General features: G+C 38.6%; 1 protein-coding gene across 1 annotated transcript; it reads right to left on the reverse strand.

The window, feature by feature from the left end:
• Nucleotides 1-24,130: 24,130 nt before the first annotated feature.
• On the reverse strand, nt 24,131-95,056 carry BNC2 (basonuclin 2). The gene is made up of 3 exons (XM_032595514.1): nt 94,913-95,056; nt 41,080-43,049; nt 24,131-25,200 (listed from the first exon to the last, which is right to left on the reverse strand). The coding sequence occupies exons 1-3, from the start codon at nt 95,054-95,056 to the stop codon at nt 24,540-24,542; spliced, it is 2,775 nt and encodes a 924-aa protein (XP_032451405.1). The 3' UTR covers nt 24,131-24,539.
• Between the last annotated feature and the right edge of the window lie 49,123 nt (nt 95,057-144,179).

Here is a 144,179-nt window from a genome sequence, read left to right on the forward strand (position 1 = left end):
CCAGGAGTCAGTCAAGTGAGGCTTGCAAGGGGGAGTGGGAAGAAAGTTCTAAACACAAGGAAAAATATGTACAAAGCCCATAGGAGCAAAAAGGAGCCAGAGATAGCCTGAGACCTTAACTCAGAGTACAAAGTATACAGATTGAAGAAGATCAATCATCCTCTTTTGCAAAGACTGTTCAGAGGTATACACTTTATCCTAAGTGGGACCCATTGAAACTTCTAAGCAGGACGGTGATGCGGTAGGATCTATACTTTAAAATCTCAGTCTGACAACAGCATGGTCAGAGATGCCAAGACAGGACAGAGAAAGAGGGATTGGAGGCAGCGCACAGCCATTCCTGGTCAAGGGCTCCCTCACCTCTAGGGCAGCCGAGGAAACAGACCTGGAGGGAGCTTATGAGCTGTTGAATGCCATTCCCCAGGGTGGCTCTGCATCTCTCAGCCAGCCCTTCCAGGCCATCCCTCCTCCTTTGGGTAGGCCGATATCCAAGAACCTCTCTGGGTTTTGCTAAGGCAACTAAAAGATACCTGGGAGAGAGACGGGGAGGGAGCCAGCATTTACTGAGTGTAGATGCTGTTTGCCAGGTACTCAGATTACACCCTTTCTATAGCTTTCTTCCCTTCCATCCTCCCAGGAACCAGTGAATCCCTATCACCCCTCTCTCCGGGGGCAGGCAATCTGTTCAAGGGGACAAGTTAGACAGCTGGTGGTGCATCTGCCCTCAACCACGTTCTTTCCACTTCTGCAAGCATACCAACCACGCCAGTGCTCTCTCTCCCAACGTGTCATTAGGGGGACCGGGCACGCGGCATCACAGCTGGAGCACGCAAGTGAGGATGGGCTTTCTTACTCCTCGGTGACCATCATCACAGCAGTGGACATTCCCGGGTGCTTAGTGTGGGCCAGACCCTTGCTGCTAAGAAGTTCTTATCCTCAGTTTGGAGACCTGAACCTGAAACACAGAGACGAGTATGCAGTTAGTAAGTGACAGAGCCAACCTCGGGGCCCAGGCTGCCCGAATCCAGCACCCACACTCTTAGCCACAGGACTACCTGCTCTGGGGAGCAGTTATGCCTGCAGGCCAGGGTTGGGTCCCAGGGAGAGGTAAGAATTTGCCTCGAATGAGAACTCCAGGCTTCATGCTTTTCTCCTGAAAGATTTCCTAAATTTGGGGATCATCCTTGGTTTGTGGTAGCTAGAACCCTTGTAGCTTTTATTGTCCTTGATGATGTGACCAACCTCCTCGGTCCAATTAATTCAAGTTTGAGGGTTGTTAGAGGAGACTTTAGACATTCCAAAGCATGACATTATTGCTGATGATTTATATTACAGTTTAGGGACTTCAGAGCAACACGGTAGGAGTAAGCAAATAACTGAACTATCCAGATATTTCTTCAACAGTCCCTGTTTGGTATTGGGGCATTTATTCGGTGCACCGGACACCTGTGGGACAAGGCAGGATGAGGAGCCAGTGCAGGAAACCTGGAATAAGCTTTGTGTTCAACGTCAGGCCCCAAGCAGTAACAGCAGTCTCCAGGTCACATTCTTCCAAACAAAGAGTCGGTGTCTCCAAGAAAGGGTTGGGTGAGCATTTGGGAGCAGGAAGGCTCTTCGGTCCCCTCCTCGCCTCCCGAAGGCCCGCGGTTGAACCTCAGGCTGGCCCCTCCTGGGAGGGCCTGGTGTTAATTATGATGCAATCCCGCAGCCATGCAGCCTCAGCAACAATTTCGGGAGTCAGGGTCCATGTGCAAGGCCATTAACACTAAACATGTTTTAATCCATAATTGTGTGAGATTTATTTAATTTAGGGGCTTTATTTATAGTTCGATTGGAATTGTAATGTATTTTCGGCCCTCCGCACCGGGATCTGTCAATTTTTACGGCGTCTTTTAATTGTGTTCTTCCAGGCCAGGTGCAAGCAGTTTTCCAAAGCAGGCTGATCGGAGAAGGCCTCCCGTTATGTGATGGGGGGAGGGGGAGCGGCCCCACACAGACATGACCCTGTGGCACCATGATGGCAGAGACTCTGGGTCCTCAGTCCTCTGAGAGCCACAGCCCGCCGACTGCAGCTCCGTCACAGCTTGTGGGCTGAGAGGGAGCTTCTAGACATCTTGCCACTCACACCCTTCCACCCCTTTGTTCGTTCTTTTGTTTATTTAACAGACATTTACTGAACACCTACTGTGTACCAAGCCCTGTGCTTAGTATACGAGTGTACAAATGAGTAAGATGGTGACCCAGCCTATATGGACCCTTTGTGGAGAACTGAGGGCCTCCAGAATTTGCTGAGCAACTACCCAGCGCCAGGCACTAAGCTCCACACTAGAGCGATAAAGAAGGACATGGCCTGGGCTTGCGGATTCAGGAGATTTGGTCAAAACTAATTTATCTGGGAGTAATTGGAATGACTATACGTTGGCTGGGAGCAGTATGGAGGAAAGCAAGTTCGTCAATATGGTGATTTGATCCAAGCACCTCTAGGTCTGTCTTGCTCTCTGAGCTGAATAACTTGTGCTTGGGAGCAGCGCTTTATTTAGTTAAACATGAATATTTCTTAGCCTTGTTTCTGTTCAAGTGTTGGTAATTCTCAAACACCATGGGGGTACTTTCGCAACCCTTTATGCATCTTTAAGCATTTTGTCTGTTTTTCTGAGTTATTTTCTTCCCAATCGTACATTGCCACAAGCTATGAGTATTGGAGGAAAGCACCAGAAATCGAAGTAAAAGAAAGCAGAGAAGCGAAATGAGACTCTGCCAGCTGGGAACACGCAGTGAGAAAAGACTAATTCAAATGAAGCTGGAGGAGAACGTAGCCCTAACCCCGTGGTAGGACCAGGCACTTGACGAAGCTGGGGTCCTTGCTCAGGTAGAACAGTGTCTGGCATGTGCGAGTTATCAATAAATAGTGAGTGAATAGATGATGAATGAATGTGGAAAAGGTAACACCTAGGGACAGTGCTTCACTGGTTAGAAGACAAACATGCTTGGCCAGGAAACAAAGGAAAAAACCCTACATTTTCTGAATACCTACCATGTGCCCGGCATTGTGCTAAGCGGTTTTAGGTATAAGTCAGCAAGTCCTCACAGCAGTGTGAGGTGACATGTTATTCCCACCTTACAGAGGAGGACACGGAAGCTCAGGGCATTTAAATAATTTGCTCAGGGTCACTGCTGACAAGAGAAAGGCTTGTGGGGAGAAGCAGCAGTGTGAGCAGGAGGCCTCAAGGGAATGAATCAAGTCACTGTGTTCTGGAAGGTCCCACACCCGGAGGTAGGCAAAGCCCAGTCTCCAGAGAGTCTTTGATCCCTCAGATTCTAGAGGTTCTTTTTAGAGCCTAGATTCTTTTGAGAGGCTTTTGCTTTCTTAGGTCCATAAAGATGGGTGAGAAGTCACTTATGAGACAAATGGAGAGTTAGTGGCAATTAAGTCTTGATAGGTGGGTTGGAGCAAGTTCTGAAGGGCCTGAGTGCCATTCTAAGGGGAGTGAACTTTCTTGGTGAGGGGGCTGAGTTCTGAGGACTTGGGTACGTCACTGGCGGGTGGGAGTCTGGGAGAGCAGTGAAGAGCCTGCAGTGACGGTCCAAGCTCAAGTCAAGAGGAGTGCAAGGGAAAGAGAAGGTTATGTCAAGTGAAGGAAGAGAAGCAAGCACTGTCACTGATGTGATTCGGGGGACAAGGAGAAGATGGCATTGTGCTGGGCAGTCAACTGAATTAAGAAGTAGGAGGAAGAGAAGTGGGACCAACATTCTAGTCCTAAAATGCCAGGAGGACATTCACACGTGGGAGATATCGAGCAGGCATGTGGAGAGGTGCGCCTGCAACACAAAGACGGCCTGTGGGCTAGCAATATACGTGTGAGAGCTGCTTCATAAAAGTAGGAGGTGAAAGTGTGAGGTTGGATAAAAATCTCCAAAGCAGAAAGGACAGGGAAAGCAAAGACAAGGAGATGCCCCTAAAGGCCACTGAGAGATAATGGAGGAAGGAGGCCAGGAAAGAAAACTCTCAAAGGAGTGAAGACAGGAAGTTTTGAGGATGATGCGGTCCGTGCCAGAAACCGCAGCTGTCTAGGGGAGGAGAGGAAGAGACCACTCCATTAGGTGGTAGGGAGACACTGGCCATCTGTTAGAGAGACAAGGTGGTAAGTCAAGGGTTGAGGCAGTGAAGGTGGAGAAGTCAATGGATGAAATGTTGAGGAAGAAGAGGGAGGGCTGGGCATCCAAGATGGATCCCCAAATTATGTCTGTGCCTTGGGTTAGTGAATACCCAATGCTACCCCCAAATTCTACCTGGTCTCTTCTGCAAAGCCTCAAAGGTAAATTCTCTTTGGAATTTGTTGGTTAACCTTTGTTTGACATAAGGATTCTTTTCAGTCTGTGAACTGAGTCCTAAGGACTGGAAGGTCATGAGCGGATGTGAATGAAATAGTGGAACCTTACAACTTTGGGGCAAACCAGGATATTGTGTTGAAATTAATTCCCTTAGGAGAGGAAAAATAATTCTATAGCAAACAGGCACAATTATTTTGATTATATAACTAGAAAAATAATAGATTCCTTATTTTCATTAAATTTGTTAAAATAAAACATGTAACTAATTTTTTAGAAATAAACCCACTTAAAAACAAAGTTGATGCAGGGCACCTGGGTGGCTCCATCGGTTGAGTGTCCAACTTCAGCTCAAATTGGGATCTCACGGTTCATGAGTTCAAGCCCTGTGTCGGGTTCTGTGCTGACAGCTCAGATCTTGAAGCCTGCTTTGGATTCTGTGTCTCCCTCTCTCTCTGCTCCTCCCCTGCTCATGCTGTGTCTCTCTGTCTCTCTCTCAAAAACAAATAAACCTTAAAAAAATATATATATATATGTATATATATATATACATATATATGTATATATATATATAATAAAGTTGATGCATATACACACATACACACATATGTACATATACACACATACATATACACGCTTTACAACTTCTTATTGTCTAAATCCGCCTGAGTGTTTTTCAAAAACCATTCTCTCCCAGTGGAAGTCTCCCCTGATCAATTTTAACATTCAGAGATTTTTTTTTAAAGGTACGATCAATATAAATAATCTCTCTAACATACACACAACAGAGATTGTGAAGAATTTGCTGATTTGGCCCCAAGGGTTCTACCCAAGCAAACTTTGTACTCTGATGGTGTTGTGGGGACCTTAGGGCAGTGCTTGGAAGAGCTGCAAGGTAAGTAAAACCTTGGAGAAGGGAGATGATTCTTTAAAAATTATATTTTTGGATGAATTGTATATATGAAGATGGACTTTTTAAAGGTGGTATCTTTTTAATTTAATTTAAATGTTTATTTATTTATTTTGAGAGAGAGAGTGAGCACAAGTGAGGGAGCAGCAGAGAGAAAGGGAAAGAGGGAGAGAGAGAGAGAGAGAGAGAGAGAGAGAGAATCCCAAACAGGCTCTGTGCTGTCAGTACAGAGCCCTGTCTGGGGCTCAGTCCTACAAACCATGAGATCGTGACCTGAGCTGAAATCAAGAATTGGACACTTAACCGACTGAGCCACCCAGGTGCCCCTAATTTATTACTCTTCTTCTTCTTCTTCTTCTTCTTCTTCTTCTTCTTCTTCTTCTTCTTCTTCTTCTTCTTCTTCTTCTTCTTCTTCTTTTAGTCCCTTTCTATGTTTGGGAAGTCTCCATCATAGGAAACTTGCATCTTGGTTACAACATTGTATCAGTCAGATTAAGCTAAGTAATGCCCTGGTAACAAATGACACCTTCCCCAATCTTAGTAGCTACAAGGCCTTAATTCATGCTAATGCTGCATGTTAACCATGGCTCTGGCTCTGCTCCACATCATCTTCACTTCTTGTACCTAGACTGACACAGCAGCCCCAATCTAGAGCAGTGCTGTCCTTGAGGCAGAGGGAAAAATAGGGCAGAGCTCACGCCGGCTCTTAATGCCTCCACTTGGAAGTGATGCACATCATTTCTGCTCCTATTTCATTGGCTAAAATAAGTGACTTGGTCAGAGAGGCAGAGAAGTGTCATCCTTTCCCCAGGGTGGAGTAGCAAATATTTGGAAACACAGATATAGTTATCTTAGGGAGAACCTTCTTTCCCAGTATAAGACAAGAGTAGACTCACAGGAATGACCTAGGACTGGCTAATCAGATTCTCTCACTACACTCACTGAATGCAGAGCTGACCATGCAAAGGAGCAGGGTCAATGCAGAGGTCATTCTAGGTCAACAGGGCAGCAGCACTAGCTGTAGCAACCAAAGCCCAGTTCTGGCAACATCACCAGGTCCTCACAAGATTAATTCTGTGATAGGATTTTAGTTTAGTTGTTTGCCTATTATTATTATTATTATTATCATTATTTACCATCTTGCATTCCTGTCTGCTTCCTAGACTCAGTGATCCTGTCTTCTTTTTTTTTTTTAATTTTCCTTTAATGTTTATTCATTTTTGAGAGAGACAGAGACAGAGAGACAGAGCGACAGAGTGTGAGTGGGTGAGGGCCAGAGAGAGCAGGAGGGACAGAATCTGAAACAGGCTCCAGGCTCCGAGCTATCAGCACAGAGCCTGATGCGGGGCTCAAAGCCATGAACCGTGAGATCATGACCTGAGGTGAAGTCCAACGCTTAACTGACTGAGCCACCCGGGTGCCCGAATGATCCAGTCTTCTTAGCAATTCTATGAGGCACCTGGCGGTATCTGATAGATATTTCTACATAAACAAGTCAGACTCTTTCTCTGTTGCTTTCAGTTAAGAACCTGACTGATACAGTAAGGTTTTTAGCCACCCCACCCCAAACATTTCTTCAATTCAGTTTCTACACCAGGGGTGACTGTTGCCCAAAGCCCTGTTCCCCCCACGACAAATGAAAGTCTGGCAAAGTATGAGGGCAACTTACACTAAAAGACTTTAGATAGGAAAGGCTGAGAGGGGCCCAGTTCAATCATGGGTTCTGCACACTCAGTAGATGGAGAGGTGCTGGATATCAAAAATTCCACGTGGGAAGGGCTTTGCTAGCAGGTGGGGAGCTGGGTAATCTTGAGATGGGAAGTGGATGGAAATGCAGTGAGGTTTCACTGGAGTGACCTCACGTTCTGGTTTGCTCAGGACAGTCCCAGGTTACTACTCTTGTGGATCTATTAATGCCTATCGACTACTTTTAGTGCCCTCTTCTTCCCTTCCCTTCCCTTCCCTTCCCTTTCCTTCCCTTCCCTTCCCTTCCCTTCCCTTCCCTTCCCTTCCCTTCCCTTCCCTTCCCTTCCCTTCCCTTCCCTTCCCTTCCCTTCTCCTCTCCTTCCCCCCTCCTGTGTTATTCTAAAATGTGTCCTAGCTTAGACAATAAATTACATGGACACTCCAGCCAGAATGGAAATGGTTCTGGACCAGAAGTCAGAAGATCTTTATTTTAATCACAATCTAGCACGAATGTGTGGAGCAACCAATAAACCTTCTGTAACTTAGCTTCTTCATCTATAAAGTGAGGGAGTTTTTATTTATTTAGTTTATTTTTTATTTGAGAGAGAAAGAGAGAGGGAGAGAGAGAGAGAGCATATGAGCAAGTGGGGAGAGGGGCAGAGGGAGAGAGAGAGAGAAAGAGAGAGAGAGAGAGAGAGAGAGAGAATCCCAAGCAGGTTTCACGCTCAGCATGGACCCCAACATGGGGCTTGATCCTATGACCCTGGGATTGTGGCCTGAGCTGAAATCAAGAGTTGGACACTCAACTGACTGAGGCACCCAGGCGCCCCTAAAGTGGGGGACTTTTAAATCAGGGTTTTGCAGATCGGGTTCTGGTTTTTAAGAACTGAAAGGGCAGATGGAGGCGGCCAAAGGCGGAGAAGCTCTGACACTCCCAGAGAACCTCTGCTTCTATTTGTATCATGTCTTGAGGTTGTACCTGACATTGTGATTATGGTAAGAAGTGTTCTGTGGTAAGAAATAAACGTGTGTGTTTGCATACACGTGTGCACACACACACACACACACACACACACACACACATACTTCAACCTCGACCCTTCTTCCCACTGTAGCACAAGTTTTCTTTCCTTTGCCACAAAACTTCCTAATACAGTCCACACTCATCCTCATCCCTGCACTTCTGTGGTCCAGAAAAGCTGTAGGGAGCAGTGTCTTTACCCATCTCTCTCTCTTGGCACTCATAGCCTTTGTCTGTCTGTCTTTCTCTTGCTCTCACTAGCTCTCTTTTTCTCTTCATCTTGGTTCTATTTTCCTCTCACATCCAGCTGCTCAATCTACTTTATGGTTTAAATAACTAATTATTATCTTTGCTTTGTGCTAGACCTCCTCATATGTCACACCTGCTGGCCTATGAATGGGCTGCCTTTGCCTGGTCAAGTCTCTGGTCACTGTTTGGCAAAAGTCAACCTAACATGGCTTCCTTGTGTAGGGGCCGAGGGCGAAGCAGTTTTAACTAGCAAGGAAACCTGGGCTTGGTTGGCACTGTGATGTATATGTCGAAAAGATGCTCTGTTTGCACCAAAGGATTAACAACTTCCCCGGTCACCAAATCCAATGAATGCTTTCCAATTTTCACCTTACCTGACTTCTCCAGAGTATTTCATATGGCCAAACACTCACGCTTCGGCACTTCTAACTTGCCTCCCTTCCCTACCACGAGTCTGGGTCTGTCCTTACCCGTCTTGTCCATCTCCCTGGCTGGACTCTCTTCTCCACTCACTGCCTACTTTGAAGAAGCAGTTCGTCCATGGACTTGCCAGTGTAGACATAACATCTGAGATGCTCTCCATACCTAAACTCTTGTTCCCCAGTGGTACTGTGGCCTGTGTGTGCACAAAGAACCAGCTGGAGGAAGTAGATAGGGATTTAAAAGTCTCAGTCAGCAACTGCATGGTGCTGAAGAACTCCAGTGCCACGGGCAGGAATCGGGAGCTACTTGCTATGCTAGAGAGAAAGACCGGACCATTAAGATGACAAAAACTGCGTCATCACACCCACTCCCCCCACCCCCGGCCTGCCCTTCTCCATCACACATTTTTGAAGTGTTCTCTAAGACATGTCTATCAACGTGAAGGCTCTTAGTTAATTCCAGACCAATCCTTTCGATATTCACCTGGGGTACCTCCTGTCAAAATGTCCTGTGCTTCCCTTTCTGGGTCCCCTTCTATCAAAACACATTGCTATAAATAAGCCAGAGAGTATTTAAACCTTAAGGTGAATTTAAGTGCATGCATTTCCTCTGTAGGGTTTTCTTTTAAACCTCATCATTTGGATGTGAAGGATGCTGCCATGTTTTAAGGCCATAGCTGTAAAAACAAACAGAGGGTGAATCCTGTAGAACCCAGGGGTGAGAGGGTGGGAGAGGCAGATTTCACTCCCTCTGAAATCAGATGACCAGGGGACCCACCTCTACTTCCTATTCTTTAAAACAAATGAATATAAAGAAAAATGGACCTTTCCTCTGTGGACAGTTCTATAAAATTCAGTACATACATAGATCTGTGTCCCCACATAGCAAACAAGACACAGGACAGTTTCTTCTCTCCCAAATGCCTTCCCACTACTCTCTGGAGCCATGACCTCCCCCAGCTAGGCCCTAGCAACCACTTGTCTATTCTCCGCTGCTGCAATTTTATTTTCCAGACCATATCCTATAAATAGAATCATACACAGGGCAGCCTTATGTCATAAGTGCCCTATGTATCACATCCACATACATTGAAAACAGCATCAGATAATGCTGTGGTTTTTCTTTCAATTATAAAACAATTAACAGGAGAAAAATAACATTATATTTGCCCATATTTTTATCATTTCTCCTGCCCATCTTCCTTCCTCCCTCCCTCCCTCCCTCCCTTCCTTCCTTCCTTCCTTCCTTCCTTCCTTCCTTCCTTCCTTCCTTCCTTTCTCCTTTCCATTCTCTCTTTCCTTTTTTGCTGAGATTCCAGTTTTCTTTTTGCGATCATTTCCCATCTTTCTAAGGAATTTCCTTTCACAGTTCTCTTGGAATGTGGACGCTGGAGAAAAAAATTGCGAATTCCTCCATCAGAGAATGTTTTTAATTCACCTTTATTGCTGAAGAGTTTTTTTCCCTGGATTTAGAATTTCGAGTTGATATTTCTTTTCTTTCAGCACGTGTAAAATGTTATTCTACTTTCTTCGGGTTTTCTTGGTTTTTGATGAAAAAAGTCATTCCAATGTTTCCCCTATGTGTAACATACTGTTTTCCTCAGGGTTTTCCTTTTTTTTTTTTTTTTTTTGAGATTTTCTTTTCTTTTTTTCTTAACCTGTAGAATCCAGTAATTTGACTTTGCTGCATCTGGGTGTTCATTTCTAATTTTTTTAAAAACATTTATTTATTGTTGACAGAGACAGACTGAGCCTGAACGGAGGAGGGATCAGAGAGAGAGGGAGACACAGAATCTGAAACAGGCTCCAGGCTCCGAGCTGTCAGCACAGAGTCCGACATGGGGCTCGGACACACGACCACCACATCATGACCTGATCCAAAGTCAGAGGCTCAACGGACTGAGCTGCCCAGGCACCCCACTAGGTGTTCATTTCTTTGGCTTTATCACGTTTGGGTTTAATAAGCCTCTTGAATCTGTAGGTTTATGTCTTTTTGCCAAATTGAGGAAGTTTTCAACCATTAGATTTTCAAATACGTTTTCCTCTCCATGATCTTTCTCGAACCTTCCAACCTGGCCTTTTCAGTCCTTTGGCCAGAGAGCCAAGGCTCTGGAGGGACTCTGCTCACCAGCAGGACCAAACCGTGGGAGGATAGATGGAGATAAAAGGGGTTTCCCCACCCTGGAGACAGCAGCTTCTATCAGGGGGCAGAGCTTCGGCTCCTGCAGGATCCGGTTGCTGCGGTTACTGCTCTTGACAAGCATTGCTTTGAGTTGAGGCAGACACTCGGAAATGGAGGGAAAAAAGTCGGCAACTTCTCCCACTCTTTTTGAGCACTCACTGTTTCCTGCCCAACTTTTTGACCACAGGGCTTCTGGAGATCCATTTGTCCAGGTCTGATGCCCACTCACGGGTTTCAGATTTCCATGAGTGCAGGCCAACCAGGACATACAGGAGGGGAACAAATGGCAAAATAAGGCCATTTCGGTGGCACTTTGACTCCCGGTCTTCCTTCTCAAAGCTTCTGTTACTATTTGCTTCTCAGAGCCCACAGATAGCTGATCCATGCATTCTCTCCAGGTGTGAGAGCAGCCTCCTTCACCTAAGCATAAGGCTGGCTTTGACTTTGGTATTTAGCAAAGGGCTCCATCCACCAACCCTTATCCCCCATTTATTCTGCCAATGTGTATGGATCACCTACCAAGTACCACAAACTACAGGCTAGAGGAACAGCTCATCTTTAAGGTGTTTAGAACACAGTGCCCCCGTGTTCTACACAACCTCCTGGATTTCACCCATATACTGGCTTCCCCCCACACACACACCTGTGCGCACAGATCTATGAAAAGTGAGTGGGCTTTGCTGCTTCCTTGAAAAAGCAAGTCTGCATGTGAGCCCGAAACCATCCTCACATGTGAGCTCTGTGGGTGAGGCTCAGGGCTTCGGAGAGAGTCATATTTTTCAAACACACAGGTTTGTGGTTTCTGAAAGAACAGAAAGCAGAAAGCATAACATCTTGCAGGATTACTTTCTGCTGAAGACCAATTGATGGGACATCTGAAAATAATCAAATAAGTGTCTTGTTTTCAGCCTGCAAATGACTTTGTGAAACTTTGGAAGGAAATTCTCCACTTAAGGAAAAAAAAAAAAAACAAGAAAAATGGAAATTGAGATCATGAGGAAGAACAAAGATGGGGAATTATGAGAGTGCTTTGAATTGTTAATAGCATTTATATTTGTAAAAATGAATCTCTCTAAAAACCTGGAAGTGGACTAATAATTTTAAATCACCTCACATAGCACATACCTAAAACCCTGATAACCTCCAACTTCAATTGCTAATGACCATTTTCTGGAGCATTCCAAGGACCTGAAGTTGCTACACAATGTACAGAACTCTGGATTCAAAATTATTGAAGCCTTTGATATATTTTTTTTCCCTCATAAGCTTTTATATTTGGAAAGAAGTCAAGGTACAGTCCAACCCCAGAGGATCAAAATATATTGAACTGATTAAAAAAAAAAAAAGGTATCAGCCAAGAAAACAGAAACTGAACCGAGCATCATAATAAGGAAAATAAAGGAGGGCAAAGAAAAGGCTGAAGGTGGCGTGTATAAAAGACAAAGTCGAAGGAGAGGTTGCACCTCAGGAGGAAAAGGTCTGCTGGCCAAGGTAAGTCAAATTAAGGCAGGTTGATGAGGATAATTGGAGGCAAATGAAATTCAACGTCATCAAAAACCCGGGCTCAGACAAGGAGGGACTGGAGCAAAGAGAAACTTCCCTGAGGTTGCGCTGGTTAAGGGTGACTTAGAGTTCCTATAGCATTTCATTAATATACAAGTCAAGTGTTGCTAATATCCAGTGTGGATGACAGACAGTTGTACTCTGCGAATTTCTGGTTTCTAATGATGCATTTGAGCTTTATTTTTTACAGCTGTCCTTGTCTTAATCCTTTACTTTTTTCTCCCCCGGGGTTTAATGGTTTCTAGTTATGTATCAGCATTTTAAGCAGCATGCCGCCCATCAGGCAGCACATGGTTTGCGAAGGTTATGGCATTTGGGTCGCCACTAGTTCTCTGGAAGGCCAAGTGCTCCTGTGAACAGCACAGCAAACTCTCTCGTAGGATTGGAACGCGGCAGCGCAGGACCAGGGCACACGCTAGGAATCTAACCAAATGCCTTTTGCAAACAGCAGCTCAATGAGGATTCCTGCCATGAGGCAAAATGCTTGGAAAGTTACTATGTGCTGGCATCACTGGGTTTGGGGTCAGCATGCTGAAACCGGGACTCATTATGTTCCTACCATGCCAACTCGGTGCAATTAGCCGAACACGATAATTTCCCGAAGCCATATGTTGATCTTTAGGGGAGGACAGGCTTTGTATGCCTGATGGCTCTGAGCTCTGACTGGCATGTCCCAGCTTCAAGCACATTTCTGTAAATCAGGGTAACACACACAGCAATCGAAGATGAGGTAGGAGAGCCAGCCTGGATAGAAGCAGAAAACAGAGCAGGGCTGTGTACTTGTTGACTGTTGCAGTGAGTTGGTTTTCTTCTTCTTTTTTTTTTTTTTTCAAGGAAGGTTTCAGAGAAAGGTCAAGGGAGCACCACTGTGTGCAAGGCTGTCCCTCCCTCCCTCGACAAAATAAAATCAATGGAAGGACCTAGAACACAATAAGTTATGTTCCAGGGCTGCGTGGACTGTATTCCCATTGGAGACCTATCAATGTGAACTAGCACTGTTGGGAAATCTCTTCAGCTAGCCCTGTTAATCAATACCTCTGTTCATTATACGTCTCTGATGAATATGGGTAATGATTGGGTGCCCGAGAGTCAGGTGACTAAAAATAACTGTGCCTTACTGAGGATCGATAGATTTTCCCCCCAGTATTACTTGAGGCAATTCAATATTCTCAGCCGCCCCTCCTGAGCCCCCACCAATGCGATCCTCTCTGGTCTTCATTGATAGATCAGCCCTGTCCGCAGAGCAGCTTTATTAAATTAGTAGCACTTAATCTACTGTCATATTGTCAACTGACACAGGGCAAACTAGCAGACAGCAAGCCTTCCAGTGGCTCAGGAGAGCAACTGGCCACAACCCAGGCAGTTTGATTAGCTTTGTGCCAAGAACTGTCTTCATGGGTGCCTCTTTGCTAAACGGGAGGATTTCTACCATTTAGTAACATTTAAAACAACTTTTTTTTTTTTTAAAGAAGAAGTTGCTGTTTGAAGGAGAATTCTTGCCAATTACAGACATGTTGTGACAGATGAAAAGATCATAATTATGCTTGGATTCCCTGCAGGAGTGCATTAATACATCCGTGACATTTAATAACCACCTGCACCAATGGAGGTTGACTTCTCCAAAGTTGTTTAACCTTTCGTTTCTTCGCCCTTTCCCCCAAACCCACCTATGGGTGCTCAAAAGCAATCAAGAAGGGAGACCCCATCAAGGCTTGGTGGCTGGCACCCCTGCTGCTTTGCATGGGCCCCTCAGTCTGTGGTGTCCAAGGCTGGCTGGACAGTTCCTCACCATGGGCCTGATGACAGCCAGCAACCAGACGGGTATGAAGAGCCCATCCAGCCCCTTGCAAACCAGAGGCCTTGGGCAGGGGCCGGGGGGTGGGGGGGTGTGGTGGGCAGTGCGCTATAAAGTCTGGGTAGCTCACTTACTTGCTGATGGACCAGAGGAAATTGGTGAAGGGGGTGGAACATACTGGGGAGATGGGCAAATCCAGCTCTAGGGATGGAGAACAGAAAATGCCAACTGGGAAAGGAGACTCCAGGAAAAAATAGTCTGGATTAGCCACACTTTTAGCTTGTAAAAGGTAGGGGTGATAGTAAATAACGCTGAGTCAAAAGCATCTTCTCTATGCTTCTTTCCATTGTCCCTCAAGCAGTATGACAGGGGGAGGAAATGTCACTGATTATGACATCTTTCCATCTGCTAGTTTTATTTCTAGATTATAACAAGCACAATCTGCAGAAAACCACTGCCCAGGGAATGTAAACTGAAACACAAGCATTTAGTCTGAAAAATATATATAGTCATCATCCTGTTGGCTGCTGTCCACAAATTTCAAAGGGCGGGGGAGGGAAGAAAATGTATCTGTAGAAAGCTAGGTTGCAAAGATATCTAAGTTCTTCCTTTGGTCTTTCTTTCCCTAAAAGAGCTTGGACAAAGGGCTTCGGGGAAAAGGAATTCTGAAGAGACAGAAAAGTCATCCCCCGAAGGATAGCTTTGGTGTGGAAGACTCCGGGCAGTGTTTGCTGGGCTCTGTTGGGACTGGCTAGAATCTTCGTAGCTCTGACTCAGCTTTGCCATCTGAGCAAGAGATGAGCTTGATCTGCCTAAGAAGTGTGTTCAATAATACCAGGATTCGGTCCAAATAGGACACTGACTTTGAGTTATACAACAAGTGTGCTTCAGTAGGGTGAATTACCGTGTGAGCTGAAGTGTTACTAAGTGTATTTTGTAAAGGTCTATTGGCGTTTGCTGAGGTTTCTCCAAATCAAGAAGGTAAGAAGAGGTCAGTGACTGATAAATCTTTAATATAAAAATTGTACAAGAATTCTGATACAAATTACAAGAGGTATTTGGACAAAATATGAATAAAATTCCATTTACATCCCCAAACCCTTATGCATTTTATGCAAAAGACATACTGTAGACAGTTATAGTACAGAAAATACAACAAAGGAAGTAGTAAATAAAAAATTTTTAATTCCCTTAGACTACTAATCAAAACAAACCGAAAAGCAAAACAAAACAAAACAAAAACCTTGTTCAAGGTACATACAGTATTTATGAAGCTACCGACATCACGAGTATTATTACATCAGGGTGATGCAAGCTGTCCCCGTCCCTTGGTGCAGCTACCATTTGTGGTACAGACTTTGGTTCTGCGACAGGCTTTACTTAGCGGAAGAGACTGGTTTGATGCAGATGAGAACAACAGAAAAAAACCGCATAGACCCCCAAATTTGGGAGGGTGGGGGAGGGAAAGGACATACCTTGGTGAAAATTCCTTTTCCTCAAGATATTTCAATTCCCTTTGGCCACTCTTGCTGTCAAATATGCAGGTTGAGTCAAATGTTTTTGTTACTGAGACACAGCGGTGGGTTTGGGGTGAATTAGAAAGTTATGTGTTCTCCCAACTATGTGAGGGATCTTGCTACTTCTAGAAAGACTGCTGCATGATCCACAAAGGAGAACAGAGAGCTTTCTTTCCCAGAGCCCCAACTTGCCTCCATCATTAAGGAAAGGCCCAGGTGGCCTCAGACCAAAGTCTTCTCCTGGTTCCTCGAATTTCCTCGACCCTCTGACTTCCACCTACCCACATTTAGCTCTCCTGCACTGTTTTTTTGTTTGTTTGTTTGTTTTTGTTTTTTTACTGGTACCGGTAGGAAAATGGTAAGATTTCTCTGCAGGGCAGCTGAACCAAAGTTTGCACAAGAAAGCGAGTGCACCATATATTATAAATCTTAGATAGTCATATCAGGTTAATACATAATACTAGAACATCTCATTCACTTAATTCATGTTATGTAAACCCTGGACAGGGTAGAACACACAAATGTTTCCAAAGCGATCAAAATCAGGATGAAGTGGGGAGTGTTCTACCTTCTTGTTTAAGAAAAGACTTTTTTTAAGGGGAGGGGGTGAGATCAGAAGAAGAGCAAAGGGCGGGAGTGGAAAGATAATGGAAAAGTCAGGGGAGATTAAGACAGGCAATGAGACGAACGGATTACTCTGTACAGAGACATGCAAAAACGCTCCAAATTGAGTACTAGATGAAAAAAAATAAACAATCAACCTTGGTTTATACATCTCAAGTGAACCTATTAACTCAGCACATTGTCTGGGAGTGCAGGAGCATCATACCTCATGAATCAGTGCTTCTCAGCGTTACTGCACTGATTCACAGGGGGCGGGGGATGGTTTGTCTCCTAGTGTGGAAGGCAGCGAGGCTTCCACTGACACTGCACCAGGTCAGCTCACCTTGCAGGTGGCACTACCAACAGGGTGGGGTTTTCTCCCCCTCTTTTGGAAAACACTTGCAGGGCCAGGTGAGAGGGCCTCTCTCACTTATCCAGGGGCTCCCCAGAGTCACCTTTCCATCCTTGCGTTCCGCAACAGAAGTGGGCAGGGCCGGTTAATAATGGATCAATTCGCCATCTTTGTTGTGCATTATTTCAACATCACATTTGGCAACAGGAAGCCTTATAAAGTCTTGGTATAGCACTTAGATATTCTCTTTTCAACAAATATATTTTTATACTATCTACTCTCCATTTTTGTTAAAATACCTTTTTTTTTCCTGCTCTTCCTTCCCTTCAAAGATTTTTTAAAAATGAAACTTAAAAAAAGCATTAAGAAAATTAGAAATGTCCTCAAACATCCCTGTTATTTCAAGGGGAAAAGCTAATATTAGTTAAGCAGATTCTGTGCAATTTTGGCAATGGAGTTTTTAATTAATTTAAGATTCTATGATGATGTTTGATAAATGATTGTACTATATACATTTGGGGGAACTTAAAAAACATCAAGTCAACTGCTTTTTCTCTAACCCCAAGAATCCTTATTCAAAGTGCTTTTCTTCCCAGCCCTCAGACCGGTTAATGAAATTATTTCACACGAGTTTGTCAACAAGGACCTGTTAAGCTTTCTCTCTTTGAGTCTGCGGCTTTTCTCTTTCCAAATGTTCACATCAAAATGACACCTGCATGAGTCTCGTTCAGTTGACAAATATATTTGCAATGTGACTGCAGCACCAACACCTTCTGTCAGACCTGCCGCCAGACGGCTGGAAGGAAGCGTGGGGTCCCCGGGTTCCGCAAGGAGGACGCGCGGATCGGATCGATCTTGCGCTTCATGTGGTCACTAACTAGCCACTTCTCAACCATCATTTTAGTAGATCAAAGGAGTTCACTATACCAAAATAGCAGCTAATACTTACACACAATTTGGGCTCAAGGTATTTTGGAATGCAGCATTTTCACGTGTTCCTATTTTGTACCTTTTGTCCCCACTTGATTTTGTAAAGCTCACTGTACTCGTAGTTACCAACATTCTCCTAACGTGGAGAATTTTACCTTTTACACATAGGGTGGTCCCTGTTTTCGTGATTAAAATAACAAGCCCCATGCTCCCCCCTCCCCGCCACTTTTTTTTTAGATTGTCAGTCCAGTGTAACAAAACGAAGGTTAATCTGTCGTGTTACACTATGCATTCGGAGATTGTTGTCATTTCAAGATATGCGTGTACATTTAGACCAATGGTTGGCTGCCAAAGCTAAAACAACAACAACATTTACCACCAGGCACAACCAGTCTGTTTCCAACATGTGCACTTTGTGAAGGGAAAGAAAAATATTTTAATGCTTTCCTTCTAGAATATGGAGTGATCTAATCTTCCCATGCCACTGCCTTGCGGGAAATGTTGCTCGAGTTATAGGGCGACACCCTATACCCTCCAATGAGTGGGCATGGAATTGCAATACTTAAGATCCTAAAGACACAAAGAATTCTGTCACAGGGTCTCTCTGCTGACCCTTTATTTAAGAAGTCATCTTGTTACTGTCCACTTAACAGCTGGAGAGGGCATGGAGAGGCAGCCTTGGGCTCACCAAAGGTACAGTTCAGTAGGCATTTGCTTGTGCGTTGGGAGGGCAGAGAGGGAGGGAGAGAAGCAAGAAGTAAGAAGAGGAGAGGGAAAGAAGGAGGAAGGGAGGGGTGGAGAAAGAGAGAGTGAGGAAGAGAGACAGAAAGGGAGAGAGAGGGAGAACTGTGAACGTGTGTGTACATCAGGGAACTCAGTGGGAAAGCGGAGTCCTTGTACTCAATTTCCCCTTCACAAGGGATAAACAGGCAATTACGCATCCTTTTATATTTGATGGCCAAGTGCTGAACTGGAAAGCACACTATTAGTTTGTGTCCCTTCAGGGCCAGGGCAATAAGTAGCCAGGAGAGCTGGGGCTGAAGCAGAGAGGGTGTTGTCTGCTGTTAGTGTGACAGTCTTGTCAGCAGCATTCACATTACTGGAAGGTAATAAAGTGACAAGTAAGTTATTAGAAAGATATGAGGTGAAATTGAACTGAAGCTTTTCACTGCTCAGTCCCAGCTTTTTCCTTTCCTCTTCTGTAATGGTCCACTATTTGTTACAGACTGAGCCTTGTCTTGATACTCTATATAAAAAAGGTATTTTTTTTTTTTTTGCAGTAAAGGTCAAATGAATTTACGGTAACACTTTAGAGAATATAGTTTTATAACAACTATAGTATGTTGCTTCAAAAATATATATAGCATTATAATGAACAGTAATGCTGATCCAATTTGGTGTACTTGTAAAAATGCTCATTAAAAAAAACATTATTAGGCATTTGGAGTTTTCAACAAATGCCAAAAGATGGTATTTCATGTCCAGTTATTGCCGCATGGGCACAAGCATCATCTTGTGCAAGATGTGGACAGAATGGGGATGATGAAAGGACACAAGGAAGGATGGATGTTCGGGCAGAGTGACGACAGACTAATTCACTGTCAGTTTTACAGCTGGATTTATGTAATACTAATCCAAAGTTACCATTTCTGGGGAGCAACTCTCCAACAATAGGGAATAGGGAAATGAGTCTGAGACCCATCAGGTATGGTCTTAATATTAATATGAGCTAGACTAGTACATGGTTTAGCTTTGAGGGAAAACATGCAAACAGGAAAGCCACTTTTATGCTTCATAGGAAGATAAATGAGCTCACATTTTGATCAAGAAGTCTTTAGCTAAGTGGCAATACAGTCATGGCTACAGGGGCAGGCAAAGTAATGATGGAGAAAAGACATTTAACAGCTCAGTTTGACCACTGGCTTTTTCTATACCCTGGGTGACCCATCACATCTTTTTGCTCTCCTAAGGGACTCCAGCATCACTTCCCACCCAAAAACAAAACCACAAACAAACAAACAAAAAAACCCCACAGCTGCCCTTGGCTCTTCTGACCCATAAGGATCCTCAGTTATTCCACAAGTTTTCTTCGCTTTCCCCTCTTCCTCAGACTGGGGTGCAGTGATGCACCTGTCACAGGGGGTTCTGCGGGGCAGTGCATCGAGATGCTCTCACCCACTGCTGGGAAAAATTGTACCAGACTTTTCTTTTGAACAAACACTTCCAGTTCATTATTTTCTTTCCCAGCTACGCTCAACCGGGGAAGGTTCCTATCCCCTACTCAGTATCCCTTGCTCTGCTTTTGGAAAAACTCATTCCCACCAGTCTTTTTTGGTACCTGCCTTTTATTGCCCTCCTTACACACTTAGACCCCTTCCATTAAAAATCAAAGAATGGGAAGAAATAGCAACATCCTCTAATTCGAATAGTTTTTTTTTTTAAATGGCATTTGTTCTAATTGCTTAAAAGTTAAGAAAAAGGGTGTGTCCATAGGATAAAAGAAAGGTTCTTCCGGATGACTGGTTTATGATAGATTAGTGTGTCTTATTACAGTTGAATTTTATTTACTCTGTTAACAGCCAATCTAATCCAACACCAACACACCAGGTACAAGTTGGGACTGCTCAGGTCAACACTTAGCAGTAAGTAGTGTGTCCACCTCAATCTGATTACTGGCTTCTTTATGTTTTAGTGGCCCCCGTTCTCATTTTCCCGTTTGCTTGGTACACATCTGGGGTGTGTACATGGGAAGGGGAACAAAAGGTCACTTTTTATTTGGTGGCACTCTAGGGCATGGGTTCTCCTGAGTAAAATGGGGAGAATGCCTCCAGAACAGCCTATTCTTAGAACTGCTCTTTTTTAAGAGCAATGTATACACTAACAGGGCTATTAACCAGTTAAGTGTCTTTCTCCTCTTATTGGCAGGGCCTGGAAATTCATGACCAAAGAAATCACACTACAAGGACAGTGGCACCATTGTGCTAAATATGTTTTCAAAAAAGATGTTTGTCACGTTGAGAAGGAAAACATTAATACCTCCAAACCTTCAAAAGCCATCAGGCTGAATTGGACAGCTAGACTAAGATCTGAGATGCGTTACACTGGGTTCACTTATCTCAATACAATTCATAGCAGAACAAAGAATGTCAAGCTTTTTAATCACATTTTAAAAACCAAATTACTTATTATCTATCCTTTCTCTTGCTCTTTGTCATCCCCCTCCATAAGCATGCAGATATTCCCTAAAGCAGACTAAGCCTTTCTGATATGTACAAAAACATAGTTTAGAATGATCAAAACAGTAAGTTTCAACATCAGCTAGTGAACATGCACATTAATAATACTGCCTCATTTTCTACCTGTGACAAAACTGTGGTTAAAATTAATCAAATGGGAAAAAGCTGCTTCGATGAAAATCTGCATCGCTGTTAATTTTCAGCCAGCACAGGATGGATGCAGCTCGAAAGAAACAGTTTCACAAAAGAAAACTCCTATGAAGAAACAAACAAGTAGGAGCAGACAAAGATGATGGGCCCAGTGATTAAAATGCTTTCTCCTTCCTGTTTGCAAGTAAGCCTTGGGGTCACCATCTTAACTAGGTTTACAGTTAAGCCAAACATTGCACTCGGGCGCACACCCAAGAACAGGCAACACTTTGGGGCGGGAACCTCTGTGCAGTTCATAATTTTACATTTCATGTACCGCTTCCATCCACTCCCCCATCCCTTTTAAGCAATAATAGGCTTTATATTGGAAAGTGTTATTCACCCATTTAGAAGGCCACCATAACATCTGGGCACTTGAGGCACAAAAGTAGTAGCAAATAGGGGAGATACTTAAAAAGAGCCAGTTGCCCAGGACTCACTGCCATTTCTCTGACAAAATGCAGGTGAACACATTCAAATTTCCAAGCAAGGGAAATTCTAGTTTGAGAATCTCATTACTTCTGGACTGTTCCATCTGGCTCTCCACATTAGCCCAGTTTGTGGCAAGTAACAAACATTTGTTCTAAGCCTGGTTCATCTACTGATGTGACCTGCTGACAGCTATGGAATTCACTCACTAGGACTATTTGACCTTTTAGTTGACATTAAACAGACTAAACACTGATTCTGTACAAGATGAGTTCTAATATCTCAACCAACAGTGTAACTTTTAAAAATCACTGAAATAAAAATGTGTTATTTTCATAAAGCTAAGTGTAATTCAGCCTACCACAGTCCAACATTTAGTGTTTCCATGATCTTTTGTTGGGATACTAAAAACATTTTTTTTCCACCCTTTTTGAATCGAATCATTTCGTAATGGGGCAACAGCACAACACAGAGAACGCTAAGAGGACCAAAATGTTTGCAAACAAACTTTCATTATTCTAGTTCAGTTTTTCACAAACATACTGTACATAGTCTTATATGGTATAAAACAAAGGAAAACATCTCTGTCTATTCAATTTAACACAACACCAAAATAAAGCAATTAAGACTTTGGGGAATTCAAAGGTACAAGAAAACAAAAATGGTTATTACTAATTCCTCAGCTTTTTACCGTAAACATTTGTCATTTAACAGACATAGTGTTTGATATGGTTTCTTTTGTACTGCAAATACTTTTGGTCTTTCCTCACTGGAGAACAAAGTGAATTAAATGAACCCCATAGTATCCTCTGAAGGAGATGAGAAGATGAAGCTTCTAGACAAGTCTAGCTTATCTTTAAGAATCTATTGTTTCTGAAATTTTTACAAATAAAAATACTGAATCCTCAACTAATGATGCTTATTTTTGGAAACAATAAATACTGTGAGGTACAATAAATCCTACAGGAATAATAATAACAACAGAAACATATTAACAGTTTCCTTTGGCAAATTTAACGGAAGTGAATGCTGATGTGAACATAGAAAAAATAATTACAAAACATATGAAAAATGGAAACAACATGCAAAGTTAAAACAAAGGGGGGCATTTCTAACTTTTAGACTGATGAGAGAAATGTTTGAGGCCACTAAATGCAGAAAAGAAATACATTCTCTTTTAAATTATTGTGTACTGTTAGACAAAATATTCCTTGTTTATCTGTCTCCCCCCCTCCCACCCCCACCTTAAAAAAAAAGGAAAAAAAAAAAACAACAAAACACAGTCTGCAGTGCACATCCTAATGGTTTTGGCTGCAGACTGAACTTGAGTAAATATCATCATTTAGTGAGTATGTTGTGGTAGCTGAGGGCTGCCCATGTGGTTAACCAGCTCAGGCAACATGTGTAAACATCGGAAACAAAACAAAACAAAACAAAAAAGGTTTGGAGAATCGCCTCCCCCTCTTTCTCACTCTCAATTGCTTGGTTTCAGGCTTGCTTTCATTTCTCTCTGACAAATCATGTGGGGAAACACAAAACACTCAACAGTGAGAGATCCTATTTTAAACCCCCCTTCGTCTGGCTTTTCAGAAAGGAGTGTTGCTCAATTCAAGTTCAGCACATGTTTTCAAAGCTTCCAAGTACTGCTGCTGTGAAATGTCTTTTGATTTTGTCTATCAGACAGGCCTGAATCATAGGACTACTGCAGAACTTGCAACAAATTACACAGCCATACAACAGACCAACCCAGTTCAGACTTTTGCTTTCTTTTTAAAGGAGAAGGGGTAGGTCCTGCAAATGAGTGTTCAACACTGTTACTGCATTCAGCTTTGTTCCATAGTGAGTAATTTGGGCTTTTGTATCCTGAAATATTATCCTGCCTCTGAAGAATAAATGCCTTGGCTGTTTCACACCACATAATTTTGTTTTCCTTTTATGTAACTTAACATATAAGCAAGAAGGATGCAATGTTGATTCTAATAACATTCGGCACTTGAAAGAATCACCAAGTGTTGTTTTTTTTTTTTTTTTTTTTAAAGCAGTTTTCTGGTGGCCGACAAATTGGCCTGTGGTTATGTTGAGTGACTAATTGTATTTTCTTTCCTGGAAACTTGTGCAAAGTTGGCAGTTTTGTGTTAACACTAATACTTTTGTTTGGCATTTGTGCCCTATACTGACCAGACCATTTTTATACAAGTGAATTTTTTTAAAAAAGACACTTACTTGAAGTATGGCAATAGTTTAAGGATAAAAAAGAAGCATGGATATTACACGTCCCCTTGTAGTGTATGAAAAAAAGTGCATGACTGGGTTTATGTACTAGTACAGGACATTTTAAAAAATCAGATCTGTGCTGTAAAGCATGCCAGCACCTCCTTATCACTCTATCTAGCAGGTAGTAAAAACAAGACCATGGTTTTTTTGTTGTTTTTTTTTTAAAGAAATGTGCATTAATGCTAACATAAATGAAAAGAGCTAGCCAGCAAACTATTTTTTTCCTGCATATCTAACAGCTGGATGTAACTGTAAAAATTAAACAAAAGAGTTAAACAACCATCAATACAATTGCTTTACATCATTGGCCTCTCAAGGCTAAATATTTACAGGTGAATCTGCCATGCTTTAATTGAAGATTCTCTCAAAACCTTAAAGTTCACAAAAGACAACTATTAGAAGTTCCTTTTTTGTTTCTTTTTTCTTTTTTTTTTTCCCTTTTATTTTTTTGCAGGCAACAGTCATGGGTACAAGAAACTGTCCCTTTGCAGAGGACTAAGAATTCTTATTCTGTCAGAATTTGGGCCGGTTGCACACTTTATGTGTGTGTGTGTGTATGTGTGTTTTAAGGGTACTTTGTTTTCACCCCCAAATTAAAGATCCCACCCCTTTCCCAAAACTATAAAGGAAAAAGAAAAACAATTTCAAAAGCACCTAGTGTTTATCTTTTTATATCTAAAGAAAAGAAAATGTGTGTGTGTGTGTGTGTGTGTATGTAGACACAGAGGCATACATTTGTATACACACACACACATACACATACACCCAGGTACACAAGCACACACTGACTATGGCAGTTCAAACATGTAGGCCATCTGGTGAGAGCTGGCATTTGTAGTGTCCATTCTGAGACTAATCTACTGAAGTGAAGGGAATGTTTTTGTGGAGATTAGGGTTCTGACTGTGCCGATTTCGGCTTCGCACAGAGGAGAACATCATATTGCAACCAGGGACTTTGCACTTGTGCATTTCTCGCAAATGCACAGTTTTGTAGTGCACTCTCAGAGTCCCCTTGTTGCTGTACATTTTGTGGCAAATGTTGCACATAATCCCACCATTGCTCCCGGACAAGCTGTTGAACATCAGAGATCCTGAAACTTCAGCCCCTAGACTGCCAGGGAGGGCAGGGGCCTCGGCCTTGTGTGCTGACTCCCCACTGTCACTCGCCCCGTCAATGTCGTCGAGAAGAATACCCTCGTCGCTGCCTGCGTCGGATTCTCGGGAAGAATGGATGCTGCTGCTGGACTGGAGGCTGGAGGTGGTGCTCAGGTCAAGGACCATGTAGTCCTCCGCCATGCCTCTCCCGTACCCGTTCAGGTGGGAGTCTTCAGTCCCTGCGGGAGAGGAGGCGTCTTCCCTGACATCGAGCCCCAAGGGGTGCTGGGCACCATAGATCTTCATCAAAAATTCATCCCGGAGGCCCTTGCTAAGAGAGGGCTGCGCTGAGTCCAGGCCCATGTCATCGAGTTCTTTGGTCAACAGTTTGCGATGCAGGTTTATGTTGGCACTGTGTCTAGGAAAACAAGAGGGAAGGGGGGGGTAGGTGTAGAGGGAGTGGGGAGGGGTGAGAAAAAGGAGAACATTTTAAAATTGATTCAGCTTCCACCAGGCATCAAATAAGCACATTCATTGCTAATTACACCATTATAAAAGCAAACATTTCCCTACATCCTCAGGATTTTGGAGTAAGTGGTAGTGGGGAGTGCAATAAGGGGAACTTTTCATTAACATCATTTTTATAAGAGTAAAATTCTTCAATGGTAGGATGAATGCAAGCCCATGCACCTTTTTCTCAATGATAGTTCTCTTAGCTTTACTAGGTAGCAGCATCAGCTGCAGAGAATCTCATGGCAGAGATTTCAGAATATATTAAATAGGACAAAAGAATGGAAACTTTCTGCTGTCTAAACTGAATAATTTGAATTTACACCTAAAAAAAACCCCCACAAAGCAAAACAAGCTCTTTTTGTCCTGTAGCACTTTATTTAGAGGTATAAAAAAGATCATTTTTTTAAAAAAGTAAATGGTCTAGATAATTTCGATTTAACTTCAAAAAATAATGAAATCTTTCCCCCTCACCTTCCTACACTTCAAGTTTTATGTAGGAAAAATTTAGTTTTACAGATTAGTAATTTGAAATAGGGTTACAGACTATCATAAATCCCTTTCCTCAGAATAATGTGGGATCTCAACTTATCTAATAGGAAAACAGACTTAATTTTCAGAAACTGCTGCCTTTTAGAGTTGAACATGCTTTCATCAAGTAATTTGACTTTTAAAATGTAATCCTTTAAAACAAACCCTGAAAAACAGAAATTGTTTTTTAAAATAAAACCCACCCACCATTTAAAACATCACACTTAACAACAGAAAAAAACCCAAAGAGACAAAAAAAACACCCACACAATAAATACCCCCCAAATTAAAGCACAATATACAGTCCCTCTACTTTAACAACTGGAATCTGCACTTCTAAGACAAGCAAAACTTTTACTCTACTAAATGCTTTGCTTGTGCAAAAAAAAAGAAAAAATAGGATTTGTCCCACAGCATCCATAGATCCGGATGTCATGATTTACAAAGCCTGATATGTTATTATCTCTCTGAAAACATTGCCTTTGTATTTACACCCCCCATTTATTTTTAAAGTGCCCTTGGGCATATACCTCTCTCCACCTGCAATTCTCACATGTTTGACAAGTACCTAAATTGAAGGCTACCCTTCCAAAAAAAAAAATAAATAAACCAATAAGTAAATACACAGATACATAAAAGCTTCTCGGGAATGGCGGAAGCTCTCCATCTTGAAGAAGTAATTGTGATAATAGAAATGACCTAGAATGGCCAGTGTAACATTCAACAGACCTCCTGATTATAATTAAAATGTATGAAAGACCAAATGAGTCACTCCATTTGGTGACAAGCATGGCTAATTTCTTAGAGATGGTTGAGAGGTATGTGCCTCAGAGACAAGAAAGGTAGGAAAGACTTCTCCACCTTTCCACACAAGACAATATTTAGCACTCTGGGTGTTAAGGGGCAGAGGGGCAGCAGCCCTCTCCACACTGCACTTAGGAAGGCTGAGCTTACCTTGTGATAATAAGATCAGCTTTCTAATCTTTTGCTAAATCGATCACAAAAGAAAGCAAGAATGAGAGACAGAGAAAAAGAGAGAGAAAGAGAGAGAGAGAGAAAACAAATTCACATTCTAGACATCTGGTTTAAAAAAACTTACACAATAAAATAGGGATTTAAAATGTTCTGATCACAAAATCATTTCTGTCATAAGCGATCATCTCATATGCGGTCTTGATGATTTTCAGATCAGCTGTACCATCCAAAAATCATGAATTGAATTGAGATAAACCAAATTCACAGCATCATCATCATCTATAAATGAGTTCTACTCAGATGCATGCAGTGTGCAAATACGTGAGTGATAAACAGAAGCTGTCCCCGCAGTCCCTGCTCTGACACTGTTGCTCCCGTTTCCTTGGTGTCAGATGGCAGATGACTCCAAGTGCAGGGTGCCAAATAAGCAAAGTGCAGGAAATGCCTACCCTGACATGCGGGTGTGACACCCCCCAGAGTTGTAAGAATGTGGAAACAGAGTTACACTAAGTAAAATAACCCTGTCGATAAAACAATCTGCCAACCATAAGTGGCCCATGAAATCCTACCCCTGCTTATTATTTTTAACACCCTCCCCACTTTAATTTCACAAGCACACATTTTGCGATGATTGTAATCTAGAACTCTGTTGCTTCTCACACATCTGCAGTTACCACTTCCTAGATTCACTGCTGAGAAAACAGCAGCCAGACACACAGCAGTCACATCCAGACACACTGAATAAGAATAAATTAACATTAACAAAAGGACACACTGATCACCCAGATGGACACTTCTTTCCTAAGATGACTTGTGAATTACACATCTCTACTGATATGTTACCAGGAAGAGAAGTTTCTCTTCATTTCTCACTTACAGCAATAGAAATCTGTAATCTAATTAGATGATGTACCAGCCCTCAATATCTGTCAACCAAACGATGTGCAGAAATGTGTAGACTAGCTCTGGCACTCCGTTCAAGAGTGTCCCTTTTCCGCTGTCAGCAGTACTGTTGGCCTCTGCTAATATAATTACATTGACTTTTATTCAATTAAGAGCTATCCCTTGCTTAAAAAAAAAGGCTACTTTATCAATTGATTCAGGTGTAATGCAATAATAAAGATGAACTCATGGCAGTGCATTAGCTCTGCTGTTCATAACTTCAGTACATGGGTTCATTCATGGTAGTCGATTTCCATTATGCAACCACAGTTCAAGAGAATTGATTCTTTTATGCTCATTTCTTAATCTATTTCATTTTTGTTTAATAATTGTCCTAAATATCATATGCAAAACACTTGAAGTGGGGATGGGAAGAACAGGGAAGAACAGGCTTTGGAAAGTCTGCTCATTCACTCTCATGATAGTGGGGTTGGAGATTTTCTAACAAACTCAAACAGTATTACAAGGACAGAAAAAGGAAAAGCGAGAGGAGAGAAAGAAGACAGACCTATTCTTTAGAGAGTACTGATCCTGTCCCTCAAGAGGTTAGGTTCAGTCTCTACAGAGTAGACAAAAGACAGCTTAACAAAGACCTATTGTTGGACTCTGGAATCAGTCGATCCAAACCATTAATTGTCATAAAACACTGTCCTCATGAGGAGATACAAAGACCTAGGGTTAACAGCAACTTGCAAGTTTATTTGGATCAGCAAAATTAAAAGGGCAAAAAGAAAGGGAAGATGGAAGAGACACAGAAAGAACTCATGCCTACCGATTGTCAGATGAAGAGAACAGGATCCTAAAATGGGAGGAAAGCCAGGAAGTGCTGGAAATAGGAGAAGGACCCCTAGTAGAGGAAGCAGTGTCCAAGGTGTATGTAGTAAGTGGAAGGAGGCATCTATGAAGGAACCAATTTTGTGCTCTCCAGAGACAGAGATGGTTTTTCTAGAAACAGACTTATTGTGAATATTCATCTCCAGAAAAGAGAAATAATCAATCATAAACAAAAATATATATTGTATTAGAACTCGTTATATAAGAACATACAGAGTATGAAAGTTCTTTCTACTTGCTTTGATTAGATAGGGATGCCTATATTCAGATACAAATTCCTCTTACAGAAAAAAAAAAGTCACTGAGATGGAGAGAGAAGATGAGTTCCTAGGTAGAAAGGGTAAGGATCTGGTCTTACTAGGTAGGGATCTGGTATTAATTAATGAGTACAGTAGCACTCACTAAGAGAAGAGTCCAAAATGTAGCCCCAAGATAGTCACTTTCAACAAGAACACAAATTAAATTTCATTCAATCTCCAGTCTCCTGCAGTAAAGGAGAATACTCTGCACATAGGAGACACTTGAAAGTACTTTTATTGGCCTTCAATCAATAATATGCACAAGTCTTAAAGAAGCTTTTCCCAAAATACATTGAGGAAAAGAAAACACAATGATCCCAAGACTGGAAGCACATAACTGAATATTTAAGAAAAGACACTGGTAATACAGCAAAGGGTAATTCTGACCCTATTAATACCACAGTGTGGTACATGGAAATGCTATATAATTAAGACATGAACTAGTCCTATAACTTGGGGTGTGCTTGGAATTACAACAGCTTCCTCTGAATCTCTGTACTCTTTACTATTCCCTCCACACTACGAGTTTACCAAACGCCTTTTGAAAACTAAGATTCTTAAAAGCAAAAAGTAATGAAGCCTTGGGTAGGGGAGGTCATAAAACCAATATTAACTCCTTGACATGCTGAGTGGAAGTGCTGTAACTGGACTAAAGTGGATACCATTCCTTTTCTGTTTCTTTAATAAAAATTTTACTGATGTCAATTATATTTCAATTAAAAAAAAAGAACACTACCATGCAACCACCAAAGACACTAAATTCATCAAACACAGTTAAGTAACTGCAAGTGAGAGAAAGTAAGTCTTGCTGGGCATTTCCTTTCTCATGTCCCTCTTGTTCTAATGCCCACTTAATGCAATGTTTGACTCATAAAAATTAAAGTTAAAAACATTTTAAAGAAAAAGTGTTTTGAGGTTTTAACATTGACTTTGATATATAGGGAAATAACTTTAAAAAAAATGTTCATGCCCAAATTAGAAAATCAGAATATAGTAGTCAAAATTGAATATAGTGAATTAAGCCATAGGTTACATGAGAAGTCCAATATCGAATCAGTTTTGAATAGAACCATTTTAAACTTAAACAAAATACTTGATTATTAATTAACTGCAATATTTTAGGTGAAATGGAATTGAGGCTCCATTTCAGATTAGGTTTTGTCTTTATTTTCTTGCTCACCTCTGCCACTCAACACACACACACACACACACACACACACACACACACACACACACACTCTCTCTCTCTCTCTCTCTCTCTCTCTCTCTCTCTCTCTCAAATTATACTGTCCAGAATGTCAGTGACATACACATAACAGATACCATATATATGGTGTGTGTGTGTGTGTGTGTTTGTGTATGTATACTTGTGTATGAATGCATATATGGAGGTACAGAAGTAAATTTATAACCAATCTGGAAAAACCTAGCTGCCAGATTTGAATGTACTATGGGATACTGAATCAACAATACTCCTGAATAGAAACGTGTATTATCTATCCAAATCCACAGTAATTAAAAATTAAAACCTGTGCCTCTCATTAATTCTTTTCTGACCTGGATTGCTAGGACATTATTTGTTGGATTTAACTCTCCCAAATTTTTGTTTTAATGGTAGGAGGCTTACAGCTCTGTGAATTAAATGACATTTTTGATAGTATACATTTCTGCAAAACTAGTAGCTGTTCTATAGGATATTATTTAAAGATTCTCTCCAGAAGAGCTGAAAACCATCTCTAGCTCACAAACACATACAAAAACTGAATGTAAAATTTTAGTGAATGCTTAAAAAAAACCCAAAAGTAAAGAAGTACATATGAAATGCAAGAAATAAAAGCTAAGCAAATTCTTGCAAATTAAAAGTATGAAATTCAGTCACTTCAATCTCTTTCAATATAAAACAAATCATCCATACTGGTCACGCAGACAGTTCCCTCTACATTCAAATTATTCACTTGAAGATAAGCTCCCACCAAACTCTTTAGGGGTTTAGCTAATTTACTGCACAGATACGGCACGTCTGTTGTAATAACAGGTAGGATGTATTGGGGTCGACCATTTATCAGAATTAGACTTCTTTTCTCAATTCACAGTGAATTATTCTGCCTACATGACTCCCCTCTCTCAGAGCCCGCCATCCCCTCACGGCCCCTAATGTGGCAGGCAAACAAAATTGACAGTCTCATCTTGTCAACAAGGGGTGATTCTCCTGAGAAGCCATTTAACTTTGCCGAGGAAGCAATGTATTAATGTGCATGTCCCAGCAATGTTAATCATCTTCAAGCTTCCGACCTAACTTTGACGTGAACGAAATCACCAAATTTGTTTACTAAATGAATCGTAATATGCTAATAAGAAAGCATGACATATATGGAAAAGCCAAACAGATGGTTTGTTTACTCCACTTTGCAACTTTATAAATGTTGTAACTCTGAAGATGTTAGTGAGAATTATTGGTTTGTTGGCAGAGGCAAATGTGTCTTTCGCATACTAAATCTGGTGCTACAGTTAGAAAACAATTTGTCATTGCTGTGGAATGCATAAAAAATGTTAATGTAGTAATGGCATTTGGGAAGGCAGATTGGTAGATGGAAAATGTGTATGCTGGATGCTCAGGTTAAGTGTAGAACTGATATCCAACAGCCCTGTTCCCTAACCATTTTACTTGTGAGTTGCATCCGACAACATCAAGGCTTCTCCAGGGTGCTGACTGAATTCAATAGGTACCTGTTGCGCTCTAACGTGACAGGAGCGTGCTGCATTGTGAAGAGGGTTATGTTTTCACAATATTTGGAAATTTCCTCAATCAGGCAGCTCATATGGTGCTCAGTTTACTACTACTGGTGGGTATGAAAAAGACCATGAACACCGGCATCTTTCAAGGAATTAAATGAAGCTGAGCTATAATTCTGAGTTTTATATATAAATATATTTTTACCTTGGATGAACTAACCCTCAAGTCTTCCAACCCTTGTGTTACAGTCTGACTTTTATAAAGAGCTTAGAAGACATGTGTAAAATAACAGGAATTAATTTTTCTCTTGACACTCAAAACTTTCTGCCATTTAAAAAATAACATGTACAACATGAAACCTCAATTTCTTCTTGAGATCTTTTCCAAAGGAGATACTGCCTAAGACTAAATATTCAAAATGCGTTACATCATTAAAACGGTTAGTTTCAGATCTTTTAAAAAGATAACACTAGGGATGTATGAGTTCCTCAAGGGAAGGGACAGAATTTCATAGATCATCAGTATTATTATTTAGGTATGGCCTCATCTAGAATTCTATATTGAAAATGAAAGTACTTAAGATACATGAACAAAAAGAATGCACAAAACCTAATTTATGCTTTTGGTTAAATGATGTTAAAACTACCAACGAAAACACGAAAACTTCAGTTAACTAAACCAGCAATACACCTATGATACTAAACATTTAAATTTTTAGAAACATTCAGTTTTTTTTTTTTTTTTACCTTTTGTTCCACAAGCATAGGGGAAAGCAGAATTTTATATTAAAAAGGTGCTTATTTCTCTCCATATTACGAACCACTCCCCCAACTTCTTAGTCTTACATACTGAGACTACCTCTAATCTTGTGGGATTCCCTGGTGTACCACCATGTAGTGCTGAAATTTTTACCCACCTACAAAAGAGAAATGAGAGAACAAAGTGATCTAAAGAAACCACTGAGTTCATCTTGCTGCCCCAGGATCACTTTGGAGCAAGAAACATTAGCAGCTATCCCAGCCTGGCGCTTATATCTCATTTGAAACATCTCCTCATTCCTGACCAACAAAGAAAATTTCAATAAAGTACTTTTACTGGTTTAACAACAGTGAGCTCCTGGGATTGTCAAAGTGCTAAGCCTTTTCCAAGGAGAGAAAAAATCAGCAGCTCAAATATAATTAACCTTCTATTCTCAACACAAACTGCCACGCACAGGAGCTCTGCAGTCTATTAGCAAAGTTATAATGGCCAACAGGCAGAAGCAAAATTGGTCAAAAAGTTGGCTGCTGCTGTCATATTTTTGGAATTATGATTAATGGCACTAATAATGTGGATGATTACTGATATGTGTATCTCCAGCAGTTTATCATATCGCTCTGGCTGCCTACGTCCACAATAAACAGGATGCTATCATTTACCTCTTTATTGAAGGCAATCCTTCTCTTGAAGGAGCATATTCTAATTACTTCGTAATGTTTTATGTCTTAAACATTTTGCAGCTCTGGACCTTGCCAACTGCTTCATGTCTACCATTGATTAATTACTGAATGTTTAATCAAAATTTAGAACCTAATGTAGTCATTTATGAGCACACTGCAGTGCCAAAGTAGTTAGGCTTTGCTCCCAAGTTTAGAGAGTGTTGGGTTCAAAATCAAATCCCAGCTATACATGAGGATCCAAGAATTTCACCTTGGGTGCTCTGAGGTTGCCAATTCCATCTCTGCTGATGAATGGAAGGTAATCTAACTACACGGTAAACAGCATCTTTACTTACCCTCTCCCTAGTGACTTCCCTCTCCTCTTTCCCTAATTCCCTAATCAACAGAGCACCACCATTGGCTGCTTTGGAGAACAAGAAGGTCCTCGTGAATACCCATCATGAGAACATAGTTTTGAAGTGGTTAAACAAGTGAAAAATAATTTGCTGGGACAAATACATGAGTTTTTTCTTAATGTGGATTTTTTATGGTACTGTCATACAACCATTCACCGTTGAAGTTAAGTGTTTTTTTAATACCATTACTGAACTGCTGAAATGGATGCTAATATAGCTTGGAGTGCTAATGTCAAGTCCTGGTAATAAAAAAGACAGACTGCTGAATGAAATAATTTCAAGTAAAAAATAGAACAAAAGTGCTCTCTCTCTTGCTCTCCACTTTTATTGAATTGGGACTGACTGAGCCAATTGCTTTAGAAGTCTGTAAAACACAATTACTAGTGAGCGAACTGACCCACCAGTGCCCCCTCAGTGACAGAGCAGACTAAAAAGGCAGCAGGGTCAGAGCGGCCCCCCTCAGCTGGCCATCAAAACGAAGAGGCTTCCTTCTGAATGTCTGTTGTTCTCATTGTCCAAATCTGTCTCCTTTTACTTACAAACCCTTGTTATTTCCCATCAATGTGATAAAGTAACTTCATACATTACTTTCCAAGATGAAGATGTCTATTCTGGCTATTAAGGATGATCTGTCTTTTGATATTCTTATTTATGTGGATGTTTATGTATAAACACACATATACATTATGTGGATGCATTTAGATTAGAATGTTAGCATAATTTTTGAATAGCTGGTAATAATTCAGATTGATATATGCTCTAGCAAAATTGAAGCATCACTTATATATGTTCAGCTAGAAACACTTGGCTTTTTTTTTTCCCAAGGTAAAGTCAAAATAATTAGAGCAAGCAAGAAAAAGAATTAAACTAGAAGTGGGTAACATTTTTCCCCCTAGTTAATAAAAGAAGTAATAAACTCCATAAAGTACTAGAGTTAAGATCACTAACACTTCAGGCATAACAGCTTTTTACCAGGAATTTACAACTCCTGTTTTAATTCAAGCAGCTTGCATTGGGACATAAAATCTAGGTATTTTTTTTAAAAGTGTAGTTTTATGTTAAGTAACTGAAGAAAAATCATCCTTTCCTAAAAAGTATTCTTTCCTCTTCTGCAGGCTGTTTCTTTCTCACACATGCATGCGCGCGCGCACACACACACACACACACACACCTTGGCACTCAAGAATCAAAGTTACTAAATCCCTTTTTTATGACATTGTAATTTTTTGGCAAGTGTAAACTCCTTTCATATTCTGCCACATTCGTTTATTTGAAGCTTGTGGGAGTCTTGCAGCAAAAACATTAAATTATTTAAATTATTTCTGAAGCTTTTAAAAGAAGAAAGATGCTTTCTAGCCAAAACTTCACTAAGAAATTTCAATACAGAAAGGAAAGTCTCCCTTCCTCTTAGCACAACAAATGATCACTCATAGTGAGAGATAGCTGGTAAGAAGGCTTTCACCTGAAAGAGAACCACCCTCATCAGAACCGATATGATCAACTGCTAATGTATGTGTGCAGTCTTACAATCTGCTTTCAGTGAGAATGGCCTATGTTTTGTAAGGAAAGATTATCTACAAAACAAGTATCTCGAATAATTATGTACAAGAATATTTATGACCAGTAAAGTCTCTCAGGGTGTCAAATAGATGGTGGCAGACCCAAGGGAGGAAGAAATCAGGAAGATGACCCTTTCCAAGTGCTGCCATCATGAAAAATACTGCCTGTGCACTCAGTATGTGCATTCTGTTCTAAGTGCAATTTTTGCCTGAATTTTCAAGATAATGTCGGCAAGAGTAATAGCTTGTTCCTTTTAAGGGAAATAAGGAGTATGTAGGAAGCATGTCTGTGTTGCAGCTATGTGTGTAGGAAGCTATGTATCAATAAGAGATCTAATATAACTCTCATCAATAGAATGTGTAAGAATCTCTTTGTATCATGAAAAGGAAGTCATTCATCCACCATTAAGTGGTGTTGTCTATTTGGTGCTCAGTTTGGAAGACGGTGGAAGTGACTGGTACAGTTCTTGGAGTGGAGGAGTTGAAAGGTCAGCAGAGGCTTAAATGAGCTTGTCTTACATCCAGCTGGGCCAGCAGGAGATCATTAGGAAGATCCGAGGCTCACTTTAGGCTTGTCAGAGTCTCTCCCCATGATACAAGGAGACCGTTTTGCTCATTGCTCTTCTCCCAGTGTATAAAAAGAACCCCAGAGACAGGAATGACACCGAAGTTTATCTTACTACCAAAGTTTCGCTTGAGGAGGGCACAACTAGCAATTACTCAGAAGGGGGATTTATTTTGTTTGTTTGCCTTTGATGGAAAGTAATGGAGATAAGTACAAAAGACCTATTGATCTGCTGGCTTCTACTGTGAAACCAAATAGAGTAAAGGGTTGGTGGGGGGGGGGGAATCTCTTTCTTAATATTTAAGTGTCAGAGGACCTGTACAACTTCACCTTAGAAAAGATTTTTGGAAAAGGAGAGTTTCAGTTTGATTGGCAAACGTATAGTAAACGAAATGGCTGATGCCTTCAAATGTTCTCTTGTATTTGAAGAAAATTAGTGCACTGTATTTGACAGCTAATTTTATTACGGCAAATAGACTAATAGTTACCTCAAACTGGTGCTAAGTGGCTCATTTCTTGAAGGTAGCGAAATCATGTGCATTTATTGAAAATCTCTCTTTAGAAAAGTTCTCTATAAGTTTCCAAACATAGAGAATGATGGAAAAAATGGATGTTGCTGCTGAGAAGGTGATAACAGGAGGCAGGTAGCATGTTTTCACATCCTCACCTCTGTTGTTAATGTATGCAGTGGCTCATCAGAGGTAGCTCATGCTAATTTATTCCTGCACACCTGTATAGGGCTGGAAGTCAGGTAATCAGACAGGCAAAAACTATACATCTCTGCTTTTCAGCTACAGCTACCCAGAGGCCTATAGAGGAACAAATTTAGTTCTGGAGACATCAGCAGGTTTTAATAAACCAAATACAGATGTCTTCCTCCATACAAATCAAGAAGTTTACATGTTTAAATCTGGACTGATTTAACTAGCAATCAAAGAGAAGGTTCACACTTGGCACCAACAGTTGCCTCATATTTATTTATAAATCACCCTAAGCAAATATTATTTTGTTTTTAAATTTATTCACGGGGGCTGAATCATCTTTCCTACACCTTGAAGATTAAACATATATGCTTACCTTTCTAATAAAATTTAAGACAAACTTTGACAATTAGCTGCCACTATTCTCAGAAATGAGGAACAAAGATGGTAAAGATCATGTAAGATGTAAAACGAGACAAATAGTTCTTTCTAAGCAGATAATGTAGTTTCTGTGTACAAAGTCTTCATTTTAGCTGAGGGAATTTTAAAATTGCCAATCACTAAAACAGATATAAATAGATTTTAATGTATTAGCAAATGATAAGGAATTTCAGGGAAAAGGATAGAAGGGCATTTACTTGTTGTTGTTGTTGGTGGTGGTGTTTTAATAAAAATCAAATGTAGGGGCGCCTGGGTGGCTCAGTCGGTTAAGTGTCCAACTTCAGCTCAGGTCATGATCTCACAGTTCATGGGTTCGAGCCCCGCATTGCGCTCAGTGCTGACAGCTCAGAGCCTGGACCCTGCTTCAGATTCTATGTCTCCCTCTCTCTCTGCCCCTCCCCGGCTCGCACTCTGTCTCTCTCTCTCTCTCTCTCTCTCAAAAATAAATAAACATTTAAAAAATTTAAAAATAAAAACCAAATGTAACTTATAAAGGGCTTCCCTTATACATAGGTGATCCATGGCCATTCAGCCCTCCTAGAGATCAAAATTCAAGACAGATGATGAGAAATGAGCAAAGGTAAACTAGGCCTTGCTAATTCTGGCGATGACACTGTCTCCAGGAAAATTTCCTTTATGAAGACTAGGTTCTAAGCCAGTTAGTTATAATTTCTTCTTCCCAGGATGTTTTTTGTATGCATACTTCAAAACGGAGGGTCAGCTTCCTAATCCCTGAAGGAACACTATCTTAGTAGCAAAAAAGTCCAGGGATAAACAAGAAGGAAGGAAGAGTGTTTAGGGAGTGTCACATCTAATACTACACAGCATCACCAGTATATACTTATATACTTTAGCAATCACCTTATAGTAACATAGTTATTCACAAAGAAAATAATTTATATTTCACTTCTATAAACTCAGAAAAAAATTTATTCCAATAACACCTAGTGACTGGATAAACTGAACCTCGTGAATATAGCTTTCTGTCATTAGTGTGGAAGGGTCCTCTTTGCTTTTGAATTTATTACGCTCACACTGAGTCACAACATTGTGCTTTGAGTCAGCCCTAACAAACCACACATACCTCCTCACTCCCCCCCCATCCCCACCGCCCACTGCTTCTCCTTTTGTATGACTTTAGACAAAGAATGTTCCTGCTTTTCAAAAAGGTTTCAAGTTCATCTTATAAAATCTAGAATGACCATAAGCAAAGACCTGGAAATCTCTAACTGCCAAATCTAAAACACAGTGTTTAACATCTTTCTACTTATATCTTACTAATAACATGCCTATTTAGAGACCAAAAATGCAATCCCTCCTTGTATATAGCCATTTTGGAAAAAGCTCAAGAAGACCTGTGTGTCACACCTGTAAGGTGTTCTAAGCCCCAAGACAAGAAGACTGCTTTTACAAACAGAAGGAAGAGGGTTATTCTGTTAGTTTCATCAGTAGACATCCTGTAGCCTTGCACACTGCAGCCCCCACTCAAAATCCCCTCTAATGCTTTATTTGCACAAGGAAGACATTGTGGAGTCAAGGATGGATGAATCAAGACTCTGGGGAAAGGAAAGAAATAGGCCTGAGGACAGCAGGATTAAAGGCAAGGAAGGGTTTCTGTTTGGGAAGGTCTGTTGGCTCAGAGAAAGGTAAGGAAATTTGTCTTAGCTTCATAGTGAATTGAAGAAGAAAAAAGCAGGGGCACAAAATTCCGAGGACTCTCATGATTAACACAGCAAAAATGAAGAGAAACAGAAAGGTAAGTTTGAGGGGGTAGATCAGAGATGTGCTCCAAGAGGCTCTGTGAAACAGTAGATTAAATTCCAAGTCAACATTAGTGGAATAAGTGACGGTAACAGGCTGATGTGGGAGTAATGTTTAAGTTCACTCTGCAGAGATGCTGGAAGAGGCAGGTACCCCAATAGCATCACTGTTTCTGATTATGTAGTGGTAGCTACGGTTGCATCATATGTTAATTCAAGTCATAGACTCAACAAGGATGAATACTTTTTTTAAGGAAAAAAAATGCTCAGATTAAAGTATCATAGGTTTTGTTACGTTTTTTAACCTGTTATCAAAAAATGTGTGTATTCCTGAAAAGCAAAACTTCAAGTGAGAATCAAAAAACTTGGTATAGTATTTTTTTCAATTTGCTTTTCTTCATCTATCATGTGTTACAAAACTCCAGAATTATAAAGATTAACTGTGATGTGGTATTTCACTCAAATGAAATGAAATGCACTGCCTGTCTTCTGAGGCTTGCAGTCTCCTGTGTGACTGAACACACACAGGAGGATACGTGTACTCTGCTTCCCTAGAATAACCCAGTTATCCCAGACACTATTCTAAATTTCCATACGGCTAGTCATCTGCCAAGCTCCTAATCTCTACAATAAAAATGGAGATTGAAATATTCTCCTGCTATTAATGAATGTTTTTCCTTAGACAAACCACCCTTTCAACAGTACCTCCTTCTACATTAGGACATAAAAACACAAGTGCTTGTGCTTTCTAGTGGTGTGACATAAATGAAAGCACCATGCTTTGGGGTGTTCAGCCTTTTGGCCCCACAGCCATTTATGCGAGTGTTGTAACTTTCAGTATTTTCAGCAAACCAACTAAAACTGTGATAGAATTCATGCAAATAAGCTTAAATTTTGGCTTGTCTTCAAACACTCCATTTCCATAAATATTTTATGCAGGTCTTCATGAGTCTTTTATTTTTGTTAAAAAAAAAAATCCAATGCATTAACCTCATTATCGCAAGTGCACTATTTCAAATATAAAAGAATGAGTATTACTCACAAACTTGGGGGTGGGAGGTTGTATACGGTACTCTATTTTATTATTCAAATTACAGAGATCTTATCTGTTGTATTCTTGTAGTGTCAATGATAACTCAGAACTGAAAAGAACTTTGTGACTAAACTTTTTATAGAACAAGGTAAATGGGACTGGGGAGAAGGGAAATCTTTTAAGAATATAGATTTCTCTTCAAAGCATATTTTGAGTTGTACAAAGAAAACCACTTATTTTCTCAGAAATTTTGCTTTTAATGGATTGGACCCCTTGCATTTCAGCACTATGGAAAATACTTTTTAAGTGTTATTTTTTAAAAAGATTAATCTTTTAAATGTGAAGACAAAACAGGGTATTCTGGAAGCAGGTCACTACTTTTCAGTGGTACTTTTATTATATGTTACTTTGCCAAAGAATTCTAGTCAATTGATAAGTGCTAGAATTTGGGAGGTGGCTATTTGGAAGCTTCCTTGTTTCTTCTACATATACCGATTTTTTCCCATCTAATGAAATTTTGCCTAAAATTATTTTTAAAAGACAACGTAAACCAAAAGCCACATTCAACATAATAGGAAGAATTAACTGGTGTGTGACTCTGGGTTGGGCTGGTGTATTATGTAAATGATCTGCTCATAAGCTTACTTCAAGTGCAGGATAACCGTGTTACCCCACCACTGACCACCTTGACACATTCCATTTATATTACATTTTCTTGAGGATTGAAAAAGAACATTGGAGGTTTAAGACCAGCTGCTTCTGTTTAAACCCAACTGTTTCAGAGCTGTAGCCACATAGCTAAGGTGTGATGTCATCTCAAAGCTGGACATAATATATTCTAACTGATCCTAAAAGTATATGCATGCCCCCCCCTTCTGTGCATAATTCCCACGACAGACTGTATTTTAGACATGTGCTCAAAGACACTCTGAAGTTAAAATAAAGAAACCCATACCACCATACCATTTCCCCACATTAATAATTATTTTGGTCCCATTTTCTTCTAATATTTTCGTGACTCTTAAAAGAATTCAAGGACATACTAAATACTCATGTAAGAATGATAACATTTCTGGTTATACCTACGGAGATGCAGGCTGTCTCGATGTCCTGGACCTATGGTTCTTTCCATCCGTAAATTTCTGTTTCTATATTGGATAAATATGTGTGTATGAAGATAATATATTGATTTAATTAAAAAGCCACAAGGCAAAGCAGAAATATATATAACAGAAGCTGCGGCTTCTAAGTGAAGCTTCATGAGGAAGCAGGGAACTGTGTACATAGTTAACTTATTCACACCTAGATGCATGGGGAAACATACATACACACATACACAGAGCACAGAGAAAAATGGCGTGCATTACTGGGTAAGATGGCATATGATTCTGCATGCTTAATCATAACAAGCATCAACTGCAACAATCCTCCATGAGCATGGCAGCTTGGTTATCTCATGGTAACTGTGGACAATCTTTACGGTGCATCAAAAACATCTAAGTTGGATTTTTTAATGTTAAGTCCAACATGACTGGCACCCTCCACCCCCAGCAGGAGCAGCCAATGGAGATTTACTGACCTGTCTCTGCTTCGGCGAGAGGGGAAGGCAGCATTGCAGCCAGCCACTGTGCAGACATGCATCTCTTTTAAGTGAACGTTCCTGTAGTGAAGCTTCACACTGTAGGAGCTTTTGAAACTCTTCTTGCACACGTAACAGATTTTGGGGTCTGGGCTAGAACACAGGTCACCTTCTGGGGAGAACTTTTGAGGGCTGCCGTAATTCAGAGACGATGTGAAACTTTCATGCAGGGCTGCCATGCTGGCCCCCCCACCATTGTACAGTCCATACTGGCTCATGTAAAACATGTCGTAAGTGGGATCTGTAAATTCTTCCTTCACCTTGATGACATCCTGGTGAGAGGGCTCACTGTGGTTCTCATCAGGCCTCTCACTGCTCATCAGGACTTTTTCGCTCACTTCACTGTGAATGTGCTCATCGCCTTCCATGGACTCCTCACCTAGTTTGGGCTCTGAAGACTCAGATTCATTCTCATAGTCCCGTTCAGGTTCTTGGTCCTCAGAAGTCATGCTGTCAGCCCTTCTTATTTCAGTCCTTGAAATGCACCGGGTCCTGCTATGTTTAGAAAAGTCCTTCACAGAAATGCCTGGACTCATCTCCTCTTGGGAGTGGCAATGATTGTCATGGCTCACATCGTTGACCACAGCTCCGCCATCATTAGGGTCATCATCTTCATCATCAAACTCATCAGCGGTATCAATGATTTCCTTCTCAATCTTCACAGGCATGCTGGACTTCCTGGGCTTCTTCTTGGGTGCCAGGTCAGCACTGGGCTCATGAGTGGCCATCATCACTACTGGTGCTATGGGCTCAGAGGGTGGTGGGGGGTGCTGCTCTATGGTACCACTGGCTGGAATGATGGGACTGGTTGGGAGGGAGGTTGGAGGACTCACCATTTCCCCCGGAGTGAGTAAACTTCTATAAAATGGAGGAACTGGCTGTACAGTCTTTAGCCCAGAAAAAACCAGCTGGCTAGGCAGAGGATTCTGTAAGACGGGGTCTAATGGGGGAGTGGTAAAACCCATTGGGGGCCGGCCAGGGCTTGTGAGTGTGAGATTTGATTTTGTACTTGCTATAACAGGAGTGGCAGCTCCTGATGTGGCACGAATTAAATCTTTGTCTCGGTTATTTCGTAGCATAGGCATGTGAAGGCGAGGATTAGGGTTCGCACTGTGGCGATTCCGGCTTCGGAGGGAGCTAAAGACCATGTTGCAACCCTCGATGGTGCATCGGTGTTTGATCTTCAGGTGAACAGCATTATAATGAATTTTGAGAGTACCTTTGTCATAGAATGTCTTCCCACATGCATTACAGAACACTCTTCCTTTCCTAGAGGCTGACCCCATCCTTCTCATCCGATGAATCCGGAATGAGCTTTTTGGGTGTTCAGTTTTGGTTAGATCACTGACTGGGGCAGAATTCTGAATGGGGGACACACAGGCTGGCTCAGTTTTGGGCTCCACATTGGTAATGCTGGTCAGGGCATTTCTATTAGGCGTCTGATCATTCTTATAAGGTGTGGGAGATACTTCAGATTCACTGCTCTCATTGTATTCATTCTGGGTTGAAAGGCTTGGTTCCCGCAGCCTCAGTCCTGGTTGCTCTAACAGTAGCCCGTTTGGAGGCAATCCAAGCAGTGGGGCTGAGACTGGGTTTATATACTGGAATGGAAGCAGAAATGCAAGGCTGTTAGGGATGTTTTCGAAATGATGAATGCTGGAAGGGTTGCTGTTCTCTAGGTGAGCAAGAAGGCTGGGACTCCGGGTGCGATTATTGCTCTCAATGAAAGTCCTTATGTCTGAGTCTGTCTTTGAAGACGGTACAGCTACGGCCTGCCCTTCTTTCTCCTGAATTGCCATCAGCTCCACAATGGATTTGGTTTCTCCAAATCGCAGAAACTGCTGAAGGGTGATGATTTCCTCTTCTCGAGACATGATGGCCCAGCGGTCCAGCACCTTGCCGGCAGCATCCTAGAGGCCACATCAAAGAAACAACAAAGATAAACACAAAAACTTATTGATTGTGCATAATTATTCAGTGCAACTGAAGGAGCTCTGCCTGCTCATGAAACACCAAGAGTGACAGCAGAAAACAACACACAAGCACGTTCATAAAAGTCAACCCACAATGCAAACTTTTCTGCCGTGCAATCGCAGTAATTACAGTCACAGAGAAACAGATTTGAGTTTAATGTCAAAGCAAACAAGACGTAGACCACTGGGGCTCTATTATGTAAAATGCCTTCACTACTGCTATTTTAACAATGGTCTATATAGTATGCAACTATTTAGCACATATTAGTATAAGACGTGAACACTTGCTGTGCAACATAGTATAAATGCAAAAAATGGTACCTTAATCTGTATTAAATAGGGACACCATAGGAAGGGATTAAGCACATTTTGTGGAATTTACTTCTTCAACACAAGCAGACATGGTACTGGATTTAAAGATGAACATTCCTTTAAATAGGAGCTACTGTATAACTTTCTGAATTAAAAAGATGAAAAAAAGTAGCTTTGCCTTCTGTGCCCCCAATTACTAAGGTGTGTTTTTTTTCTCTTTTTTTAATAGCTATATTTTAGTGTCATTTACTAATAGGCAATCTCATAAGGTAGAATAAGGAAAAACAGTAATTATACTTTTCCTGAAAATTGATTGTAATCCTAGGATTCAAAATTTGAGTTAGACTTTAAGTATTTGACTTTTTTTAAATGATATTCTTATAAATGACAGTTATAGATATTTAGAAAGTAAACATGTGATGGATTTAGATAGAATAAATGTGTAAAAATGTTGTCTCTTAACATCCTCCTCTGATAGCAAAGGGAGTCCATAGAGAATACACATCAGTAATCACCAGACTATGTGTTGTTAAATATACATTAAAAAGCATTTCACACTTTCATTTTTGCTAGTAACTATGAGATTTGCCTGGAGGTAGGACTTAAAAATCCTGCAATGTAATGTCAGGCAATCCATTTCAGCACAGATTGAGAGAAATGTATTCAAATGCTTAAATAATGACTCCATCATTTTCTAGAGCACAGCTTCTTCCTAACCAAGACAGGACACTTCACAACCTCTGTGAATAATACTTGCCCCAACCCTGCCTATCAATTTAAGAATGCATAAAATCTTCTAAAAAACCAAAACTAGATATTTATTAATTACAAAAAGAAAAATCATAACTTTACAATAGGGAAATCTAGCAGACACCACCTTAACCAAGTAATCGATGTGAACATCACCAATGTTAAGTATCATCATGTACTTTCCAACATTTACTGAGAAAAGCACATCATCCCTTTCTTGCTAAAAGCTGTATAACCTCAATCTAATCACAAGAAAACATCAGATAAGCCAAAATTGAAGGGCATCCTACAAAACAGTGGCTAGTACTCTTCAAAGTGCAGTAAAGAGTAAATCAGTAAAGATTAAAAAAAAAAAGGACCAAAGAATGGTTACAGATTAGAGGGAACCAAGCAAACAGGACAAATAAATGTAATATGAGATTCTAGAGCTCCCAGGCCAGAAAAAGGCCCTCAGTGGGGAAACTGGCAAAAGCTGAATAAAATCTCTAGATCAGTTAATAGTACGGTATCAATCTTAATTTCTTAGTTTTATCCATTGTGCTGTGTTTATGTAGAATGTTTCATTAGGGGAAGCAGGATAAAGGGAATTATACTATTTTTGCAATGGGAAATTCTGCCTTATAGATAGTTCTACTCAGCCTCGTGATATAAAATTCTCTCTGGACCAAAACCGTATGGTCTGAACCACGACAACTAGCTCGATTGTAAGGAGATATGTATCATTTATTTAAATTGCTTTACAAAAAACAAGCTCTAATAGTTACGTGCAATGCCTTATAAGGCTTACTCTAGCATTGTATCATTTTACATAAAGTATACGTGTGGGTGTGTGCGTGTGGATGTCCATTCCTACATAAACTGGCCCTCCCTCATTTTGTAGATAACATGAGCCTTCAGGTTAAATATCCTCATGCAGGTATCTTCTCAGAACACTTAGATGATGATGTGTATACATGGTGACTCTGCATGATCCTGGAGTCCTGCAATAGCTAGTTTTTAGAAGTATCACTCAAAGCAAACGGTCTCCTTACAAACCTGTTTTGAAATGGGGGGGTGGGAAACAAGGGGGAACATTGGTGCTATAGGTAAATAGAAAAATAAATTGTGATTTTGTATAGATTATCTCATTTGAACCTCATAATAGCTTCCAGAGCTGAGCAAATGTTTACCAGATGAGGGACCAGGGGTGAAGGAAAGGGGGATGGTTGGTTGAAGTTGCCAAGATGGTAACTTAGGGTCTCGGACTCCAATCCAGAAATTCTGACTCTAAGTTCATTGAGTGTAATGATGGTCATCCATAATGTCATTTCCCAGGTGGGCACAGTGGGTCTGTGACAAGAAATAGGACTTCTCCTGAACAAGTCTGGTCTCTGAAGCACTGTAATGTCCTCCTCCACACTGTTTTTCTTTTAGCATCAAATCCACTCTCCTAATTGTTCTTTTATGGAAGCTTTTACTATGGATTGTGTCTCAGGCTGAAACGCAACTTGAGCAGCACACAGTCATTTCTTCCCCAGGTAGCCTTCACCTAAATCTGCATGTCGATAATGTACTTACACAGCTGGCAGCCTCTGGTATTAAAACAGCCCTTAGAAACCATAGCAACTGATCAAACCCACCTGAGGCATCTCCTTTCCATCACCCTCCTATCTTCTTTCCTCCAACGGAACACAGCAGTCCCATATGGTTTCTCTTTCCTCCTGGCCCTCCACAATGCCTGCCGCTATTTCTAAAACCACTGCCTTTCAGACCTCTTTTAGTCCTGAGTAGCTGTCTTTGCTAAAATGGAACTGTTACGTTAAACCACTTACTTCTAGTGGAATAGGTCCAGGTAAGCAAGATTTAGAACTTTGCTCGTAGCCTGAATCATAAAAGAGACGCTTCATTTATAGTGGTAATGGAAACAGCAATTTATACTACATAGAAGAACAACATAACATCTTTGCAAACAAACGTGCTTGGGAACAGGATAGACATCTACATTACATACTCAAACTAGGGTCCTCCTGACAGGGCACCCTCTGAATCCAGGCAATATGAAGTGCCACAGAAGTTCTTTCCAAAGAAGCCACCATTCATATTTGATCAAAGTTATCTACTACCATTGTAGAGCAACTGCAGAAAGAAACAAGTTGACTTTCTTATACAACATAATGGGTATGCAAGCTCAATGCTACAGATGGCTATCAGGTTTAGCACATCCTTGGATAAACTGGTTGAATGGGACTTGGAAATCATTAAGGGGAAAAAGGAAGGCCTGGGTTCTTTTTCCCTGAAGATCTCAGTGACAGAGGTAAACATGGTCTGGTGTAGTGATTCTCAAAACAGTGGCTTGAGAGAATTCCATGCATGTTCTATATGCTATTTGAAAGGGACCAGAATCTTTTTTTTTTTTTTTTTTTAAATTTTAAACCAGTCTGCAAATAATTGAGAGTAACCATTTGGAAAACTTCTGGGCTATTTGACACTGCTGAAACAACAAAAAGCATGATTTTTTTATTAATTTATTTTTATTTTATTTAATAAGTATTGGCTCAAAACTGATGGAGGTGGGGAGAACTGGTCCTTCCTCACAGGTAATTTGAGAAGTACAGATCTAGAATCTCAGCCCCCTTACATATCAAATAAACTTTACCAGAGTGAATAAGAGCCATAAAAAAGAGTTATTCTATTATCACAGAATAAGCATTTAAAAAACAAATTATGTTAGACCAGCATGAATATTGTGATTGCCGACCAACCCATATGGGGACACTGGTCTTGCATAAGAATAATAAATCACATCAGAGTGTATAACTGGATCTTATCCTTCCCAGTCCATTCTGTAGTTTGTGAGTCAGTTCCTTAAGGTGTTCCCATTTGTAACTAGAGTTCAGTGACCTTTAAACCTTTACACTGGGAATTTTTATTTACAAAATGAGGATAATAAGATTTACCCTGTTAAGTGAAATGCAAGGTATTATTGTAAGTATTGATTTCCTGTGAAATAACCAGCTATACTATTAATTAAAAGATGAGCAACACCAAATAATCCTGACTTATAAACCAGTTTTACTGGGTTCAGAAGAAGTATAAAACACTTAAAATATTTACATGTAAGTATTTTAGATGAAAAGACTTCCTTTTATTTTTGCTGGAACTGGTGATTATCACTCAGTAGAAATCTGGCACCTAGTTCTACGTGGCTCTGCAGAGTAATGTTTTAAAATCTTTTCTGCAGTAGAATCAACTGTCATGGTTTCAATGGCTTTATTTAAGCCTTTTCTTCACATCAAAACACCTTATATAACCTATAGTTTTAAAAGTAAAAGTAAAGTAAAGTTGACTGTTTTTTCTTATTTCAGGGAAAGGGACAGTAGGGAAGGAAAGGATGTAAAGAGATGGAAGAGAGACCAGATGAGAAACTTTGGGATAATTAGACTGTCGGGTGACTTCAAGCCCACAGACTCCCCAGTCCAAGAAGGAACCCATCTGTGTTCATGGCAGGCCACTACCATGCTATAGCACAGAGGGAAAGCAAAGCCTTTCTTTCTGTCCATGCATGGAAATGAGGGAGGAAATACTGAACACAGCAGAGTTCTGGAACTTATTTTCTCTCACATTATTCAAATTATTAAGTAAGAAGATTGTTTAACTCTAAAAGACAAGCAGAGAATAATTTAATTTTCTATTCTATTACATGAAATTCTTGTCAGTCAAGTTTAAGGCATATTTTTAAAAAAAATCCTAAAAATGATTAGCCAAGAACTAAAACTATTTCCCCTTTGGTATACTTTTAAATCTTTTACTTAAATGACATTGAGCTGTAGAGAATGCTGACCACCTAGAACAAAATCAGAAATTTATGAGTTGTACTTTTTGATTCCATGTATAGATTTGAACTGTGTTATCTTAAGAAATTATTCCAACATAACCATATTGGCAACTTATTTTCATGACCAATTTTCCATTGGAATTTTCTATTTTCTATCCTTCAGGGTTAATTCAAATATCAAGGCAAGAGGAATAGGGTTGGGTAGAAGGTGCAGACTTACCAAATTTCAAGACTATCTAGCTTGGTACTCTATCAGGTAAAATTTAACAGTAATTGCAGGGTTATAATTGAAGAAGCAATGCTATGAATCATAAATTTTACCTGGTTTTCTAGATGTTTAAGTCTTAAGGGCAAACAAAGAATGGGACAGCTATACTGTGGAATACTACTAAGCACTTGAAAAGGAATAAACTAGTGATACACAGTAAAACATGGAAGACTCTCAAAAGCATTAATGTTAAAAATCAAAGAAATCAGACCCCCCAAGAACTACCATTCTACCATTCCATGCATGGAAATTCTGGGAAAGGTTAGACTGTAGACACAGAGGGGAGATCAGTGGTTACCAGGGGTGGAGGGTGGGGGAAAAGGGCTGACTGCAAAGAACACTGGAGAAGTTTTTGGGGTGATGGAAATGTTCTATAACATGACTGTATTGATATTTACATGAATATATACTTAAAATTGGTAGGTTTTATTGTATGCAAAGTATACCTCAATGAAGTTGACTCAAAACATTAAATCATGCAAACTGCATGAAATCTCACACTTAGAGCTCAACATTAATAATTCATCCCATTTATAGACCATTTGCTTATTTCCTGCATTGTTTTGTGAGAAGAATAACAAACACACATCTCTTCCATTCTCTCCCACAATCCATTGTGACATGGGGAGTAAGTAAAAATTTCTTTTTTTCTACCTAAAAGATTATTTTTTGCTAATATTTTATAAGTGGCTTTACAGTAATATGTTATTGATTTAGAAAGAGCTTTACATATATTAGGGTAAAAGGTCAAATATTTTTACCAAAGGGGTGTGCAGTCCTAAAACCTTGGAGACTGCTTCTCTGCACAGTTAATACTGACGTGTGGCAGCCGTGTACTGAGTGCACGCACCTTCACAAACACTTTGGATGATGTTGATGAGAAGCAGTCAGCTAGTTTGCCTTAGCCTGCCTCCACCTAACTTTGTGCGGGACTCTTGATTACGTGGACATGTGTCAGGATGTGACCCAGAAATTAGGAAATATATCATCTAACTTCTGGGTCACCTCAGGAGCAAGCGATGGGCTCAGACCATTACTGCAGATCACATGAGTGGGGGCATTCCACCAACTTAATAGACAGGATCTGCAAATGGAGAGATCATGGGTGCTACTCGTGGGTGGATAGGGTAGGCTCTGAGGACTAGAAGTAGCAGCAGCTTGAGAAAGACACTCTGTGGAAGGGAAGCCTTTGAATATTATGCACAGTTTAAAAAAAAAGATAGAAGTAATAAAACTTTTGGTCCTCGTTTGTCCCATTCTCCCACAGTGACCTGTTTTAGAACTCAGATGGGTCCATATGTAACATGCAGATATTTCCATTTAAGTTGTCTTTCTGAAGTCAAGCCACTATTAAAACTTTTCTCTTTAGCCAAAAATTTTAACTGATCTGGGTGCTCTCTGTTTATATCACAGCCAATCCCTCCCTGCCCCCCTTTTGATTAAATTTTATTTATCTCTATAATTTATATGACTTGGCAATCCTAAGCATGAATGGGCCAAAGTTTTGTGTGTCTATGTGCCTGCACGTGGTGTGTGTGTGTGTGTGTGTGTGTGTGTGTGTGTGTGTGTGTAAGAGACAAGAAGGGGACATGAACAGAAATGGCAAAAGAAAAAAATTATTGGAAGTAAAAGATTCTGGGAAGTACTTAGGGAAATTTTTTAAGCAATGTTGTGATAATTTCTGAGAAACACTTGAAATTATGTGGGAAAAGAACTTGGCATGCTTATTTGTTTTAGCAAATTTACATTTAAACACATATTTCTTGGAGGGCGCTGACTGAGAAAGATGCACCACTAGCATATACAATGTACAGTGGAACAGTTTGGTTGTGTAAGTAAACAAAATTATACCATTCTTTATTCACACAGAGCTCTTTTATGTGATTGTGCTTTTCCACTATTTTAGGCTAATGTTTCTAGGCCAGCTGAAACAACTGTGCTATGTGTAGGCAGAATGAAAAATACTCACTTATACCATGATTGCACCAAATGGTTCAAATTAGACTTGATAAAAAAAAAATCAACATTTGTTTTGGGAAATGAAAACTCTACTCAATTTCTATGATTTGGAAATTCGTATTTTGCAGAATTTCTCAAGAGCATCACTTTACCTTCAAAATATAAAGCTGACCAGTCACATTTTTGTTTCCTCAGCTCCTCTCTAGGACAGAGGTGTCCCATGAAAAAGAATCAGTGGGGGGGGCGCCTAGGTGGCTTGGTCGGTGAAGCGTCCGACTTTGGCTCAGGTCATGATCTCACGGTCCGTGGGTTCGAGCCCCGCGTCGGGCTCTGTGCTGACAGCTCAGAGCCTGGAGCCTGTTTCAGATTCTGTGTCTCCCTCTCTCTCTGACCCTCCCCCGTTCATGCTCTGTCTCTGTCTCAAAAATAAATAGACGTTAAAAAAAATTTAGAAAAAGAATCAATGGGGTGTGACACAGAAAAGAAAAACTTCCCAATGACAATAATCAAGAGTGGACTTTATTTGTTAACAGTTATCCACATGAACATCCCCCTTGGAAAACAAATGTGCTTTCCTCATCAACCCAAGATCATCATTGTCACTTAATAAGTGTGCAAACATTAGAGCTAGGTATATTTTGGTTTGCTGTGATTACAGAAACTGGTGATAAATTCAATATGTCCAGATTATAAAGACCTGGACTTGAAATATCTTCCTGATTCCTCCTTTTTCCCCTTAAGGAGAAATGAATACTACAGGAATAGCCACCAATGGTTAGAATGTTAGAGCTCTCAGAAAACTTTGTATTACAGAGTTTCCTGTCAAAAGATAAACCTTACTGGTCCTTGTGAGCTGACATGCTAACACTGAAGTCTCCCCTCTATACTCGTTGCATATAGGGACTGGCCCCAAAAGAGTTACTGATCATACAGAGACTATGACTATGATACTTGGTTCACTCTTATTGTACATGAACCTCACTATAAATCAGTCTGGTAACCTTCAAAATGCTGGATTATGGAGAATGGTGGTATACTGAGGCTATACATATCAAATTCATATCAAATTACTTGCATAAAAAGCACAAAGTCAAGGAATGTCTCTCCATGGATGGAACTGGAAGTGTGATGCACATGGCCCTTGACTGGAGTGGGCAGGAGGAGAAAAAAGCATCGTGGGGATTTTATGTGACTTCTAGGTACTGGGGTTGATATTTTCCAGTATATAAATCTCTACCATTTCTTTTTCTGATCCACATTTGAAATTGTTTTTTACGGTGAAAAAGATGTCTTTTAAGAGAAAAAAAAATACTGAAAAATTGAACAATACATCCTCTCAAACTGATCACCTCTCTAACCAAAATAACATTATCAAGATGCCAGGGCACTAGTTTTAAACGGTTCTTGTATTTTTTAAAACATATTGTTTGACTTTTGATAAAAAATTCACTTTGCTATGTTCTTCATTATGGACCAGATAAGAATATATAATTCATAGAGGACTCTCACTTTTTTCCCCCTTAGTAATAGTCTGTACAGCATTTTTATTTTAAAAACTGTGATTATGATAGATTACTCCAGGATTACAACATATTTAATCACAGAAGCTCCAGCTTAGCTCTATTGAAGGCCTGTCAGGATTTCTTCTTTGTACCCAGGAATTTTAGCTGGTCTGGCTTAAAACAAGGCATACAGATTTCCTCTATGGGCATCTGTTTGCAAATAAATAAGGCAGGTGCCTTGCTTTGCCATATAAAAAAAAATTCAGAGGAGTAAATTACACTCTATAATGTCTAGAGTTGCACTTCAAAGATTCAAAAAGTACTTTTCAAATTACTTAGCTCTGTATTAAATCAAACCTGAGAAACTTTTAAAGACATGACATATTTCAATGCTTAATAATAGTATCTTAGGAATCACTTAAGTTTCAAAATAGAGAATCTTAAATCCAGCTGATATTCCTAGAATACCAAACTCCAACATAAAATTATCTGTGTGTCCTTAACATAAGCACAGAATATCTAACTGTACTGTAGATAAAACAGCATTTGTATCTTAAAAAAATCTTTTTTAATTTATTATTTGATGGAAAGAGAGTGTGCAGGAGGGGCAGAGAGAGAGAATCCCAAGCAGGTTCCATGCGGTGGTCATGGAGCCTGACTCGGGCTTGATCCCACAACCGGGAGATAATGACCTGAGCCAAAACCAAGAGTTGGATGCTTAATTGACTGAGCCACCCAGGTGCCCCAAACAGAATTCTTATCTTAAAGTTTCAGATTTTGATTCATTTAATATAACTTATGAGTAGTCAACCTTAGAGAGAAATAAAGAACATAAGTAAATAACACCTAAATTCTAGTCTTGGTTTTGCCAGTGACTAGCTGTGTGCTGTCAAGTAACCAATACCCAGTTTCGGTTTTCTCCTGTGTAAGAAGGACAGTCTTACTAAACTTCTATGCCTTGATAAACCAAAATTCCATTATGTGACTCTCTAATTCTATCACTCAAGTATCTATGCCTAGAATATGGACACATAAATAATTAAAGAATATTTTTTAATGTTTATTTTTGTGAGAGAGAGAGAGAGAGAGAGAGAGAGAGAGAGAGAAAGAATGCACAAGCGGGGGAAGGGCAGAGAGGGAGACAGAGGATCTGAAGCGGGGTCTGAGCTGTCAGCACAGAGCGCGACACAGGGCTCAAACTCTCGAGCCATGAGATCATGACCTGAGCTGAAGTCAGGCACTTAACGGACTGAGCCGCCCAGGTGCCCCAACAAATAATTTTCATTAAAATGTTTTAAACCCTAGGTTAATATTTTTCCTTTTAACCAACTGTGTACAAATTATTAGAAATACATGCATTTATGACTAAAAGCATGCCCTCATCTGAGAGTTACTGTATTATATCCTGTATTCTGGATGCTTCCCTTGATGCTTCTGTCTGGGGCTGTGTATCAGTGACATAATTAGAGGTACTCATTTTTCTGGATTAATTTTTATTCCACGTCAATTCAATGACCAGTTCCAGGGGAAAGTTTGCTTGAAAACTCAAGAAACTGCTCAAGAAGTCCGTAAGAGGCTGTGGGAATCCCTCAAAAATCCCGTTAGGGTTTGTGAGAATTCTGCAGCCTCAGAATTCCAAAATAAATGCTAAACCTCCATAAAGCAATAAGTAACTACCTGTCATCTTCCAGTAATCTTTGCAGTTCCAAGAAGAGTAGTATTTCCACATAAGACCCTCCCCACAATTAAACCCTTTAAATAGACACGAGTTATTCACTTGAGGATAATCAGCACGGAGATGCCACTGGGTATATCATTTTATCATTTGGGACAGTGAAGGAGCAGTTTGAAATCCTCAGAGACAACACTAGAAACAGGAGGAAGGAAAAGGATGGTCCCTGAAAGTGGTCTTGTTTTCTTCTCCCCTCAGACACCAAGATAAAGCCTGAGTCCTAGGACAGCTATAAATCTACTTGCTTTGCAATAAACAAAACTTACCAGAGCCCTTTCTAACATTTTTGCTTTGAGGTCGACATTTTCTCGTTTGCCTCTCTTTCTGTAACCAAAGTTTTGACACTGAGTTTGTAGAAAGCCTCTATATATCTAGGGGTCTGTGCTGGGGCTTTACATATCTAAACAGAAATGCTAGAGACCTTGGTGTTTCCTGATGTGCTTTCCTATAATGTCTGATAAACAGCACAAACATACGGCAAAAAAAAAAAATCTTTTTTTTTCCACTGAAAAGTGATTTTATACATTGGGTAAGGGCCAAAACTTTGGAACAAATTCAAGGCCACAAACTCCAATCTTTGCAATTTTATCTGTGCAACCAAGATACCGAATACTGGTATGTTTTCAGAGCTTCCAAAGCTTGAAAGGATGATTCTATTTCAACATATTATACTTTGAATTACTCTACAACTGAACATGACTGAACAACTCTAAGGAACTTGAACATACTCAATTAGCACGTGAGGGAGCAGGGGTAGAAAGGGACTGAACACTCACTAGGCAGTATTCCATAAAACAGCAAGGACTGAGTATTCTACAAAACACATGCAGGACAGAGTGTGTGACTGAACAGAAAGATGTATTGGGAGATTTAACTTTGTTCTTCTCTGGGTATAAGAATAGCAGTAGAACACAAAGATTAATTTCCTGCTTTAGCATTCATCAGGGAACAACACATTATTACTTGTAACACATACACAAGGCTGTTGATGGATATACTTTCCTTTGATTGCTCAGATTAAATGTGTTCCTATAAAAGGCACCCCCCCACACGCGTACGTATAATTATAAATCCATGTATGCATTAACAGTTTCTGTATATTTATAAGCAGCTATCAATGTAGATATTAAACATTTTATGTGGCCACAAAGTTGAGGTGATTTGGAGTTGGTGGCTGCCTGAACAAATATAGATCAAAAACAGAATAATCACAGTAAATAATCAATATACGTTACTATAACAAAAAACTCAGAAATTCAAAATAAAGGAGGATAAGAGGAGGAAGCATGCATTACAGAGCAAGGTAATAACTGCGTCTGCATGCCTTAATACCCTCTTGTCCCAGCAGTCCTGACTTTCTAAGCAGCCCACTTCTCCACATTAACGGTAGTCATTTGGAGAGCAGCAAACGTGCCATTAGAAGCACTTTTACAAGTGTATATTCATCCACCAATTAGCTTAATGTGGCCGCTTTCTGCATATTTTCTATCCAGGCTTGCACAAATCTTATTAATATTTCCCCCTAGCGCTTTGACAGATTACCTTGTCATTACGCATCCTGGAGCCTTTTAAACAATATGGGTAAACTACTGTTTGTGAGGTTAATGACAATTATCCCCTAATTACTGCATAAGTCACTCAGTCCACTTTATCTCATAGGCAGGGTTCTGCTCTGTGTATCTGCCATTGTGTCACTGTAAATGAATCTTGTATTGCTGTGTTTATCTGCCACTGCCTTGTAAATTACACTGACGGAAGGATGAACAAATTACTGCGTGTCATCACTTAAATACTGCTTCTGAAATTTAAAAAAAAAAGCTTCAACAGAGAGCTTCAATTGTGATTTTAGCAGATCACAATTAGTAAAAACATATTTAATGTCTTATGTTATATATCAAATCCAATAGCTTGGAATTCAGTAGTGGCATCACAACAATATCACTGAGGGTGAGTGGAGGGTGAAGAGCAATGAAGGAAAGAGGAGAAAAAAAGGTGAAACTGAAATCATAACACCAGCTCAACCTCCTGAAGGCATTTCCTACTATTTAATAGTTGATGTGGCATTCTTGAAGTATTCCAAAGATTTGTCAATTCTAAATCAAATTCATTGGGTTAGGGATAAACCACACTCTTCAGTTGGATTATTTATTATTTATTTAGGTCACTTATAACCAGTCCACACATAAAAAACACAGAATCCATAGAATTGAGAACAGATAAAGTAATAAAGACCACAGGCTAAGCCAATTTCATTGTTGCATTTTTAAACATTATTAAACAAGTTCAGAACACTGTTTCTGAAGTTTCATTTGAAATTGTTTAACAATGTTTATATCAATGAAATTAGTGTAGTCCATTGCTCTGTCCAGGTGACTATATCTGCTCTGATACAATCTACAGGGAAAACAGGACAATATGAACATATTTTTCAAAAAGACAGAATGAGTCAATTGCAAATAATGTGGGAATCTATGATTCTGCAGATTATCAGGTGAATAAACACTTATGTGAGAACAGGTAGAAACATCTGGCTTCCTGAGATGACTGCCATTTAATGAGTATACTAAAACATTTTGAAATGTGACACACTCAAAATGTCTCCATTTAAATGACACCTAGGTGGTTGGTAGCTGGCAAGCATAAGTAACTGGGCCACACCGATCTGAAGGATGGTCTTCAACTCGCAATGAGTTGGGCGTGTCGAAAGCCTGCATCAAATCCGCTTATGACGGCCACAAGTTTGTAAGGGAGGGCTCATAGCACTGATGATAAAGCTATTTGGTGGAAGCATGCACGCACGCACGCGCACATACAGTACCTCTTGGTGTACTTGCTGAACAGGCTGGAAGAAAAAGCTGCAGCAGAAAGAAAGGAAAACATAAAAGCCAGAGTTGACAGGCTTCACGGATTCTAAGCACAATCCCTAGGGCTCCCTTGAATCCCCAAAGAATGATTTCAGTGTCTGTCTTGCATTCAGTCAATTCAGCTTCAACCAACAAGTGCTGCAGGCAAAAATGAAAGCTATACAATGTTCTCTTCTTTCAGTGTGTTAGACCACAGTTAAGAGATCTCAGTTAAGACTGACATCACTGTGACAACCACTAACGGGTTAAAACTTTTCCTGATTTTTTTTTTTTTAACTGTTTAGGCTAACTATGGAGACCAAACTGAGGAAAGTGAATTTAAACCATTAACTTTTTCTTTTAATACTTGGTTTTGTTGCCCTTTCTTAAAAACCTTGCTAACGGTATTGTCAATGTGGTTGTGGAGGGGGGGAGACACAATGTGCATTTAGGGGAGATAAACTCTTGGTGTTTGTGAAGTTTAGTGCTGGCTATAGAAAGGAGACAATCCTGGAAGGATCAATAATAATGCCACAAGGTACCTGGATATAAGTTAGGTGAAGACAGCCATTTAGAAAACAAACAGGAGTATTTCCCTAATCACCTTAACCCACCCTTTATGCATTCTCATCACATTTCTAAAAACTGAGACTAGGAATATCTCCCTTCCCTTCCTAACAAACTTGCACCAGTTCCTCTACTGTGCACAAAATACATAATAAATTCCCATACCTGGCATTTGAAGTTCCCTCAATATAAACCCAATCTACCTTCCCAACATCATCTCCTGCCAAGACCTCTGATGCTCCAGCCAGTTGCCATAAATGTTCCTGAGTATGGAAAAGTCTTACCTGATTCCGAACCCCTCTCTGTTCTGCCTCTGTCATTCTCTTCTTTCAAGGTCCAACTTAAAGCACTTCATGAAATACTTCCTATCCACCCTCTTTCTCTATTCTCCCCATTCCTAGCAAGAATTACCTGCTCCTTCAGGGATTTGCTCGTACCTCTGTCATCTAGGTCTCTTTATCGCAGGATTATGGTGCTTTATATCCCCACTGCCCAGATAAATCAGTGCTGAACGAATTCATTAATACTATGAATGCAGACGTTGGGAGGCAATTTAGAGGTCATCCAGTGCTACTTTTATTATTTTACAGATGAGAATATTCACAAAGAAGTGTCTTGCCCAAGTCAGGAAGCTAAAGTATGTGGCTGACTTGGGACAAGCCACCCAGCTCCCCTGACTCTGTCTAGTACTTTTTCTCAATATTATCCTTTTCTCCTGGCATAATGATTCTTGACTCAGGAAAGAGAACATCCATTCCATTCCAATGCCACATACTGGGTAGATGAGTAGATTCCAACCAGTTGGGACTCTCTTCAATCCTATACCAGCCCTAACTGGAAAACATTTTTCCTTGAATTGAACTCCCCTCCTGTCCATCAAGATGATGTCCAACAGAAACATAAAGTCTTTCCCTAAGACCACTCATGCAGGGGAGGGAGCTGCATTATTAGCATGCTGGGGGTGAGAAAAAGTTGAGAATGATGGTTTTAGCAAAATACAGATTTTTAACATTTGGTCCTTACCACTTTTTTTTTTCTTTGCAAATACCAAAACATTACCTATTGTTCTTAGAAAAATGTTTTGGAAAATGACATTGCTTTTATCTATGTTGGACACTTTCTGGATCAAAATTAAATACTACTGTATGAAGAACTAGAAAGGAAAATTCAACAGAGTCTTTCTCGTGGTTGGTGTTCTGTATAGGACTGAACACGTTAATTAAACCAGTCAGTTTAGTATTGGACACGGAAATAATAAACTACTACAATTATAAATATGCGTGTACGTATATACATCTTCCTTCATTTTAGCTTCCACAAGTAACTTTATACTTATCAATTCCTGAATCCTCATTTGGCTGTCCCATCAATCTTGTGATTTCTCATTTCTGTCTTGCATTTGCTCCATCTCCTTCTATGAGGGCAACTTCAACTCTGAGGATTTCTTTAGGGATTCTACCTATAAAGCAAAGTAACTAGCCAGTTGCTCTAAAAACTATTATCTGAATTCTGAAAACAAAACAGATAAAATATGAAACACACAAAGGCACAGAGGCCTATTTTTTACTGAAATGCTATTTTCAGGCTAAAAGACTGCTTTACATAATATAGCCTCTGTGCCTTGGTTTCCTCATATATTATATAGGATAAAAATAGTAGCTACCTACTAGACTTCTGAAAATTAAACAAAATAATAGTGACTACACTTTGCATTGAGCCAGGAAAGACTCTAGGTAATATATATGTATTACATTCATCTACACTTCAATGAGGTTTGAAATACTATTATCAAACCCACTTTATAGATGGGAAAATTAAGGTACATCAAAGTTGGGTAATTTGCCTGAAGTCATAAAGCTAGTACTGTTTGGAGCCAGGATTCAAACTGGAAGTCTTGAGTCTAGAACTACACTGAAATGCCTTGCACAGAAGGCACTCCTATCCACTCACCTCCACCCAAGCCTCCATCAGGGTGACCTCTCCTGTCTTTTCTCTTCCCCCCATTCTCTCTGAAATCCAGGCCTGAGAAGGTTAATTTTCCTTTGACCGATTCCTGGTTAACTCAGTTGTCCAATCACATACCAGTCTCTTCAAACTTATCCTCACAAGCTTAGTGATAGCCAATATTCCTTCCTGACTGGATTAATGTAATTGTTCCTTGTTCGTCTATCTACTCCTTTCTTTCCCTCACATTCTGATGCCAGGCTGCTTTTGCTCAAGTATACCTCTTGATCACATTACAGTCCTGACCTCCAAACTAAACTTGAATAGCTAGCTCCCCTTTGCTAAATGATTTAAGCATAAATTCTTCACGCTGGCATTCAATAACTGCCCAGATCTGGCTTCTAAGTCTTACTTCTCTCATACACACTCTCACCTTGGAGCTGAACGTGACAACTTACCTTTCGGTGAAGGCACTATACTTTCTCAAAACACCATATTTTTGCTTACACTGTCCCTTCCACTTGGAATGCTGTCATCAATTTTCTGGGGCCCCACTGTCGTCCAAGACCACCTCTCAAATATCACCCCGTTCATAAATCCTGTGATCTATTCAGAATCCCCATCTGTTTTCCGTGGGATTTTTTAAAACTATATTCCATTTTACACAGGTCACACGCAATCTGGGATAACCCCTTACAGTATAATCAGACCCTTGAGTACAGGCAGATCTCGTTTTATTGCACTTTGCAGATATTGCATTTTTACAGATTGAAGGTTTGTGGCAACCCTGTGTCAAGCAGGTCTTTCAGTGCCATTTTCCCAACAGCATTTGCTCACATTTTGGTAATTCTTGCAGTATTTCAAACTTCTTTGTTATTACTGTGTTTGTTACGGAGATCTGTGATCAATTATCATTGATGTTACTATTGTAATTGTTTTGGTGTACGATGAACCACACCCATATAACATGGCAAACTTAATCGATAAATGTGTGTGTTCTGAATGCTCCACTGACCAGCTGTTTGCCATATCTCCCTCTCCACTGGCCTCCCTATTCCCCAAGACATAGTAATATTGAAAGGAGGCCAATAATAACCCTACAATGGCCTCTAACTGTTTAAGTAAAAGGAAGAGTTGCATGTCTCTCACTTTAAATCAAAAACTAGAAATGATTAAACTTAGTGAGGAAGGCATGTTGAAAGCCAAGCTAGGCTGGAAGCTAGGCCTCCTGTGCTGAACAGTTAGCCAAGTTGTGAATGCAAAGGAGAAATTCGTGAAGGGAATAAAAAGTGCTGCTCCTGTGAACACATGAATGACAAGGAAGCAAAACAGCCTTACTGCTGATATGGGGAAATTTTAAGTGGTCAAGATAGAAGAGCAAACCAACCACAACATTCCCTTATGCCAAAGCCTAATCCAGGGCAAAGTCCCAACTCTCTTCAATTCTGTGAAGGCTGAGAAAGGTGAGGAAGCTGGGGAAGAAAGCTTGAAGCTAGCAGAGGCTGGTTCATAAGGTCTAAGGCAAGAAGCCATCTCCATAACAGGAAAGCACAAGATGAAGCAGCAAGTGTTAACGTAGAAGCTGCAGCAAGTTATCTGGAAGATCTAGCTAAATAATTATTGAGGGTGGCTACACTAAACAACAGATTTTCAATACAGATAAACAGCCTTGCATTGGAAGAAGATGCCATTAGGACTTTTGTAACTAGAGAGGAGAAGTCAATGCCTGGCATCAGAAGTTGAAAGAACAGACTGACTCTCTTGTTAGGGGCTAATGCAGGTGGTGACTTTAAGTTGAAGCCAGTATTCATTTACCACTCTGAAAACCCTAATGCCTTTAAGAATTATGCTAAATCTACTTTGCCTATACTCTATAAATGGAACAACAAAGTCTGGATGACAGCACATCTGTTTACAACATGGTTTACTGAATTTTTTTAGGCCTACTATTGAGACTTATTGCTCAGAAAAAAATTCCACTCAAAATATTACTGCTCATTGACAATCCACATGGTCACCTAAGAGCTCTGATAGAGATGTACAGTAAGATTAATGTTTTCATGCCTGCTAACACAAAATCCATCCTGTGGCCCATGAATCAAACAGTAATTTGACCAAGTCCTATTATTTAAGAAATATATTTTGTAAGGCTATAGCTGCCATGGATAGTGATTCTTCTGATGAATCTAGGCGAAGTAAATTGAAAACTTTTGGAAAGGATTTGGCATTCTAGATGCCATTAAAAACATTCATGATTCATGGAAAGAAGTTAAAATACCAGCATAATAGTAGTTTGGAAGAAGTTGATTCCAATCCTCATGGGTGGGACCATTCTGAGGGGCTTAAGACTTCAATGGAGGAAATAACTGCTTCTTATGGACGAGCAAAGAAAAATAGTTTCTTCAGATGGAAATCTATTCCAGGTAAAGGTGCTGTGAAGACTGTTGAAGTGGTAACAAAAGATTTAGAATATTACATAACTTAGTTGATAAAGCAGCAGCAGGGTTTGAGAGAACTGACTCCAATTTTGAGAGAAACTCTACTATGGGGAAAGTGCTACCAAGTAGCATCACATGCTACAGAAAAATCTTTCAGGAAAGGAAGAGTCAACAGATGTTGCAAACTTCATTGTTCTCTTATTTTAAGAAATTTCCACAGCCAACCCAACCATCACCACCTGATCAGTCAGCAGCCATCAACATTGAGACAAGACCCTCCACCAGCAAAAAGATTGCACCTTACTGAAAGCCCAGATGACAGTTAGCATGTTTTTAGCAATAAAATGTTTTTAAAGTTTATTTATTTATTTTGAAAGAGAAGGAGAGGAGGGGAGGGGAGAGGAGGGGAGGGGAGGGGAGGGGAGGGGAGGGGAGGGAGGGGAGGGGAGGGGAGGGACAGAGAGAGAGATGGAGAGAGACAATCCCAAACAGGCTCTACGCTGACAGCGCAGAGTGGGACTTGATCCCAGGAACTGCAAGATCATGACCTGAGCTGAAATCAAGAGTCAGATGCTTAACTGACTGAGCCATCCAGACATCCCAGCAATGAAGTACTTTTAAATTAAGGTATATACAGTGTTTTTTTTTTTTTAATATAATGCTGTTGCACATTTATGAGACTACAGTGTGAATTTAATATTTACATGCACTAGAAAACCAAAAATTTCACTTGTCTTGCTTTATTGCAATGGTCTGGAACCAAACCAACAGTATCTCTGGGGTATGCATGTACAGAAGCTCCAGAACACTCATCTTTATGCCCTGATCGCAACTAGGATGGAGCCTTGCACATATTTTAACAAATCATGCTGTTCTTACAGCTAATTCATTTCTGTTGACAAATGACCACCTGTCATTTCTGTAAACCCAACTATATTCTTTAGACAGGTGCTCACTAGATTTCTGAAAACAGCCAGTGTGAGGGAATCCAAAACACAGGTTGTCTAATGTCTGGTTCAGCAGTCACATATGCAAATGAAGATATCAAAAGGTTATATATTATGTACTTATGAAATAAAAATGTGAATATTTTCTGATGCAAGTAAAAATGCATTTTTCTCTGAATATTTTAAGATCTTGGTTGGGCCTATGCTTCTGAGTTCATTTTATTACAGAACTGTTTACAGGTGTAGGTGCAAAAACTTAAACTTTTTAAAATGCAAAAGTAAATGACAGTATATAAAAAAGTGAAGCTGTCAGAAGAAAACAAGCTAAGAGGAAAAAAAATTTAGTGAAAAGGAACTAATATTAGAAAGGGAGCTCAAAAATCCACATATGGGATCTGAATATACAATCTCTACTTGTGGTCAACACTGAATTACTCTATGTTAAAACTGAGTATTAGAACATTTGAAATAATTTAATTGAAACAATAAGTAGTGGAGTTCTGGCCAGAGCAGGAGGCATATCAGCAGATGGGGCAGGATGAAGAGTAGAAAAACCTCATAGAAGATTTGGTAAAACTAAACTGGCAGAGACAAAATAAACACATAGGTATAAGAAAGGAGAGACTAGAGTTGCCAACTTTGAATATATCAATTTACTTCTTAATATGGAGCTCTGGTTGTGTATAAAGAATAAAATGCAGGGGGGCGCCTGGGTGGCTCAGTCGGTTAAGCATCCTCCGACTTCAGCTCAGGTCATGATCTCATGGCTCGTGAGTTCGAGCCCCGCGTCGGGCTCTGTGCTGACGGCTCAGAGCCTGGAGCCTGTTTCAGATTCTGTGTCTCCCTCTCTCTCTCTGACCCTCCCATGTTCATGCTCTGTCTCTCTCTGTCTTAAAAGTAAATAAACGTTAAAAAAAATTAAAAAAAAAGAATAAAATGCATAGAATGAGAAGAAAAAATTGTTGTCACCCCACCTGTTTTTTCTTCTGGTGTCTATTTTCATCAAGTGTAAAACAGACGTGGTCTATAAATCCACATGTTCTATCTGCTCTATGTTCAAGTGTCTCTGAAGTAAGGCATAAAGGTTATCCTACCAGACTAAAAAGGCAAAGTGTATGCAAGCTCTTTCAAACGGATGAAAACACTACCAGGCCAACAGCAGCAGGCAAGTCAACAATGACCAGTGTAGCCACTCCTGAATCCAGTTTCTGTCTTGTACTTTCTCTCCAAATGCTCTCCTGGATGATATTTCTCAGTGGCACTAGTGTTTCTTTTTCTTTTCTCAGTGAGGAAGAGTCCTTTCAAGTGGAAATAGACATTAAAAACTCTGGAAAATTCTCTTTTGTGTAGTATGGAAAGGCATTATTCTATATAATCATCTAAGAAGTGGAATAAGGTAACAATGCCCTCCCCCCCCCCAAAAAAGTAACTCTAATGTATGGCAATATTTGTTATTTTATTTTTCTAACTCATAAAACATTTTCAAAATGAGTCAGTTGACACTGTATTCTATCAAGGAGGAGAATTCTAGTAGGTACTTATTTCTAATTATTAGAATACCGGGTAATGGAGAGAGAGAGAGAGAGAGAGAGCGCGCGCGCGCATGCACGCACGTGAGAGAAAACACACTGTGTTAAGTCTCTCCAATTTTTACACCTCAGTTCCAATGAGAGTAGAGAAAAAGGAATGAATTTACACTGATATCTGAATGTGCCACAAATGCCTACCCAATTGTATTATATTCTAAACATATTTACTAAACATCAAAATTAAGTAGTGCTTAGGAAGAAAATGATAAAAAATGGGGGCATCCAGAAGGCAAATCTTCAGGCACTTCAGACATTCTGTCTTTTCTGTTTATGTGGAATCCTAAACAAGTTAGGTTTTAACTGGGTCCCTAAGACCAGCCCTAGATCACTGAGACAGGACTCAGCAGTCATTCTCACAGCTAAGATTTACTACAGTGAAAGGATAATCAAAAGCAAAATCAGCAAAGAAAAAAGGAGCAAGGGGCAAAGTCCAGAAGAAACCAAGCACATATTTCCAAGGGTTATCCCCCCAAGGAGCCACACAGGATGCACTTAATTTCTCCCGCATTGAATTGTGACAGTACATGTTAAGTGCTGCCTACAAGGGAAGCTCATTTGCAAATCAGTGCTCATGGGTTTTGTTGGGGATTTGTCACATGGGTACCCTCTGCCTAGCATCTATCAATAAACTCCAAATTTCAGACTCCTGGAAGGAAAGCAAGTGTTCACCATAAACTGTATTATTTCCACAAACAATTTAGAACAGTGAGCCACTCATCAGTTAGGGAATAGTGGAACATGCCCCAAATCCAAGTTGCTTGATGCCAGCCAGTGGCCAACTTCATAAACAGGCCTTTCTAAGGATGGCTCTTCAGGCCTGCTGTGTTAACACCTTTCCGCACACTCACCTATCAGTGTTTCAAATCTGTACCCCCACTGCGATCCCATACAAAAACAAATCCTGTAATTTGTGGTTCTAGATGGCCACAAGCTCAGCTCTGATACTTGATCCAGGAATGGGAGAGAGGGAGATGGCTGTCTTTATTTGAGCATAGAAAGGTGTGATTTATTAACTCCCTCTATGGTGTCAAGTTACAATGAGTCCGAAAACATTACTGAAAATTCAGTCTGTACCTAAGGGGAGAAAAATACCTACTTTTGTAAATTGCATAATAATAGATACATGAGATTATGGCTCATAGAAGCCAAGGGACTATGCTAGCTTTACATTCTTTAGATAATATCATTTCAAATGAGTATTTAATATATAAAATATTATTTATTAGAAGATGCAACTAATAGTTCCCCCCAAAAGGCTTCTGATCCAGTAGACCCTGGAAAAGCAACTTTTGGGGTCCTTTTCAACATTTACTTCCAATAACAAAAATCAATATGGGAATGCTTATAAATCTCTTGGTTTTGATTTTATAATTAAATAGGAGAGAAAGTCTTCATTGTTGTCTGAAACTGACTTGTCAGTTCTTAGTCCACAAATATGACATCCAACTTATTTATAGCAATCAGCTGGAAACATAAAATAATTCGGGAAAAAGAAATCAATGAAGCATTTTGTTTTCACACCAATCCACCAACTATATGTAAATGTACAAAAAATAAAATTCCTATTTTAAAGTCAACATTTCCTAAAGCTCTACAGCAAGGTAGAAACTGACCTTCAGATCTAACAAAAAGGCTACCCTAAATCTGCATTAAAGAGAGAGATGCAATGTGACTTTGGGTCCAATGAAAAGTAACAACTACCATTCGCTCAGCACTCACTATGTGCCAAGCACTAAGGAAAAAAGTGCTTGACACGCATTACCTCACTTTATTAATCCAGCACAGAGTACACACATGAAGGCTACCGACTACATTGCAGCTCACGTCCAGAGTGAGGGGAACAACTAGGAAATACAAGCACTGTCTTTCTGGTTAGCTTCCTGGTTTTATAATAAAAGCACCCCTGCTGAGTAAGGATATGGCAAAAGAAAAACACATTCCTTCCACTTCACAAGGGCAAGGCAAGTGCAGAAACTCTACAGTCTCTGTGAATAACACCACTAATGAAGACAGAAATCCTTATTTAAGTAAGAAAAAAAAGAGAAAGAAATTAGAGAGTTAAATGGAAGGCAAAATACACCCATATGCATGTATTTCTTCCTTCCCTCAGGATATTAGTCAGAATTCAGTGAAGTGAATTAGCATTTGTCCTGACATGCGTGATCGTGTTCTATAACATGACCTTCCTCCCTCTGTCTACAAAAGGGCCTGATGCTCCCAAGTAGCTAGAAAAGAAACAAGAGACACAGAAACTCCTATGAGTCCTGACTAAGAGTATGCTTCATAAACAACATTCTGGGAGTTTCCAAGCCTTTGTAAGTAATGCTCTCAAGACACAGGTGTTGGATTTGTTTTCTGTGGCTTTAGGGTAAAGCTCTCTGCAATGGGTTTTACTGAAGATGGGGGGGTGGGGGCAGGATTCAAGGCTCTGGGCAAAATGAAACATGGTGGTCTTTGATCACTCCAAGCCAACAAGGAAGAACACACCTATTTGTAAAAGTCCCTGATCCAAGAACATTACCATTCTCCACAGAAACACAGGCAATGCACGGCAGGAGAAGGGGGACTCAGGACCTGGGCCTGAGGCACTCACACACATAGCAACAAAGCAAACAGCATGCAAACAGCAGCTGCACTGGCATTCAGTGAAGACAGAGACTGGTTTTTAGATCCTACAATGGAGAGAACAAAGACATCCCAATTAATCACAAATAAGACAAGTGGAGTTGGAGCTTTTGCATGAGCAACAAATAAAAAGAAAAAATCATGGCAAATGCATATAATTTTGGCATATATTTTTCATATACATATATATATAAACCACAGATTACAGACTTCCTATGGCCACAGCTGCCTGTTCCATTATCCATTTCTGTGATGGCTTTGAGAAGGAAAATGAAAAGAAATGGGGTAAAACTATTTCCATTATATATATAGCAGACTGTTGCCAGACAAATATTTTCTAGCCTTAAAGAATGTTTTAATATGGATTTCTGGAAAAATTTTTAATCATGTAATAAATATTTTATTAATGTTGATAACATGTATCAAGAGGCCAACTCCAAGTTCTATCATAGAAGTCATAGTTAAAAAGGCAGCAATATAATAGGAGCAATAGCATACAATTGAAGGGGAATTCGGTAAAAGAGCATAAAAGACCATTGATGCTCAGGGGAAAAAGGATAAATTCTGATTCTAACAATCCTAAAATACCCACTTTGTGGAAGTAAAGGGAGGCAGAATGGAGTAGAAAATCAAATCAAATGAAATGAAATCAAAACAAATTAAAATACAGTATGGGGTGTGAAGTCACAGACTTGTGCTCCAACACCAAGTCTTTTACTTACTAGCTCTATGACCACTTTGAGCCTCAGTTTCCCAGCTATGAAACAAGGATAGTAATACTTGACTTTTAGGGATATTCTTAGGAGTATTAGTTATTATTAGGATTGAATTAAATGAAGTATAAATACTCAAAAAAAAAAACTCTTGCTAAATTTCTAGGAACATGGCAGGCACTCAGTAAATGGTTGTTCATATAAATAGTTAGAGCCTTAGCGCAAATCCAAGGACTAACTGAAATCTTAACCTTGTATCTAGAAATCTGATTGTACAATGTGATCTACTGAGACTCCATATAAAATAGTAAACAGTAAGTGATACAGGAGACTTTTAAAGGCAAAGGTTAAAATAAGAAAAAATTCTATCAATAGTCTAATTACTTTGATCAGCTTAAGATTTTCTAGGTTTTAGGTTCTGTGTAAAACATGCAGAAATAAAATTCTTGTAATAAAAGGATGAATTTTTGGAATGCTTTTCATGTGAATACCATTCACTGAATTCAATGAGAAGTCTTTTTAAAAATTATCATTTTACTCTTTATTGGTTTGTTGGGTGTTGGCTCTGCATGTGTGTGTAAGCAACAGAACATGTGTGTGCAAAAACTAGGCTTTTTATTTATTTATTTTCTTTTTAATAAAAGTATGGCAGGAATCTGTTCCTGCTTTTCCAGAAATATGGAATTTCTTTCACAGAAGAGAGAAGCCACTTGAGTGAAGATTTATGATGTGATTTAGAGCCAATTATCTCAAAAATGAGGCAATCATATAGGTTATTTTGTAAATATTTTATTAATCCTCTAAGAGCCTCCTAAGTGAGGCCTCACAGATACTTATATTATTAATCTGCTATGTATAATGTTTCAATCCAACGCCTGCATTCCAATGACCCAGCACTAAACAGGGGAGTGTAAGAAGGTTTCAGGTATCATAGGTGCAACTCCCTGTCAAAACACAGAACCCAGTGACGTGGTCCCTCACTAGGGAGAGCCTGCTTTAGTGACTCAAGGAGGTTACAAAGTACAAGAGGCCTTAATGTTGGCTACATGGTTTTATACATCTACTACATCAGGGGTGCTCAACCTTCTTGGGAATTTAGAAAGGAGTTACTCCTGTTCTAACAACATCTTCCATCTGACACTGGGATGGAAGACCACTCACTTCTCCTGTGCTTTCCAGTTTACAAATGCTGGTAGCGTTCTCTTCAAGGTAGGTTAAGTAAACAGAATCGTCCTTCTATTTCCTAACAAATAACTTCTTTAATGCCTTTCCTTGACTCCATTTGCATACCTCCAGCTGTAGACATACGGTTACAAGATAAATTCCGAACAGCCTGCCTTTCATCACATGCAGTTCCTATTAACATTTAATGAGTGTCCATCGGCAAGTCTATGGATTGCTTTTCCACTCCCACTCTCTCAGAAACCCTCCTGCTGTCTCTGAGCTAACCTAAGATTTCTTCAATCATGTTCTTTATTTTTTTACAACTCAAAACCATCTCCATTCAGTCAAAGAAAAAAGTTTTCATGCCACTTGAAACAACATGCCAATATAAATTAAATTGGGCTTTATTATAAGAATAAAGTTATCCATCTTAAAGGGCTCAGGAACAATCTTCTGAGGTTTCTGCTTTCAACTTTTATATTGAGATAGAGGCACCTACACCTATGTCTTCTCTGTCTTCTCAAAGTTTGAATTAAATTTTTGCCTTTAAGAGCAAACTGGTGTAAAGTGGGAACCAAGACCCAAGTATTGCACCTCACGTTGGTAAGATAATTAACACGAGTCAAAAGACTAAATTTGGAGAAAAGCAAAGAAAAAACCTCACCTAACATCTGATAAAATCCCATTCAACAGGGGCACCTGGGTGGTTTTGGCTTAGTCGGTTAGGCATCTGACTCTGGATTTCGGCTCAGGTCATGATCTCCTGGTTCATAAGTTCAAGCCCCATGCTGGGCTCTACAATGACAGTGGGGAGACTGCTTGTGATTCTCTCTTTTCCTCTCTCTCTCTGCGCCTCCCCTGCTCACGCTCTCTCCCTCTCAAAATAAATAAACGTAAAAAAAAAAATCGTACCCAAGAGAAAGTAGCAACCTCACATATAAAGTGCTTTAATTATACGACAGCTAAAAGCCAGTCTGCTGGGGCACCTGGGTGGCTCAGTCGGTTGAGTGTCCGATTTCAGCTCAGTTCATGATCTCACAGTTTGTGAGTTTAAGCCCCGTGTCAGGCTCTGTGCTGACAGCTCAGAGCCTGGAACCTGCTTCAGATTATGTGTCTCCCTCTCTCTCTGCCCTTCCCCTGCTCATGCTCTGCCTCTGTCTCTCAAAAATAAATAAAAATGTTAAAAAAAAAAGTCAATCTGTCTTCTAGGTACATCATTCCTGCCTCTTTAACGGTGGACATAGGGAAGAGAGAGAGAACACACAACATTGATCTGTGATGGTATTCAAAGAAGTAGCCATTAGCTCCATTACTGCTTGTTCCTGGTTTTCACATTCACCTCCTTTGTTCTCTGTTTTCATCTGTGGTGTTCCAGTTATTTGATGTTACCCTTCTCTTGTGCTTCAGATACCAAAAGGCCCCTACCTAAAGTTTCTTCCCTTCCACTCTTGCTTGATTTCCTGGTTTGACTCCCCAGTTTTCTTCTTCTCTTGAACTGACCAAAATCTCCAATTCAGATCTCACGTGTTTCTTTCTTTCTTCATACTACACTGTGGGCCTCCCTCGATTTTCATTTCTGAAAGCAACTTTTTTTTTCCTTTGTCATGAATTCCATTTTGGTTCAAAGACAGGAAAGCTGCTATGGAAGGTGTGCAGTCACACTGATAGAAGTGATTGTGTGCTGAGTAACAGAAAACACAGGTAGCCTTGTAGAATGTGAAATAAAGTTAATGCTCAAGAGATTAAACGAAGGCGAATGAGAGGATGTTCTGAGATCACTTTGGGAAGCAGAGAAAAAGGACTATACTAAAAATTTGCCATTGTGAGCATACAAGTGTCTTCTAAATCCCTTGACTGATCTACGCAAATGGAAGGTGTTCTTGGTGCCATTTCAGTGCACGGACAAAATGAGAATTAAATTCCCCTTTGTGGCAAATGATGGTTACATATCAACACTGACAGGAGATTATTTCCTAATTCCTCCTCTGAGTACAGAATTCAAAGCTCAAGAAGACAAAGATAAATGGTTTAGAAGCGGGAAGGGGGAATACAGTAGATGCTAATTATACCTAACAAATCTTTGAGACCCTTAAAAAAATACACACACACACACATATATATATGTATTTACTTATTTATTCCCAAGCCCCAAAGCTCATGTTCAGCTGATGCATACTAGACCGGTAAGGAATACGGGCCAACATCTGTGCATTTGTTATTATTGTACAGTGTCTGGCCATTCATGTTATTAAAATTATTTAAATATTATGCCTGTACTCTCAACATATCTACTTTTCCTTTCTCCTATGTATATTTTTGAAAGAAGTCTTTAATTTTTGTCTCTCTCTTTTTTTTAAAAATTGTATCATTAGATGATATGATGTAATTCTGGCTTTCAAAAAAAAAAAACAAATCATGTTTTCTTTTTTCTGGAAGTCTTCTGTCAGGATGAGTAATATCTATGCCTCAGCTATGAACTATGTGCTTAGACCTAAATAAATATGAAGGTGGTATCTCTTCTTTTATTTAACCTGCTCAACTCTAACTGAACCCTCAGGACACTGTCCCCATGATGATTCTAACACATGATTCTGATCATTTCACTCCCTTGTCCCAAATCCTCCAAAGATTCCCCATCACCCAGAGCAGTGGTCAACAGACGAATGATCAGTGATGCGAGAGGAGTACATGACCCCAAAACTGGTATACTTACTTAAAGGAATTATATCAAAACCTTTTAATAACTGGTACAGCTAGGCAATGATCACTCTGAACCAATGCCAGAACCAATCAGAAAAATGCAAGCCATGAAAATAATTATTATGTACTGAGTGAATACATGTTCAAACTATTTACATGTACTACCATACTAATATATAATGCCTTAAAATGTTTTTTATACATGGTATGAATGTTATAAGGCAAAATTAAACTAAGAAAAATAAATAGAAATTTAACACCATCTCCTTGTTTCTCAATGTCTAATCCATAAGTACCCCAATTAGAAGATGACTGGCATTGGGGCGCCTGGGTGGCGCAGTCGGTTAAGCGACCGACTTCAGCCAGGTCACGATCTCGCGGTCCCTGAGTTCAAGCCCCGCGTCACGCTCTGGGCTGATGGCTCGGAGCCTGGAGCCTGTTTCCGATTCTGTGTCTCCCTCTCTCTCTGCCCCTCCCCCGTTCATGCTCTGTCTCTCTCTGTCCCAAAAATAAATAAACGTTGAAAAAAAAATTAAAAAAAAAAAAGAAGATGACTGGCATAGAGTTTCAACTCAAAATGTCTTTTTCTGGACAAAGCTCTTTAAGATCTGGCCCCTGGCTGTCTGTCCAGGTTTATCTCCTGTGAGTCTTTTTATGCTCCAGCAATACGGACTCACAGATTTTTGGAAAAGGCCATGGCTCCTCACAATTCTACGTGTTAATGGATGCTGTCTTGTTCGCTTGGACAGAGTACTCTGTTCCTGAGAAACTCCTACTGTAATGTTTTTTTTTGGCATCACCTCTCCTGTTACCTAAATCTTTTGTGAAATCTTCCCTGAATGCCCAGGACACAATGAGAAACTCCTTTCCCTATGAATATTGCAGTAATGACAGCTAACATTTTTGAGCACTGACTTTCCACCAAGTATTCTGCTATCTACTATGCACACACTATCTTGAATAACTTCCCCCCAAATCACCATACAGTGGGTACTATTACTATCTCTAAGCTGAGGCTTAGAAGGGCTAACAATCTTAGCCAAGTGACGTAAGTGAAGAAGGTAGGGAAGGTATTTAGGCCCGAGTCTGGCACCAAAGTGTATACTCTTACATCTCTATTTGTCCACACCACCAATACACAGTATTATGTGTAAATGTCGCCTTGCATGACAACAAACCTTTGTTAACAAACCTTGCATATTTTACCTTTATAGTCAAAGCACTTAGTACACAGCAAGCTAATGTAAAATGCTTGCTGAATGTCTATACAGCTAGCTAAAAATCTTGTGTTTTAAAATTATGAGCTATTCAGCCTATGTGCTATGGAATATTACATTATGTGTGTATATTTACGTTATGTGTGCTTTTTATATTTTGAATATTGCTAAGAAACTAGGTAGTGTACATGACCGAACTTTAGCTTACCAGTTGTAAATCTTGCATTCACCTTATAGGAACAAGAAGCTCTAAAAGACAGGATGCTCAAGTTGTATTGATGATTTTATAAGGATAAATTCTAAAGGCCCCAGAAACACTATAGTGCCCTGTGCTGACAGGGGGAAAAAAGCCCAGGACATTATGGGTGTATAATCTCAAGATTTTTCTTATATTTCTTCTTCTCCTCCTCCCACTTCCTGGACAGAAAGAGGGAAGGAGGGAAGAAGAATAAGATGAGAGGAGAGGGACAGAGAGAGAGGACAGAGGGAGGACAGAGAGAGGAGAGAGGATGAGTGGGAAAGAGAGAGGAAAGAGGGACAGAGGGAGAGGGGTAGGTAGGTAGGTGGGTAAGCTGAGGCAGGGGTGTGTGGAGAGAAAAGGTGGAGACAGCTCAGGAGAGATGCTGCCCTACATTTGTTTGACAAAGAGAGAGAATGATGGAAACGAAGAAAAACTGAAATGGAAGCTTTCTAAACATGTCCTGATTGCTTTACTCTCACCTAGATTCTTGCATATATCTATTCTCTTTCACTCAACTGTGTCCTCTTTGAGGACAAAAATTCTGGCAAGGACACTTGGTTCGGTCACCTTCCACCTCCTTCCAGACCAGGTCGCCCATTCCCTCAGTCCTAAACCAGTCTCCAGCCTGCAAACACAGTGAGATTTCTGCAATGCAAGTATGATCCACATCTTATATTTCTTATTTATTTATTTAATTTTAAAATTGTATTTAAACTAAATTTTAGTTAGTTAATATACTGTGCAATATTGGTTTTGGGAGTAGAATTCAGTGATTCATCTCTTACATACAATACCCAGGGTTCATCACAAGTGCCCTACTTAGTACCCGTCACCCATCTAGCCCATCTCCCATCCATCTTCCTCAGTCAACCCATAGTTTGTTCTCTTTCATTAAGAGTCTCTTGTGGTTTGTTTCCTCTCCTTTCCCCATATATTCGTCTGTTTTGTTTCTTAAATTCCACACGTGACTGAAATCATCTTATGGTTCTTCTTAAGTCTCTGGAAGGTAAAGACTATGTTTTATCAAGCTTTAAAACTTCCAGGAGGCACTCCATACAACCCAGCCTTTGGAGGCTCTGCTACGTATTAAGTGAAAGGTCAATGTGGGAAATCATGAGAAGGTACAACTTAGGAAAGGGGGTAAAATACAAAATATAAAAATAAAATTTTATATAAAATATAAAAAATATAAAAAATATATAAAAATATAAAATATAAAATAGACATTCAGTTTTAGTTATGTTGATATGGATTTACCGATAATACCATTAGGCATCAAAAGTCAGTGGGCATTTTAAAATGTGGAATTGTGTTATATAAGGAAGGTGGAAGCTTGGGAATCAGATATAGGTCATCTACCCAAATGTGGCAGCTGTAGCTACAGAAGATTTTCAAGGCAGATCTCATCAGAAAGGAGACGACAGGGTTGGGAGGCCAGGCATCTAGGAGACCACCTTGGAGCTAGGCACAATACTACAATGGACAAGTCAGATGGCTCCTACCCTTTCCTATGAGTGCTTCCAATGTGTATTCAGACAGAATGGCACTTGTCACCGAGAACACTGTATTTCTGCAGAAGAGGGAAGCCATCCTGGCAGCATGATGTGATGGAATGCCAGGGACGATGAGTCAGAAAAATTCAGATTGTCACAAAAGAACATGTTTCATATTTTTCATTTTCAGAAGGGTGCCCTAGCTTTTTCCCTTAGGCATAAACCTGAAAGTGCTCTAAAAAGGTAAGACTGCAACATATGTATGTAAGGTAGCACTTACGAATTCCTTTAAGGAGCTGAAGTTAACTCTTCTGAATTAAAAGGCTAAGTGGAAGTATATTTTATCGTATAAAAATAAAAAGGCAACTATTTCTAGAGTTGATCCTAGTTTAATCACTGTCAAAGCAAACTTGGGCAGTCACTTTACCTCTCCTTGCCCCAATTTAAAGTGATTTAAATTTCATTCCTGACTATCTCATTAGGGTATTATGATGATTAAGTACTTAAAATGTCTTAAGATCCAGTGAGTAATGTCTTAACATTTGGGGGAGCAGTCATGTGATATTACAGTTTGTCTGAATAATTCCAAAAGCTGTGTGATGTTTCTCCAAATTCCCTGGGTCTTTGATACCAAAGATAAACAGACAACATATCCAACACTCGACCACGTAGCATTTGCTTTCAAGTTCTAAGAGAACTGTACTATGTAACTGCTCAAACCGAGTGCACTGTGATCACCTGTGAAATTTAAGGGTGCTTACCCTTGATGACCCATCTTGAATAAAAGTTACGATTATGCATCCTAACTTATGAGAACCTCTTAAGAAAAAATAAACTCCACATACACATTATTATATGTTGCTTTCTTAAATGTCACTCATATCACTTAAATACCACTGAAATATAGCAGAAAGAGGAACATTAACATGAAAACAGGAAAAGACAATGAGGCCCTGAATTGAGTTCTGGGGACAGAGAGGGAGGGATGGGTTCAAGGGCTATTTAGAAGACTAAAGCATCAGTATTTACTCAGAACACTGAAGCAACTTTTTTGGGCAGTACATGGCAAGTGGATAGAGGAGGTAAGAAAGAAGAAAGCATATAAGATGTACATATACCGGTTAAGTGAAGGTTTGGCGAGGAAGATAAGTCATCAAGTCACATACATATTGAGAACAAAGCACTTCTGTAATACTACCATTTTGAAAATCCCCTTATCATCTTCCCATGTTTATTTTCATATAGTATAATAACAGAAAAACTGAGTTTTAGTTACACTTGAAAATTTCAGTGAAAAATTTTGAATCATTTGAATGTTTAAAAATACTCAAGATTGTTCTACTCAAAGAAGAAATATTTACATACCATATTAATTCTAGTCTCCTAGTCACTAAGAACACCCATGATGAAACCACACGGTAAGCTTATCTTGGGAGCACAAAGCACTCCACGAAACTGGACCTGAAATGGCATTAAAGCAAATGAACCTCAACGAGAGTGCTCTGTTCAAGCTTCAACAGAGCAATAGAACTATACAGGGCTGGACAGTTAGAAAATGCCATGCCATTTGTGAACAGAACAAAGAAAGGAAATATTAAAAGGCCTTTATCCCTCTAGGTATATATTGTGCTATACAATATATATATATGCTATATAGAGGTGTGTGTGTATATGTATATGTATATGTATATATATATATATATATACACACACACACACACACACACACACACACCCCTCTAGGTATATATAGATAATCTATTAAATTTATGAAGATAAAGGCATTGGGTTACATTCTTCAAAGACAATGTTAGGTAGGGTTAACATGTCTATACTAACAAAAGAACATCACTGCACATATAGCATTGTGAACACATCTGTGTTCACACACGCACGTTCTACACATGCCTCTCAGACTGAACATGGCAATGCTCTAAAAAATATGTCAAAAGTTATTTCAGAACTCACAGTATGTTGCTATGGTGCATGCTGCTGCAAAGAAAAAGCTAATGGGCTCTCTACTTAATGTGATTAGAGCCATTATTGACATAATGCCAGGAAGATGCAAAACCATTAGCATTACACTACAGCTCACTTTAGTATCCACTCAGATTTAGTATTTGATCCACAATTTTAATTTTGTTCTGCTCTATTCAGAGCTGCATTACACAAAATGCATAATTAAAAGCTGCTGTGATTCTCTCTACTTCTCAAATTAAAAACATAGCAAACATTTGTAGTTCTAATCCACTAGAAATTAATAAATCAAATAGTGTCTTTTATCCTCTTTCCTCCACGCAATTCAGATTGCAGGTTGGGAATACATTTGCCTGCAACAGAGTATGCTGCAGACAGAGTGGCTGCTCAAAGGAAAGCGAAGTCCCCTAACTGCCTACTGCAAAGGCAAGTGAGAACCTGGAGGGCCTAGAAGCACTGTTAGACTTATAATTCCAAGCGTTAAGCCGGAAGGGTTTTCTGCAAAGAAAAATTTTAATCAATTTACCATAAATCCTTTTGATGCATTTTCCTTCATTAGCTCACTTTGTCAAGCATACACATGCTCCTAATTTAATTTAATCAAATTCGCCATGTCTTTCTGTCAACAGTGAAGCAGTGCCCATGTCCAAAAGATCTCCTATCAACTCCCTACCAGGGGCACCCTGGAGGAGAAGACAATGAGCAACAGGAGTTTTACTTTATCCACCATGAAAAGCTCAGAGGGCTTCCCTCGAAAGGTCTGCCATTAAGAGGTGAGACCATGACGCGACTGTTCGTTCTATTGCTTCTAGACACCCTTATCAGATACCTGAAATAATAGAGGATTACGATTCATTACAACAAAAACAGCATATCCTCCCTCTCCTGTGGTGATGATCGGAGGAAAAATTCTGGAAGGACCACAAAATAAAGCAGCAGAGCAGAGAAGGAAGCGTGTGTTCCAGGCAGGCCCCGACACTGCTCTGGAGTCTCTCTACTACACGCCAGGGATGCTCCAGTTAGGTGTCCACTGCTAGTTCTTTTAGCAGGCCACGCATTTTCCTGCCTGTAACCCCCTACCATTGCCCACTTCCCTCAAGAAGTGCAACTCATCCTTCAGATCTCTGCTCAAAATTCACTTTACCAAGGCAACAATTCCAGAAGTCCCCTAGATTCCTTTTTAAAGCCCTCTGTGTGCATGTGTGTGTTTTTAAAGAATCTATGACAATTTACATGTATATGCTTATATAATCAGTTCCATAAGGGCAGGAATCACATCTGCCTTGTTCACCATTTTAACTTCTAGAATCTAGCAGCTCTGCCTGGCACAAGTAGGAATTCAGTAAGTATTTGTCAAATGGCTAAATGCTGAATTCACCTACCACTGTCTCCTGATTTTCTGCCTACACATACTAAGTTCTGGTCATTTTCTGAGCTCTTTCATGTTACAAGGTGATTGTTCCTGAAATCATATTTTAAATAAGTATAAGGGTGCAAAGGTTTTAAAATGCACAAAAACTTTACAATTTGTCGGTTTTACATGTGTTTGCGGTGGGAAAAGAAAAGAGTGAAACCACTGGAAGTAACGTAGGATGCAGAAGAAAGATAAAGTAGCAGGGTCTGCCATGTTCCACTGGAAGTGGCATAGAAGCGTGTTGCCCCCATATTGTCCACAGGGACAGAGCAGTAAAAGGCAGAGGCAAAACAGAGAAAGATCACCCCTTGAAGAATGGTCAAAGTACCATTCTGACTACCTTTAGTTTCTAGGATTTGCTCCTAAAGACAAACATTTCCTGATAAAAATGTGACAAGGAAACAATAATCAATAAATAACAACAAAAAAACCAACTCTCCTTAATTTTCTTAACAAACCAAGACTTTACAACTTGTAAGCAGCAGCTAACTACCACAGTCATTTGTTTAAAAATGTCAAACTTAAACATTTTTTCCAAAAGGAGAGGGCTATTCTTATATTATTCTCTTGATCTGTTACATAAGCATCTTATCTTTAAATTTTTAGTTGTTTGTGCTTTCCTCCTCAACACAAAGAAACAAAAATTTTGCATTATTTGCTTGTAGTTCCAAATATACTTGAAAAACTAAAGCCTTCACTGGAAGATATTTAATATATCTAGACTATTTCCTAATAACCCTAAAACAATGAACTTTATAAAATATGGATGGGGAAAAGATAAATATTATATAATTATATTTTCATTTCGGCTTTAACATTATGGAATTACTTTTTTAAATCAAAAAATGAATATATCTATTTCTTTGTATCAGAATCCTGATTTAAGATATACTGTCCCTTGAGTGCTTCCAAAAAGCAGATATCCCCAGAGTAGACTTGAAAAGAAACTTCCCTTAGCTTCTACTCTACAACTGACTCCCAGAACAAAGAGGACACTCTACTTTTGGGGAGGTACCTGGCCCCCTATTTGAACTTCTCAGCATGTCTTTCTGTAGGTGCTCAGGAAGTATCGTTCTCTTTAGAAAAAGGTTTGGGCGGGCCCCTGTGTCCTGCCATATCCTGCAAATAGATGACAGGAGAAGTCAGGCAGAAAAGAACCCAGCTGCATCTGGCTCATTATATTATGAGGCAGCTCATTTCATTGTTTCATGGCTCTAACTCTGTACATTCTTCCTTCCACTGATCTGAAACCTGCCTTCTTGTAACTTTCAGTCCTCTGAGGCATTACCACAATCAGTCTGCTTTCTGGTCCACGTGGAAGCCCTTACAGATGGGGAGGAGATTCCACTTCGGCAGGCTTTTCTCCAGACCCAACACTGTGTCTCCAACTGATCCCTCACCCAAGCTTTGTCCGCAGATCCTTCACCACCTTAGTCACTGATGGTCACACTTCCAATTGCTCAGTACTCCTCCATACAATATGATATCCAGAACTAAGTAACAAAATTCTAGATTGGTCTGAGTGGCAGAGAGAAGAAAGGGATACTTTACAACAATCATTACTCTATAATTAATAAGAAAACGCATTTTATCTTAAAAAGACACATGCCAAAAAAATCCAGAAAAGTTAATTTTCAACTTAACACTTATTCCCTACAGTTACAAAATGTTGTCTTTTTCTTGGTGGCATCCACAACCTAATTTCTAATCTTATTCTTCGATGAACAGTGTTAGCATAACAGAATATTCATCCTAAAAACATATTTTAACACAAATTACAAAATGAAAGGACTCTTAGAAGTAATAACTACAGATCATCTAATGTACCGATGTTTATTAGCCTCAGAAAATGTGAGCTCTATGTTAACCATATAACTCCTGGCAAACTCTGCTAGGTCATGAAGAAATGTCATTGTGTAAGAGTGTCATTAACTTGAAGTAACCACTTTATTGTTCCCTGCCTTCTCAGCTCTCTTTCAACGATCGTCCGGCTCCGACTAAAGAAAGGAAGCATGACAGTGATATTAAGAAGATTACTAAAATGCAAATGAGAATTCAATTCACAAAAAAAACCAAAAGGACTCAAAAAAATTCAAAGTTGGTGGTAAGAAAATACACAAGTGAGACTGAAATGGGATTTCTGAGAGTGTCTTTCTATGTGTATTCCACACCACTATGACTGCCATCTATCATGCCAGAGACACAAAGTCTGGGAAAGGTTTTCAACCTCCAGAGGAGTGGGAGGCAATGTTAATAAGTCTCCTCCATCAATATTTCATTATTAAAATTTTCAAATATACACAAAAGTTGAAAGAACTTTTACAGTGAGCATCCATGTAACTACCATCTAAATTCTACAATTACCATTTTATTATATTTGCTTGTAAGGGTCTTCTTTATGTATCATTGATCAGCATGAGACAACAGGCATATAATTTACAATTTCAAGGGAAAAAATTCCTGATATCACCAAGTCAGCACTCATTTTTAAAGTACAGATATAAACATTTCAAGTGCTTAATTTAGACTAATATAATCTTACTTGCATTTGAGTTCTAAATTCTTTCTTTATGCATTCGGGAAAGAATATCTGCTAGGTTATTTATCTGTTTATTTTAACAGCTCAGCACAAAGATACTAAAATGTTATCTGTAATAGCTTAACCTTTGGAAGAATACTTACTTACCTTTGACAGTCTCCAAATGTTTCTGAAAATTTGAAAATGACTTGCAAGCTTCATACACTGGTTTAAGTTATTATCACAATAACAGCCACAAAATAATCATAGCAGCTAATTCTCATACAGTATTTACTATATGGCATGTACCAGTCTAAGTGCTTTGCATATTTTAGCTCACTCAACACACAAAATATCTTCATAAAATAGGTACTATTAATATTCTTACCACCCGGTGTCTGGGTGGTTCAGTTAGTTGGTTAAGCATCCAACTCCTGACCTCAGCTCAGGTAATGATCTCACAGTCTGTGGGATTGAGCACCACATTGGGCTCTGCGCTGACAGTGTGGAGCCTGCTTGGGAGTTTCTCTCTGATCCCCCCCCCCCCTTCTCTGCCCCTCGGTCCTGCTCACACTCTTCCCCCCTCCTCTCAAAATAAAGAAATAAAATTTAGAAAACAAATTCTCACCATCATTTTAAAGCTATGAAACACGAGGCACAAAGAATCGTACAGTGGTCATAAGTAGCAGAGTTGGGATTCAATCTTCAGCAACTTTCACAGCTGACTTTTCCACCAACCAATACATTGTACTGCCTCTCTAGCAAACAAAAAGAACTCTGTGCCTGAAGGAAATCTAATGTTACATCTTTACCATCACTGATGTTACTGCAAACTTATTAACTAATTTGGGAAATTGAACCAATGCCCAATTTTAATAATCTTTTAAAAAATCAACAGATCATTTGTTTTTAAGTAAAAAACACATGTATAAGGTACCTTATGGTTATAATATATTCAGAACAGAAAATAAATATGTATGAATATGGAATCAATGCCTGTACACATAGTTCAATTTACAGAGATGTGTGATCTTCAACATATTAGTTAACTTCTTTGAACCTGTATCCTTATGGACAAAATGGAGGTAATAATATAATAGTAATACCAACTTCATGGGATCATTATGAGAATTATATAAGATAATCAAATTTCAAAGTGCCTTTGATACGATAATATAAGCACTCGGTAAAAACAGAAAAAAACTTTGTACTGTATGCAGTGCACTGTAGGCACCAACTGTTGTCAATAATAATAACGATAATAATATAAGATCAATGTATATCAGTACAAATTACTATTTAGTAGTACCATTAAGGGATCCATAATTTTGTTTTAATGTTGCCACAAGCATAGTTTTAATCTGGGCAAACACAGCCTTCCAGGAGATGGCATCATAAAGGATATTTCTGATTAATTCAAGATGACCAAATAGCACTATAGATTTAGTAGCATCATTTAACTTATAAACAAATCAAATTGGTATCAGCACAAGGTTCCTGGTGGCTATTAAATCAACCCAATAGTGTTGGTAAACATTTAAAAATTAAATGTTCAGCTTGGGGCACCTGGATGGCTCAGTCAGTTAAGTGTCCAACTTTGGTCTGGGTCATGATCTCGTGGTTTGTGAGTTCAAGCCCTGCATCAGGCTCTGGGCTGACAGCTCAGAACCTGGAGCCTGCTTCAGATTCTGTGTCTCCCTGTCTCTCTGCCTCTCCCCTGCTCACGTTCTCTCTCTTTCAAAAATAAATAAATTTTTTAAAAAATTTAAAAATTAAATATTCAGCTAAAGAAACTCAAACTAAAAGGAGAAAAAAAATCTCCTCTTAAACTGAAGGACACAAAAACGAATGATGGTATCAATTTTAATAGTTTAAATTTTAAGTTGGCATTGAGGAAGGGGACCGTAAAAACTTTCACTAACTCTCAGTTTTTGGAAGGACGATGAGACATGAAATCCCTCTGGTTTCCAACTCATGGTCTGCGGATAATTTATGTAACTGTTACTTCTTTTCTGATCCTAATGTTATCAGGCAAAACCAGATCCCAAGAATCAAGAAAAGACTCCCTCCTCTCTGTGTTTCCAATTTAAATGAACAAATTCAGAGAAGTCAAGCACTACTGGGTTTTTACCCAGGGCACTTGGGGCTAGAATGAGTCTCAAAGAACAGTGATGGAGTCATGGGACCCCTTACTTGGCTTTAAGTGAAAAGTCACACAAAGGTCCAGTGGCTTCCCTTGGCTGGCCCATCAGTTCACTCAGGTGTTACTAAGATCCCAACAATCCAAATGACTGGGCCATTTAGTCTTTGCAGGTACAAATGGCAATTTGCTGTATATTTTCAATTACACATATATTTTTTCTCCACCATGCCTAACAGTATGTAAAACAAAACAGTGTCATTTTGTACATACAAAGGCACTTTTCAGGGCTCAGTGGCACTCAACACCATGCACTTTCAAAGGACTGATGATGGCGTGATGGGAATGGGACAGGAAAGGGACATCTGTGTTTTCCCCTGTTAAGAGCATAATGCAATTTTCCTGCTAAAAAGAAAGAAAGAAAAAAAAAGAGGATATTCTCAACCACCTTGAGCCACTGAAAAAGACACATGCTGCTGAAGCCAAGAGAGACTTTTATCCGGACATAAGCAACTGAACATATTTCACTTCCTTAGGCCATACTATTCCCTTCCGTACATTTCCATTATTTCACTGCTCTCAAATTACATGTATCTGTGTGGTTTCCTCAGATACGAGATTCCACTACTATAAAGTTATGTGTTTTGGCTGCAAGCAGCAATCTAGTTCCTACCCAGATGCTTAACGAGACTGTATCTGCCTTCCTAAAATTTCAGTAAAACATATTTAACAATAGTTAGTGACAGTTACATGGTATATACAGTATATGCAATGAAATATGGAGCCATAAATCCCCAGAGATGAAAATATAGACTTCATATCCACAGCAGGTATAGCAAAGTCTATTGCTGTTGTAGGGTCAAGAGCTTTAAAAAATGTCTGCTTGAACCCAGATTCCAGCAAATACATATGCACGTATGTATGCATATTTTGAGGTATACTTATTTCTACAACAAAAAAAGAAGAGTGGGATAAAAGGCAAGCTGCCCTTGTATAAAAGTTCTTATAGAATAGTCCCTGAACAAAATGTCTTGAAAGCTAACCATGAAACACCACTGACTTTCAGACTTCTACGTATCCATCTTTATTAAGCACAGCCCTATCCTAAAGCTTATCTCTGACCCATCCACATGAACTACTAGGTCAACTTCCCTGTATACAGTAGGTGCTTAATACACAGTGGGTGCTGTTCACAGTGAATGATAAAGATAACAGAAAAAGAAAAATACACCTGAAACTCCAAATCCCCTTCTGACAATCCTTGCATCCCTCCTGGCTCTCACGGGAGAAAGGGGTTGTGATTGACTTAAAATGACACCAAGTTTTCTTCTGCCTTTGCATCATGTATCTTTTACACTTAGCCACCTCCTACAGACTCCTAACTCTTCTTCTTGTTAAACTTTGAACAATATATGCCATTTTACACCTCAGAGCTCAGAAAAGGCAGCACAGTAGCTGGTGTATGGATGTGACAGAATGTTTTTATTCCACCCCTGAAAAAAGGCTCCCTGTTTTTGACACACTGGAAAATGTACAGCCAGAGAGTGCTTGAGGCGAAGATGCCACCCTAGCCTTACATCTGTCTGCTTTCATTTGTCTACAACTGTGCTTATAGATAAAACAAGCTTTCCAGATGTCATCACAAGCAGGGCTCATATGCTGATTTCACGGAGACACCATTGTTGGCTGCCAGCATAACAGAGTTGTAAAACTAAAATATTTAAACTCTGAGCTACTCAACACAACTTTGAATGTCACACAGGATCTTATTTCAGGATTAATTAATGTACACCTCAATAAAATAATCATGTGTTAAAAACAGAGCTGTCTAGTGTGCAAGTGGATCTAATTTTCCTCTTTCCAACTGTTCCAGTGGCATACAACTGCATCATGAAGCCATTTCCAAAAGAGGGCACTTATTCCTATCAAGCCCTTAAATATTTCAGGTACTATGTCCCAAGGATCTATATGTTCTCGTGTTCTATAAAAGACATGATGAACCTAAGACAAACAAAAGCAACAGGCCAGTCACAGGCTATAAAGATATTTCCACTGAGAGAGGGAAAGGCCAATGACAAGTGATGGGGGGATTACTAAGAGGCAATGTTACACATACCCGTATGTGAAGCCTGGCTTTAGGCAACGTGGTATCAGGGAGCTTGAATATTTGTTAGAGAACACAATATCCCTGTCGTTATAATTACAACTCCGATATAAAGGAGGACTACAGTGGTTTCATAACGTCCCTTAACAAAGAAGAACTCATTGCTTGTGAGCTTCCTGAAAAATTCCTTAAATACACACACACACACACACACACACACACACACACACACACACACAGTATTTCTGATTTCCTTTTTTTCTGAACTTACATAACAATTTCGTTGTCACTGAGAAGAGTTCTCGGGAGCTCAGCTTTGGTCTAAATGACCAATCTTTTTTTTTTTTTTTTTTTTTTCAAAGTTTATTTATTTTTGGGACAGAGAGAGACAGAGCATGAACGGGGGAGGAGCAGAGAGAGAGGGAGACACAGAATCGGAAACAGGCTCCAGGCTCCGAGCCATCAGCCCAGAGCCCGACGCGGGGCTCGAACTCCCGGACCACGAGATCGTGACCTGGCTGAAGTCGGACGCCCAACCGACTGCGCCACCCAGGCGCCCCTAAATGACCAATCTTAATAACACGTAATATAAGTGCTCTGAGCTGTATTAGAAAAAGAAGCCGATTCACACAGCTGGATAGGCAAGATCTATATGTATCTCCCTTGAACTTGGGCTTTCCTCCTGATCTAGTAAATCTTTTCTAGCCCAGTTTGCATGTTTGTAAACTTGGGTCAGGAATGTTCATTACGCATCTGTTATTAAAAAAAAAAAACCTTGTTTGTGGGCCATTCTGGATTCAGAAGCTAAATTCATCTCAAAGCCACAAGCCTTTTGCAGTTTCTGCTTAATGTGATAAGAAATCAACTTTACATTAACCCAATCAAGGCATCATACTGGGTCTGTCAGGGCTGGTCCTCCACTTCAGTGGGCTCATCTCAGGTGGCTGGAGCTTACCACAACAGACAAACAAACAAACAAACAACCATGGTTCCATTCAATGCATAACTTTACTCCACCCCCTACTCCCACAAAACAGAACAAAACACTTCTTTGTGATAGCTTTCCAGGGAGACCATTAACCGAGAGGAGAAAGAAGTCCATTACTTTGTTTTCCCACCATCCTGAATGTTCCTGTCTTCTCTGGAGCTGATCTCGTTCAAACCCTCTGAAAATAAATCACCCCAAAGCACTCAAGATTTCCCTAAAGACCACAGCAGGCTTCCTGCTCTGTGTGTTCCCACTCCTGTGCTGGGAGGCTAATGTGTTTTAGGGATGTTTGTTTTAATGCAAAGAACTTTACTAAAGTCAAAACAACCTGTCATGGCGATCCATCTACTTTGGATGATTCTGGCCTCTTCCACTCCTATTTCAGTCTGAGAGGAGGAGACTAGTGCAAAAAATGAAGACCTGAGTGTTAAATTTCAGTCTTTTTAAGTGTTGGGACAGCAATCATACTTTCTGAGTTAAGAATGATAATATAATTCCTGGCTTTGTAGGACTCCATGTTCCTCCTTCATTTGAGGCTGGGGTAAATTTCTAGCTTGGGAAAGGAATAATCCCTGCTGAAGTCCAGCTGCACTTAATTCCCCCACACTAAAACCAATATATACCTATGCTATTACCCTTCCAGCACCACAGGTGAACAGTGTCATGTGAAAGAGTCTCTTCATAAAATTATTTTGAGCAACGCTAACTTAAACCCTAATGATCACGTTTTTGGCAAAAGTACATTCCCACAAACATTTAATGATACATCACACTCTCAAATATTTGAGCTAAAATTCATTTTCTGTTCTTTAAAGCTCACTTTTAGGTTTCTAGGGAGAGTGAAAATTATTAAACAGTAGCAATCTGAGAGATTCACATGACGTCTTTCATCTCATCTTTGCTTTTTAAATCCACTGGGGAATCCAGAAGTGACACCTTCCAGACTCCCCCTTTACAGATGAGGAGAGAGATGGGCAAGCCGGTTACCTGTTTGCCTAAGAGCACGGAGGTGAGCCTGGAGAGGAGCTGGAAGTGCACCAGTTTACTTGAAGATCAGCTAGAAGCACAGTGTTGAGGTCAATTGTCCTCTCCTGGCTACAGACCAGACAGAGGACATAATAACAGCAATAAGTCTGTTAGCCAGGACAGAGCCTGTTCTCAATGCTGAAACCTAACAGGTTACTCTCAGGTCCCTATTTGAATACAATTGCATTAAAAAATAACCCAATTTAACAATTCAGAAGTTCTGATATATGTTTTATAAAAATGTATGAGAGACCTAAAAGCCATGGAGAGCCATAACTTTGAGCTGCCTCATTTGTTTCTCTTTTATTACAGTCCTGCACGGTGGGCACAAGCCCTTCACTGAAAAGAGAACATTAAATCTTTATTCTAAACTGTTTTAGCAGAACGATATTAATAGTTGAATATTATTTTGTCTGACTGATAAAATACCATTCAAATAAGACCAAAGAGAGCACTGAACCCCAGCTAACTCCTGTGAGGAAAAAGTGACGAGCTATCTTCAGAAATAATAATTTCTTGTCACTCTTTAACATTTCTACTGCTGTATGAGCCCAAAAGCCGAATAGCTGGAGTGAAGGTGGCTTTCAAAAATACACATTTCTATGGGTTCTCCTTAGTAGGGAAAATAGCTGTACGAAATATTCTTTCTCCTCCTTGTATGTCTGTTTGGTCTTTAATAATACAGAATCAGTAAGGAATCAACATGGACTCATGAGCAAACCATGAGGAAGCCACTTTGTTTCCATGGATATTTTACCAGAGATGGAGAAACAGGACAAATTTCAAGTTTAGAGGAGAGAATTCAACATTGGAAAATATATAGACACTAGTGTGACTCAATTCAGCAAAAACCCCAATACTACTATTTATGGCTCTTTCTTGGTGCTATCTTTCTACTACAAACTACGTATCTCACTTGGAACAAAAAGGCACCCTTTCTTTTTACTTCAATTTCTGTGTCATTACAAACAATTTCAGTAAGGGGTTATCCCAAAACCATACAAGTGGCTTTTTCTTTGAAAGGTTTCTAATTTCTATACAATTCACATATATCTTGATGTTCTAAATAACATAAAAAATAAAATACTAACAACGCCTAAGTTAGGAAGCCTGTTCCCTACTCAAGACACCTCTTTTTAAATAATTAAATGACAACAGGATAAGTAGGCAAATAGGGTTTATATAGCACTAACATGCCAACACTTAAACTAACTGAAAAATTACATTGAACCTCATTTGAACTCACATCAATAAATTAAACAACTTTGTGGAAGTATTTCCACATGAAAGCTATTGAGTCAAATGTTTTCGTAGGAAACAAAAAAAAATTTTAATTGGCAAATGAATGGTTATATGTGGAGATATTTTCGTTCACTGAAATATCTGATTCAGGGCTTAGCCTGCAAATACGAAGACTTAGTGTGCTGTCTTAGATACTGTATTGATTCTAAGTTCCCATTTAAAAAAAATGCTGTAGTGGAAGCGTTTCTGAAATATTTGAATCTTAATCCCTATTATTCCGTTAGCCTTACTCACTAGCCAATCAAGGAGCAAAGATTAAAGTCAAACTAGCTCAAAACCAAAAAAATTTTAAAAGATAATGTCCTTAAAAAAAAAGATAATATCCTGAACACAGATTAAAGCCTTCATTTTTTACAAAAAAAGGAAAATACTGATTGGTGGGGTCCCATCAAAATTATAAACAAAAAATTTTAGGAATCACAAAACCATCTAAATTATGTTTTAGTTAGTACTAATTACCCTATCTTTCAAAATGTTTATTTATCAAGCCCATTCAGTATAAAACTTTATACAAAAATAAAATTTTAACATGAGTTTTCTAAGCCAGCATGTCAAATAGAAATATTTGACCCACAGAAGTAATTTTAAATTTCCAAGTAACAAGAAAAATGTGAAAAGAGGTAAAATTAGCTTTAATTTTAATAATATATTTTACTTAACCAACATGTCCAAAATATTATCTGTTCAACATATAATATAAAAATTCTTAGTATTTTACAATTATTTTTTGTACTAAATCTTTAAAATCTGTTAAGTATTTTACCTTTACCACATATCTCAGTTTGGTATGGATACTGGAAATGTGGGTATGCAACTAAAGAAATCTTTAAAAAATTTTAAGTTTAATGGATACGTGGTTATTGATTACTGTATTAGACAGCATAAGTCTATAGTGTAATAATCTTAATTCACCTTGCATTGAGATATTATGTTTTAACATACAGCAAAATCCTGCAACTAGATAAATCTTTTAAAAGGCAAAATATAAAGCATCAATCATTGCTGGTCTGAGGGTAGGAGGGCTGAGCTGAAATGTTGTATATGCAAATATGATCCATGGTTTACATAAATGTGTTTCTGACATTTTTCATTTTCCATGCACATGTGTGGTGATGTGTGATTTAGCATCCTAAGGAGAAAAACACATCACCCATCTTCAAAGGCTCTTGGCTGATATTTTATGTTACCCGCCTTTCTCCTCCCCAAAGGCTAACTCCATGGCAGGTTTGAAGTGCTTTCAAAAGGAAACATTCTTGAGTGATTTGAGTGTTACAGAAGGGGAGGGGGGGCTGAAAAGTTTCTTACCCTCTAAAAACTCAGATCCTTCCATATGTTCAGGTGACTCCAAGGAATGTTAACAGAACTTGAAAAGACAGAACTTAGTGCTCAAAATGCCTGTGCTGGAGTAAGAGCCCTGATGAATTGTGTGAACTGGATCAAATTATTAAAAGTTTCCTAATGCCTACTTGAGTAACAATACTGTTTATTTCTCCCTTGAAAAAGATATTTTGTAAGAAAATAAACATCTTTCTATTCTTCTGATGATCCCCATATTCAAATGTTGAATTTAATATCTAATTCCAGTATCACCAAGTCAGAAACCCTCCTCCCTGTTATCAGAGTGAAATTTCATCTTCCTCTAAAAGCCCATCTAAATACAATTCACATCTTTATTGGAACAAAGTTTAGCATCTATGTACTTCATATTGTGTGTGTGTGTGTGTAAGGACATTTTGTTGTTGTTGTTACATTCTAAGCACCTATTGGGCAGGGACAATGGCCTAATCACTCTTATTCTCCTTAGTCAGGTGGTCAGTACAGGTGTGCTAGATAGAAAGTGCTCTGGGCTCTGTGAAAAAGATACAAAGAAGAGAGGGTCCCTACTCTGAAAGGGCTTATTCTCTAGTTGAGTTAAACACAACTAGACAACTATCAATAAAATGCAGTATGCCCAATTTAGTGTCAGAATAGGCAATTTCTAACTTGCTGGTACTGAATTCCTTGTAAGAAAGAGTTGACAGGGATCTTTAAGAATTTGAATAAGCCGAATACAAGAGCTAAGATCCTACTGGCCAGATGGTTCAAAATGAGCAGAGGCAAGGAGATGGAGTACAAGTCTGGCGAACAGAGCAATGGGCTGTCATGTGGGTGTCATGGCAGGTTCCCACAGGGTGTGAAAGAGCAGAACCTGACATTTTAAATGAGAATGGGACCATGTTAAGACTGGCACAGACAGCTAAGACAAATATTTTTTATTTTATGTTGCAGTTAGTGAAAAGCCACTGAGAATTTTGAGTAGCAAGTAAAATGATGAAAGTGGGACTTATGGAAGAAGGATCTGGCCACAGCTTCAAGGACGTACACGGCTAAGTGGTAAATCAAGTCCATTTCAGTAATATACTCAGCAGGTGGTGAGGGTCTGATCAAGGGGGGTGGCCATTCAAATAAAGAGAAGATGCATTTTCCAGAAAGAACAAGATCTGGTAACTGACCAGACAGAAGAGGAACAAAAGTAAGAATATTTTTTCTATCTATACTGAATACCTTGCAAGCAGGGGGAAATGACAGAATTTTAAGGGAGAGTGAGAAGTCTGAAGGCTTAAGCAAGAAGACAATGAAGCCATATTAAAATAAAAGAGATGTAAAGATACATACATGTGTTCACTTGTAATGTGTGTGTGTGTGTGTGTGTGTGTGTGTGTGTGTGTGTAAGTGTGCACATGTAAGTACAGAGGATTTACTATTGGTGTCTTAGAACTATTTTCACTGCAGTTGAAATCTCATCTCTTTTTAAGTTATATAGGAACAAAGAAAAATAATGACTACATGTTACCAAATTTATCAAAATCATCATTCCCTCTGTAAGTATATTGATATCCACAGCATGCTAAATGAACAAAACTAGTAAACCATACTCTGGCATGTTATGCACCCTGTTTTTAATGATTTATGAAGAGTCAGTTGTTTGTTCTTAGATCTATGAGTTTCATCTATAAATATAGTTTCATGGGGCGCCTGGCTGGCTTAGTCAGTGGAGAATGTGACTCTTGATCCTGGGATTTTGAGTTCGAGCCCCATGTTGGGTGTACAGATTACTTACAAATAAAATCCTTCAAATATATGTATATACATAGTTTAGGGGTGCTGGGTGGCTCAGTCAGTTAAGCATCCGACTCTTGATTTCAGCTCAGGTCATGATCTCATGGTTCATGAGATTGAGCCCCACAATGGGCTCCGTGCCTACAGCAAAGAGCCTTTTTTGGGATTCTCGCTTTCCCTCTCTCTCTGACCCTCCTCCACTCACACTCTCTCTCTTTCAAAATAAACTTAAAAATTAAAAAAAAATATATATATACAGTTTCATAATTTAATGAAATATTATTTAAAAATCAATGAAATATGATTGTAAAAAAAAGTTGAATGCCTTGGGAAGCCTTGACAAGGATGGATCACTTAAAAAAAATCCTGCTCTCAGTAGGCAACTGTAAAAGAGTTAAGACTGCTGCACTCAAGGCAACTCATTCGCGTCCACATTCTAGGTTCACTTTAAAGTAACTCAAGGAGAAAATCCTAGTGATACATTACAAATGTCATATGTAAAAATCCAGTTTAGAATACCAATGGGCACAGCCATCTATACCTCAAAAGTTTGGAGAATGAATGCACATTTAAATATTTTAAGTTTAAGATACTTAGAACATGTGGTTTGTTTTGGTAAAGTTTCACCACTTCAACTGATTAACTGCAAAAGATAAGAGGGATTTGCTACTACATATGGTTTCCTCAAAGCAACAAAAGCACAGACTGAGAATTACTGTAATATGTATTTACTTGGCAGGTTGTATAGGTATTCCTGCTGTGATGTTATGGTCCATCGAGAAATCACACGCTATACTTCTGATCTTTTAGGAATACATGCCATGCATCCAAACACTAGCAAAAGCTACAGCCTTTGGGGATGGTAAAGTCCTGCCCAATTTTTCCCTCTATAGCTATACATAAGGTTGACCCAATAATGACGGGTAATAAGCATCATTACAAATCAGTCACAGCAAACTGCTGCTAAAATCTTTATGAGCTATCTAAAATGGTGTGCCTTAATACAACTTAACATGTAGGTAAGTTTTTTATAGGCATTACTGAGACAACATTCTTTATCATTAGTATAAATAACATTCGCAACATTAGCTTTTATGAAAATATTTTGTGTTGTTCATCTACACTAGAGATTAAACAGATTTATAATTCCCCAGCTCTTAATGTTATTTCATCTTTATTCAGAAGTTTCATAGAGGAAACTGTAAATGAGTGATTAAGCCACTTATTTTTTATATAAGACCTGCTTTGAACAAAGTATGCACACAGAGAAAGCATTTATTACCAGCCAACACTGATACAGGTAAGCAAAGACATTTATTTGTGTTTCTCAGAAAACACATACAAACTGAGGTCCTTGAAATACCCATTTGCCCACCAGTATATCCTGACAGATTTGTACTGTCAGAAGAGGTTTTCTCTGCCCTGTCTGATGACATCCGGATTTGGTCAACTACCTGAAGCTAAAAGTTATAAATTCAGAAGAGTTCTTCAAAGTTCAATATTAAAAACATATTTATTAGAAATATTTTAAATTTTTAATAAGGCATTGGGAGAAGGAAGGGCAAGTTAATGATTGGTTCATACAGAGTTTTACTGAGTACCTAAAATAAATACAGCAACTTTTCTAGGCAGACCATAAAGATGAATGAACTACTAAGATAATTCTTCAGATCTATAGTAACCTCCCTCTGTCCTTTCTTCAGTTAATAAACATTTCAGACATGTCTACAGTGTGCTAGGGACTGAGAATACACAACCTAGTAAGACCTTCAAGGAGGTTGTATGGTTTGATGGAAAAGCCAGGCAAAAGGGTAGGCAGCAGGCAGTGCAGCTGGTACCATAATGGGAGAGGGTGCTCCGCCTGCACAGAGGAGGGCCCAGGAAAGCTTTCTAGCAAAGATGCCTTCTGAGCCAAGTCTGAAAGGAAGAGCAGGGGAAGATGAGCCATGTAAGTAGAAGCAGCAGCAAGGAAAAAGGGACTGAGGAGGTGGGGAAAGTGTGGCATGTTTAGCGAGAAAGCTGGCAGACTGGAAAGATGTGAACAAGAGAGAGATGAAGTAGTTTGATGAGACAGGAGGATAGAGAGGCAGGCAGGGGCCAAATTCATTCAGTCCTCTGTTCATCCAACATTTACTGGCCACATACTATAAGCTCGATTCTGTTCTAGGCACTGAGGGCTGTAGTGAACAAAACACACAAATCCTTAGCCTCATGGAGCTTAAATCCTGGTGGAAGAGAAAAGTAATAGGCTAGCTACATAAAATATGGACTACATTAGATATTACTTCTTAACGAGGAAAAAACAAAGTAGGGAAGGAGGATCTGAAATGTCTGGAGTGAGGGAAAGCTGGAATTTCAGGTATTATAGCCAAAGAGAGATTTGTTGAAGGGACCTCAGAGTTGAGATCGGATATCTGGGGGGAAAGTACTGCAGGCGGAAGGAAACCAGTGTGGCTAAACTCAAATGAGTAAGGGGGAGGGAAGTAGGGGATGTGGTCGGAGAGGGAAGGCTGGGAAGCAGGTCATACAGGCCTCGTAAGTCCTCTAAGGCTTGGTTTTTGACACAGGGGGATCGCTCTCAGTTTTTTTTTTTAAGTTTATTTATTTATTTTTTTTTTTTGTAGTAATCTCTGCACCTAATGTGGGGCTTGAACTCGTGACCCCAAGATCAAGAGTTGTATGGTCTTCCAACTGAGCCAGCCAGGCACCCCTCTCTGAGTTTTGATCAAGATTTGGCATGCCATGTTTAAGAGTTTGGACTTTGCCTCAACCAGAAGAAAGGCACTGAAGCATCATTAGCAAGTGTGACCTTATATGAATTGGAGGAGAGAATGGATTAGCAGCAAAAAGACCAGTTTAAAGGCTGCTGCAGAGATTCCCAAGGGGGAAAAATGATTAGGGCCTGAATAGGGTGGTGATGGAACATCAACTCCTATCTAAACTATTAACAGCTACTAAAAAAGGATGACTGTAGTTTAACCTATTTGCTTTCCTAATCTAACATGACAGTGAGCAGCACGACAAAAGAAATCAGCAGCAAATATTCCCAAATATTGCTTAAATTCAAGATAAAGTGAAATTGCTTTTCTGTTCCATAGAGTGGGTCCATTTCTATACTAGAAGTCATGCCATTAGCTCTGAGGATTTGAGGCTTGAAGGTTAAGAGACCATTGTACACTTAAACAGACCACATACTCAAAAGCACCACCATAGTGATATGAATATCAATCTGACATATGTGGTTCCCAGAGAACCTGTTAACAGTAGGTATGTTCTGTCTAGAGATCTAGTAAATCCAGGGGATGGAGGGTTCAATGTGTGCATTGCATGAAGGTGCCCAAAGTGGCAGGGGCACTGAATTTAGCTGAGGCCTAGCCCACCAGGACCAAGCCATGTGCTCTGATTACGGATGCATCTGTCCAGAAAGGGCATTTTTTTTCTAATTCCCATAAAGGCTCAACATAGGCTAGAATATCTGCATTTAATCAGGGGTCCCAGAAGACTGATGGGAGTCAGATTAGCCACGACAGAAAGTGTCTGAGACTCTGGGAAGATTACACTACTCTGGACTATACAAGCCCCTACTACAGAAGATTCCATTTCTTTTCTTTTCTTCTTCTTTTTTTTTTTTTTGAAACATATAATGATGCCACAACCTATAATTTGTCCTTTTTTTGCTAAGACTACATTTTCCCCTGAAATGATTCTGTTTAGGACACGTGCAGAATATAGGTTTATTTCTTTAGAACTAGCATCGGACTATTAAAAATAGCGTCATTATTGTGTCTACAACAAACATTCACAAGGGCCCTAAATTGCACTTAAGCACAATTACCTTAATGTCAGTTGAGGTTTTACGACACAACCGTGAGGCACTTTATTTTTAAGGCAGTTTAACTTGCTTCATTCCTAAGAACAGACATTCAAGTTTTAAATCTAAGGCTCTCAATAAGATGATTAAGCTATGCTCAGCAGTTTCTTTAAATATTTAAGAGAATTTTCATCATCTAAGTATTTATGGCAACAACACAGCCAGGTGCGTTTTTTTTTCCTTCTGCTTGTCAGAAATAAGAGATCCGTATCTTTTCCAAAGCTGGGGAGGGGGTTGCCTCAATAATCAAAAACTAACTCCTACCAAGCTCTTTAGAATCCCAGAAACTGATGAGAAAACCTTATTCAAACATGTGCATTCAGAGTAATGTATAGTTCCCAGATACCTAGCAAGGCACTGCCTTGAATGGCAGGGCTAGTAGCTAGAGAGGGCTTTCTTTTGAAACGAGTATCTTCTGCCTATTCCCATCACCACACCAACAGCCTTTTAACAGTACTGCTGCCATCATAAGGGGCACGGTGCTCTTTTTCTGAAGACGGTAATAAAGTCCCACAGATGAGGTGTGACCCAGGTGCTCCTCACAGTCTGGCAGTGCCTACAGTAAGGTGCTCGGGAGTCTGTACAGCCTTGCTGGTTGTTAGCACGCCATTTCACAGATGGCCACTCCACCAGGCTCCGAGCAGCCTTTTTAGGAACTGCAGTGTCAGAAAGGCGTTTCTGAGTCATCTCCAACTGTGAGAGGGGAACTCCCTAAGCACCCTGTTTATGAGACAGGCCTCATTTCTAGACTAGAAAGAACAGCATTATCTCATTTATCCCCCCAAAACAGCTCTATGAAGTAAATGGGGGCAGTTATTATTCTGTCCACTTTAGATAAAATTCCAGGACTGCAAATTTTAATGATGTTAATTAGTAAGCTTTATTGGCAAAAGCAGAGACCACACCCCTTGATACACAATGGAGTATTACATATTTTCTAATTCATTAATTCATTTTCAAATTTATATTTATTGACTGCTTATTAATGCCACACAACCATACTGGAAGCTAAATATACCAAATAATAAAACAGAAATGATCTCTGTTCTCAAGGAGCTTAGAGTATGGTGGGGGAGATGGATATTAAATAAACAAACAGGTAAACAAACATAGGATTACAAAGTGTGAAAAGTGACATGAAAGAAAAGTATAGGAGCTATGAGAAAAGAAAAATAGGGAAACATCATTTAGACTGGATGATACTTAATGCAGAGAAACGAGTATGAATTAGCCAGGAGAAGAGTCTGGGCTATGAGCACCCAACATGGTGCAGGACACAGTGTGCATCCTTGAAAGAAGGCAGTGGGGGTTAGTCAGTCATGCCTATGAACAGGTAAAGAGCTTTTAAAGAATTTTCTGTTTTCTGCTGTCTCCTATCTTGAACTGTGATGTCTGGTATTGGAAAAGAGTGCTTTACTGACAGACCTGGATTCTGGTTACAGCTCTACCATGGAGGCCCAACCCTGGGGTCCTTTTCCCATTACTCCTCGAAGGAAGTGAGTTCCTCTGTCAGAGGGGGTCAGACCATCTGCCCCGGGCCTACTGGAGAGCAAATGGGAAAAAATAATGTGAACACAACACAACATAGATGCTGGACACATTTGAGATATTATTAATCACAGTCTTATTAGTTGATAAAATTAGTCTATCTGCCATAAAAGGAACACAAGTATGTTCAGTTCTTTAAAAAAAACCACAGTGTGGGGCGCCTGGGTGGCGCAGTCGGTTAAGCGTCCGACTTCAGCCAGGTCACGATCTCGCAGTCCGTGAGTTCGAGCCCCGCGTCAGGCTCTGGGCTGATGGCTCAGAGCCTGGAGCCTGTTTCCGATTCTGTGTCTCCCTCTCTCTCTGCCCCTCCCCCGTTCATGCTCTGTCTCTCTCTGTCGCAAAAATAAATAAACGTTGAAAAAAAATAAAAAAAATAAAATAAAAAAAATAAAAAAAAAATAAAAAAAACCACAGTGTAAGCAAATTCAAAATTTAAAACAGGTACACGAATAACTATAGTTAAAATTTACTGCACGCAAGTATCTGCTGGGCATTATGCCAAGCCCTTTACATGCTATCTCACTTAATTCTTACATCAATCTTCCAAGGTGAATATTAGTATTCTCATTTTATAGGTAAGAAAGCTAAGGCTCAGACAGGTTAAATTACTGAAGTCACGTGTATGTTTGTGTTCAATTCCGGTAGTCTGATTCCAGAGCCTATGTTAAGGGATTATTTTTACTAATCTATTATTAGTTAATAAATTATTGATTATATTACCATACAATGACCCAGCATTTAACCATATCACAGTAAACCCCATCAGTTGTTCCTTTGACATACCTCAAACATATGCCTCTCCTGTTTGCTCTACCATCAAATGTAGTAACTTCTCCATGAAACCTTAAATAGCCTTCCAGCTGGTTGTTCTGCCTACAATATCTTCAATTTCCAATCCATCCTCTATCATATTCTATCATTGCAATATCAACTGCTATTCTGTCCTCAGAATTCAGCTTTCTGAATGTCATTCCTCCATTTTAAAACCTCAGTATGACCAGACCACCTAAAACACGAAGACCACATTTTGTAGCTGGGTATTCACAAATTCACAGCACCTGAGCCATGTAGCTGGCTGCCCCAGGTCCTCTATTCCTTCTCTCCACAAACCCTCCCAGGCCAGCCCCCCTGGCTGGAGCACATCTCTGGCTACATTCATGCTGACTCTGTACCTTACTTTTCACCACATTCCTTCTCTTCCTGCCCCTCTCCAAGAATACTCTCCTCGCTGTTCAGAATCCCACTCATCCACCAAAACTCAACTTAACTCTCGTGTGCCTCATTAAGCTTCCTCCCATCTTTAGTAACCTCATGTATCTCCAAATCCAGGGCATTTAATGAGCATCCAATACACCTGAATTTTTGCCACTTCTTGCATTCTTGTTTAACAGCTACACTTTTAAACTTCTAAATGTATATATAACTTGTCTCTATAATCAAATGAAAGCTCACAGATGGCAAGAATAGCATTATTTTTCTGTGATTTTCCAGGGTTCAAACCCAAAGAAGAAGATAATTCAAAAAATATCTAGAATGAGAAATCTTACACTCAAAATTCATACTTCATGTGTGATTGAACAATTAGAGTCTGTTTTGTCCTTGCCATCTGGTCACAAATACAGGTCTGCATTATGTCAAACCACCTTTGACACAGGCTTGCAAAGTGTGGCTAAAGGATTTAGTTTTGTGGGATAGGTAGGGCAGGGATACAGGTGAGAGAAAAATTGTTATCCTCATTTGATCATTTTAAATATGGTACTGAAAAGAGCATTATCTAGACACCTGTCACTTTTGTTTTAAGATCACACTAATATTTAATATCTATTTGGAGTTTTATACCTAACCAAATACTTTCATAGGAATGAGACAGGCAGTTAACGGGGTTGTCCAGTATCTTACATTAGTTAACTGACCATCAGAATGTGAAGCCATTTCTACAAGGTAGAATCCCTTCTAGCATCCTGGCATAAATCACCAGGCAGTAGAAAACAGGTTAACAGCATAGATTCCAGAGCTAAACCATCTCAATTCAAATCCCAGCTCTGTCACTTACTAGCTGTGTGACCTTGGGCAAGTTACTTACATGATCTCAGTTTCCTCATCTGTGGAATAAAGTTAGCAATCATACTTAGTACACAGAGTTGTTCTGAGGATAAAATGAGCAACTATACAGGTGGAATGGTGTAAGTTCCTTTGCTTTATCATTCTATAATATGCTCTTTAGCGTGTGTGTATGTGTGTGTGCGTGAGAGAGAGAAAGAGAGAGAGAGAGAGGAAGAGAGAGAGAGAGAAGTCTAATTAGCTTTCCAAACAATCAGCTGAAAGGAGTCTTTATTATTCACATAAACGGGTAAGGCTTATTCTTTTCACCAAAAATCTTGTGGAACAAGGGAAATAACTTACTTCATGAGTCAGTGATGAAAACCATTCCTCAACACATCTTTTGACTGATATGATATCATGCTTTTTTTATGTAATGCTCTTTAAGTTTCCAACTGTCAACACTTTTCACACATTTTTTTCCCTCACAACCATTCAATGAAACGGATGGATAGATGGCTGGGTGTACAGATGGTGAGTAAAAGATGAATAAAACCTTAGATTCAGAGAAGTTAAATGGCTGGATTAAGGTCAAGTAAAAACTGGCTCTCATATTGCCCAAACCAATGTCCATACAAACTGAGAGTACTTCTCTGGAGTTCACTTGTCTTGGGGTACACACAAAATCTAAGAAGCATGAATAGGGGTCCCATAAGCCCCCTCTCCACAACTGGTTTAATGGAAATCTTCATCCCATCCATTAGGAGTCGGGTAGAGGCTAAGTTTCTTACCTTTTCTCTGTGCTGAATACAACCAACTCTCAAAGAAAGGTCAAGAGACTCCAGGTTTGACCTGGAGGGGGATCAGAACTCTTAAGGCCTGTTGTAGATACCCACAGATTCAACTACTGCTGAACCGCACCAGCTAAATTGCTTAAGAACAGAGAAAAAGTGAGTAAATTTGAGAATATCAAGACACTTTGTCCTTTCTTGGATATTTAAATGCATTTCTTATTTGCAAGGGTGTTGTCTGACTTTGTATTTCCTAACATGTACTTTATAAATTGCTAATCCCAGGAAAAAGGTCTTCCTGGGAAATGTAACATATTCTATGGCTCTTTTTTAGGGGGAGGGAAAGAAAGAGATACACAATGCTTATCCTTACATTAAAAGGTTAAATTTGGGTTAACACTTTTTTAATGGCTAATTTTATGTTATGTGCACTTACTTCATTGATTTTTAATTTTTTTTTTAATGTTTATTTATTTTTGAGAGAGAGAGACAGAACGTGAGTGGGGAATGGGCAGAGTGAGAGAGGGAGACACAGAATCTGAAGCAGGCTCCAGGCTCTGAGCTGTCAGCACAGAGCCTGACATGGGGCTCAAACTCATGAACCGTGAGATCATAACCTGAGCTGAAGTCCGATGCTCAACCAACTGAACCACCCAGGCACCGCTGGGTTAACACTTTTTCACCTAGTCTTTCTCAAACTCATCTAACCTTCACCAACAATTATTAGCATCCCACAGAAAAAAATGCTTTGTGAGAATACCCTTGGGAATACTGGTTTAGACAAATTTTCCCACTCTGTTTTGTTTTTTTATCTTTTTCTGCTCTTATTCTTCATTGGACTGAAGAATTCACTTGAAGAATGTCATTCTGGCAATTACTTTGTGTCTTCTAAGATTTGGAAACAAGACCCTTTACAGGTGTGAAGAGGTCACAGAATCAAGTAGGAAAACTAGACCAAAAATTAAGAATTACAGGAAACCCACACTTTATACAAAAACACAATGCTGTTCCATTTTATAAGATTTCTATTAGCAGTAAGCTCCAGAAAGACTGTAAATTGGCATTCCAGGCTCTCCATTGATGATGGGATGGGGTTAATCCCTGTAGAAGGCAAAACAAATGCATAAATACCAGAAGGTGGTTTCCTTGGCCTCATGAACCAAACCAAAGTAGGAGCTATTGCAAACATATTTTAATTCACTCTAGATTTATAGGATTGGGAATTTTTACCTTACCAATAAGACTTTCCAAAAGCACAGGTGAAAATTTCCTACCATGACAGTTATAGGAATTATTTCTTGCCCCAAGATAGTACTGGTATGAAGAAGTGGAATTGTGCAGTTTCTTAGAATATATGAAAGAAAAATAGAAACAGCAAGAAATGCAAAAAAAAAAAAAAATCTTAAAATGTAATATACATGGTTTATCTCCTATATATTTTTTATCCCAAAACATTAACAAATACCAATTCTAAGCAGAACTGGCATGTTAGGAATGAGGACATTTTGAGGGTCAGAAAAAGGGGGGCACCTGGGTAGCTCAGTTGGTTAAGCATCCAAATCTTGTGTTTAGCTCAGGTCATATCTCACGATTCATGAGATCAAGCCCGGCATCTGGCTCTGTGCTAAGAGCATGGAGACTGCAAAATATTCTTTCCCAGGGCCTAGCTTCAGATACTATACCAGGAATACACTCAAGGGAAGGAATAAATGACTCTGTGCCTCTAGAACATGCTCTAGCAGATCTAAGCACTTTGTGCTCCTTTTTGTTTTTCGAAGGGATCTTTTAAAATAAAACACACAAAATACATGGGCACAAAGGCAGTGGGGAAGTGGGGGAGGGAACAATCATGTATCAGTCAACATCACACAATACAGCTATCTGGGAACTGTCCCAGTCAGATGGTAACATGACAAATTTAAGAGACAGGAAAGTAGGGGGTCAAGCAGCCTCTCATAAAAATATCTGATTAATGATAATCTGGCAGAGTTGACTTAAATAAGGCAGCTCTAATTATACCTGGCAACTTTTTACTATCTTTGATATCTACAGACACAACATTATTTATTCAAGTTTTTATTTGTCACCATAATGTTATAAATATATATGGATATACAAACTACAAATCAATAGCACCTTTATAAATATTCAAGGTACCATTATTTAGCAATTATGTGGGCCTCTTCATGTGCCAACACTATACAATTTTTAACAAGCCAATAAGCCCATTAACCATATTTATGGTTATAGTTATAAAGTTTAAGGGGTTCCATCCTGAAAATATAGTTCAATAAGAAAAACAACCTTGTAGTGAATCAGAAAACAAATTTACTGCTGTCAAGAAATGAAGATGCCCTGAATAAATATAAGCATATTCAGCACCTACAATCAAGTCAAAATCCATGTGGAAAATTTTCAAGTAAAAACACATCACCTGCATTTTCAGGTGTTATCTATCTTGGCAACATCACTCATTTCTGTAAGTCATAGTTTCCTCATCTTTGCCTATACTGTATGTGGAAATGCATACCAAGATAAATGGTAAGTAATCACGTTCCAGAAGAAAAGCAGTAATTTATGCAATTTACTGAGAAACAAACTTCTTAGAAGTTCTGGAAATAACTGCTTTAGGATTATATGTATCATGAAACTAATGTAACACTGAGCATCAACCATACTTCAATTAAAGAAAGAAAAGAACCATTTTTGAAACTTCTTTATACAAAGAAACATCTTTGTAACTTCTTTAGTGTAGTCAGTAAAAGAGAAGACACTAGAATCAGATGTCCAGGTTTGAAACCCAGTCGTCTGCTACTTACAACACACATTGGGTCAGTACTCTTGGTGTTTTGGACTCTTGGCTTCCTAATCTGCAAAATGGGAAGAACAGAACTTTCCAAGGCTTCTAGGGCTAATGGGAGGATTAAATGAGATAGCATGTGTAAAACCATCAGCACAGAACTCAGATATAAATAGCAAGGCACTGCTATGCTGACTAGGAATAGCAAATCATATCCCACATCACGCTACTGCAATTTTCTAGTAACAGTCAGCTCTGCTTGGGCCTTACTGCTGACATTTTTTACTCTAATCTTTGTTTACAGAAGGAGTAAATAATCCAAACAAAGAACATTCCAGTATTCAGTGCTGATGGTTACATGATAAGGCAGGGCCTGGCACCAACACCAGGACTGGCTATCTAGTAAGGTGAAAACACATAACTTTGATAATGAAGCTGTCTCCTGATTTATAGAAGCTACACAGTCTTAACTCTTGGGAGTCAGAGCCAACCAAGATTTAGAGAAAACTGTGCCTGGAGGGGAGGGGAGAGGAATATGCAGCCAGAATTTAAAGAGGGAAGATTTTAAGCTTGAAACACTAAAGCTGTTCTGAAGGAAAAAAGTGTTTTAAAGTTCACAGATAAAACTTTTAAAAGACAATCAGAGAGGTTTAAGTCCATATCAGTAACAGTTACATTATAGAAAAAAAAAAATCTTCCACACTTCCTCTTCTAAATTCACCTCTTAATCACAGCACCAAGAACTTCAATGAGGTCATCTGAATTTCATTTCAGCATTCATAACAGTATTAACACTCCAAGCAGAACAACAGCCTCTCAAGCTGTGAGGCCACACTCTCATTTTAGCACGTTTGTAGGATGGTCACAGGTACACAAAGTCTCATTAACCACATTCACAATTTCTTTCAAAAATTCTGGAGTACTGCAACCAGAAATACTTCCCCAAATAAACAGTATAATTGTAGCTTTCTGGTAGCTCTTTTCACTTTTATTCCAGAGGCATAGTAAGAAGTAGACTCTGAAAAGCCAGTTGAATAAACTGGCAAAGATACTGGTCCATGAAAGCTTTTAAAACCTATCACAAACTTTACCCATTAAAACTTCAGTGAAAACTGCAGAAAAGTTTTTACCTTTTTAATGGTCAAGTGTAAAATTAAAAAAAAAAATTCATACCGAATTTTGAAAACTTCTCATACGAGTAACAGGGATTTGGAAAAGTCACAGAAATACGTATGTGAGAGTAACTGGAGGCTACCCACTAGGCTCTGGATGAGACCTCAAAAGACCTTCAGGAGGATCATCATTTATCAGGGAAATTCCTGGACAGAACTGGCTTCTTTCTTGAGACTATTCTTAATCCCACATTCAAGTCAAACTAACTGTTTCCTATGCATGCATGATTATATGCCCCTGTGCCATTTGGCAAATTGAAATCCTACCTACCCTTGCCAGACTAGGTTAGAAAAAAGTAAACTCCTCTATAAAGCTCTCTTGACCTTCTGGGATAGAAATAACCTTTTCCTCTTTTAAGAACTTCCACAGCATTTTACACCCAGACATTCCATACTGTAGTGAGTATTTTCTGCCTAATATTGTAGTTACTTATGGAGAGATCTCATCTCTCCATCTAGTCTACAAGCTTCTTGATGGCAGAGAATTTGTTTCCTTCTTGAAAGCTTCCTATTCAACAACTTACTTATAGTAGGCTCACAATAAACATTTACTGGAGGAATAAATGGACCTTAATTATGTAGCATTAGTGTAACTCCATAGGCAGTTGAGGATACTTCCTATTTGCTCAGAGACTTTAACTACTGAGCTTTCCAAAGAAGAGTGACATTTCTGCAATAATGCACAGCAATGCTTCATTATTATAACATTTCATTACCAATGAGAATGCAAGTTCTATGGATGTTTTTAGTCACTGAGTACTGATTACATATCAGGCATTTTACTAGGCACAGAAGATACCAACATAAGCAAGAAATGGTTTCTTTGCCGCTGAAGAATTTAGGTCTTCTAACCAGAATACAATGTTTAATTAGTATACCAAAAGACTGTATTGTATTGCTTCTTAGGCCACAGTTCCATATATTAACAAAGTTTTTAAATACAGCTCTAAAATCTAAGAGAAGACTTAATTTTCTTTCTGCTCAATACATCCTTACCATTTCTAGTGAAAGACATCTTAGACTTGACCACCATGGACATTTTTCGAACAGACAACTCTTAAACAGGTTTTAGTATGTAGGATTCCTGCCACATACTTGGACGACTGTAAACTAAATCACTAACATTTTACAAAGAATAACACAAAGGAAAAAGAGACATAGTTCTTACATCTCTCACCACTAACACTCAGTACAAAACAACAAGATTCGTGAAGATTCTCTCACTGTAAGTCTTTTAAACCACTATCCATTCTGTTTTATTTCTGCCATGTATGTGTTGGTCTGGATTACTGTATTCCTCTAACTTCTTCGCACCTTAATTTAGCTGACACATTATTACCAGAATAATTCTCCTGCTGTGAAATTTTCATCATATCATTGTACAGCTCAAAACTCTTATTGGTTCTTTACTGCCCCAAGGCTAAACACAGACTCTACATATTACAGGAGCTTCCCCACACAAAATCATTGCTGAACAATCAGCTTTTCTCCCATCTAGGATATTCTGCCTTCTGCGCATGAAAGATTCTACTTCTTTGAACTGTGTAAGCTTTATGCATATTTTATTTTTTTATTTTTTTAAAGTAATCTCTATGCCCAATGTGGGGCTCGAACTCATGACCCCCCGAGATCAAGAGTCGCATGCTGTATCAATTGAGTCAGCTAGGCACCCCATAACCTTTGCACATCTTAAATGCCCTCGCCTAGATTGCCCACTTCACCTTTCCACGTCACCACCTATTAGCATCTTCAATACCAGCACAAATCACACCGCCTCTGGGAAACTATCTTTCCAAGGAACCATCCTGGCCTGGAATCTTTTTTTATAGGCCAATTCTACACTTAAGTCCTCAAATTCTAAAACAAAAAGACCTACTTATTGGTATGTAAATGTGGATCAGGGCACTACAACCATTTTACCCAGGACAGATGCTCTGTAGACTCTCAATGTAGGAAACACATGAGTATCTCTAATCTTCAAGAGCCTTGCACACATGTAAGTTACTCAATAAATCCCACTGACAACACTAGTAGGAATCCATACCACCTCCAAAATTTTTAAAATGGAACAACAGATTCCTTTGTGGATATCCATCAAAGTTACCGAAAACCAGTAAAGAACAGAATTAGACTCTTAATTTAAAATGAGAACTGGTCAAAAACACTATCCTAGGTAAAGAGGTAGGTACTCTTAGCTTCCACATGAAAGCAAGAAGTATCAAAACCTGTCAGAAAAGCAAGAAATTTGTTATCTGGCCAAAAAAAGCTGTATTACTGGCTATTTTAAAAGAACTCTAAAGCTCCAAGGTATGACATCACATAACAACAACTAAAGAAGGAATATGAAGAGAGAGAGGTTTTTTACATTTCTAAGAAAGAGGTGATCTGGCTGAGTTTTTAAACTGTAACGATCAGCTGACAGTTTTCTTACAGTCCAGATTTTGGGTTCTGAATATAAAGTAAATTTGTGTATGCAGTATTTTTAAATCTTCAAGTCTGTTTTCAGGCCTTGAGAGGTTGGGCCATTTTTCTCCTCTGGTGTCTGACAAATGACTAAAAAGACCTGTTTGTACCTCAGATGTTGGAGGAACTGTTCAGGAACAATTCATCCCTGCAAGGTTATGAGTCACAACACACTGCCAAGGTCAGGGAGACCTCTGCTAATCAAGGAAGCACTAGCCACACATTCGCTCAAGCTGCCTTAGAGAAGCTGGCCTCAGAGCCCACTATTTTTTATCCACAGGTCATCAATCATCTTTACAGAAGAGAAAATGTCCAGCTTTCTCATTGGGTAGAGAGCCTCCTGCTAGGCCTTCATCTGGTTTCCTTTCTACCTAGCCAGTGATTTTCCTTGGTGGTATACAACAGCTACTAAAAGGAGAGGCTCCTATTTGGTTATGAAAGGAAAGCAGAGAGACCCATTTAACACCACTGTGTGATGAAATTAGGAAATAAAAAGACAGGAAACACAGCTATTGGATATTGGAACAACTCTTCCCAGATGTATCTGACCTCTTTTTATGTATTCTCTCCTTTCACTTCCTCTTAAATTTGATGTATCATGCCACTAAGTCAGAAAAATTCACTGTGCCCCAATAGAACTACATGTATTGTATAAGTTTGCCCAGCTCTTCAAATACAAAAACTTGGCTAATTTTTTTTTCCTTGGTTGGAAATCAATAGGTGTTTAAGTCTTCACAGATTTTTGAATCATTTCCTCCTCTTCAAACTATGCACATTACAGGCTGGGGAAGATGGAAAGGAAATTCCAGGAGAATAAATTGGCCAACAGATGTTATCAAGTTTTATCAATGGGTGACGGATGAAATCTTCAGGTGATTTACTGCCAGAGGTGGTATTTGGTGTTAAACTGACAGAGCTGCAAATTTCACTGAGCTAGTGAGTTTCACTTTGTCCTTAATTTGGGTAGTGGCTGCAGTTTTTACACGAACAAAAAGTACCTTATTTCCTTCCAGATGACCCCAAGTTTGAAGGTCTCATTAAGAGAGTTTTTCAGACCCATACCTGGGGGCTGTCAGGAAAGACCCATTTGTTCCACCAAAGGCAGGGAGAAGGAAGGGCAAGAGTAGGACCTAACAGCACTTCCGCTTTTATTTAATGTAAATGCTTTCTCAGAAATGCTAACAGACATCACTAAATTTACTCTTCATTAAACTCCAGTAGCATAAAAATCAAGTCTTTCTGTTGCTAAAGCAAACAAAGGTACTTCTTTCCATATTACACAAAATAACATTTCACTGAAATAACACAAAAGAACCACTTTTAAGTATTTATGTACTTGTGTGTCTATTCTAGTCAATAACCTTCTTAAAACATTCATTTTAATATCCATCAACAGTGCTCCCTGTAAAATCTCATTGTTTAATGATATTTCTGATACAAATGCAAACATTCCCAATAGAATAAAAGATTAATGTGGACCCTACTTTATTTAAATCAATTACCTACCTACCTACACACACACACACACACACACACACACACACCCACACACACCCACCCACCTCATTTCTTGAAGAAAACTTGATAAACGTTATATTCCTCAGTATTTAAGCATTTTTTCCTTCCCTGAAGTGGTGGGAAAATTAAATACTTAAAAGGTTGCTTGATCATCAAATTGTTGATATAATCGTCATGCTCTCAAACAAAAGAGCTGAGCACTTTTTAAAACTGCTATTTCTACATGCGGCGAATAAAATTCTGACCAATTTAAAAAGTTGTTGTGACTAAGAATACTAACACATCCTGAGTAATAATAATCCTCAAGCCAAAAACTCACAATCAAAATAATGAGATCCTTTTTCTGCCTCTGTTGCAAAACCTGTAAAATGGGATAATGCTGACACAGAGCAGATCTGAAGACTATTAAAGGTCATGAAAACAGTAAAATAGAACCTGGGCAACAATGTAATTAAATAAACAACTGATTGAACTAACTTGTTGCATGATGACAAAGGCACATCAAATAAAACTACTTTATTGTTCTACTTTATACATTTACTTGCAATGTTAGTACATGGACTACTGCATAGTCTTAAGTACATCATAAAACTTTGATGTTTTAAGGGTTTCTATAAAAAACTATTATGAATAATTTTATATGAAAACACATTTTTCATCAAAGAAAAACGTCACCCTAAACATTAATTAGTGAGTGTATTTGTCTAGCAAAAAATCATCATTAACTCTCTTCATGTAAGATAAACCTTTAAAAAACAAACTGAATGAAAATATAAGGTGCCTGTTCAAATAAATGGCATAGAATATCGTTTGGTTATTATTGTTTTGGTTATTGTTATAATAGCAAGGTAAGCAGGAATCACATATACATGTGGGCAAGTCCTCCCACTTTCTTTTGTAAGACGATAGCAGGATATCACAGTTCTCAAGTAAAAATCTGTACTATGGTAGTCCCACTAAGATGTGAGTCCCAATGATACACTCTGGTTCAAGCCTTCGGAGAAGTGCCATCAGCCAACATGTAGGTCCACCTGAACATTCTAGAGCCACCTGGTTTTCAAGTGATGGGCTAATCTCTATTGTCCCCAGACCATATAGCCTGAGAATTACTAGTCTTCAGACTCACTTTCATGTTCCTTCTGTGCAAAGGACCAATGTACCTTCCACTATTCAAGGAGGATGGCGAGAAGTCAGTTGGGGGGACGACAAAAGCCAGGGGGAACATGGGAATGCAGAGCAGGAAGACCAAAATGAGGAGCAAAAGACAGAATATTACACACTTTCATCATCTGGTTTTCACTCAGCCCTAACATCTAGTTGCTTAGATAACTATTTAAAAAGAAAAAAAAACAAAATAGTGGTAATCAAGGAATGGTTCTTAAAAGCAGCCTGCATTAGCAATCTATTGTCTATATCCTCCTTGAAATCAAATTCATAAATTTCCTTTCCTCTCCATCTTCTAGATATTCTGTGTGCAAATGAGGCATCTCCTGACACTTTTGGAAATTAAAAAAAAATACCCTTTTGCACTGAAAAAAGAAGTCCATAATTATCAAACAAGTCACTTCTTTCTTTACTCTTAAGGGTGATCACTGGAATAGACTTTTTCATCTTGAGATTAATAATTCCCAAATATTCACCTGCAAACCTATTGCATTTATTCCTGGTCCCAGCAGCATATTCTGGTTTTTAAAACTAGCAAAACTGCCCATTGCACTGACCCAGAAGGGAACAGGAGGCAGGAAGAGGACTCACTTTCATGTACGGCTATCAGTACTACTGGCTATTTACAGAATTCTTATGTCAACAGGACCAGTAAACAAGTGTTAATATTACAAGTGGAAGCAACATCCAGAGGGAATTCAATGTAGGTAGTGCGTGGAGCAGAGCATGGAGATCGGAGAGGGAACTGTGTCAGCTCCTGGAAGCCAGCAGTCTGTGGCCATCAGCGGTGTGAAATGGAGCTGCTTCAAAGCCGACTGGGCTGTGACCTGGACAGTGCATATCCCTGAGCCCAATGAGAGAGGATCAATGACTGTGTTTGCTGGGCTCTAGTCATCCCCTTGGCTAATGAAAGCTGCACTGAAAGGCATGCTATGGGGCCTCTGGGCAGCCTGCAGCCTGGCATTAGCCGAGTTTGTTACAGCTTGGCTGGTGAGTGCACCAGGCACCAAAGGCTCCCTCATCCCCACCCCCTTCCCTCTTCTATCCCACCAACTCCCCTCTGGCTGTCTGTTTAGTGTCACTCAGTTGGGATGGATCCTGTTAAAGATCTGACGCTTAGTGAGGACTCGGAGGTGTCTGGAACGCCTGCCTCTAATCATAAACACCACAGCTGGCAATGATGTGGTCAAAAAAAAAATCACCTTGATCCAGTACACATTCTCTTTGATGTCTCTGCAGCGAGTTCACTGCCCAGAGAAAAAGGTACTTTTTTTTAAACTCTGAAAAAAAAATCAAGCTTGACATTCTCAAATCATAACCATATGACTTTCAATTCTATGCTTTAAAAAATTTCATATATATACGTGTGTACACACACACACACACACACACACACACACATATATATCTATCTCATCACATTTTGTTCTAAGAAACTCAGAGAAGAGACATCTGACAATGATAACATGAAACAGGTTTGGAAGATAATGGCAGTTTCAGAGGAAAACACTTCCAAAAGGGAAAAAAAAAAAAAAGTCAGACTGCCACTACCAAAAAAGGAAGAAGCCTTCTGCCAAAGATTGCAAACTGCAGTGACCTTAAGTAAGAGACTGTAGCTGATTCAAGGGAAAATGAAAACTTTTCAAAGACAACACTGCTTGTGCTGCGCCACTGTTTATAAGTGCCTTATGCCCTCTTGCCTTTCGGGTGGCCTGGTAAACACACAGCCTCACTGTGCTTCCAGCCCCAGGCCACAGGGTTCTAATGAATATTCAGCCATATTAACATGCATTTTCTTTGTGTATTTTTTTTTTTTAAATCCTACCCAGACAGGGCTGGTGTGAGCAATGTCCTTGAGTCCTTGTGATACCATGTACTGTGAGGTGCTTTTGCAAGTTAAATGCTTAGATGCCTCAATGATTATGGGGAACTTAAAAAAATCTAAACACACTTATCCCGTCTTTTAAAGAAAAGAGTTTACAACGAATAACAATTATGCAAATATGAAGATAACTCAGGAGATCTTCTTACATAAACAGAGAGTAACGTTACTTATTTACCATCAATGTGCATATTACATATCTGGGTACTCCACATACCCCAGGATACAGGGTGAAAACTCAAAATTCTTTATTTTTATCTGACAGCCAGTTCTTTTTAGCATACACAGTCTTAATATACAAAGAAGCATACAAAACGAGGTCGGTCAATAAGTGTCCTTTTTCCTTTTTAATCCTAAAATCCAAAGTAACTGGAAAATTTTCTCATTAAGACTGTATAATTATGTCTTAATAAAAAGGTGAAAAATAAAAAAAAATCACTGATAGTTTTATTTATTTATTTTAAAGTTTATTTTAAGAGAGAGAGAGAACGCTCACACAAGTGTGCAAGAGGGAGGAGGAGCAGAGATGAAGAGAGAGAAAGAGAGAGAGAGAGAGAGGGGAGAAGAGAGAGAAAGAGAAAAGAGAGAGAGGAGAAAGAATCCCAAGCAGACTCCAAACTGTCAGTACATAGCCAGATGCGGGGCTCCATCCCATGAACCAGGAGATCCTGAGGGTCCAACATTTAACCAACTGAGCCACCCAGGCACCCCACCCATGGATAGTTTTAAAATGCTGAATTTGTCAGGAGAAAAGCATCTTTTATACTTATTGCAAATGTAGTAGAACAATCAAGGGATTCCAACTCTAAATAAAGTAAATGATAATGAGATGTTTTTGGGTTTTTTGATTCGGAAGGAAATATAGCAAAACTGCTTTAAACTGGTCAGTTGCACTGTGACACAATCAACGTTTAAGAAATCACTCTATAAATGGCACCCAGGAATGCAGCGGCAACACATGTCGTAACAATATCCAGACAAAGCCAGAAAGTTTGGATACTGCTCTGTTGTTCTAAACTGACTGAGGTTTTGCAGACTAACAACATTCCCCCATAATGATGGTGGTGTCTTTAGATTGAGATAAGATTCAAATTTACTGAGGGTTATTTACTGTTGTGTATAAGGATCTGTGTGTTAAGGAGAGAAGTGGCTGCTTGGAGGAGAGCAACTTGGCTGGGCTCACAGCTGAGAAACCTCAGGAGTTCGCATACCCCTATAAGGTAATTTCTTTCCTTTTATAAAGTAGGCAAGGCAATTAAATGTTAGTCAATCTCAGAACAATGAAAGGCAAGGATATGCTAATATACACTGAAATACTGGCATTTACTGCAATATTTACCTTACTATATTAAAGTTTTGTGGTATATTAAGTATAGCTCTGCCAGAAATTTTAGTCCAATTATAATCACAAGTATGTGTTTTCAATTGTACTCCTTACCAGAAAGGGAGAAAGAAGGGAAACAAAATCCTATGTGCTAAAATTTACACTGACAAATTAATTTTAATGGCACCAAAAACAAAACAAAAAAACAAAAACAAGCAAAAAAAAAAAAAAAACCCACCACCAACAAAAAAACAAACCAAAGTAAATGTATGCACCTGACCTGATGTTCTGTGGCAGAAAGCAGACTTTATTTTTATTTGTAGTAGTTTAAAGTTCATTAGTTTACTTCCTTCCTCCAAAACTTAGAGAGACAAAAAAAAAAAGTCACTTATTTCATTTTTGAAAGAAAGTCAGCCTCGGGCGTTTATATAAACAAAGTCAAGCGAAGACTTAATGTAACTAAATAAATTTTTATCTCAAAAAGGGAATGGAGGAGTCACAGAGTTAAGTACTAAGTTTGCTAAGTTGATCAATGTGTCAAATAATTGCATAATCCTCAACCATGCCTGAGATTTGTAGACCAATCCAAAACAGCATTTGGCACAAGTATTTCATGCCATCATGTCTACCAAATCCTTTTAAAAGCTGACTGGTCTGGAAGGAACACCAACAAACTGATTATGAGGACTCACCAGTTATTTTGCAAGGATGAAATTTAGGTTGGAGGAGTGATAGAAGAGTATAGTATATTCATTATCTACTATACACATTTCTGTGTAGCTTAAATTCTTTATAAAATTATTACAATAAAAACTAAATTTTATAATAGAAAACACACCTTTTATGCATAAAGACAATACCCCACTTTGCTATTCATCTTATTCTCTTAAAATCTGTTGCATGAGGCTTAAGATCAAAGGTGTAAAAGTTGTATATTTTGATAAAACTGGAAAACAAATGTCTCATCATATAGTTTGATGCGTCCAACAAGAAAACCCCTGGTTGCATTACCAGCATGTCCTTATGTTAAGAAAAGAAGACATGCTTGCCAGAATTGTCAGATTAATCTTAAAGAGACACAAGCAAGAGCTCTGCCCCAATTTCTTTTAAACAGGACTGAATGCTCCCTTTGGTGACCTCCCTCTCAATCGTCATTAAATTGCAATACAGACTAGTGAGTAAGGCGTCTTTGTCTCTCAGACGTATAACCTTCATTTGCATAATAAATCCCAGCACCTTAGCTAAGGAACAAGGGAAGAATAGGTATCTGGGGTGATTCTGAGGCAAAGCCCCAGCTGAAGCAATCAAAGGCAAGGGTATAAAGTCTCAAAAGACAGGAACTCACCTTTGCTAGTAGGTTGGAGATTTTGCTGTAAATCATCCTTCATAGAAGACTTAGGACATAACTCCCTCTTAGGATGTAGGGATTCAAAGAAGAAAAGTATGTCTTTGGACAGGAATGGGCAACCTTACATGTGGGAGAGTTTCTTGCTTTGGAGGCCTAATGAGCTCCAGCTAGACTCATGAGATAGTATATTTTAGGTAGACTGGGGGGATGCTACTAACTAAGCAAACATACAGATGACAGATCAGAAGGCTAGCCCAGGCTGTGATGGCTGTTAACAACAATGGCAACAGTAGCTGCCACTTATGGAGTCCTTATTTTGTGCCAGGTCCTCAACTACCATTATCTCTCTTTTTTTTTTTTTTTTTTTTTTGGTAACCCTGTAAGGTAGACAGTATCATCTATATTTTACAGAAGGGAAAAGAAGTTCATTGATGTTAAGTAATTTTACTCAAATTCATATGTCTAGGAAGAGACAGAATTAGACTTTAACACATAATACCAAAGACTGTGCACAGTCCTTCCAGGTATGTAAAGGACTGTCATCTAGGAAGAGTTGTAGATGACCATAACCATGAGATAGGTAGGGCTGGTGCTACAAACCCTGAGACCAAAATCCAAGGAACACATTATCTTCAAGAATCCTCCTTTAGGATGTCTAAAGGACAGACATCCATCAGACATCCACAGACTTTGGCTACTATAATCTTCCATAGGATGAAGTCAGTTCCTTTCCTCTCCAGGTAAATCTCTCACACATATGAGTTCCAAGAGGCCCATGAGGAAGCATTTTCCACGTCTGAAATCTTAATAGGACCTTGAGCCAAGAGTATAACAATTATCCTGGACCATTCATCACCACCCCAAAAATATCACCTCTGCAACACACTTGGGTTTGTCCAGCTTGAAGCGCTCCTGACATAAGGGTCACAAGAAAGGGAACACATTATGTCTGTGTTCTATGATATGAATAATTTTGTGGGAGAAGGAGAGAAGCAAGAAAAGAATATCCTGAACAAAAAATAAGTTGAAGATTAAAAAGCCATTAAAAGGCTAAATGTAAAATTGAATAAGAAAAGAATTGGTATAAGTTCAACTTGAACAGAGCAAGAGATTCCCATTCCTCTGGAATATCGTACGTAGTTGAGTATAAAGGCATTTCTCACTATCTGTCTTGTTCCTATGTTTGGACAATTGTGGTTTAGAAGGCAAGAGTTTGGAAAGCAAGAGATACAACATTATCTGGGATAATCCAGACATATAACACGGGACAGTACAAAGGGAGATTCCTTCCAACCAACCAGCCCAATCTGAACAATTTATTTGAACTGATATCATTTTTGAGTATAGATAGCTAAAGTTCACTCACTTAGGAATAGTTATATTCTGTGACTCCAGATTCTACTGTATACGTATACATTACAGGCATATGCCATATAACTATGGGTTCCTTATACCAGACTACTTAAATAATTTTATACCTAAAATGTCCTCTGCTCAGTATAGTACAAGCATAGGTAAGAAAAAAAACAACCCAAAAACCAGAAACTCCATAGCAATTTTGAAGAATTTTTCTCCAAGAAAGACTGAATTGGGACTCTCTCTAAACATACTGATATTAGTATTGTACCCCAGCCTCTACCCAACCTACATGGATTTACTTCATTCCCAGTGTAGTTGTGGGGCCATGAGCACGCCGAACAGTGAGACACAAGGAGGAATTCATTAAATCATTAGGACAATCATTAAAAACAAAATGCCAAAGGGACAGTGTTTACATTTCTTGAAGTGGCCAGGCTTCCTGGGAGATTTCTAGAAGACTCAAGATACAACATATATGGCCAACGTATCTAGAAGAGATCTGCTAGAAGCTGCTGTTTGGAAAAAAAGCGATAAAGTAGTAGAGGCTCCATCTCTCACCAACTCACCTGCCTGGTGTCCTTCCCTGAATCTCTTAGCAACCAAATCAAAACCGCAAATCAAATTTCCAACAAGAAATAGGGATTTGACTCTGTAGGAATGGGGAAATAGTTGATGATTTTGTAGTATAAGCAGTAATTTCATGACCACTTCAGTGCTTTCTGAAATAACATATTAACATGGCAGTTTCTTATTTACTTGCCAAAAATAGGCAACTGTAAATGGCTTACATCATTAGAGTAGAAAATCTAATGATTTCTGCATGTATACACATTTCTTATAATATGAAAGGGTAACGTACTTGTCTGAGGGAGGGAACAAGAATTAGCAACTCGTCAGCTATTTTATGTATGTGCCTTTGCGTTTCTAAATATGTATTTTTTTGTCATTCTTCTGGGGATTCTTTGTAACACAAAATTTCTTAAAAGTCAGACTTCTTACCAATAGTAGACAACAACATTAAAACTCCATGTCATGTTTAACTAGATTTTCAAATGTTCTGGTCTTACCTTAAGTGGGAAGAAGGGGGATAATGAGCAAACATTTTTAAACCATAGCAAGAAATCCATGTGATGACTACAACTGCTTTTAAATACTCATATTTTAGGTCTGTCTGTGACAATGCTTCTTGGAAAAAATTATAAAATTCCCTCCCCTCCAATAACATGCTCAACGTCCTCTTTTGCCAGAGGCATTCACTCATTATATAAATCAAACAAGCACACAGCACTAGACAAAAAGTGACTAGTAATGCCTGGCGCATTCCTCTGCTTGAGCTAAGATGATTTTGCTGCATTGCATGCAGATGTCAGGTATTTTAATAAAGAGCTCCATTGTGCAGGCCCCACTACTCCTCCATAGCTCCCAGCACTCCCTGTAAAGGGGGGCAGGGGGAGAGGGGAAGAGCGACAGCCATTCCAGCTGGAGCTGGAACCTCATCTGAGTCAGGAAAACCACAGCTCATAAGCAAAGAGGAAGCATAATGTTCTACAAGGACAAAACATTAGCAGAAATGTCACTCAGCCCCAGTTCCACATGTTGGCTGCCACGGCCTCTTCCTCCTAGCATGCCCGATTGATATAAATTCCATCTGCTCAGCAGCCAAGTGACAGAGAAGAAATACCGGCATCTGGTCTCCATTGCTGTCGGGTTTTTGTTCCATGTTAGACCTTAGCTAGAAACATATGAAGAGATGAAGGTGCTGGCAAACGACTAAAAGCCTGAACTGGCATAAAGGAGACTTTCTGATGCTTTTCACACTTCCCTCTGGATTTTTTACATGGAGGGGAAGGGTGTGACAGAGACCTGATAAACTAAACAGTGGGAGCCAACAGGCCTGAAGGTCATTTCATGTTTTTTAAGGTTCGGGATTTTTTAAGAGAGTTTTAATGTTAAAAACTATGAAGCACAACACTAGTCTTCTTTCTATCCATTTAATGCAACAGAAGGCAACTAAGTCACATAAGAATGTTCTACAGCAAATATTTTTTTTTCCCTTTCTCTTAAACATCCACTGGTTTGGACCCACTCCATAGGCACTTTATATTCTCCTGAGGAGCAAGCTGAAAAATGCCAAAACTTGAAACCACCAATTCGCTTTTAACCCCCAGCTGTCCAGAAAAGTATAAAGTCACCTATCAACCCTAAAACCGTAAGGGGAAATTTAAAGTAAGCCCCATAAACAAAGCTGGATGCCCCAACAATTCACTCCCCCTCACTTGATTATTTTACTTATTCATTTGATCAGGAGATTGAGAAAAGTAAAAAAGAACCATGAAAGCAGAGGTGGTAAAAGAAAACATGGGTATTGGTTTTTCTTTTTTTCAGTGTCTATTTGCATGTTTGCAAAGCAGTAACAGTGAGAATGACTCCATTCATGTATATAACATGGGAGTATTTTTTTTTTTTAAAGACTGAGGTTAGGTCTTAAAGTTGCTTGGGCAAACAATTGTGAGGGTGAATCCTGTTAGATCTGCTTCAAAAATACGACAAAAGATAAGACATGTATAAACTTTTTAACAAAATAGAAAAAAAATTCCAAAGGTCTCAACAACTGTACTATCTTACATCTCTGATGTTAGCTTCACCTAATGACCAAAACCAAAAACCCTGAAAGCAAAAAACACTGCCACATGGGGTTGTATTGTGAATTAAGCTGCTTCTTCAACCTCTTCCTTTCCTCTTTATCACTTTGTGAGCACTTGACGAAAGAACACCATGCACAGTAAGAGAAGTGAATCATCATAAAGACAATAATATGAAATAAAATGACAAGGAAGCCAGTAGGAACAGAGTTGATGATAACCCCTTCAAGGCTGTCAATCTTGGGACTAATCACTATGGGTGCTAATGACTCAGGAATTCACAATGAAGTGCAGACTATGATCATGATCTACTGCCAGATATTCAGAAGCAGATTTACCAGAGAGCTAATGAGGCTTAAGCCTCAGGTTCCTCATCTGCCCAGGCCCTTAGTTTCAGGGAGTTGTAGAACTTTCTAGATGGAGAAGGGAAGCCAAGTTGCAACCAGGAAAGATTTCTATGAACGCATTTCTGGTAAATTCCCTAAAGAGATATCAGAAGAAAAGGGCCCGAACCTCCACGACTATAGTAATTTTGTTTTTCGGGTTGATTTCTTATTCTAAATATGCATTCATTATTGTACCTACAAATTACTAAAGGTTTAAATTAAATAACACGTTTGATAATTATGACTCTGCTGTTTGAATATGTGATAATCATTTCAAGTGTTTTATATACTTTAAATAATCAAATGTTATTAAAATAACATCCCAGTGGATGAAAAGATAGGTAACTGACATACAACATACTTTCACTACCTCAAGAAATAAAAAATTCTGGCTGAACAACTGTATTCAATAAGATGGAAACTCACTAAATAAAAATACAACATAAAAATACTAGCAGATAACAGGAACTATTTCAATTGTCTTGAAAACTGGAAGATCTTTCTAAGTCAGAGTTAAGAACCAGAAGCCAATCAAAGGTTAATAAAAGTACATGAAACCTAAAACAAAAATAAAACCAGAAAACCTCCAAGGCAAAAGCAAATGAAAAACAAAAGCAAAGAATAGTAAAAAGCTAAAGAGCTACTAAGAACAGATACTTATAGCATAAATAGACTACAGGCTAATTTCTTTAGCACGTAAAAAAGTGCTAAAAATGATAAGAAAAAGGATTTACAATGATATTAGAAATGTATAAAGGACTTGAAAAGACATTTTAGTAAAATAGAAACAGAAATAACTGATAATCATAAAAAGATAGTAAGCTTTACATCATTAAGAGAAATGCAAATTAAAACAATGCACTATTATTTATCCTCCTCACCTACAGAATGCCAAAGTTCAAAAACTTTGTTTCAACACCTAGTCTATCTGTGGTTGAGGCAATAGGCAAATAAATTATGACACATCCATACAATGTAGCTGTTAGAAAAGAATGAGGTGACTCTTTATGTGTTGATATGAAATTGTGTACAAGATATATTATTACATGAAAAATGAAAAGAACAGAATAATGTGCTCATTGTATCCTACCTCACCATTTTTATTAAACAAACAGAAGCATATGTGTACTTTATATGCATAGACTATTTCCAGCACTATACCCCAATATCAAAGACTTACTTTCAACTATATCTTTTGTATAATTTATTATTTTTAACAAACAGCATCTATTACACTTTAAAATATGTTATTACTTTAAAAATACATTCTATATAGCAGAATCAGGGTCTATCATTCTTGAACTTATAACTAAATACCTTTTTATTTATCTTAATATTTTCTGTTACTCTATCGGCCATAGAATACAGGTTGTTATAGGTATAGTTTCCCTTGCCCTTATGAAAGTAAACTGAAACACTTCATTCTGGGTTGTTGTGTGTCTCAGCTTCCCTGAGAATTTAAGATTCTCACTCCTTTAGGTCTTTTCAGATTGCTACTGCATTTAACAAGTACATAAATAAAAAATAAGTTTATGGGATGTGTGTGTGTGTGTCCATTTCCATACCCAAATTATATAAATGCACATACATTATGGCATTGTTCTGGGTATTATAAATTTGATCATCTTCTATTTTATTATGCTCAGTGAGATGAGAATAGCAAAGATCACTTGGAGGGTGAATCCATTTCCAATTGAAAACCTAACCAACATAATGCCTAATTGATTTACTCCTTAGAGGATTTATTTTAAAATCATAGTCTGTGTTCACAAATACTGGGATTACTTCTTTAATGCTTTTTTTTTTTTTCCTTGTGATTCCTTACTCTCTGCCATTTCCTGAGCTGTGTCTGAAGAAATCCTGTACTGCCAAGAGATATTCTCAGACAAAGAAATGTAAGACATTAGTCACTCACTAAGAGGCAATAAGCAATCACAACATTCTCCTATCTGTATCCATGGTACTAGCCCAATGTATGGTAGACCATATATGCCCACAGTGTATGCCCAAATAGTGTATGTGTGAACTCCCCCCACTCCCCTCCCTGACATGACCATGATATGCCCAAGGAAAGCGAGTTTAAAAAACTCTTTCATTTTCTTAACACTAATTTCTTAACATTCTGTACACAGAATAGAGGCAGAAGCAGGGTAGGCAAGGAATATATACCTAATTGAAGGAACCAAAAACTGCCCAAGGACTTCTTACAGGGCAATTCCCATCCTCTGGGTTATAGCTCCAGCCTCTAATTCTTTTTTTTTTTTTAATGTTTTATTTTATTTTTGAGAGAGAGCACGTGAGTGAGTAGGGGAGGGACAAAGAGAGAGGGAGACACAGAATCTGAAGCAGGCTCCAGGCTCTGAGCTGTCAGCCCAGAACCCAGTGCAGGGCCCAAACCCACGAGCTGTGAGATCATGACCCGAGCCAAGGTCGGATGCTTAACCGACCGCGCCATCCAGGCACGCCCCGCCAGCCTCTAATTCTTAAGCTTTAGCTATAGACAGAGGGCCACACTCATGGATCCACTAACCAGATCAAATACACCAACCCCAACTTTGCAAACATCAGAGGATGAAGGATGATGCTACAATAGTTATGTGTAGGTATGGAATCAAAGAGACAGAAATGTTGTACTTGCTGTTGGTCCTCTTCACCACTCATCTCTCACTCCCTCACCTGGTGTTGGTCCTCTTCACCACTCATCTCCCACTCCCTCACCTACACCTGTTGCCCTGCTGTGGGGTCTAAGAGGGAGGTCTTATCATCTGTGGTTCCAAATGCAATGCTACCTTTTTCAAATTGTATGAGGTGTTCGGTTGCTTGCCTATAAAGCCCCGAAACACAGCTTCCCTGCAGTCAAGGGACTCGCAACAATACAGTTGCTGGGGTGACTGAATAGCTCAAGGAACCTATATAAGCTTCAATAGCAGGCCAGAGCACCACTCTTTTGTGAAAGACAACTGATGGGTCAAATCACCAGGGAGCTGCCAAAGAGTTATTAATGGTGACAGGTACACTACCTGGGAGACAGGTTGAGAAGGGAAAAAGATTATTTATAAGCGAATAGTTAACAGCTGTACCTACTGCTAAACATTACATGGATGCCACAAATTGTAGAATTCAAATCCCGGGTTATTCAAGCACGAACAACTGCCTGTCACCCAAATGCAATGCATCGCTATAAATTAAAGAGGGAGAGATGAGACTTTGCAAATACTGGCTTGCCTAGGAAGGCAATGTCATCCTGGAACTCAGATAAAAGGTGGAGAAAGGCTGAGATATATCATGTGGTGAATTATTGTTCTTAATAATAATGACAAATTTGCAAGAATAGCTTTATAATTTTTCCTGCGGGCTTAACAACAGAACAGATGCCAAATGCATCGTGTATCTTCAAGAGTAAACTGGAGTTGGGAATTAAGAGGAGCCTCAAGAGTTTTACTGGAATAGCAAAATGAGGGGAAAAAAAAACTTCCAATGAGAAAAAGAAACTATTTTAGCTTAGAAAATAAAATTACTGTAATAACTATTACTTGAGATACTATTACTTGAGATAATTTAAAATTTTTTTAACGTTTATTTATTTTTGAGACAGAGAGAGAACATGAACGGGGGAGGGTCAGAGAGAGGGAGACACAGAATCTGAAACAGGCTCCAGGCTCTGACCTGTCAGTACAGAGCCTGACGTGGGGCTCGAATGCACGGACCGCGAGATCATGACCTGAGCCGAAGTCGGCAGCTTAATAACCGACTGAGCCACCCAGGTGCCCCCACTTGAGATAATTTTAAAGTTTTATATATGAATGAAGATGACATCTGCCACTTTGATCTGAACTAATATTATTAACATTACTGTACCATGACTCTGGAGCATAAACTAAGTAGATACTATGAAAACTCTCATGTATTAGGAAAATCAAGAGTGGAAGTTATTCTTTCTCAAGTCAATGTTCTGAAAAGCCTGGAAGCTCAATATATATTGAGTTGGAAATCTATGAGAATAAATATCCTCAACATATTTTTATATTTCATTTTTATAGGATCTGAAAATTCCTACGATCATATGTATTCTTCTACCACTACTGAACAAGAGCTGTCAAGAGAAGGAAAAGAAAAAAATTAAGAGCAAAAGCGATACCTAGGGACCAGTCTCATTTTAGAAAACAAAGGAAGTCATATATTGTTAGTGGAGTATAAATTCAGACAAATTTTTTGGAAAATACATAGCACATACTAAGTGAATAACTGCAATGAATACACCTACACCTACCTTTTCTCCACAACTGGGTCTTTGTTGTTGTTTTTCTCCATGATAACTGTTAAGAGGCGGGGTTGGGGGGGGGGAGAGAACAAAAGGAATACCATATGCAAGCTGTGCATGCTATTTATTATTTGTGTAAGGAAATAAAAATAATACTTATATGTATACACTTAGAGACCATCTCTGTAAGGATATACAAATACAAGCAACTAATAAAAGGGAGTGCATCTGAGGTGGATAACTGAGCAGATGGGTGGCATGGAGTAACTAGGTGTTTTATTACCTATTCAAACTACAATTGTTTTATAAGTCTCTACTTATTGACCTGACAATCCTTTTTCCACCTAGCTATTCTACAAATACTCTAACATATGCAGCAAAACACTCATATAAGGATATTTCCTAAAACAATATTTGTAAAGTCAAAACAATAAAAACAACCCAAATATCTTTAAATAAAAGATTAAATAAATTGCAGTGCATCCATACAACAGAAAAATACCGGGAGGTGAAAAAGAGTGGATGAGATCTACATATACCAACATGGAAAGAGGCTCATACTAGTTTCCAAGAGCTGCTGTAAAATATTACCACAACCTTATGACTTAAAACAATAAAAATTTATTTTCTCACATCTCTGGTGGCTAGAAGTAAAAAATCAAGATGTTGGCAAGGCTGAACTCTCTTCGGAGGCTCTGGGAGAGAGTCTGTTCCACACCTCTCTCTTGCCTTCTGGTGGGTGCTGGCAGTCCTTAGCTCACAGGCACATCCCTCCAATCTCTGTCCCCATCTTCACCTCACTTTCTCCTCAGTGTATATTTTCCCCTGTGCGTATCTGTCTCTAATCTCTCTTGCCCCTCTCTTATAATGATACCTATGATGGTATCTATAGCCAGCCCACTCAGATAATCCAAGATTCTCTCTTCATCTCAAGATTCTTTTAAAAAAAAAATTTAACGTTTATTTTTGAGAGAGAAAGAGAGAGAGGAGGAGGAAGGGCAGAGAGAGGGAAACACAGAAACCAAAACAGGCTCCAGACTCTGAGCTGTCAGCACAGAGCCCTACGCAGGGCTCGAACTCATGGACCAGACCACGAGATCAGGACCTGAGGTGAAGTCGGACACTCAACGGACTGAGCTACCCCAGGCGCCCCTCTCATCTCAAGATTCTTAATCACATCTGCAAAGGACCTTTTTACAAACAAAGTAACATTATTTGGGCGATGGATAGCAGAGGGCAGGCTGTTTATTGGTCTGTCACAAAGACTAGGCTATATCATTAAAATTTTGAACAGTAAGCTATAAGATATACAGAATTAACCACTTTATTAAAATTAGTAAGAAGAATTAATTTGCACTATATTTGCATGGAAATATATGGCCAATTCACTAAATAACTAAAATAGGGGTTGTCTCTGGGAGAAGGGGGTAGGGACAGCTTTCATTCTATGAATTATGTATTACAGCAATGTTTGAGTTTTTAAATCAAACTTGTATTCCTTTCATAAGCAAACAGGAACACATATTTAAAAAGACGCTCTGATATATTTTGACATTTCCCCAAATTATCTTACTTAACTGTATAATCTTTTTGGTTACTGTTGAGGAAAAAGGGTTTCATCAAATATTTATAAAGAAGATAATTACCAATTGTTAAGTGAAGTAAAATTTTATAAATAGATATTAGATCATAATTTTCAAGTACAATATTTATAAAATAGACTGCCAAAGTTTCTAAGAAAGAAAGGTTTATACTTGACCTGACTTTCTACAAATGCCTGACAATTATTCCATTAAAAAAAAAAAAAAAAAAAAAACCGAAACCCAAATTTTATGACCTCTCCCTCAAAAGCAGATTTTTAAAGCATTTCTAAGGTTGACTATGTACAGGCATGAACCACTAAAGTGATGCTACTTGTGTATCTTTCCTTTGGCATAATTCTTCCCTTTGCGTGGATTCTCGACTGAATGAATGTAGCTTCATCTTCAAGTTTTCTTCCATCTACAAAATTCAGTAATAGTATTTTCACCTTACTGAAACATTCTGGAACAAAAGTTTCAGGGGCATCTGGGTGACTCAGTCTGTTAAGCAACCGACTCTTGATTTTGGCTCAGGTCATGATCTCATGGTTTGTGAGTTTGAGCCCTGCACCAGGCTCTGTGCTGACAGTGCAGAGCCTGCTTGGATTCTCTGTCTCTCTGTCCCTCCCCTGCTCTCTCTCAAAATAAATAAAACATTTTTTTTTTAAGTTCCAAAACTCCTTGTACATTTCTCTTTTTTTCTTCCCCCTTCCAATGAAAAAGCTAAGCACTAAGCACTATGCTAAGCACTATTAAAGTCAACTGGGGTTCCCTAGGGTCTCTTTCTCAGGCATCTATAAAAATTGAGCAACCCTTTCTCTGTCTCGAAGAGAAGGCGATGATGAAGATGAGCTTTTTTACAGAAAAGATTACATCGTGCTAAGCAAATCTGTCAAGAGTAGGAAAGGCACTTAATATAGGGCAAATGGAAACCATAACAAGAGAACTGCCTGTATTAATTTCTCTCATTCATTCCCACAAGTTTACAAAATGCCTACTGTGTGAAAGGTTGTAACACAAACCATGGTGTATGTTGTAAACTGTGTGGGCAGAACTTCTGGTGTCTGAGAATCTGAAGAGAAATGAGTTCACTAACAGCAGACTGTTGCTCTGACGTGAGGTGGGCCAGCAAGCTGAGGCACGAGAAGATGCAGGAGCAGGGCAAGAGTTGGACAGGTGTCATGCAGAAAGGGTTCTATGGTCAGGGCTCACAGTGCCTGGTAATTATGGATACTGTCAGATCTGCCAAGAGACATATGTAGCAATGAGCAGGGAGGGGTTGGGGGAGGCTGGCATATTACGAAACTTGCCACCCACCTCCCACTGGCACTATCAGTTTCATATGCTCTATTAAAGACAATCAAGGGTTCCCAGCCTCCCCTGAGATCAAGAGGAGATGGTGATTATGAAAATAATAACACTTTTTAAAATTACTAAATGTTCCAAGGGAGCTTTGAGCTTTACTTCTGACAGTGTTAAACACTCACAGGCAGGAAGGTAAAAAACAAAAACAAACTAGGAGACCACAGTAGCCTCAGTCTGAAAGGCCACTCCAGGGCTACTTAAGCCAAACACCCTCTGTGAGTTCAGCGGTTAAGCGATTCCCTCCTCTGGGTGGCATTCCAAAGGCATCTCCTTCACAAGTGCAAAAACAAGAAACTGGCACAAAGACGTTACAGCAGATTTCTGTTTGAGACTATGTTCCTGAGAAAATAGCAAAAATAGCAAAAAGAAAGAAGAGAAAAGCTTTTCTTTCATTTATTTTTTTTAAACAAAAACTGCCTAGAGAGACTGGCTTGTGAAGCCAAGTTTTTTAAAGTACAAGTGTAATTTACTTTTATATAAACATAACTTCACAGAGCTATCAGTGGGTTCCATTTCAGTGAAAACAAACAAAAAAAAGAAGCTGCAAAAAATAATTATAAAACATATGGTGCAAACCCCGGCTGTGTTTATTTTATGACAGTTAACATTATTTACAGTGTGATCTGGTCAGAATTAATACTCAAAGGGTTATACACAAAATATGCCCAATTTTTCTTCCTAACCGTGCTTACCAGCAGTTTTGTCAATCTATCTAAATGAACTTGTCTAGAGATCTTTTGTATTCCCCCAAAGAATCAGTTGTATTTTTAACATATTATTTTATTCAAAATACTTGAGTAATACTATAAGCTGCCAATAGCAATACAGGAAGAAACTCGCCCTCTCTCTCTTTTTAAATAACAAGAAAGTTTGACAAAGTGCACTTAAAAGTCTGCCTTTAGTTGCATCAGATTCTTTCATTGTACACTGTTCATTCTATTACCTCAGTTGGTAATGTATATTAACAATTTAAAGGCATTCCAGTTTATTTTCTTTTGTAAGTACAAACTACTACTTCATGTTATACATTATCAATATATCCTGTTGAGAAAAAGTAATGCAAATAGCTTATCCTTGCTCTTGGAATGGCTTTTGGAGGTCCTAACTATACAATCTGCCAAATGGGAAGTCAAGATAGACCTTTTTCCTTTTAATGTTTAACTGAGAGGTATGTAATAGCCAAGAGACACAGAAACAGAAAAAGAAAGAATTAAAAATAATGCTTGCATTGAAAGTCTTAAATCTTTTCCCAGACCTTTTATTAAAAGATTCCAGGATTTTATTTCCATTCAAGCTTTATATTAATATACATATCAGTATTTATGGGACCAGGTGGTATTTAGTAATTCAAGCTAAAAGAGAAAATGGCTGCCTTCCTCCCTGGGCACACAGACAACACAAGGTATCCTCTACCACAGAGGGTACAGACCAAACCTATCTTCTCAGGCCTAGCAATCCTTCTCAGGATTTAAATGGAGTGGTGTGGGGGCGCCTGAGTGGTTCAGTCGGTTAAGCGTCAGACTTCGGCTCAGGTCATGATCTCGCGGTCTTTGAGTTTGAGCCCTGTGTCAGGCTCTGTGCTGACAGCTCAGAGCCTGGACCCTGCTTCCGATTCTGTGTCTCCCTCTCTCTCTGCTCCTCCCCCGCTCACACTCTGTCTCTCTCTCAAAAATAAATAAACATTTAAAAAAAATTAAAAAAAAAAATAAATGGAGTGGTGTGCTGAAGCCAACTCGCACAGGTCCATGAGGGCACACCGTTAAAGGTTCAGGAATTTTTTAAGCTGGTTGTCAAAACACAGGCATTATTAATAATTAAATTGCATAAACTTACAATTAAAGAAAATATATATCTTTTAAAGTTTATTATTATTTTAATGTTTACTTTTGAGAGAGAGAGAGAGAGCGCGCGCAAGTGGAGGAGGGGCAGAGACAGAGATGGAGAGAGAAAATCCATGCAAAGCCAGATGTGGGGCTTGAACCCACAGAACTGTGAGATCACGACCTACGCTGACGTTGGACGCTTGACCTACTAAAGCCACCCAGGCGCCCTTATTTATTTTGAGAGAGAAAGCCAGAGAAAAAGCCCGAGCAGAGGAGGGGCAGAGAGAGAGAAGGAGAGAGAAAAAATCCCAAGTAGGCTCCGTGTGGAGCCCAATGTGGGGCTGGAGCTTACAAACTGTGAGATCATGACCTGAGTGGAAATCAAGAGTCTGATGCTTAACTGACCGAGGCACCCAGGTGCCCCTTAAGGAAAATATATTAAAAATAATGGTAAATAAAAATAAATAAAAATAAAGGCAGTCAAAACTCATCACTTGTAATTATCTGACCACATTTTACTATTATCTGTGCTTTAATGTACTTCTGTTTACATATAGTATGTGGAAATACTGTAGAAGAGTGTGTTACTGTACCTCTCATCTCAAACCCATGTTTGATGATTTGGTGCTGATGGTCTAAAATCAGCCATGGTGTGATATTTTGGCCATAGATATCAACAAACACCGTGATTCAAGTCTTTTTTATTTTTTAATTTAGAGAGTTGTAAAGCATTTACCAACATACCAACATCCAGCTTCTTCTGAATAATAGATGACTGTCTAGTGTCAAACTTAGACTTCATTTAAAAACACATTCATTTAAACTTCATAATCCTATCTGTACTCATTTGGGAAGGAGAAAAAGAAAAGACAGATAATTTTGGTATGACAGATTTTTAAAAATAACTATAAATTTTATCTGGACCACTTATTTTTATGAAGCCTTGTAAAACATAACATGGAGCATGATTTCCGGATATGAAAAACATTAGATATGACAAATGAAATATACGGTTTGTGCCTCAGACAGGAAACATCCTGCACAGCCTCTAGAAACAAACACAAAGATTAAGTCACAGGAACACAATTTTTTTTTTTTTTTTTAATGCCTGGAGTATTCTGGGTTCATAATAAATTAGTAAATGAGATTCTAGCCATTGCAACTCTTTTCTTGTTTTTTTTTTAAAAAAACTGTCAACTGATCTATGGTATAAATACACCTAAGGAATAAAGCACAAAAGAGTCAAATAATTCTGAATTGAAGCCAATGAAAAAACGACAGCTTATAAGGTCTTGAGATGTAAGAAAAATTTAGAGATAAATTACTTTTGCTTAAACATGTAGCAATATCTGTTAAGATGAAAATCAGGATGAATCAAATACTCATATTCTCAAAACTAAATCTGGATAGGAATAAAAATCTGCCTATTTATATTACATCATACATCCACAATCACATTCTTTCAATCTTTGGTTTATAGACTTAAAACAAACATTACATTTTTCAACATTACTGCTATTTGTAAATCATCTACTAAAAGGAAATATATTGAAACTAAATAGCAAACCATTAGGAAATCCTACAAATGCCAACAAGAAGAAGAAAGGCAGGATAAATATTACTAGAGTTAAAATGAGTGTTTTATAGGTCTTCCTATAGCAGCTGGCAAAATTTTATAGAAGTGAATTTTATTAGAGAGAAACACAGTCTAAAAATCAAATTTTAAGACAGCCATTCTTATGAGTAATATAGGAGATTTCAATGTAACTATAAAAAATGGAAGTCTGATTTCTCTCTCTAAGGATACAAATCTAGATAATAGAGATAGACTTTGATTGTGACCATCAAATAAATCAATAATTATGCAAGTGCTTTTTACAACAGACCTAAACAAATAATTATTATTTAAAGATAAACATTACACAATGCAAAAAAGTCTAGTTGTGGTATCAGAACAGCCAAATTTGAGTACTCAGTTTGGGATGCTACTAAGCTTTTTCACCATTATGAAGTGTAAGTTTTAGCTTAATAACCTATAAAACAAAATTAATAAGACTTGCTCTATCTGTTCCATAGGTCTCCAAATTAAATGGATCACTACATGTGAAATCCCTTTGTGAGCTTCAAGTGCTAAGGACCCCAAGAGCCAATTAACAGGTTCTTGTTACTCTATTTATCATCTGGTGGCTGGCAGAGCCAACTACTCTGAATTAGGAGGAGAATATTTCTTCCTTGATTTAAGACTGTGGAAGCCTTCTTGTTTTAGTTTTACAATAATTGTGATTGGCCATGAATGAGAGAATCATATAATAGTAATTCAGGAATGGAACACCTAACTATGCAATCTAATTCTATCTGATTTGTACCCATGGCTGCAAAATTACATTACCTTAATAAAAAAAAATGAGAAAAATATTTTTAAAAACATGTCTTTCTTCCTTTTTCATTTTTTCTTACCTTATCCTCTCTCTTCCTTAACTGATTGCAATATAAAATTAAAATCTATTTTATAGTTACTTCTTATGTACAACAATTTATGTACACTCATCTTAAATGATAAATTTCATGCTTTTCTTCCAGAAGCAAATCATGTACTGAAGTTTTTTTTTTTCCTCCAACTATCTCTCTTAGAGGCAAGTCACATGCCCTTAACAAAAAACAACAACAAAAGTACTCCATCCATGTATCAAAAGAACAGAAAAACCACGACCAAACTAATTTTCTATTCACTTAATAGGAAGATGGCTTTTATGTATTTTCATAAATAATCTAGACAAGATTTCCTCAAAAAATTCATAATTTGGAGGAGTTAAACCTCAGATTATGAAGTGAATAACTGAAAAAGAAGCAAAACTTTTGTCCTTTCACTCTGAAACATGGAGCATAAAATGGTTAAGAAAGGAATGTTGTTGTCACCAAATTTTAAACTTTTGTCAAAGTTGACATAATTTGAAATATAAAAATAATCTCAAAGAAACACAAGTAAATATTAAGTTCTCAAAAATCCTAGGTAGATGTTCAGTTCTGGGAAAGGAAACTAGGAAATCCAAACTTTTGGACTTTTTGTTTATAGCAAAGTTGCCCATGTGCTTTTTAAAAAAATGAGAGGAAGTGCTTCTCGTCATTTAATCATCTTTGCAAGGCTGATGGTAAAGAAAGCGCTGGGATGAGGCCATGAATGTTAAAGAAATATGTTAAAAAAATAGAAATTTCAAAGATGTAGTCTCATTTCATTAATGTTTCTGGACAGCAGAGTAGGAATTAAGAAGCTGCACAGACGTCTTATATTCATTGCAAACATAAATAGGTCCAAAACTCTACCAGGTCCTTACATTCTCACAAACCCAACCCTGAATCCTGGAATCAATCTATGAGCACCTTCTCTCTCCCACACCTACTGAATCTAGTCAGCAAGTGGTTTTATCTAACCCTGCTATTTAATCTCCCTGCCACTACCCCAATGCCAGGCTTATTTCTACTTGAACTACTGTGACAGCTTCCAAACTAGACAGCCTGGCTCAGGACTCCCTCCTGTTTCCACACAGATAAGACTACCAAATGGAGCTTCTTAAGACACTAATCTGGTGATTGATTATTTCAGTACTGACTCCCAAATTGCTCAGGTTTCCTTGCATGTCCTGGAGTACTCATCTCCCACTCTGGCTCTGAGCTTTGCTATGTGATTTGTTCTGGTCAATGGGATACTAGTAAACATGAAGTAAGATTCTCATTAAAAGTGCTTGCACATGTGGACTTTCCCTCTTCTGCACTCTTCAGAACCCTAAATTATCTGCATGTGGAACAAGACCAGGCTAACGGGCTCAATGATGAGATATAACACCTACCTACTTCCATTGCCCCAACTAACAGCCTGTACCAACCAGACAGCAAGATGTGTAAATTAGGCCATCCTAGATCAAAGAGCCCACCTTCCTTCCTCACCCCATCAATGTACCAGTTTACTGCAGAACTTCCCAACTGACCCACAGACTTGTGAACAATAATAAAATGGTGGTGATTTTAAGCCACAAAGTTTGGGGTGGTTTGTCATGCAGCAATGAATACCCAATATACTCCTTACTTACTTCAAAAGAATCAACTTCCTATAAGATAAAAACTCTTTAACCTGCCAATAAATGCCCTTGTTCCTCTGGTTTTATCCCACCTTTTTAAAATTCTCCAAATGCTCCTCTAGATTATTCCATATTTCCGTCTTTCTGATTTTCTTAAGGGCATATAACATTGTGTAAAAGTACAAAATGATGATGAAATTTTATAAAGGCCATCTAAAATACCCAATGAGAACTTTCTTATTGTGAAGTCTGGTTATGTTCTTTTCTGCAGAAGGTCTTAAAATCACTAATAAGCTGATGTGTATGGATGTTTAAAAACATCTAAATATGTGTTTCTTAACTTCACAATTTAAAACTCACAAAACACAGACTTTTGTTTTTGTGTTCAACTGTTTTCCTTTCTTTTCATAAGCATGAATTTCAGAGCTTATTTGATATGAAGAAAAAAAATACTCCTTTTTCTCTTAGAGTCTCATATTAAAGCCCTGTTCGAAGAAACTATAACATTAAATAAGGCTCTGTTTATGTCCCATAAATATCATAAAGAATTCTAACTCAAGCTAATACTCTAGTTCACATGAAAAAGATGAATCTTCACATTTTTCTTCTTTCCCCCAAAGATCTATTTGGGGAAGAAATGAGAAAAATTTGGAAACATTTTCTAAGCCAAATTTTGGGTTCTGTTCTAAACAAAATTATTATTAACAAAATCAATTTTCATGTTTGTGTTACCTGTCTGTTTTATGCACTTAACTATATGCTCCTCAAATTTAATTCAGTTATAAATAGTGGGAATTCATTCTATTTAGTATATTATTTTAATCAAAACTAAATATTTAAAGTATGACTCTTAACATAGTAGCATCTACCAAACTCACTAACTTCTATTGAGTAGGAAAATACTTCTGAATATGTTTAGAGGTTCCAGACTTAACAAAATTATATAGAATTTTCAACTACTCTAGATAGCAAAAGCTTTATATACCATTCATACGTTTATTCTGTAGGAAATATGCTTTAATTCTACGAATGTCATTTCAAAAAGAATACATATGCAATGACTATAAGCACTACTTTTCAATATATATTATAGATGTCTGATATCATTCTATGCAAAAGTACATTCAGGTTCCTTGTATCTCACTTAAAACACTGTGGTAGTATTTACAAAACCTATACAAACTATCTTATATTTAACATTGTACATTATTATTCTCTCACAGTATTGCTGTAAATAAGTGGTTAGCAGTAAAAGATCTATGTCCTCCATGACTTCCTCAGTGTTTATGTAATATTTACCAAGTGAAACTGATTATATGATATATATCTCAAAAAATGAAAGAAAGAACCCTGTAGAAAAATAACACCTTACTATTGTCACCACATAACACTAGTGTTTAAGTACTACCATCCTGTATGAAGGTTTAAAGACAAAAATACTAAAATTAAACCTATAATAATTAGGGGACACATAAAATAAGAAAGATGTAAAATAGGATATAAAGAACATAAAATATGGGGGGAGTAGTAGTAAAAATGTATAGTTTTGGAATGTGTTCAACTTTAAGCTGCCATCAAATAAAATACACTATTATATACATAGGATTATATATGTGAACCTCACAGTAAATATCAATCAAAAACTTATAGTAAATATGCAAAAGAAAATGAGATAGGAATCTAAACATAACACTACAGAAAATAATTAAACCACAGGGAAGAGAGAAAGAGAAGTTGAAAAGAATAGAGAGGAACTGCAAAACCAGCCAGAAAACAATTTATAAAATGGCAATAAGTACACAGCTATCCATAATTACTTTAAATGTAAATGGACTAAATTCTTCAATTGAAAAACACAGGTTGGCTGAATGGATTAAAAAAAAAAGACACATATATACACTGCCTTTAAAAGACTTAGTTCAGAAGTAAGTACATACACGAATTGGAAGTGAAGGGATGTAAAAAGATATTCCATGCAAATGGAAATGAAAAGAAAGTTGGTGTAGCTATACTTGTATCAGACAAAACAGACTTCAAAACAAAGACTGGAATAAAAGACAAAGAGGGGCACTACACAAAAGAGTTAATCCAACAAAAAGTATACAATATTTATAAACATATATACAACTATTATAGGAGCATCAAAATGTATAAGCAAATAATAAACAGACCCAAAGGGAGAAAATGACAGTGATACAACAATAGCAAGGGAAATTAACACTTCACTTACACCACTGGATACATTATCTAGACAGAAAATCAGTAAGGAGACATTGGCTTTAAACAACACCCTAAACCAGATGGTTTTAAAAAATATATACAGACCATTCCATCCAAAAGTAGCAAAACACACATTCATCGTAAGTGTACACGAAACTTTCTCCAGGATAGATCACACGTTAGGCCACAAAACAAATCTAATACGCTAAAAGAGACTGAAATCCTATCAAGTATTTTTCTTTTACCATAATTGTATAAAACTTCAGAAATCAATTACAAGAAGAAAACTAGAAAGGCTATGAATAGAGATTAAATAATATGTTACTGAACAACTACTGGATCACAGACGAAATAAAAAGAGAAATAAAAGAATACCTACAGGCAAATAAAAACAGAAATACGACATACCAAAATCTATGTGATACAGCAAAAATAGTAGAGGGAAGTTCACAGCAATACAAGCCTTGAAGAAACAAGAGATCCTCAAATAAACTATTTAACTTTACATTTAAATGAACTAGAAAAAGAACGAGGTCCAAAGTTAGCAGAAGGAAGGAAACAATAAAGATCAGAGCAGAAATAAATGAAATAGAGACAAAAAAGACAATAAAAAAGATCAATGGAACTAAGAGCTGGTTCTTTGAAAGGATAAACAAAATAGATGAACTTTTAGCTAGATTCACCAAGAAAAAAAGAGAAAGGGCTCAAATAAATAAGAACAAATGAAAAATAAGTTACAACTGACACCACAGAAGTAGAAAGGAACTAAGACGCTGTTATGAGCAATTATACACCATAAAAATGGACAATCTAAAAGAAATGAATAAACTCCTAGAGACTCACCATCTTCCCAGACTGACTCATGAAGAAATAGAAAACCTGAATAGACTGATTATAAGTATACAGACTGAGTCAGTAATCAAAATCCTCCCAACAAAAATCCAGGAACAGATGGCTTCACTGGTTGAATTCCACCAAACATTCAGAGAATATGTGATACACATCCTTGTCAAATTCTTCTAAAAACTGAAGAGGAGGGAATGCTTCCAAACTCATTTTACAAAGCTAGAATTACCCTGATACCAAAACCAGACAAGAATATCTTGATGCAAATCTATTAGCAAACCAAATTCAACAATATATTAAAAGGATCACACACCATGATTAAGTGGGATTTATTCCAGGGATGAAAGGATGGTTCAACATCCACTAATCAATCAACATGATATATCACTGTGACAAAATGAAAGATAAAAATCATATGATCATCTCACTAGATGCAGAAAAAGCATTTGACAAAATTCACCATCTATTTATGGTAAAAAACTCTCAATGAAGTGGGTATGGAGAGAATGTGCCTGAACATAATAAGGTCCATTTATGACAAACCCACAGCAAATATCATGGATCAGGAACAAGACAATTCTCTCCTGACTTTTATCTAACATAATATTGGATTATCCTAGCCAGGCAAGAAAAAGAAATAAAAGGCATATAAACTCAGAAAGAAGTAGTAAAACTGTCATTATTTGCTGATGACATGATACTATATATAAGACCAAAAAAATTGCTAGAACAAATGAATTCAATAAAATTGCAGGGCAAAAAATTAATATAAAAAATCTGCTGCATTTCTATACATTAGTAACAAATATCAGAAGGAGGATGCAATCAAAAAATTGCATTTCCAATCACATCAAAAAGAATAAAATACATAGAAATAAATTTAACCAAGGTGGTAAAAGATCTACACACTGAAAACCCTAAGACGCTGATGAAAGAAACTGAAAAAGATGCAAATAAATAGATATTCTGTGCTCATGGATTATAAAAATTAATGTTAAAATGTCCATACTACCCAAAGCATTCTACAGATTCAATGCAATCCTTACGAAAATATCGAAGGCATTTTTTGCAGAAGTGGAACAAATAATTCTAAAATTTATATTTGGAACCATAAAAGACACCAAATGTCCAAAGCAACTTAGGGAAGCAGAAGAAAGCGGACAGTATCACACTCTCTAATTTCAAATTATATTACAAAGCTACAGTGTTCAAAACCGTATGGTTAGGGCATAAACACACACACACATAGATCAGTAGAACAGAAGACAGAGCCCAGAAATAAACCCACTGCATATAGTTAGTTAAATTTTAACAAAGGAGGCAAGAATATACAATGGGGAGAGGACAGACTCTTCAATAAACTGGAGAGCTACATGCAAAAGAGTGAAACTGAGCCACTATCTTATACCATAAGCCAAAGATAACTCAAATGGATTGAAGATTTGAATATAAGACCTGAAACCATAGAAAACATAGGTAGTAACTTCCTTGGCATTGTTCTTAGTGAGTTTTTGTTTTTTGTTTTTTTGCTTTTGTTTTTGGATCTAAGTCCAAAGGCAAGGGAAACAAAAGCAAAAATAAACAAACATGACTACATCAAACTATAGAGCTTCTGCACAGCCAAGGAAACCATAAACAAAATAAAAAAGCAACCTATTGAATGGGAGAAAATATTTGCAAATCATGTATCTGATAAGGGATTAATATGCAAAATATATTTTTAAAAAATCCCTACAACTCAATGACAAAAAATATATTAATTAAAATATGCACAAAGAATCTGAATAAACATTTTTCCAAAGATTTTCCAAACATCTTCCATACAGATGGCCAACATGTTGGCACTGAAAAAAAGTTCAAAAAATCAAAAGAAAATTAAAAAAAGGAAAAAACATTCAACATCACTAATCATCAGGGAAATGCAAATCAAAACTACAATGAGATATCACCCTATACCTGTCAGAAAGGCTATTATCAAAAAGACAAGAAACAACAAGTGTAGCAAGGATGTGGAAAAAAAGGAAGCCTCATGTACTGCTGATGGGAATATAAATTAGCATAGCTACTATGGAAAACAGTATGAAGGTTCCTTAAAAAATTTAAAATAGAACTACCAAATAAAATCCAGCAACTCCACTATTGGGTGTCTATCCAAAGAAAACAAAAACACTAATTTCAAAAGATATATGTATCCCTATGTTCACTGCAGAATTATTTACAATACGCCAAGATATGGAAACAACCTACGTGTCCATAATAGATAAAGATACTGTGTATGTGTACACATGTACAAAATGGGATACTAGTCAATCAAAAAAAAAATGGAACTTTGCCATTTTTGACAACATAGATGGACCTTGAGGAGATTATGCCAAGTGAAACAGCTAACACAGTAAGAGGTAAACACTGCCATGATTTTACTTCTATGTGGAATCTAAAAAAACAAAGCAAAACAAAACCCAGACATGGAAATACAGAGTACAGATTGGTAGTTGCCACAGTGAAGTGGGGTTAGGAGGGATTAGGAGGTAGGCAAAATGGGTGAAGGGGATCAGGAAGTACAAACTTCCAGTTACAAACTAAATAAGCCATGGGGACACAAAGTACACCATGGAGAATATAGTCAATAATAGTATTTTAACGTTGTATGCTGATAGATGGTAACAAAACTTATCATGGTGATCATTTTGCAAGGCACACAATGTCAAATCCCTATGTTGTACACCTGAAATGAATATAATACTATATGTCAATTATATCTCAATAAAAATTATAAACAAATTCTACCATCTTGACTTTCTGTTAATATAAAATAACACGTAAAGGAAAGATACATTTTTCATGAACAAACCCAATTCAACAATTTTAACAAAAGCTAAACCTTGACTAAAATAGATGGCGACCAGACTCAGCAAGACGTATCTGACCTGTGGCATAGGCAAATCTAACCAGTTTGTGAAATTTAAACCATCAGACAACTTCTCAGGTCTGGAAAACCACAACATATATCCAAGATGCTGTTTGGGCCTTCAAAGCAATATGCTCAAGTGAATAAATCATGCATGAAAACTCTATACTAGAGCATTCTTTTATAAAGTTCCTTTTTAAGAAGCATTCCCCCCTCCAAGGGTGTGCCCCTTTCAGGTCCCAGATACTTTTCCATATGGGAAATATAATGCAGTAAAGCTTCCTTCCATCTGGTGTCTTGAAAAACATTCATGAAGTCTTACTGTACATTTCTGATAATCTTGATATTCCAGACATCTTTTTGCAAAGTTATCCTAAAATGTGAACCTTAGAAATCATAATTTACATTAATAACCTGTATCCAGGTGTTAAGTCAGAACACAGAGAAAAGAAACAACAAAGCACACAGTGCTGTCAGATGGCCTTTCTTATTGTGCTACCAAATCCAAGACCACCTTCCATTAAGAAGAACCTACTGATACCAGACTATCACCTTCCTTAATTATATACATACATTACTTATAAGTCAAATAAGCAATCAGGTGAACTAAAATTCTGTGCACTGAGTGAAGGAAACTAACAAAGAGAATACAGACTCACTCCAAATTTGATGTTCGCAATTTAATAGGCACTATATTTAATATAAATAAATCATCTACATTTTAATTGGCCCAATTACTCCCCAAGTGGCAATGACAGTAGAAATTCCATGGAGATTTGCTTGTCAAGTGAGTGACTTCATGGGTAGCTTTTGCAAACTGATCCTGATGGAGTTAAAAATGATCTTTGGAGTCTCACTAAAAGAGAATTTTTAAAGTAAGTTTTTATTAACTTGTCAAAACATTTATGAGTTAAGGAATTCGAAGGAAACACCTTGTTGCTGCTTACAATCTGTGATTTAATAAATAGGTGTGTTTTCCATAATAAGACAGCAAAATCTCATTAATTCAAACTAAAATAATGTTTTTAATTCAAAAAGTGGGAGCCGGATTTAAAATTAATTTTGTTTAGTCAGTCATTTAATTGCAGAATTTGAATTAATAGTACAATCAAGATAGGAATGCTTAAAATTCTTTAAGGCATTAACCTTTCAGGGAAGTTGGAAATACGTCCAACGAGTCTATTTAAATATAACTCATTATTGCACTAATTACAGATCATGCTTATATATTCATTACAACATGTACACTAATGACCTCTGTTTTCAGTTAGCTTAACTTGAGCCCCAATCTCAACTAGACGGAGAGCTGTAACAGAACGGATAGTGTCTATCTCTTTATCACTTGAATATAGCAGCACTTTGTTAAATGAATATATTTTTCTGAATATATTTTCCTGAGAATAGGAAGAAAACAATGTAAAGGAAAGCTGTGACCTAATGGAATTTTTAAAAATGGATGGAAGACCAAATTTGAAACAAAGACTGTACACTAAATAAACAGAACACATTAAATTATACATCTTAAATTAGTAATAACAGGTACCATATGGTTAATTTCCATTCACCACCTCTAACTTGCCTATAAGTTTTCTAGATTTACCTCCCCAAAGTTTTAACCAGATGTCTCAATTCATTTTTCCTTATTAAAAATTAATATGCTTAGTAAAAAAGACAATTTTCTTTCTGCATCTGACCCTACTGTCACACAACTATCCAACATATTTTTATTTTTTAACTCAAAGACACAACCCAGAATGACAAGAGACTAGAATGAAAATCTCAAACTTGCACAAGAGATTTACTTAAGCAAATCTTTTGCATATAAAAATTTTGCTTCAGGAGACAATTCACAGATGGAGAAAATTTTCTATTTATGTAATGAAAATAATAAAATTATTTAAACATTCTATGCTTCAGACTTTTCATTAATTCAGACTGACCTACTCATTAACTTGAAATGCTAGCATTTTCCCATACCATTTATAAAATATGCACATTTTGGTCAGGCACAGGAGTGTATCAGTCTATAAAATTAAAACAGAGAGAAGCATCTGTTCCCCACAATCACAAAAAATTATCTGAATTTTGATTTAGAGTAAACTGTTTCTCAAATCCTTAAAATAATTTTTGTAGACAGTTTTTCAGTAGCCTTATTTCAGAGGGTCGACCCTATTGGATACAAGCGTAATTGACTACAAAAATGCATAAGTAAAGGAAGCTAATGGCCTTGCTTAATTAAAATGTAAAACTTCACCATCTTATATTCCATTTATATGATTTTAAAGGAGGCTTCAGTAAGTCACTCTCTTGACAAGAGCATTCAGATTGCAAGGAAGGCTACAAAGGCGTTAATGACATTTACCCCCCTAATAAGAGCTGTTCACACTTCATGGTTTTTCCTTGTTATTGCTCAGGACAGACACTAGCACCTCATTGAAAGATCAGTGCTGCAAAGGAAAAAAGGCCCCTTGAGACATCTCAGACTTGAGGAAAAGCACTAAATCAGGTGATGCTACATAGATGACATATTTGATTCTCAGGGGTTCTTACTCACCCTATGGCCATGGATTTGAGGCAGTTAACACACAGCCAATCAAAACCCTCCCCCACTCCCAGAAGACAGGGCCATCCTCTTCTGCAGCAGGCATAGTGAAGGCTAGGGAGAAAAGAAATAAACTTCTTTCAGGTGCCCTAGGTCTGGCAGGATCCAAATGTCTTGTACTGCTCTCAGTTAATCTCCATCGATGTGTGGCTGAATGAATAAAACACTGACCTTTTCACCTAAGAGACCACAATTTGAATCCAACGTAAAGTCACTGGAGGATCAATGGACAGAGGCACTCATATTTTAAAGCAATAAAGCATTGCGAAAAGGGAAAAGGAAAAAAAAAAGTTTTTTACCGTGGTTTTGGCCACAGATTCAACCCGGTTTCCCTGGCTCAGCTATTATGAATTGGATCTCTGATTCAGAATTGAAAAGCTCCCAGCACTGCCCCTATGGATCTCAAAATCTGGCACAAGCCCATGGCTACTGCAAGGCAGACATTCCCTCACATGTCAATACGTGGAAAAGCAATCCCGGCTGGTGATGGAATGATGGCTGACTCAATGGAATATACTCAGCATGAACTCCAATTCTGGCAGAGATGACAGGACGCAGAAACAAGTAGCTCTTAATTACTCTTTCAAGGGGAATTTAAGTGTATTTTGTTGTTGTCAATTCAAAATTTCTCAAGATGTGTGCATACTTTTAAAAAGAGGCAAATGAATGAAGGGACTGAAGGTATGTCCCTGACTACCTCACTTTGTGTTTTATCAACACACCATAAAATAAATAGGCTTAATATGAGACAAAAACCTATAGATAGACACTCTATTGTTTAAATGTCAATTTTTTTGAAGCCTGGACTAACATGACCGTAAGCCAGTATTTTCAGTCGTCTGTGTTCCAAACATTCTATTTATTTCACGGAGGAATCTGAAAGAAATGCCTGTTGTGCACAGGCATTAGAATTGCATCCCAGAGAGGATGCAGTGTGCACCAGAGTCTTCAAATTACCACACTTTTTCAACTGCTATTTTTAAAACCAAAAAAGAAAAAGAAAATCCACAGCAGGAAACGCATATTAAAATAAAAATAGAAAATCCAGCAACCACATTACTCATACTAACTAGAAAGCTGCCTCTGACACTATTATTATGGCTTTGTTAAAGAGAGAAAATTACATGAGAACAAGAAAACCAGGTTAAAGTATTTCCTTACAGACAGGACCTTCAGTTCTCAAAGTCTCTGAGAAATGCTTTCCTGGGGCCTATAGGCAAGAAATACACAATAAACTGAAGATGACCTCTGGACAGAAAATGCATACCAACTGATACCCCATTCTCTTATTTGGGGACCTTATGAATAATGGTCTACTATAGCCATGTAAGACACTCCTTTGTTGAAATGCAAAACTGTTCTACTCTCCAATCCCCAAGTCTACAGTGACTGACTGAGAGAGGGAGAGAGAACACAACAGCTTACTCAGTGCCACCAATCAATGAAAACACTTTCTAGGTAGCAACAGGACCTCAGTGGTGGGTTTCTAAAACAACTGTTCATAAAGCCACTAGCCAGTGATTGGCCTTTTTGAGGGTTATTAGCAACAAATGCCATGTCTGTAAACCAAAAGAATCACCAGTCATTCCCCCTTAGAAAGGGATGTGATGTGGGGTGCCCAGCTGGCTCAGTCAGTAGAGCATGTGATTCCTGATCTCAGGGTTGTGAGTTTGAGTCCCAGGTCGGGTGTAGAGATTACTTAAAAATAAAAGCTTAAAAAATATTTTAAAAATAAACTAATTTAAAAAAAAGAAAAAGAAAGGGATGTGAGGCAAATTATCAGCTGAATCCAGAAGAGCTTCTGAGCAACAGGCTCAGGCCTGATCTAACACACTCACCTAAACTACAGCTCAGTGCTGCTCATCTAACTGAAATGCAACTCTCCCCCATAAACTTGTTCACACCTCTTCCCAACACAGCATTCTTCCTGTACGGAAAAATCTTGTTCCATCCTTTCTGCTATGTAACAATATCTCTCTTCTTCCTTAAGAATCTCTTCTTTCAACAGGTCTTCCTAGAGTAATTCAATTTGGCAGTGGTCACTTTAATTCTACTAGCAAATGTATTGGCCCACATTCTATTTTCCAATTGCTGCTGGCATTACTTATAAGACTATCATACATGAATCAAATAAGTGTATCTTTATTTATGTTTGTCCCATCTGTATGGATTTAGCGAAAGCTTCCAGAAACCCACGCAGATGCTCATCTCACTTTCTACTTTTTCACAGTCCTTTATGATTTCACATACGAGAATGTGAAATGTAGGTCACTCAAAAGAAACAGATGGCAGACTGGGGCTGGGTCTTGAGAGCCTTCCTATGACTCTTTGCTACAGTCATAATAGATTTCAGTTCTTGTGCAAGCCCCTCTCATCCTCTACCTGTCCCTTTTGTCAAATTGGGGGAAATATTAGAAAAAGACATCGTAGCTCAAATAAACTATATAGACAAGTTGAAGAATCAAAAAGTTTCTGTGATCTGGAAAATGGATTTACTTAAAGAATATTTACTAAGCTCTACTATGAATTTATTTTTTAAAAACAATTTTTTTAAGTTTTATTTATTTATTTTGAGAGAGAGGGTGAGAGAGAGAGCAGAAGACGAGCAGACAGAGAATCTCAAGCAGGCTCCACACTGTCAGCAAAGAGTCTGATGCAGGGCTCGAACTCACGAACCTCAGTTGAAATCAAGAGTCGGATGCTCAACCAATTGAGCCAACCAGGCGCCCCTCTACTATGAATTTAACAAATTACTTCCCTTTATTCTCCAAACTCCAGTAAGAAGGTATCAGAAAAATGAGGCTTATGGAAATTATGTATTTTTTGCAAAGCTAGAGAGTTAATTGATGGTAGAATTGAGGTCTAAACCCAAAGCTCAGGAGCCTTCCACTTCAAATTCAACAAGGAGCATGTCAAAGTGTTGCTCTGGAGACCATATGGTTTAATCAGTGCCATCAGAGAGAATATCCATTTCAAGTAAATCTGAACTGGTTCTTATCAAATGGTGAATGGCCAGAGAGCTGTGGGCTCATTTTTTATTCCTCCTGGGGAACACAAAAACCCTCTCTCCATGTCCCACAGACACAAATTCTATTCTACCCGTCACTGCATTCCATCCTAGAGTTTGGTGAGGTATCTATTTCTACTTTGCAAGGGTAAAGGGAGGAATATTTTTATTTTAACTCTGAGCACAAAACATCAAGCTACGTCCTTGGATATAAGGTGTTTATTTTCATTGCTGTTCAAATAGTTAGAGCTTTGGCAAAGGATTCGAAATCCCTGTATTCCACTTCCAGCTTTGACCCTGCATGAGGCCTTCAGCCACGATAACTTTAAAACCAGGGATAACTGTCTCTGAAACTATCTCTCTAATAGGGAGGCTAAGAGAATTGCTGGGATAACATCTGTAGAGTAGTCCAAGCACTCTAGAAAACAGACACTATAAATATAGAACATTGCCCTGAACCATCTACCTTTTATATATCCCTGCCAAAGACAGGGGGATCTTGATCATTCACACCTGTAATCTTTCTCTTCTGAAAAAGATTCACATATTATTGACATAATGCAAGGACACCTTACATTATGGTGGTGATAAACCAGTCTTCAGTTGGGAGTCAAATAATCCTTCCTCTGGGTCACTACTATGGGTAATCTGTATATTCTTACAATTCTGATCATGCAACCTGCATGATTTGTTTACGGCTGCTTTGTCCTTTAGAGTGAAAGCTTCCTAAGAGATCTCTTGTGTACTCAGCAAATGTAATTAATCAGTAAAATTTGCTATTTGACTCTTGCTATCGAGTCTATTGCTATTCGTTTACTACCTAAACGAATTTAAACCTAGATCCATTCTTCTTTCTGCTCCAGAAATTTCTTAAAAGTCTGTGAAGTCAGGTAATATCCATAAGAAAGGGTGTCTATTTTGAGTAAGTTTTGCTTTATGTAGTGGGGTGAAAGCCCAGATACTCTAATCATTTTAATAAATTCATTAAGTAGTCATTCATTCTGTGCCTGGTGCTTAGAAGCATACTGGAAGAGCTGATAAAATAAGAGAAATGCAAGGATAATAAAATGATAGTCATTAGTGGAATAAGTCATTACTTGAAAACTTAAAAGAAGAAAAAGCACAAATACATATTCACACATTCAAAATGTAGTACCAGTTAATATTAATTAGAGTGTTGTGGGCTAGTTACTGCACTAAGTACTTTTTAAACATCATTTCATTTAACATTTATAAATGAAGAAACTTAAGTTCGAATACATTAAATGACCTACCTTAGGTAACAAAGCCATCAAAAGTTGAATCCAAGATTCACACCCAAGTCTGCCCCACTCCAAAGTCTTTGTCACTATACTTCCTGCTCTTATTTGTAATCAAGTATGTATTACATATGTACCTATATGCAGGTTTGTGTGTGTAGGTACGTATGTGTGTATGTCTTATTTACAACTGAATAGTAGCTACTCTTTTGCCTGACTATCTGGGAAGGCATTCTGTTCTAAGAGATACAATGAAATTAAAAAAAAAAATCCAGGATTTAAGGCTGCTTTATACATAAAGGTCTAAAATGGCCACGTTGGCAAGAGTCTATATCATCATCTTTTTTATCATTATGCTAATCGTTAACATTTACTGGATACTTAGCAAGTGGCACTACTAAATGCTTTATATGCATCATCTTATTTTATCATCACAGTAAACCCACGAGGTACTAACAGTATCCCTGCTTTCCAGGTGAGAGAAACAAGGCTTAGGCAGATAAAGATACAGGCCTGTTTTCACACATTGAGTAAGAAATGGAGCTAGAATTTAAACCCATGAACCCGCTTTAATACACTAGTCTGCTGTCCCAAGCTTTCCTTGTCCAATGTATAAAAAGAAGGTAGAATTATGGCTATCCTACCACACCTGAGTGGGGCACCGATTTGTGCTCATCCTCCGTGGTGCAAACATACAGCTGGGAAGTGGCTACTCAGTCTGAGACTATGTGTCCTAACTCCCTCAGGCACTTGGCCCCAGTTAGATGTAAGCTCCAATGAGTGACATGTGGAAGAAGTGGCCCACTCTGCTTTCAAACCTGGTCCATGAAAACCTCCCACACAGAACCTCCACCTGGATGAGGAGTCTGAGGCCCCAGAGAATAGCAGAGGCATAAAATGGCAGAGGCCCTAAGTTTGGGGAAATCAAATCACCTCTGGGAGGAAAACATTCACCAACCAGGAATGCTGACTGGTCTTGCTGAGAGAGAGAAACAAACTCCTGTTGTTAAGGCCACTAGTATTTCAGGGTTTATTTACTAAAACAACTAGCATTTATCCTATTAACGAAAGCCTTAAATGTATTTATCTTTTTCTAAGCATTTGGTATCTGCAGGGAAACAGGTTTGACACCTGATATTTCCCTGTTGTTATTGATCAGAATTAGGTTTATACATACATAGAAGTGAAAAATACCAACTTGAGTAGGCCTTTACAACATGTTTTCATCTACATCATTTCACCTTTTGCCATTCAAGAGCAAGAGGGTGTAAGGGGTTATCTCAGTTTTAAAGATGAAGAAACTACGGCTGAGAATGGCAAATTTTCCACACTCACATACATATATTGGACTTTAGCCCAATCTTCTTACTCAATGTCCAGTGTCCCCTTTTGCCATTCAACTTGATATCCTTTTATGGACCCAGAAAAG

Source organism: Lynx canadensis, chromosome D4 (genome assembly GCF_007474595.2).
Source record: "Lynx canadensis isolate LIC74 chromosome D4, mLynCan4.pri.v2, whole genome shotgun sequence".
Taxonomy (NCBI): domain Eukaryota; kingdom Metazoa; phylum Chordata; class Mammalia; order Carnivora; family Felidae; genus Lynx; species Lynx canadensis.

Bases quoted from the DNA above. Each gene is read 5' to 3' on its own strand.
- BNC2 (XM_032595514.1), bottom strand. From the start codon at position 95,056: ATGACTCAGAAACGCCTTTCTGACACTGCAGTTCCTAAAAAGGCTGCT. The intron at 43,050-94,912 runs GTGAGGAGCACC...TGTGGCCTCTAG, and splicing joins ACTGTAGGCACTGCCAGACT to GATGCTGCCGGCAAGGTGCT. The intron at 25,201-41,079 runs GTCAGTAAATCT...TTGTTTTCCTAG, and splicing joins TCTCGCCGAAGCAGAGACAG to ACACAGTGCCAACATAAACC.